The sequence below is a fragment of the Uloborus diversus genome, chromosome 6 (genome assembly GCF_026930045.1).
Source record: "Uloborus diversus isolate 005 chromosome 6, Udiv.v.3.1, whole genome shotgun sequence".
Taxonomy (NCBI): Eukaryota; Metazoa; Arthropoda; class Arachnida; order Araneae; family Uloboridae; genus Uloborus; species Uloborus diversus.
Window position 1 is genome coordinate 43,635,965 of NC_072736.1, and position 144,179 is coordinate 43,780,143.

Below are 144,179 nucleotides of genomic sequence, written 5' to 3' on the forward strand. Positions count from 1 at the left end.
CTCCAAATCTGTTTTTTTTTTTTTTTCGATTTTTTTCTTCTTTTTGTTGGGCGGCTAATGGAGGGCTCGGACCCCTGCTCTCCTCTGGTTCAGCTATTCAATGTTACTGTGTTTAGTTTGCTAGCAGGGTATATTTCAATAACACATAATGTCAAAGAATATATAATATTATAAAGAATAGAAAACGTCAGGGCTTAATTGGCATGGGAGCACAGCTCCTACAGTTCTTTTTGACTTGATGCAAATTTTTACATACTACGGAATTCAGGTTATTTGAGCGTAAAAATATTTTCTGAAGACTATATAATATAGGGCTCTTTCACTTGTTTTTTGTCAGAACTTCACTTTTTTTGTTGCACGATGTATCACCAAGCTTTTGGTCAACAAATTTGAGCCAACTTCGCGATACATCTCCAAGTTGGCAACAAATTTGGCAAATGAAATTGTTTTTGGAATTTGGCAATATTTAGAGAATTGAATCACGTTAAAATAGTCGAAATTGGGAAAATTAATCTCTGTAAATCGCTTTTTTGCATCGGTTCGTGACGAATTGGTGAAAATATTTAAGTTTTTCCTTGCTTGCTCCAAAAAGCTATTATCATTAAATTGGTGTAAAAGGAAGTCATGTGATGCACACATTAGCTCGTTTCCCATTACAAATATTCGTTCTAGTGTAAGGTTTGTCATTCATTAATATTAAACCCAGTGACGGAGATTCGGGGGGGGGGGGGGGGAGGCGACTGCCCCCGCACTTTTTTCATCATCAAAGATCAAAGATTTTAATTTCAAACCATTCTGGCTGAGATTATCCTAAGGTCATCAAATATTGTTTAAAACTTCAGTTTTAAAACTACAAATTGGAATCTTTTCTGGGAGAAAATCTCCGAGCGTACTTCCTTCTTCCTTTAAATTCAAAGATGACCTAAATTTGCATAAAAAGACTCTAGTTTGAGGGGGGGGGGGGAAGGAGGAAAAGAATCTTCCTAGATAGTGCAAAACTGCGTTTTTAAGACTCCAACTTAGAAAAAAAAGAAAAAAAAAATCAGAAGATTTTTTTTCTGAAGTCCTCAAAGGAATTTCAAAACTGAGTTCTTACAATTTCATCAGTTCAAAAAAAAAAAAGAGAATCTCCGAACTCTTTTGTTCCTCCTTAATTCAGTAAGAGAGAAGGCTGAAATAAAGTTTTAAAAGACGTCTAAAAAACGTTTTAAACTTTGCAAAATTTCTGCGAGCGAACCCCAAACCCCTTGCTCTAAGTTTGCTGAAGATGGCTTTAATTTGCGTCTTTAAGACATCAGTTTAAGATTTTTTTTCCCGGGAAGAGCCATCCTTACATAGGCGGATTTACGGGGGTGCCAGGGGGTGCGCCGCACTCCCAAAATTTTTGGTTGGGTTTTGAAAAAAAAATTAGTTTAGTATATTTCACTCAGAAACGCAGTTGGGGGGGGGGGGGGGAAATTCATAGTTGCTATACTAGTAAATTTACTTGAATCCAATGTATCACCACACGTCGCTAGTGCAAGAAAAACATAACTGTGCTTACATCAAGAATTAAAGTATTTTTATCCATTTGGAAAAAAAAAAACCCTAATAAATAATAATTTCATGCAAATAAAGAAACTTCTCAAACAATTTATTGTTCAGTGCTGTGTTATTGTATAGAATAATTGCATGTTCTGTAATTGGGTATTTATTCGTATATCAATACAAATTCTTCTATTTTAAAACAATAATGGCTAATAAAATCAAAAAAAAAAAAAAAAAAAAAAAAAAAAAAACATGGCTATTGCAAGAAACTTGATCAATAAAATCTACACCGAAATCAACCGAAAACCAACAATTTTAAGGTAAATAATCAAAAATTTTTGAAGAAGGACTTCCGGACATTTTGCTGCAGTTGTGCATCCAGGGGGGAAGGGGCACAAGACTGGTGACCCTCCCCACAAAATGCTGAGTAGATGTTTTTTAAAAAAATATTCTTTATTATTGAAGAGAAGAAAATATCTCATTTTGGGAAAACGCAGCTATTTTACGAAAAAAAAAAGAATGTTGGGAAAAAATCTTAATTTCTCTTTCAAAAAGAAATATTGACATATAAATTTTTCAACAGCTTCAGATTATTGGCGGCGAATTGTGTGCCTTCTCGCACAATCCTCTTTTTTTAATATCTCCCCCTCCTTTTTTTCTATTTAGTTTTCATTTTTTCTATTAGTCCTCAAAATGTTTCTTCTCCAAAGTCCTTTCTCCAGTTAACGTTATTACAGAGTACCTCAAATTTCGTTTCTTGGGCTTCACTTTCGCAAAATTTCCAAGGAAGAACTTCTAATCACCTAAATACATCGAAAATCGTTTAAAATTGAGTTTTTGGAGCTTCAGTTTTGAAAAACTGCAGTGTTCCTAATGTTACCAAATATGGTCTTACACTCATGTGTTTAAGACTTTAATTTTGGAAAATATTCGAACAAGGGCCTCTGACCCCCCTTTCTCTATTATCATCAAAGAGTGTTAATATTTTGGTTTTGAAAACTATTATTTTGAAAAATTTAAGTGGGAGAATCCTTTTTTTTAATACCATGGATTATTGCAGAAGAACTTCATTTTTAGGACTTCAAGTTCGAAAATTTTCCAAGGGAGTGCTCCATAACACCCCGTCCGGTAACAGCATCAAAAATTGTCCTCCGTAGTGCTTTTGGAACTTCAATTATGAAAAGTTAAAGAGGTAGCGTGGGGGAGGGGAGGGGGGATACATATTTCTATCTGCTTTTCAAAAAACCGATTGGAGACAGTCTATGAGTCTCATTTATAACCCAAACTATAAATATGGACTATAATCACATTTATAAGACTAAAATTTCTAAAAATAGCCTTGGAGTCACACGTACCTTTCTTGCCTATAAAATATCACCAAGAACTGTAAAACTGCGTTTTCAAAACTACCATTTCAAATTTTTTCTGAAACGTGAATCCCATTCCAAACCAGTAGCTAGATTCACCCATTGCTTCTAATATCGACTTTCGTTTAAGACTTTTTCTGCAGTTTGAAATGTTAAGAATTGCCCATCCCCCAATCTTACTAAATATGGTTTACATCGCATTTTTTAGACTTAAAAGTGTTTCCCGCCCGAAAATTATTTTCTGATTTCACACTGTCTTGTTATTCCGGGAATACCCCCCCCCTCAGATCCCTGTTATTGTTGCACCCCCCAAATATTTCGGCCTAAATCCGCCTATGCATCCTTATCCTTACATTACCAAAGACAGTCCAAACTTCGTTTTTATTATTAGTAATTAGACTTTATTAAAGAAAAAAATACGGGGACAACCCTGGAAACTCCTTTCTGTTCCAAACGTTGACAAATACTACAAAAACGACGTTTTAAAACTACAACTCCAAAACATTCACACAAGAGAACATCCGACCCCCCCTCCCCCCTTCCAGTCACTCAAGATAGCCTAAAATAGTCTTCCAACTTCCAGAAAAAAAATTTGCCCCCGCACTTTTAAACCTCACTTGCAGCTCCTGATTAAACCGCTTCTAGTTGAACAAAAATCTTTTTATTGTAAAAAGAAAAATTGATCTTTAATCCGAGGGTAGCCTAGTAGATATGGCGCTGGACTCAGAATAGGTTCCTAGCTCACAACTCGGCGTCACTGAATACCCATCGGATACAAGCGAAGTTCGTGCGTGCTGAATCAAGTAGTTCCGAAAGTCTTGTTATCGGTCGCAAGCAGTTACCGTGGTTGCAGAGTTGCTATAAATTTACATCCTCTCATCCAGAACTATTTCTGAATCGTAGGCGTGGTCCTGTCGTCTATGGAGTCCAAGGCCAACTTCTCCCCATTTAATGTGTTTCTTTCTTTCATAAATCCATGCTGGCTACACGAATGGGGTTTGGGTTTCTAAAGTAGTAGCAGGCGTTGCTGTGACGCATCTGTGGTGTTTATGACAACTTTCTTCAGTGAAAAAGGGGTTTTCGAGTTTAATTTACCTGAATGGCAGGAACAGAAACAATCTTAAGTGTTAAGTGGATGATGCGTGGTTGCACATTTGACCAAGATGGGACCAGATGTTGAGAAGAACTTTGATAAATTTTATGAAAAAAAGAAAGAAAAACAGACTCCCTGTTATCAGTACTAATTATTTCTTTAGTTTTTTTTATTTACTGCCTGAATAATAAAAACTAATAAATCATTCATAAAAATAAAAATTTCTTTTTTTAAATTTTAATTACCTTTTTGCAATCAAACATTAACAATTTAGCAGTTGAACTTTAACTACTATAACACATTTTAATAAAACTGAAGGGTTTTTTTTTTTGGGGGGGGGGGGGCACGGGTACACATAACTGATATTATACAAAAGGGAGTAATTGGGGTGCAAAAGGTTGAGAACCTCTGTTTAGTAAGAAACTATTAATTTGTTGCAAGATAATCCTTTGCTACTTTTTTTTCGGCGATTCATAGTTTTCTATATAATTGGGACTTAATTCCTATTTATATTGAAGGAATTGCACGCAGGTAAATGAATTACTTTTAAAGGCCCAAAACAGTTTGCATCAGACTCTACTCTAGCTTATGCCTCGTTTTAAAACATGAAAACTACATAAAACAAAAAATTTAGAGGTTTCCTAATTACTCCACATATTCTCAAATTTACGGTTTTCTTTAAAATTGGAATAAAAATCTTCTAATACTTCTTCTCTAGTACCCTTTGCTCCTTTCTGTACCTCTAAAAACGTGCATGCAAAATTTCATGATGATAAACTGAGTATTTAACGCCTAAAAGTGTAACAAACAAACCAGCAAACATACACACAAACTCACTGTCGCATTGATAATATTTGTAAGGACTGGACTCAAACTCGTACCTATGAGTCAGAAAACAGTTAAAATAATTTTCTGAACTTCATGCTTGATGTTAAATTGGTCATTAAAGGGTACCATTAATTCTTAATCTAACACAAAAAAAAAAAAAAAAAAAAAAAAAATCAGTAAAACATTTTGAACTCTTTCCTAGCTGCTAAATATTTTCTTTTCTTTTTTACTGCTTCATACTTTTTTATGCCTAATAAAAACCTGTCTAAAACGTGTATAATTTTTACTGATACCAATTTGGAGGTTAAATATTAAGTTAAAAGTTAAAAGTATTTCTACAAACCAGAGCTGCGGAGTCGGAGGGAAAATGACTAACTCCGGCTCCGACTTCGACCCCGGAAATTTTAGAACCTCTGACTCCGATTCCTTTGCCCCAAAATCTGACCTGCTCTGACTCCGCAAGCAGTGGCAGAGTTTCGGACTTTGAGGGGAAATGACCGACAGCGACTACTTGAACATTAAACCTTCGACTCCCCCAACTTTCACTCCTTTACTCCAAAATCAGTCCGACTTCGACTTCAACTCCACAGTCCTGCTACAAACCTTTGCTTGCAAGCCATATTTACTTAAGTTTTGACCGCAATTTTTTGCATGTTTGTCACTTTAAATTGGATTGATGACAGAAGCTGATGTCCGATCTCCTTTTTCCTCGTAGATAAGATTACCTTCTACTGGTCAATGATACCCAAAAAAGCATGTAGTTCGGTTTATATAATCCCATTTCCAAACAAGATAAAGGAATTTCGATGAAAGAGAGGGCTTAAAAAAAAATTAGAGATCTTCTTTAATAGACAAGTGATTGACTTTCATGTTTAGCGAAGAAAAGCGGTGAGGATGTGTTGCCATCGCGATCTCGTTTCTATAAAATTCCATAAATTCCAGACGCTTGTTTAGAGTTTGGAACACAAAGTATTTTAAGAACATAAGCTTGGAAGAGGGAATATGGTAAACCATTACAGATCTTAGTGATATTGTTCGTCCTCAAATGATGTCATGCTTTGAAAGAGGAAGAGGTTTCGTGAGGGGGGAGGGCAGCGAGAAGCTTCACCTCAGACATTTTTTACTTCCTTTTACAAAAAAGAAGTATTGTATTCGAGAAAACATTTTCACTAAAAAATCGACCTTAATTTCTATTTTACTCACCACCGAATGAATATTGAGTTTTTTTTTTTTTTTTTTTTCGACTCGACCATACATGGATAAGTGCCTAAGAACGTATAGACAAGCGAAATATCCATAATGACGATTCCCGAGTTAATTACAACGAATTTTCTCGTGACGTCTGTATGTACATATGTATGTATGTGCGTATTTGGGAATGTGCGTATGTATGTCGCATAACTCAAGAATGGTAAGTCCCAGAAAGTTGAAATTTGGTACGTAGACTCCTAGTGGGGTCTAGTTGTGCACCTCTCTTTTTGGTTGCATTCGGGTGTTTCTAAAGAGGTCTTTTGCCCCTTTTTGGGGGGAAATCATCGTTAATTTCGATGTAAACTCAAGTGGTGTCATAATTTGGCGGACACTTGGCGATATATCGCCAGTCTCTTGGTCGCCAAGTTTTGTCGCCAACTTGGGGACAAATTTGGCGATTTTCTTTTTAAATCTGGTTCTATTTAACCATTGTTGGTGATATTTAGAGAGGAAACTATTGAATCACATTAAAATTGTCAGTAATGGCAAAATGACATTAAATTGGAGTAAAAGGAAGTCATGTGATGCACACATCAGCTCGTTATAACAATATGTTTGTGAAAAATAGTGGGACATGTAACAAGGGGGAAGGAGGGGCTAAGGTGAAGTGTGACACTTTGTGGAAAAGGAAGGAAGGAATCAAAGATGTTGAAAAAAGTGATATGATTGACAGCTCGTAGAGGAATATGTTGAACGGGACACGCAACTCGAATTTTGTCCAAAATGAGATAGTTCGTCCTAAATATAAACTATAAATACAAACTTGCATATTAGGGTTTGCTGAAAAAAACTTTTTTTTTTTTTTCGAAAATCAAAATTTTAAGTTGATTAAATGTTGCTCTTACAGACCCACGTTTGCCACAACAAACTTTATTCGAATCAAAATATATTCAGGTACGTCGCATGAGCTCTAAACTTTATAATTTTCATCAAAAAAAAAAAAAAAAGTATCGCTTATTTGGAAGAAGAGTGAAAAAATATGAAATTTTACAGCAGAAGCGTTTGAAGTTGAACTCTTCAGGCAATTTGAATTAAGGAAAGTAAGTTTGCGATGCTCTCCCGGTGGTCAGTATTAGAACAAAAAACCTGTCAAAGTGCTTTAAGCGAAAAAAAAAAAAGAAAATTAAAATTTTCGTATTATGGCAGTCTTTTCTTCCAAACGAGTGATATATATATATATATATATATATATATATATATATATATATATATATATATATATATATATATATATATATATATATATATATATATATATTGTTTACATCAAGCCAGCTTGAACCCAAATATATATATATATATATATATATATATATATATATATATATATATATATATATATATATATATATATATATATATATATATATATATATATATATATATATATATATATATATATATATATATATATATATATTTGGGTTCAAGCTGGCTGATGTAAACAATAAAATTGATTTTTTTTTAATGTTTTGCTCTTATGCTATATTTAGGTCTCCCAGATAGTACTCAAAAATTAGGATTCTTATAAAGTAATTTTTTTTTTATTATGGAACAAATTATGGGGAGGAATAAAAAATGTTTCTGACATTATTCCTGCTTTTTTTTATGTAAAATGATTTAATGATTTAGAGGGGAACACAGCATTAAATTAACAGTTAACATTAGCCTGAAGGACTAGAACGAGGAAAAATTTAAATAAATAAACATTTTATCCAGGAGAAAGACTTGGTAGGGAGAGATATTTCTCCCTTAAATATTTTTTAAAAAATTAAAACAATATTTTTTTTTTTTTTTTTTGAGTTTTTTGCACAATTTTTTTTCAATTATTTTTTGGTGTAAAACCTGATTATCGGCTTCGATAAAAATCACGCATTCAAAAATATATTCACGTTGTAAAATCAAAAATAATAATAATAATAATGATAATAATAAATAAATAAATAAATAAATAAATAGAAGCATCGGACGTTGCACACGAATTGCACAACAGATCTTCGGTAAAGAAACTTACATTCGCAAATGTAATTAAGATTAAAAATGAAATTAGATGAGTTTACCATACACTATTAATATATATCTTTTTTTCTGGTCTTGTGTTGAGTTTTCATATTCAATTCTTGTAATAATACGCGGACAGTTCTCAAAAGGTGGGAGCAAACACAGACCTCAACTTTGAAGCTTCAATATCAAATAACTTTCATTTTAATTAACTCAAAAATTTTTGAGTTAAATTACGAGTATAATACTGTATAGAGACAAGAATTGCCATCAATTATGGAAAAAATACTCTTCAAATGCCCTTAAAAAAATATTTTCTTTGCTAAAAGGCACAATTTTGGACATACCAAAATGTTAACTGAGCAAATGTACCATTAAAAAGAAAATTTTTTTTACACTATTTCCATACGTTTAAAAAAAAAAAAAAAATTAAAGGTATGAATCTTACACTGAACAATTTTTTGTTAATATTTTACACAAATAACAAAAGTTAAGACAGATTATTTACTTTGTAAACGATTTTAGAAAAAGGTAATTTTGAAATTTGATGCATGTCCAAAAGTTACGATCTTTACAATGATATTATTTGAGTACTAAGTATATGTTGTTTTCGTTTTAAAGGTATTTATCGATCCTCAGAATCAATTTTTAATTGTTTAAAAGTGTTTTCATAAGCTTTTATGCAGTATCTTAGAAGAAAAGTAATTTTTCTTAAACATACATGTGAGATGTCCAAATGGCGTTACGATCTTGACGCCGATAATTCTGTCCGTTTATTCATAATTTTTGACGATCCACTGTCTTCTAATCTCAATAAAAAAGGTTATTATAATGTTATCTTCTTTAATCCATAGGTATTTTGCATAATTAAAACGTTACACATTGAACAATACATAACTTACAGTGGAAACATGGCTGGTTATGATCGTAACGAAAGCCATTTTGCGCTAAAATCGCCAAGCAAACCTCCGTTGGCAACAACACATTATACGAAAAGCTAAAGGTTACCAGAGGGGAATTCCAGTTTGGCAAATGTAGCTTCGGTAGTTTATTGTCAGCTGCACCAGTTTTGGCGACTTTATCACCTGTGCTAGCAATTTTTTCCCCCGCTTTTATTATTTTAGGATTTTTTTTTTCTCTTTCTTTTGGAAACGTAATTTAACGATCTCCAAATAGAAATACGAATTTCTTTTTTCAATAATTTTTTTTAGACATCGTTTGAAGTCTTATGACATTAGAAAAATTATTCATTATTAAAACTGATGTCACTTTTTACATTCTTTCTTAAAGCATATTTTGTTTATTTTTCCTTTAAAAATGTATATGTCGTATTTATTTGTCTCCATTTTTATTCCTTATTTGTTCCAATAAATCAAACTACGAGTTTGTATAGTTATTTCCATGAAGCTTTTTTTTTTTTTACCTTTCATCAACTTCTTCAAAATCATTCCAAAACTTTATTGTATGTAAAGAGCAGGATGTATAGCCATTCAAGTACTTCATTAATATCCTCTTCATTATTAAATTGCAAAATTCAAAAAGTAGTAAATAAAATTTTCATTGGAAAAGTTAAAAATCAGATTAACAATTGTGAAAAATGGTGAAACTTACATTATGATGATGTCCAAAATCCATTACCTACGGGACAACAATGTCCAAAATCTGTTACCTACAGACTGCTGGTTTAATTTGCTAATTAACAATTTTTACAAATACTTGCTGTCTTTTCAAGTTCATATATTGTGTTCTAGATATGCATACTATAGAATAAAAGCAAAATTGATGTCAAATTTGAAAAATTTTCAAATTGCTCAAAGTTAACTTTTTTGTTCCCACCTTTTGAGAACTGCCCACGCTGCTAAGTAATCAAGTTATTTTCTTAGAGTATAATATAACACAGTAAAATATAAAAGAAATCCAGATACTTTTTATTTTTAAAGGAACTCAAAACTTCTATTAAAAATAGTTTATTGGATAACAAATTTTTAAACTAACATATACGGGAGAAAAAGTAGTAAGAAAGAGCAAAATAAGTACTTTAAATAGTACTTTTGTTTTAAAAAACCGCAATTTGTTTTTATCCATGTTATTAGATCGCTACATTATTTTTGAAATATTTCTCAGAATAATCTATTTTGAACTTTGTTGCAATGTAAATTTCGAATTTCAAAATATTATATAAAATATTTACTGTATTTTTTTTCAGCTAACTTTCAAAATTAATATTTTTTAGTTGCTGAAACCTAACGTTTATAGAAAAATGAATTTCAGTTACATTTTAAGACAGCTCTTTTCCATTTTGTTTAAAAGGATTAATTATGTGTAGGATGCATAATTGTTTTAATTAATTAAAAGATTTATATTTGGAGCCTAAGCTGAATGCGTAAACTTGAGAGATAGAGAGAGAGCAAAAAGTAGCAATTTTCAAAATTTCATTATTGAATGATTTACAAATTGCATATCCCAGTTTATAAACTCTATGAACTTTTACGCTCAAATCCTCATCCAGTATCCTGCCGTGTGCAGCTAAAAGGCGGTAACTGCAATTTTTTTTTTTTTTTTTTGCTTTTTTTTTTCATTATTGTCATCTATTGTACGTTATCTTTACTGTACAAGCTCGCTTATTTGGTTTCCGCTAAAAAATATCTCGAAAGCTCATTTCTGTAGATACTGCCGTTTACCTGCACACAGCAGTATTATACTTACTTTTATACATGCATGAGTATTTATAATTCACCATTATTGTCAGGCTCGTCATTTGGGTGATCAGGGGAGGTTAATTGACCCCCCACCCTTGGATTTCAGAAACATAATGAAGGTAGTCCTTTTTGTACGTATTTTCTTGTTTTTCTCTATTAAATGCATGGAACACAAAACCTTTGCCCCCCCCCCCCCAAAAAAAAACCGGAAAAAACTTTGAAATGACGGGTCTGATCGTTCTATCAAATTGCCAGTTTTAAAGTCGCTGAAATTCTCCGACTTTCAGCTTGTATTTCTTTCTGTTAAAAAAAATGTAATCAACCGTTCAATGAGTTACAATTGATTTGCTTTGATTCTTAGAGAAAAAATCAATGCAATTTAAAATCCTCACTTGCAGTTGAGAAGATCAACTCCAACTGCAAATGTGAATTTTAAAATGCATGGCAACTTATAGGAACTCTCATAACACGGAAAAGGAAATAAAATTACAAACCAAGAATTGTTGTTACCATTACTACATGCAGGTACTTATTATATTAATAAGGAGTTGTCTGTTTTTTGCAAGCCAATATCTGACTAATGGCCTCCACATTTTCAAATCTTAATTATGAATGAGAATGATCGGTAGATTTGGAAGGTTCCAGACAGGGGCTCTCCAACGGGAGGTCACTGTTTCCTCCTAAAAATTTCCTTACTCGGCAAATTTTGTCTGACGGTTCGTCAAAATTATCATCAATCGGCAAAATTTGGAGCTATATTCGGCGAAATCATCATCATTTGGCAAAATTTGGAGTAAAACTCGGCAAAATTATTATCATTCGGCGAAATTTGGATTTCCATTCGGCAAAAATTACCATCATTCGGCAATATTTGGAGTTCCATTCGGCAAATTGAGAATTTCAGCCCTCCCAGAAATTTAAGTTTGGGGAGCCCTTGGTTCCAGAACAAAATGTTCTAGACTTAATTTGAACCTTATAATAGGCCACATGGATGAGCTTCGTGTGCCCCCTATGACCTACGAGTAGTAAGTAGCGACTAGTGATATAGAAAGTAAAGACACATTTAAAGATTGTTGCTCTTGGGAAAAAATTGTTGTATCATAGCGAACAAGAACCTGCTTTATTTATAAACTTTATTCAATTCAACTACTGAGTGCTTTTTCGGCTTAAATCTTAGTCACTATACGAAAGGGGCTGCGGTTTTCTAAGGGAAATTATTTACAATTAACAACAACTGAATACTTAGGTTTTGATTTATTAGAATTACTCTTCCAGATACTGAAGATGGCAGCACTAATACGATAAGATACCATTCACGAAACGTAAACATTAAATCCTAAAATTAATAGCAAACATACTGTATTTTTGCCTTTGAGGGGGGGGGGGGTTGCTAACGGCAAACAAGATTAAAAAAAAAAAAAAAACTAATAGCAACAAAAATAAGAAGTTAAAAAAAGTTCGCGTAAAAAAATAGTAGAATATTTTAAATCAAAATATTAAATTTTTATCATATAAATTTTGTATTTATTGCTACAAGTATTGCATTTGTTTCTGAACAGGATTGATTTTTTTTTTTTTTTTTTTTGCTCATTTTTAATCTCGTTCAATCCCAAATTCTGTCTGTATTTTCCACAAGATGAAAAATGCTCTTTCTCAAAACCTGTATGTCATAGAATAATATTCCAGAAAAGAGGTGCATATGTCGCCTTTTTTTCTTCATTTTCATTTAAAAATTTTTTAAACTATCAATATCTCAGTGCAAAAATGTCCGCATATTTAGTTTTCTCTTTGTTGTGTCGAATTTGTTACAAATTATTTCTTTGCTTTTAAGCATCAAACAAAACTTCTTCGCTTTTTCACATGTGTACTTACAGTGGTTCCCAAAAGTGTTCGTACACCTTGAAATTTTGTAGTAAAACCAAAATATCGCAAAACAGAATTCGAATTTTTTTTTCACATCATTCCTATGGCATTCTAACAAAAACTGAGTTTTTTTTTTTTTTTTTTTTTTTTTTCAGAACATTGCCTGATTTTATTTTTGAAATTTGTCAAAAAACGAAGAGACAGAGAAAAAAATACGCTACAAAAGTCATCGTCCACTGAAATATTTTCGTATAAATTCATGGTTAAAGTTATCACATGCCGTTTTTTTATTATTTTGCATGTTGATACTGTAAAGTCATTTGACTTTAATTTTTTGTTTATTTATTCCCTAATATTCTGCTAATTATTTTCAAATGGATTGTTATTCGTAAAAAACAACAAATACTATTCGAAATTTGATTTTTTTTCCCTCACAGTAGCGGTAAATTGGTTTGAAATGTCTCTAAATTAGTTAATTTATACCATTCTGTGGTGAAGTGCTTGATAAAATGCTTTAACCAAAAGAATCGGATCAAAAACAAGGTAAGAAAAAATCAACCGGCAAAGTTGACAAAGCGTGATCGGAGATTTACAATTAAAAACTTTATGAAGAACACACATTTGAGTGCTGTAAATGTTTCTGCAGAGTTAAATGAAAATTTTTACATTTATTTTTCACCTAAAATTGTTCGCCAAGTTCTCTGATTAGCTGGATTAATTGGAACCTCTTCCCGCAGAAATTTTCTTGGCCGTGCGAAAAACAGAAAGCTTACGCTTTTCGTCGCAAAATGAATGATAAATATGCTTAAAACGCTTTGGAATTACTTCTTATTTACAGATATTTATTAAGCAAAATGCGAAACAGAGAACAACTTGGTTACAATAATTCAATTTTGTTCAAAAGTGCAGGTATGACTACTTTTACTACTGTGCTTACCACTGCCGTATAGTTAACTGAAACTCCAGCGTGAGTTTTGGTTCAGCTTTAGAATTCATTACGCAGTTTTGGTTTGGGGGTTTCTGTTGGAAAGATAAAGAAAAACCAATTTAGTTTTGATTTGGACTTAGACTAGATTGGAAAAAATCAAAACTCAAAAGCTTTCATTTTCAGACAGTAAAGTTACAATACAAGGGAGGGAAAATCATAGTTACTTTTCTTTCAAACAATATCAATCATGAAATATTTCTGCCTTAGCCCTGGCTAATGGGCGGTAACTTACTGAAAATATCAATCATGTTTGAATGTCAATAATTCTATTATTATTTCAAGTTTCCAAGGCAATCTAAAATTGAAAACCTAATTGTTATGAGTGGACACACCTTACCCAATATTATTGGTTGAACCACGATTTGTCTTATTTCTCGTGTTTGACCAAGAAAGCTCTCGGTTATAAAACAAAAAGGCTATTTTGTTCTAATGAAACTTACCCTTATGTGTATTTCTGTCAAGCAGAAAAAGAAGATGCCTAGATTACATATGTTTTTTAATGATTAACCCTTTATATGTTCCAAGAAAAATTAAGAAACCCTATTTTTATTCATAAAAAAAATCAAATTTTCCATTTTTTTCCAATTTTTCCAGAAAAACCTCCCGAAAAAAACGGTTTTTTTTTCACTACAAACTTTCCGGAAATTTGACATCTCTAGTTCACATTATTATAATCTAATTAAGAAAGTTAGAAATAGTGTTATTTTTTAGAAACATTATGTAGAAAACTAAAATCCATAAATAAATTGCTGATCTAATGAAAAGTCTATGTATTTTCTCAATGGGATTAAGTATCCCCCATAAAGGGATCATGTATCCTTTGATGGGGATACATGATCCCTTTATGAAATTATTAAAAAAAATTATTTTACCAAAACTATATGTTTCATTTGAACTAAAAAAATACTGTGAGATAGAGGGAAAAATTACCTTTGTGTTCACGTACTTGTTTTTAAAAATACTGATAATTTGCAGCAGAGAAAAAAATTGAAAACTAAAGTGGGGATCAAGTCCCCTGTCTCCCCTATCTACGTAAAAAAATAATGGTCAATATCTAAGACATGACGGCACATGGCATCAGGTCATAACGTGAAATGACATTTTTGCAAGAGTGAAAAAATTTTACGAATATGGAATGTTATTTATATAGATTGTTGCAAATATACGGAAAGTTGCCCACGGCAGAAGTCGTCATGAGAACTTAACTTGTACGTGGTGCTGCCATCTAGTAAATAAATTTAAAGTTAGACTTTTTTTTTCGGTTATAAATATCAATACGTGCTGCCATCTATGAGAAAAACATTTTCTTTTAAAATTTCCTGAGTTATGTAAGAATTCATTACACAACTCAAGCGCATTGCGATAAATTAGTTCTGTCACTGCCCCTGTTCCAAGGAAAGACTTTCGTATTCTTTTCATATAATACGTATTCTTTACATTCAATAATGAAAGCTTAATTTATGAAAACAGTAAAATTGACTTGTACAAAACCAAAAGATTATTAACTGAAAGTATAAATGGCAATTCTATTGCTTTGTTTTAAAACAAGTGGGATTATAGCAGCAAATAAGAGCAAAAGAAAATTAAAATTACAAACATTTCAGTTTATTGGTTTTAAAATTGCGTGCATGAAATTAAAATTTACAAAACTTTTAAATTAAATCGGATATTTTAGGCAAGCATTCTTAACTTTTAACATAAATTAAAATCGAATAATGATGAAGTTCTTATGACACGCATAAGAGGTAGGAACCACCCGAAAATAAGTAAAAAATCTCTAGTTTATGAGAATAAAGTGCTAACTTGTTGAAAAAATAATCTTTCTACATACATAAAGCAATGCGTGTGTGTGTGTTCTCGTACAAATCCAGTTTACGTCTCATTTTCACCACAGCTGCCGCAGAACTTGTACTTAGAGTAGCGGAGGTGTTTTCAAAAGTCATCTTCCATCCAAAGTTTACGAAATTTAAACTTGTGTTTACTATGCAATTTCAGTATCATTTCAAATTTGGTATTGGTACCATTCTAAAGACTAAAAAAAATCCAAATGAAGTTTTCTCTGAAAAAGATCGAAGTTCCCAAGCTAGTAGGAAATTTTTTCTACATCGTTTTCTTAAGCTATAATCAGAGTAAATTAATAATCTTTACTAATAATAAAGCTGAAAGTATCTGTCTGGATGTCCGGATCTCTCTGTCTGGATCTCTGTGACGCGCATAGCGTCACCGTTCGGCCGATTTTTATGAAATTAGGCACAAAATTAATTTGTAGCTTGGGGGTGTGCACCTCAAAGCGATTTTTCGAAAATTCCGTTTTGTTCATTTTCTATTCTAATTTTAACCGAGCAAATTATCATTTTACCGAGCAAATTATCATAACGTGGACGATTAAATTACCAAATTATCATAACGTGGAACCGTAACATGGACGACCAAATTAACACAGCAAATTCGCGCGAAATTCACCATCCATTATTTGTGAATATACAAGGGAACCAAATGACCTTTTAATTTTCTGCTACGGTCAAAGCCGTGCGGATACCACTAGTAATAATAATAAAACAGCGCAAAAGATGAATTAAATTGAAATATTTTCAGTTAAATAAAAGTTGTCTGTCTTTTTTCCCCTTTTTTTTTGAGCAATCACATTGCTTAATTGTATTGTTCTCATTTGACTGTTTTGAATTCCCGTGATTTTATTCTCTCCCCGCCTCCCTCTGCAGCACCACCGTCGATCGGCCTCACGATGCTGCCTCTATAGCGAAAACCGTCTCCAGGTTGCTTCCATATCCTACACACACACACACACACGCATACATACACACCTACACACACACACACCTACACACACACACACCTACACACACACACATACCCACACACTCATGCCTGCACATAGACACTAACACGCAAGCTTAGCAAGCCTACATACACACACACTCGTGATTGCGGAAAACATAATTTGAATTCCATAGGTCAAAATTCAAATTAATTTTTATTTTTATTTTATTTATTTATTTATTTATTTTATTTTATTATTTTTTTTTCGTACTTTAAATGGAACTGTATGTTTAGAAAGTAGTTAAAATATCGCGTAACTGTTAAAACACTATAACGAGGTGTGTTCTAAAAATTAATACAAATCACTTTATTTTCGAGCACGGGGTTTAATCTTCAAAAATAAATTCAGAGGCTAATGTTAAATTTCGTTGTTTTTTTGGGGGGTGGGGGGGGGGGGAGGGGGGGGGGAATCAAGCAACGACTCCCTTTCTTTGGTTTCTTCGTGCTACAAAGGAGTCGCTTTTGGAATTTTGCACTAAATCAAAGTAGCAACAAGGAAGTCTCTCCAAATGATAACACTAATGTTCTTATATATCTTTTCCATGTTTTGACTCTATAGACCAGAGTTTCTTACATTGTGTTCCTTGGAACTCCAGGACTCCATAGAAAGCCCTCTAGGGTTCCACGAAACATACTTCTTTTTACTTCCTTTTACAAAAAAGGAAGTATTGTATTCGCGAAAAAAATTTCACTCAAAAATCGACCTTAATTTCCATTTTGATCACACCCGAATGAATGTTGAGTTTTTTTTTTTTTTTTTTTTTTTTCCGACTCGACCACACGTGGATAAGTGCCTAAGAACGTACAGACACGCAAACTATTCATAATGACAATTCCCGAGTTAATCACAACGAATTTTCTCGTGACTTCTGTATGTACATATGTATGTGCGGATATGCGTATGTATGTCGCATAACTCAAGAACTGTACGTCCTAGAAAATTGAAATTTGGTACGTAGACTCCTAGTGGGATCTAGTTGTGCACCTCCCCTTTTGGTCGCATTCGGGTGTTTCTAAAGGGATCTTTTGCCCCTTTTTGGGGGGAAATCATTGTTAATTTCGATGTAAACTCAAGTGGTGTTATAATTTGGCAGACACTTGGCGATATATCGCCAGTCTTTTGGTCGCCAAATTTTTTCGCCAACTTGGCGGCAAATTTGGCGATATTTTTTTTTTTTTAAATCTGTTTCAATTTGGCCACTGTTGGTGATATTTAGAGAGTAGACTATTAAAACACATTAAAATTGCCAGTAATGGGGAAATTGCATTAAATAGGAGTAAAAGGACGTCACGTGATGCACACATCAGCTCGTCTTTTTTTTTTTTTTTTCTTTCAAAACGTTCAAATCAGTTTTTTAAAAAATATGGTTTGAGTGAAGTGTTTTATGAATATATTCGAAATGGACGGCTGAGAAAATATTAATAGTGGATTGAAAGACTATTTATTGTCAATCTATGACCTTCGAAAATTAAGCCAGCTCTAGAATACGACTCTTTTATAAATATGGCACTTGATTCTTTCTTGCTTCAGAAGTTAAAAAACGATGCCACTCAGGGAAATACTGGTGCATCTTAAAAAGATGAATAGTATTCTCAATTGCTACGAACTTCCTTATTGGCAGTTTTACTATTTGCAACTAAATTTGTGTTTTCAACTTATCTATCTACAAAATCTAAATATCTCAATAGACTTTATTAAGAATGTCATAGTAAAAATGGGTACCATTTATAATATAATTTTAAAAGGTGTTTGAAACGACTGGTAGATGTTTAGAGAAATTTGTGTAAGTTTAGAAATTACCAAGTCGAAGAATATTTTTTTAAACAATGAAACGTGGCCTTTTGTTAAAAATAGGCCATTCCTAGAATTTTGCTTGCAAACTATACTATTGAGGTAAAATTAGGGGTTCCACGAAAAAAGTCGACATTTCACAGGATTCCACTATTCAAATAAATTAATAAACGCTGCCATAGACATTAGCGAATATTTCTAATCTCATGATGTTGTGTTGCACAGAATTTTGATGGATTTTTTTTTTTTTTTTTTTTTGTCAGTGATAAGACATCTGTTATTCTAGCGATTTAAAATTATTTCGATGAGGTGAAATAAAGATGATTTATGAGGTGGCGACAAAATTGTTTGCTCCTGAAAGTTGCATAAAAGGAAAAATTTTGACTTAATATTATTTTTCACAATCAACTTTTCAAATTGCTTAATCGCAGCTCAATATTTTATGAGAAAAAAAGAAAAAAAATTGTCACAATTTAATCTTGAATAGCCCAAGTGAAGTAGAAAATAATTTAAAGCATGTTTTAGATAGCAAAACTCAAAATTTCGTTCTTTAATTGAAAATTTCTATTTTTCTTGAAGTATCAACTACTAAGAGATAAATACACTGCTCTCCAAATGATTGGGTACATACTGTTTTTAGCACTTAATTTGCAAAGGAATGTATGCATGATTACCGAAATTGATGGAAATATGCATTGAACAGTTATTTATTAATTGCAACAAAGAAATTTGCTCAAATTTAATGCAGAAATGATTCACGTCAGAAAATTCAACCTTGAAGAAAACATTACATCACAGTTTTATGTGGTAAAGTATCACAGAAGCATTACAAACGAGCTGATGTGTGCATCACATGACTTCCTTTTACTCCAATTTAATGTCATTTTCTCATTATTGGCAGTTTTAATGCGATTCAATAGTTTAATCTCTAATTATCACCAGCAGTGGCCAAATGAAACCAGATTTAAAAGAAAAAAAAAAATTAAAAAGATCACCAAATTTGTCACCAAGTTAGCGACAAAACTTGGCGATCAAAAGACTGCGATATATCGCCAAGTGTCCGCCAAATTATAACACCACTTGAGTTTACATCGAAATTAACAATGATTTCCCCCCAAAAAGGGGAAAAAGACCCCCTTTGGAGCATGCAACCAAAAAGGGAGGTGCACAACTAGACCCCACTAGGAGTCTATGTACCAAATTTCAATTTTCTTGGACATTCCGTCCTTGAGTTATGCGACATACATACGCACATTCGCACATACATACATACGTACATACAGACGTTACGAGAAAATTCGTTGTTATTAACTAGGGAATCGTCAATATGGATATTTCGCGTGTCTATACGTTCTTAGGCACTTATCCATGTATGGTCGAGTCGAAAAAAAAAAAAAACTCAATATTCATTCGGGGGTGAGTAAAATGTAAATTAAGGTCGATTTTTTAGTGAAAATGTTTTCGCGAATACAATACTTCCTTTTTTGTAAAAGGAAGTAAAAAGGGTTCAATGGGGAATGTGTCCGCCTCTAACTTAAATGCATTGGCAGCATAGACCTTTCATGCTGTCAGTTAAGTTGTCAAACGCCGAAATGGGAAGCGAAGACCAATCACGGAGTAAGCCTTGTTCCAGCTCATGTAACGACCCTGGAAAATAATTTAAAGCAACAAACTGTCTGTCATAATGGTTCCAAAATGTTCTATTGGATCCAGGTTCGGAGATCTTTTGCTAGATATTCCATTCGCTTCAAACCATGACAATCAAGATATTCCTTACACAATGGCAGTTGAGCTTTATCATCCATGAGAATGAAATCGTTAATTACTAACATCACCAGCATGTGGACGGACACATGGATCAAGGATCTCATCTTGATGTCTCCCACCAGTCAGTTACTCCCTCAAACAAATGTTGGTCAGTGTGACCACAGAGTGAGATCCCTCCCATACCATGATTCTACCACCTCTATAAATTTTCAACAGTGTTGGATTGATGGTATCTGGTGCGTTGTTCCCTCCAGAGCAGAAAACGTCTCCAATGTAATACAGCAGAATAGTTACCAGTAACTGCTCTGCTGGATCACCATAGTTCGAGAAATTCTACAATTTAGCTGTATATCTTATTGCTTATATTGCACTATTTTACTTACAAGTAATGCGCTAGACGTTTGTCTGTTACCGCCACAATACTTGCTCGAACTTGATCGATAATATATGAAGAGCTGAAATTTATGAGCAGTTAATTTTACTGTGACCGTTCTGTTTAGTTGCTTTGTATTCATTTTTAAAATTATCAATTCAAAAATTCTCTAATACAATGTGGGCAGGGCAAAACATTGCGATTTTCATTGACTCACAGGCAACTTTTTGGATATTTCTTCGACTATTCCTTCTAAAAATAGAGTTATGGAATACCAGCAGTTTGACAGACGAAGAAAGTAAAATTACCCTGCAGTGGATACTAAGCTATTGTGGTGTTGCGGATAACGAGTTTGCTAATGTTCTTGCCAAATTAGATCTAACCTTCCAAACCCCAGATACTCCTGTTTGATACCTACCACTAAAAGAATCATCAAAGATAGTGTAAAGACCGTTCAACCTGAAATTATTTCCAACCTAATAAGAGAAAATAGTTTGGGTTCCATATTGAACAATTCCATTCCAAGTGGATTGTCTAAATCTGTGGGTGTTGTGGGATAAAAACGGGACATAACTTGGAAACATCTGCATCGAGTTGGACAGGCCGACTCTCCAACTTGTGCTCACCTAATTCCGACATGAGGTCCTGAACTTCATGATGTATTAGTTGAAAGCACTGCTAATGATTTTAAACGCTTTAAATATATTTCTGAACTATACTGAGCTGCTCGAAAAATATCTGATCTCCTGTGTAATGGCCCACCATTTGTAACCTTTTGAAATGGGGTCGTTTCCAAAATTTTAAAAGTATTTTTTTCTGAAAGAACATGCTTAAAAATATAGGATCTGACCATTTTTTAAGTAATTTGTTCAAGTTTAATATTTTTTAAAAAATACTTAAATCAGTGCGTTTTCATTGTTTACGTTTCTGTCGTGTGACATCACAAATGATGAAATGCCATTCAGTGTTGCCATTCGCGGAGAGAAATATTTAATTCGCATCTTTACTCACGTGTATTGGCAACGATAAGGTTGATAGCAGGCGTAGAGCGCAATATTTAATTCGCTTCTTGATTATCATAACGTGGAAAACTGGTGGAAAGATGCGCGAAATTGCATCATTTGTGACGTCATAAAGACCACGCCTTGTTTTCAAAATCGGACATTTAAAAAAAATAATTGAAAAATAAGTATTGGGAAAATGAAAGTATTTTCTGGGTCCATGTTATTTTTTTTACTCATTCTATCAATTTCAGTGACCAAATGTAGTACTTTTGACTGAAGGAAACAACCCCATTATCTCTAGAAAGTAATTAGCAGGAAAGCAAAGCACATATGTAATAGATTTTCACCAACAGAATCAAAGGGCATGTTGCTAAAATCAAGAACTCTGAAGCTGTTGTCCAAAAGTGTGCCTCGCACGCGACAGGTAAGCTACATTTAAAAAATGGCAATTTAAAAGTAAATTCGAAAAAATATTTTTATTTAGCATATCACATGAGTCAAGTACTTTCACTTGGTCAACAAATTTTCAGCTGCCAACCCTAATTAATTTTGTGCACAGATGAAATAATAAGCAAAATTTAGTCCAAATTGTTCCACTCGTGACCTAGAATCACCCATAGTGTTATAAAAATGTTTAAATATCAACCAAAATGTGTGATGTCACTCTTCTTGTTACTCCATCCCTCCCATTAGTCACAAACTTTAGCATTTTATAACAACACTTGTTACTCCTTCCCCTTTAAAGCGTGATATTATTTGAATCGACTATTTCAGAAAGGGCGTAAGTTACCGCCCGTAAGATTTCTGTAGGCCTTACGTCCTTTCTGAAATTATCGATTTGTTTGTGGAGATGACCCTTCTCAATTTTATTTCCTGAAAATATTCAATATATAGAAAACTGTGGTAAGTCACCAGTCCAGGGGCGGATCTAGAGGGGGGCCATGGGGGCCATGGCCCCTCCCAAAGCCTTGTGATTGTAGGAATTTTTTTAAGGAAAAAAAAGAAATATATATTATGAGAAGATAAAATTTAACACATGTATTTTACTGAAAAAGAAGTATAGGCCTTAATTGGGAGATAAATTATATCCCTATCCTCAGAACAAAACTTTTTTTCCAAAATTTTTCTCCACCTTTTACATCATTTCTTGATTTCAACTACAGACACTTGGACGATCTCTAAGTGCTGCGGTTCTTAGAGTATACCTACTGTTCACAAGACGAAAGATAGCCTAAATTTTCGTTTTGATGGCTTTAATTTCGAAACTAGGAGGAGAACCCTCTTTTCCCATGCCCTTTGACAAATGCCTTGATGTGTAGCAAAAAATTGCATTTTAAATCTTTTATTTGGAAAAAATGTCAACCGAAACTAGCTTATCCAGCTCTTATCATTTAACTTGCTTAAAAGCAACTTAAATGATTTTTTTGGGGGACTTCAATTACAAACGAGTTTTGATAGGACCCCCTCCCTCCCTAGTTTAATATCGTGATGATAGCTTTAAAAGGAGGTTTTTTGGAGAAGCTCATGAATCTTCCATCCCTTTCTAAAATATGTATGAATATATCGGCATTGGCATCGGCGGCCGATGCTAAATTGCAAGAAACATCGGCCCATCGGCCTTAAAAACATCGAAAAGCCGATGGAATTGGCCGATGTTTTTTTTTTTTTTTTAAAGGACCTTTGATGTTTTACCTTTTAATACAAAGTAAAGGTTGTTTTCATATAAAATTGTTTACTAAATTTCAGTATGAATTTCTGTTTTAGTCACCCCTGAAAGAGTTTTTGATACTGCATTCAGGTACCAAATAAGTTAATTATTGCGTTGTTTCTTGTTGCTGGATGTACGCATGTATCTCTCATAAGTCATAACTCCAAAATGGTAAACTGTAGAAGAATAAGTTTTCGCATGTTGGATATGCGTACGTTCCAGTTGTGCACTTCCCTTTTTTGTTTTCGATTGAGTGTTCTGAAAAGCCTGTTTACTTATTTTTTGTGGCAATTACTTATTCAATGCAAAACTAATATAGCGTCTCAGACTGACGATCATTTGGTGATATATTGCCGAATTGGAGACTATGGAAACTAATATGAGATGGCGAAACCGGTTTTTGTGTCATATTGTTAGATTCCTGTTGAGCCGACGGTAATTTTTAATTTTTCGATATTTGTAATATAAATCACAGTAATGCAGTCTTTTCTGTATCGCTTCGGCGGAGTTACAAGTTTGGGGCCCGTCGAAATATATTTGGGGCCCTATTTCTCTATCACAGAAGTTGTAAAACATTTATCATAAGCATTTTTGTAACTCCTATGGTTATGGGACCTCTCGCGCAATTGCAACATTTGCTATATTTTAAATCCGCCACTGCACGTGAAAACAAACTCGGGTGCAAGTTTTGAAAAGGTTTTTCTGCTCAAAGTTTATGATTATTTTGAACTCTATTTTTTACGACTATTTTTTGAATTTCCGAGAACACTTGCGTGCCCTCCTCCCACTCCCTTAATTTCCGAAATTAAACCCTAGTTGTACTTCTGAGTTGTTTAAAACTAACACCATTCATAATATTATGAGAATTTTTTTTTCAAACTTTATCTATTGTTTAGAAAGAAATTAGAGCATTAATGTAAAAAATTGATTAAAGACGTTTTGAATGGTGACATAATTCGGAAATCGAAGGGACTTTTGAATTTTTTCTTCCTAAGTGCTGAAATAGATTCAGAAACTCTTCCGAAGCATTGGTTTTAGTTAAAAATCGAATTTTTAGAGCCGCAAAGGCAAAATATTTCCAGGAAGGAAGGATTCTAAGCACCTTCACACTTCCTTTAATGTAAGCAAACATTGCCTAAAGGTGCATTTTTAGGCTGGACAGCTGAGAGCTAGAAGAGCAACCCTCCACTTCTAACTTCTCAATGTATAATGACAGAATATTTTTGTTTCTAAGCTTTATTTTCAAAAAGTATTTTGGGGCTAACACCCGAAACCTGACCTTTCTCTGTACATCATCAAAAATAGACAAAATGCGTTTTTAGTTTCCTAATTTTCAAAAATTACTCGGAAATTTAAATTTTGAAACATTTTCGAGGGAGATTCCTAAATCCACCCCCTCACCTAATGTCTCGATACCCCTAAAATTGAGTTTTTAAAACTTCATTTTGATAAAATTTCTGGGGAGTTATCAGGGCTTAATTTCCCATTAGGCAGAGTAGGCAGCTACCTAGGGCGGCAAACTTTTCAGGGGCGGCAAATTTGCTCTTATAATACACATTTTTTGAATTAAATTGTTATTCTTGAACGTAAAATATTAGCATTCTTTCATTTTCCACAGAGACAACTTTTTCTTGTAATTTAATAATGATTACTTTCACACATCTTGTGAAAGTCAAATGTTTTTCAATCTCGGTATTTGCCGAATCATCAGCAAAATTTGCCGAATAAAAATTTTTTGGGGAGATCACTGTGATCATTTCATCGGGGGGCCTCAGAATGTGAAACGACATCATTTCTTCATTAGTTTGACAGTTTTGAATTTGCGGAACACTTTTTTACGTTTTTTTTTTTGAGTCGAGGATATTTTGCTTCTTTTTTTTTCTTTTTTTTTTTTTTTTGAGGGGGGGGGGGGGTACGGCAGATTTCAAATTTGCCTAGGGGCGGCATGGAGCTAAATTCAGCCCTGGGGAGTTTGTCCAAAAATTTTGGATGGCCCCTCCCAAAACAATCGGCTGGATCCGCCACTACTCCAGTCAATCCAGATGCTAAATATTTCGTGTAAACAGAAATGGAACATGGGAAGTTGTATGCAATACAACCACTAGCATATTGTCCCCTTATTCCCTGTTGATCCATGGAAAACAAAATGCGTTTTCTTCTAAACTTTCCTCTTTTTCTGCAAAATAAAAGTATTTTTCCGAATATGATTTTATTCGTTTTTAGATGTTTTCCGCTTGAAGGAAAATGTCAAAAAAAAAAAAAAAAAGTTTGGTAGAATGTACGCATAGAGTGTTTAAAAAAATCATGATTTTTTTTTATGGACGTGAATGGGATTTTTCAAATTCAAATTAGATTTTTTTAAATATACTTTTTAAACTACAGTTATTAATTTATTTACATCGATAAAAGTTCATAAATTTGAAATTGTTTTTTTTTTAAATTACAAGATCATAATATTTCAAGTATTACTTCATCAAAAATCTTTCACAGAAATGACTTAAAACCATTTCGTACAATCGTACAAACTCACATGATTCAAATCAAATTTGATGTAGAAAGTACAGTAATAAACTTCAAACACAAAAGAATAGGGGGGGGGAAGCAAATTAGGTAGTGTGATATGAAATGAAAATCAAGAGAGTTAAATAAACGAAAAACAAAGCTTAATTAAAATTACATTTTGAGATTTAGAAATTTATTCTTTTGTTTGTTGAATGCATTTATACATTGTATCATATTTTTTTTAAAAATTGAGGTTTTACCAAGGACTAATCTTCGTAAAACTGGATGTACCAAGATTGGTCCTTGTTATTGATTCGTTCATTTATTTATTTAATTTATATTTTTTGCAATTAATTTTGTTGTTTGGTTTTATTTGTTATTGACTTGAAAAGCACAGTAGATTTTTCTAATAACAGAATTTCTTAAAAAATACTAAGCACTTTTCATAATGCACTCAAAAGGACAAAATAACTTTTTTGAGCCAGAAAGAACGATATTTAAGTATTCCTGTAGTTTTCAATAGTTCCAAGAAAATGACTCTAAAACGAAGAAAAGTATGACTCAAGTCAGGTAGAGAATTTCTTACTATTATCTAACTTTCTGTCATACATTTTAGTGTTGAAACATGCATATTTTTCTGGGAAAATTTGATTTGAAATGGCTTGAGTCGCACTTTTTCTCGTTTGTGGTGTCATTTTCATGGAATAAGTGAAAACTACAAGAATACTTAAATATGGTCTTTTCTGACACAGAAAAGTTATTTTGTCCTTTACTTACTTAAAAACTTAGTATTTTTTAAAAAAATCTGTTTTTTTATTCTTTTTAGTGTTAATGTATTTCAGAAGTAGAGAATAATATTACCACATCACGTAATTTAATCTCTTTTTTTTCCATATAAATGCTTCATACTAAAAGGGAAAAAAAACTATATACCTTTCTAAAACTTTAAAGCATTTGTCATTAAAAATGAATCCAATAATATCAGATCCTATTCCCCTCCCCTAATTCTTTTTCTGAGAGGAACAGCTTTATATTGAGCATATGTTATGGTTAAATGCATCCCCAGTCCCCTCTTCTCTAGAAAAAAGGCAGCAGCAGCATGGGTTTTTCTTTTTTAGAGAAAATTTCTTAGGGTCTAGCAAGTTTATTTTATTCTAAAATATAAACATATAATCATAAAAAGCTTCATTTCTTGGATTAATTTTCTTTTTCTATGGAACAAATAATGAAAACTTGAGGAATTTTAGGACAAAACTCGAAATTTTAGGACAAAATTTGAAATTTTAGGATTTTTAGGACATTTTACCCCTGCTAATTCATTTTCAAATGAAATTTAACTTTTTCGTGTGGGACACACTCTTGTAATTTAAAGTTCTTGATTCTAGCCATATATTCTTGGAATATGTGTTTGCAGGTTTATTGAATGTTTATTTTACTTTCGTAATAATTATTTTCTAGTGTTAGTTTCAAAAAGAAACAAATAGTAGGCCATTCCATAGAAAACCAGACATTTTGTCAAACACGTGACAATTCTATATTTCGCGACAAAAGTAATAGTTTTAAAATGTTACGAAGATTTTCCACCTTAGAAACCACACATGCACAAGTAATTTCTTAGGCAAAAAGGAAAAAAAAGTTACTTGTTACACGTTTTGAAATTAAATACAGATCTGTCACGTGCAGGACAAAATGTCTACTTTTTCTCGGAACGGCCCTGCAATAAAAATAACGTAATAATCAAAGAAAAAAATAAACGAAATTATTGGCACTCCAAATATTTTATTTTTACAACACTTTTTACAAACTCTTGTATAGACAATCTTTTTTACAATAAAAATTTCAAAAGACATCTTAAATTTTTCAAGTAAAAAGAGAACTGACTTAAGAGCTATTTCTTTTTACACAGGCTTAACGCGTTTGTTTGCGTTCTGTTCATTCAAGAACTTTCAAAAAACGGTTTTTTGATCTTCATACAAAATATTTTTAATCACAGCACTTCACTTTCCGCACAATTAAATACTAAAAGAAACCCACATTTATTAAAAAGTTCATAACCAAAATTATTATGCGTTGTTAAAAGGAATGATAATAGCATCTGAAATATTCTAAGATAGAATTGATAAAGTCAGCAGTAAGGCACTTTTCTCAGTAAGTTTTATATAATTTTTTCATTTATATATCTTTCTTTATGAAATATATTTCTTGAGTTCAAGGTTGGAAGGGGTTTAGCATATAATAGCTTTGCATATGATTTTCATCTTTTGTAAATTCAAAACCTGCACTGGACTTGTTAAACTACGAGAAATTTTGATCTGGATTGATTTTTTGTGAGTTAACAGTGGCGTAGCCAGAAAAGAATTCAGAGAAGGATATGGTTAAACTTTACAGCTGGACATTATTAGTTTAAGTCCTTTTCCATAGTCAAATAGTCAAAAAAGTTGTTTCTGAGCTTCACACTAAGATATCCTTGTGACATCTTTTTGTGATATGTGAAGATTTGGGGAAGTATATGCTCCTGAAAAGAAATATTTTTTAAAAAGGTGCTTTAAAAACTAGTTACCTAGCTGCAATTCGGATCCAAATGGAATTCGTTTTTTAATTTGAAATATTAAAATCAATTTTCAACTTTTGAGGTGGCGAGTCCAGCTGGCCATGAGCTTTTATCTTGAGCAAACTGTCTATCACAAAATTCAATCTCTTAAAACTCAGAGTTGATGTTTTTTATGAGAAGTATATGTAAGTCTTATGTATATCATAAATGTTCATATAGTGTGAAGCAAAAACTATTTCTACGAATAACATGAGCAACAACCATAAGTTTCGATGTCAGTCTGTCGTCTTTTAAATCTAAGAAAAAACTAAAAATGTATTGCGATCTGAGAGATAAAGATTTCTGCGTACGATACTTAACAAGTCTTTTTAGCTGAACATATTAAATATTCTAACATGGTGCAACTTTTGCGTAAGTTTTTTCCAGTGTTTCTTTTAATAACGCACTGTTGAATTTTGTATCTTTCCATTATAATAAAAAACGTCATAATAGCGATTAGTAAATTCTTAAAATGTATAAACGTTTTGACACGTTTTTTAGAAATGAGCGTCTTGAGAAAAATGAAAATGTATAAGATTGAAAGTGTTTTCATACGACCGTGTGAACAGGTTTCATATTTGCTGTCTCAATTTATACACGTGCAATAAAAAATATAAAAAGGGGAAGAAAACGACGCTTTGCTTCGGATATAAGTAAACTTCGTAAGTTTTTTTTTTTTTTAATTCATTTAATTGAGTACTAAATTTCTCGATTAAAAAGTGAGTAAATACGGTAGAAGATTATTTTACTCAAAATTTTACATTGTTACATAGCACCGAATGAAGATAAACAGCATAAAAATTTTAAAATAAAACATTGATAATAACAAAAAAAAAAGACAAAAGTTTTAAATAGCATCATTGCTCTTTTAAAATTCTACAAGGTATTTTTTTATCACTTGCAAATAAATTACAACATAAAATTTCAAATTAATGTGGGTTTCTTTTACGAAATCGCAACATGCGTTTAATTCACGAAGTATCACAAGTCCATCTTTGCCGAATTTGAAAGCACAAGTAACTTTCTTACCCAGAAGATATTCGAAAAATAATAATCTCCTTGGAGATATTTTTCAGCTCGTGAAACAAATAATGTCACTATAACTCAAATGAAATATACATTTTGAAAATTATACACTGTTTACTGCGAAAAATATGTACATATTTTCCTCAATACTTTGGCATTTTCCAAAAAAAAATCGGATCAGATGATGACAAAAGTTTTTTTTTCGTTTCTGTCAGTTTAGGAAAGGTTCATCAATCCCAACTGTTTAAGAATCTGACATCGATCACGATATCGTAGACATCGCCGTTGAGACAAAACGATCTTGAAACTCATTGCACCGCTTGCAAGCTTCGATCATCTTGGCGGCATTTAGAAAACGTTCCTTATGACCGGCATAGGTGGAAATCAACACGTGGTAAAAGTTTCTTTGAGAAAATCACGAAATGTCAAGGAGATGAGTGATTTCAAGAGCAGCCATTTCTGGCAGGACTCACTGGACAGGGGTAAAAGGGGTGACGATCCGCATACATGAGGCGATCGTGAAATTTTTCCATGATGAAAGAAGAATGTGGTCTGTGATGGAACGTTGCACCATTCAGTTTTTCGACTTTCATGGAATGGTTACTGAGATTAATGCATATACTAATAGGATGCAACACCGGAGCTATATCGTCTGAGCCGATCAGATAAGGAATCAGAAGTGACGAGTCGATTGTCAGTGGGACATAAAAGGTGCCTTTGGGATGGAGAGCGAAAATAGGAACCCCAGGTCCTTGCACTGGACTTGGGCTCCGATTCGACATTCTGTCTGGAGTATGTGAATAGGGAGACAGAACAGGAGAATGACTTGATTTCACCTTGGATCCGTTTGGAATGTTGTCCCCGTTTGTGCTGTATCCAGAACTACTACCGTTGCAAGACCTTGCAGCTGTGGGGGATGGGCTAGGGTTCGAACCGCAACTACTGGCGGTCTCAGCATGAGAGTCCCAGTGGGGCGGGGCACTGTATGTAGGATTCGAGTAGCCGTCATGACTCCTTTCTGGAATTTTGACTGAGAGTTCTGAAGGGGCTGAGTGATTAGGGGAATAGTGTGAGAAAGCATGACCATTACTCAAGAGAGCAGGTTGCAGGGAACCGGAACCGTTGTGACCCAAACGTTCGTCACTGCCGTTATGAGTCAAATTGCTTGGGCGCAAAGGAGATGCTTCGGAAATGTGAAATTTGGGATTGTTGTTGTTGTGGTCCTCCTCAGGCAAGGACATCCGGTCTGACGCATGGCTGTCGGTAGGCGAGGATGGGTTGTTGTGCCTCAGATCCGCGTTGAACCTGTGCTGGATGCTGTTTTTGAACTTGTAATACCCCTCCTCGTGCTTCGGGATTGAATCATTGTTGCTGCTGGGGGTTACAGTCACAGTCACTGGTGTTGGGTGAAGTAAGGGTGAAATGTTTCTGACGGCAGGGTGATTGCCATTGCTGCTGCTACACCGTGAGGTTTCTTTCGGTACTCCAGGGTTCTGAAGCATTTCGCGAAGTTGGCTGGTCACTTTAACCGGTGGAGATGATTCTTCGCAGATAGGTGGATGAGAGTTGAGACCGTTCATCTCATTTTCTTGCTTCAGCTCTTGCAGTTCTGGTTTACGATTTTCGTATGGATAAGGAGATTCACGATGGCTGTCCGACATCATTGTTCCAGTAGGCGAAGATTCGGAAGGAAAGCAAGAGTTCGTGTTTTCAACTTCCATATGTATAGAATTTTTTGACTCTTCAGAAACCATCAGGCCTAAGGCTTGTGTGTAGCATAAACCTAAAACAAGAACAAATAATCAGATTTTGTCCTTGGACGTTCATAATACGCGTATAAAATAAAAAGGTCTGCCGCGCAAAAATCTAGTGTGCGCATTAAAGTGAAGAGTTTAGGAAAAACTAAAAAAAATTATTTTACTTTAAAATGCTTAAAAACTATATCAAAATTCAAGATCTGAGGGTATCATATTGGTAAAATATTGTTTTCAAATTTTTCGCAAGACTCTGATGGTTAACCAAAAAAGAAATTATAAATTCAAGACGGTCAAATTACATCTGCTACTAAATGACCAAGAATCTAATACTACTTCAAACATTACAGTTCTTATAGCTCTCAATGAAAACTGTTACTTTGAGTAATAAGTATTTTTTGATAAGATTAACTGTTATAAACTGTTGCTATCGGCAAATTTTCAACAATTTTTTTCAGATTAATTTTGTCAATTGCAGTCTTTAACAATCTCGTGGAATAAGACTCTAGAGTACTAAATTATTTTTTCACTAATTGCACAGTCAGATCTGGTCATCCACTGTTTGAACCAATGTCTAAATGCGGGAAGACGCAAAATAGGGCAGTCGTTTCTTTACTTAATGCTGTAAAACGAGCAGATGGTTGTAGATATCGTACCTCCAGCTACTTTGTCGTAATGTTTCTGCAGGTGGTTGATGAGTCTGACACAAACACCATCGCCGGAGAAGAGTCCCTCAGACTCCACCATGAATCTCACTGTCTCCGACATGCACTCCTGGTAGCCGAGGCGATACTGCCTCTTATGATCCTGCTCCGTAGCTTTCGCCACTTCGCAGTGTCCTTTAGGGAGAAAAAATAGGATTGTTAGTTATCCAAACACCAAAAGCGCAGGGTAACAAATACAGTAACATAAGTAAAACTTAAAAAATAGTAATAATAATTGTAGTAACGGCTAGCACAGGGTTTCCTAAACTTTAAAGTCAGCAGACCCTTTTCATAGACCAATATTCAGTGCAGACCTCAGTCAACAGAGTGAATAGGTAGCTGTCATTTCTAGTTAGTTGAACTTAATGAAATTAACCGTATGTTATTAGAGAAGAACATAACTATTTAAAAAAACATTAACTAGGTAGTTTAATGCATAACTTTATTTAGAAATTCTGGAGCACAATAATCAAATTGAACAGACAGATATAAACAGGTAACAAAATTATTAAAATTAAAAATTGGTTATTGAATTAATTGGAAGAGAAACACTTAGTTTTATCTGGCATCAAATTGATTCATTATGTTCAATTTTTGGTAGCTGGAGTCGAAGGTTAAGTTCAGCTTCTAGAGAGCTCCGGTATAAGTTTTGGCGACTGAATACGTCGAAAACAAAGATTCGCAATCGCACTGGTAAGTTGCTGCAAACGGAAGAATATAGTTTGCATTTTCAACAAACTGTTGGTATTTCTTGTTTTTCTGACGAAGCCAAAAATTGAGTTGATCCTGGAAGGTATATTTTAAGCTGCAGCCTGAATCAGAGCTTAATTTCTGATAAGAGAAGTTCGTGAGCCCTATGATCTTCAGCTCTCATTTTCATACTTAAATTGTCTGAACTTCCGTCAAAAGTTAAAAATTCGCCTAAATTTGAAAAGCAGTGCAGGACCTGGGGTCTTGTGAGCTGCCATGGAAATTAAACCCAGGTCGGAAGTCATGTCTAATTAAATATTCATATAAAAACAGACGAATTTGCAACTGATTGTTGACATATTTCGTGGTTTTAAGGAACCCTTTTTTAAGCTCTTACATTTCACGTATTTTAACTAACAAGCAATTTTTCCACCATTTATTTTATCTATTGAACACCTACTTTCTTAAATTAATATCTGAAAGACTTACCTGGATCTTTACAAGGATGAGCTTGTAAGTGTTTCAAATGTTTAATAGCCATCTCAATAATCTCCGTCTTTTCAATCCTTCCACGACCCTGCAAAATACAGAAGAACAAGCTATAGACATGATCTATTTATATGATTTTGATGTGACTTATAAAAACATAGGAGTCATTCACACAATAAGAATGCATGAATCCAATAATTAAATTTATTAAAACATTACCTTAGTTTATAAAGTGAAGACGTAAAAAAAACATTGTAAGTAGTTTTGAAATGGGGAAATATGTGTCTGTTGGTCTGTAGAGAAGAAAATTGTTCTAAATTGTGAAAACGATATACTTGAAATAATGTACCGCCTAATCCAACCTTAGAGTAGGAATTAGTAAATGGACGGAGAAAGTCCAATCATTCGCTTAGCAAAAGCTGAGGCTCCAAGTCACGTGACTCAACAACGACGAATAGTTGACGCGTTTTGTATGAAACTAGCGAAAGAAACCTCACTGTTTCCCCAATGTTTCCTCAATGTTGAAACCTTCCAATGTTTTGCTTTAAAATCTATCACATGACTTGGGGTCTTTGGTTCAAGAAAGAAGGTCTTCACTCCCCCCATTTTATCTCTTCTCAATGAATCCAACAGATGGAGTGATTGATTATGCTCGTGTTAGAAACTGAAGATGGGAAAGATTAAAAAAAAGGCTGGTTTGGTTCTGATAGGAACTTTTTGTTTTATAATAACACAAAGCAAAAGAAGGATGAAAAGACTTGCCAAACACGGCATTTCTACTTCAGTAATAAATATCACCCGACGTCATTGGCGATTTTGTGGCAGCAGTGCGCGTCAAGTCTTTCCAGTGCAAGTAGTTGAGAACAAATTTAGCTCTTTATCGCTTTCGACTAAAATTTAGCTATGTTTTGAAACTACTGTAAATACCAGGTATTACAACTAATTTGCCAAAACTGATTACCTTGAAAAAAAAAATGCATTTTGATTCATGTATATTTGACTCATGTATGATTGCGGGATGACACGTGGTTTGATTCTCGAAAAATTCGCTTACGTGAGCTAATGTTCATTTCTCCTCCAAGGTGACATTTCTTATTTGACTTGAAATATTAACAATCTAAGCGTTATTATAATCAGTTGATTATTTATACGATTGCAACAGGTGCAAAAACGGCGATGAGTTGGCGTACCTTTTTCAAGTAATTGGTTGGCACGAGGCGGCTCAGGTCAGCAAGACAGTTGTTCATCCTGTCCCGACGCCTCTTCTCTATGATTCGGTGAGACATTGGGTCCTGGAACAAGAAGAAACGTGCACAATTAGTAACACATTTATGAATGTTACAGAGGAAAGAAATGCGAGGAACACTTCCTTAAACAAACATATCTGATAACGTTTAATTATCATTTAATCAGAAAATGGTTTGTTGTTTGTAATGAAAATTAGGTTAAAAACTTTTTTGTAATGCGTTCATAGATAAGGAGATGGTTACAATGGGGTGGTTTCCTTCAGTCAAAAGTACTACTTTTAGTCATTGAAATGGATGGAATGAGCAAAAAAAAAATAACATGGACCCAGAAAATACTTTCATTTATCCAACAGTTTTTTTTAAATTAATTTTTAAAATGTCCGATTTTTCAAACAAGGCGTGGTCTTTATAACGTCACAAATGATGCACTTTGTCGCATCTTTCTACTACGTTTCCACGTTATGATAATCAAGCAGCGAATTAAAATTGCGCTCTATGCTTGCTACCAACCATATCGTTGCCAATATGCGTGACTAAAGATAGGAATTAAATATTTTGGACCGTGAATGGCAACACTAAATGGCATTTCATCATTCGTGATGTCATCGACAGAAGCGTTAAACGATGAAAGAGCACCGATTTAAGTAATATTTTTAAAATATTAAACTTAAAGAAATTATTTAAAAAATGGTCAGATCCCATGTTTTTAAGCATGCTCTTTCAGAAAAAATACTTTTAAAATTGTGGAAACGACCCCATTGATGCTCGATTTTCAAGCCACAAAAAATATTCATAAAATCGAAATGCATTGTTTGAATAAAATATTATTCAGGAACTGGTAAACTTTTCGTAAAAGGGTTCAAGTTCGTAGACAGAGGCTCGTAAAATCGAGCATCCACTGCATTTTTACTTGATGGATAGCGATTCTTCCCTGTCAAGGAAAAAATGAGTAGCGTCTGAAATTCGAATTTCGGCAACCTTGAGTTAAATTTATGTAACTAAATACTGATAAAAAAAAACACCTCAGCTAAAAAAAGTATACTGGTTAACAGAAACATTAGAAAAGCACAATTCAAATTTCCAAACGTCTGGGATCTTAAAAGGTACATTTGCGCCAGTGAGAAGCAAATGTATGTAAGTGGATATTTTCAAGTTTTGAGTCAAACGCGTATAAAGATAACTTCCTAGGTAGGCTTTCATTGATTTTTTTTCCAAAGTATAACAGCACCTACCAGGGCTACTATTACTATCTCCTTCCCCAAGACAGAGGAGAAGTTCACCTGCCATTTGTACTAGTTACAGTAAAACCTGTAAAGTTGACCACCCTTGTAAGTTGACCACCTGTCTAAGTTGACCGCTACTTTTAGACACAGAATTATATCTATATCATATAATTCAACGTCTGTAAGTTGACCACTAAAGTAGTGCACCGCAAGTGGTCAATTTACACAGGTTTCACTGTCCTTCCAAATTATTTATTTTGCCACTCGCATCCCTTTGCTTCTCACTTCCTCATTTCAGTATCAATAGATTAGCATTTAAATGTTAGCCAGCTAGGATAGTATCTTTAGGTTTCTTAGCGGCCTCAAAAATAAATATATTAATTAATTAAATTTAAAAAATGAGCAAAATTGACCTTTTTAACAAAATTGAAAATATATGATTCTGAAAATGCTTATGGGTGTGAATGTTAATTACGCTCCTGGCTTTGACCACAAGTTGATCACAAGATCATCTCCTTTGGGGACATCAATCAATTTATTCAGTCATTTTTAACATTGTATTCCATCGAGCAAGCTCTATTGTGACAACATTTGCTTTAGACAATGCCTCTCTATCAGTTTTGTACATGCATAAATTAAATTCATCAACTTCAAACAAATGCTAAAAATACTAAGTACGTATTTTCGAACAAATGAAGTTTTCGGTTTTATTTGAATCTGATTGTCATAATTTCAGGGCAAGGAATTTCTTTCCGCAGTTATCTCTATCAACTGATGCGACAAAGAATGTCTATTACGCGGATGACCCCTAATAGACGAAGTGGAGGCTGAATCGGGGATGAGAATTTCTGTCAAGTCAAAAGGTAAGAACGATTTTTATTCCTTCCTCCGTGTTGTTGGTTAATTGGAATGACTGTAGGTGTGCCATGGTGTTAGAACGAAAACAAGGAGAGTAATAAGATGGCCGATAACACTGCATTTTGTAGAGGAGAAACTCAATTTCACTACCTCCAAGGTTGCCAGCTGCTCCGCATTTTACGGAGTTGCTCCTCAAAAATGCCGAAACTCCGCGGCTCCTTATTTTGCTCCGTATTTCCCGCCCGAAAGTTTTCAAGCTTATATTTTGCTATTTTATCGTGACAAACATATAAATATGATAAATTAAAGATGCTTATACTCAAAGATTGAAATATTGTTCAAGGTTGTTTTATTAATTTAAAAATAATTGTTTCTTGCTAGTGCTTAAAACGACATTAAAGCTCAAAAACAAATTTAGATAAGAGGTTTTAGTTATTTTCATTGATTTTTATAGAAAACGCGGAACTGCTCCGCAAAATTTTAAATTGCTCCTCAAAATCATCACAGATGCTCCTCAAAGTGTTCCTCCAAGGTTGGCAACCCTGCTACCTCCCTCTATGTTTTACGTAGAAAAAACTTGTTAAAATATAATTTAAATAACTCCATTCTTCAAAAAATGTTGATAGAATTTAATATGCTTTAGAAATCGTGAAATAGTGACAGACATGATATGTGATGTAATATATAATGATAAAAAGAAAGAAAGAAGCAAAGGAATGTAAAGGAGAAAACAAGTTCTGAGGAAAATGCCCACTTAGTTCAGACCATAGGTAGGCACTCATTGAAAAGTTCTTCTAAATCCTGCTGCATAACAGCATCTAACAGTGTTACTATTACAATATCTTCCCACGCAACAGATGAGTTTCCCCAGCTATTTGTACTAAAGCCAAAGAATAAGCCCTTAATCGTAGGATAGGTAGCGATGCGTCCGCCATCTTGGGGTTAAACTGATGCCACTGTATAAGGGGAGCTAACTCAGCCGACATTTTGGTCCCAAAATTGCCGCAGGACAAAATTAGTATTTGTACAAAAGCCTCGTTGCAGAAAACTGGTGTCCAAGCTTTAGATGTGTTGCCTGATTGATGTTTGCTTATTGTATTCTGCAAATGAAGAAGATTTAATTACATCAAATTAAAAACAAATCAAGTGTGAAAATGAGGTTCATTACAGTAAACATTTCCCGATGCACTTTTGTTGAGTTTGTAAACTAGGTGAACTTTCTAGATATACCTTAAGTAGCATTTTACTCAACGTATCATCAGTTTTTGTACGACATAGCAACCAGCGAACATTATAGCGTATTTATAAATACTAGAAACAAGGACGGATCCATAGCTGTCTTGGAACCAAAATGTCGGATAAGTTGGCCTGTCCTTTTCAAGGTGTTCTAGGTTAAACGTTTGCTTTCTTCCTATGTCTGCTTTGGTGAAGTAGCGTGTTTTGCTTCTTGATTGTGGTTTGGTTTCTTATTAACTGCTTGTTAATCCACAATCACGAAGCAAAACAGGCTACTTCATTATAGCTGACATAGGAAGAAAGCAGCATTTACCCCAAGATGGCGGACGTGTAGCTACTTTAACCTACGATCTAGGGTTTTACTATTTACTAAGTACTAGTTGTCACCAAAATTTTGTTTCTGCCTACTTTGATCCCCATCCTTTTTGCTGCTTTAGTTTTAAATAAAAAAGACCAACCGAGAAAATAATTGTTGAACTAAAAAAAAATATAAGAAATGCGGCTCTGATAACACATACAAATTTAAGAATAGGTTTTGTAAACAAAAATTTTCGATGGAAAACCAAGAAACACTAAAATCAATGCGAATTGGAGAACACAACGATTTCCGAATGGCTTAAAAAGCTTTGAAAAAACATGCAAAATACAGTAGAGTACATAGACTTCGGTGCGCCTCCCCCCATAAGATTTGTAAGTGTGCCCTTATTAGACATTATTATATTTAGTGCTATTTTTTTAGAGCGTGCACTCTCATACCTCTTGCTCCTCCTCCCTCCCCCCCCCCCCGTGCCACTGGGAGTGCGGTGGTGTTATGTACGCCACTGTGAAAATAACTTCAATTTATATACATTGTAAAACATAGTTATTTTTTATCACATAGGTTGTATATTTTTTGTCCTATTTCGTAAAAATAAGACTTTGATCTGCAGAGTGCTTCTTTTTTTTCCCCCTCTCCTTTCATTCCTTGCCAAAAATGTGAGCAACATTTTGTTATCATTTTTAGTTCTCGCGAACGCATGGAAAACAATGTCGCAAAATGAAACTTCGGTCCTGCGATTTGGCAGCATTTTGTGAAAGGTTATCTCAGTCGCTATGGCAACTCGGGAGAGAATCAACGGATTTATCAATAGGTTAGAGAGAAATAGTAGAAAGACCTTCCAACACATGCCGGAAAAAAAAAAAACGGAACACATATATCGCTTTCGCATTGCACTCTGCACTAGCAGCTGAAGATAAAGCAATCTCTGAACTGAGAGCATCGGGCAATTTCTCCGAAACTATGATGAAATGCCTCCGCTTTATCTACAACTCTAAAAATGGACTTAAATTTAGAAGCAATATATTCTATTCTGTGTGCTTGCACCAGAGGTCGTCGTTTTAAGTCCTTGAGATCGAAGCGAGAGAGCGAAAAAAAATTGGGGAGAGGCAATAGGTAAAGGGCTGTGACTAAATTATATATCGATGGTATAATCAGGGCTGTCTAACTGACGGCCGCGGGCTGCATGCGGCCCGCTAACTTCTTATGCAGCATATTTCTTTTTTCGACATTTTATGGTATCAAGAAGCATCCGAGACTACTATTCTTGGTCAAGCCGGGGTCCCCGAAAGTTCCTCTTGATCGCTATTTTACTCAATTCATTGTAGAGGGAGAAAAAGGTACAGGACATCTACAGGTCCAACCTTGCATGCTGGTGTTCAAACGAATTCCCCCTTTCTTTTGGTGCCTCCCTTTCTTGGTGCCCTGGGCCTATGCCCCATAGGTCCATCTTTTAATCTAGCCTGGGTAAGAGGTTATTGTTCAACTTTTTCAAATTGCGGCCCGCAAGGTGATCAGTGACCTGAATTCTGGCCCGTGGGCTCTGTGCAGTTGGACAGACCTGGTATAGATTGTGAACTAGCTAACTTCACATACTGTCAAAAAGAAAGTTTTTTTTTTTTCTGTTACCTTGGTTATTATTTCATGCTGCGTTAGTAGAAAAAAGAGCAGCTTTAAATATTGCCCACAAATAGAGAAACTTGTTGTACAGTAGAGTCCTTAAAACTCGGCATCCGAAAATCCGTACGAATGCAGAAAACACGACCGTACCCTGGCAGACCAAAAAAAAAAAAAAAAAACTCACGAAAAACTGTCGCGAGCATTTTCAATAACCCGGTATTTTCGAAATCTGCCACTTTTCGATCCACATTAGGCCATGTTTTCAGTACTCTATTGTACTAAAACTCATTAACTACACAACGTGTATAAACTTAAAATATTTTATCGCCTCCAAATAAGCTACCTATGATTTTCAGTTTAAGTTATTGAGAGATTAGATCTACCGGAAAGTTCTACCCGTTTGGGAAAAGGAAGAAAGAGATGCAGTTTGTAACAGATTTAACAATATTTACCGTACGATATATTTTTCATCGTTGCTTGACTTCTTGCCTGCGTGATGGCGATATGTAAATTCGATTTTCGAAGACAGGCTTGTCTTTGGAGGCAAAGAGTAGTTCTGTTTTGTTATCTTCTTCATTTTTAATTTTTTTCTCAGCCATAAAGTTTTGAGAGATGTTTACATTGGAAGGTGCAAGGTCTAAGGTATTCGTCGTATGCGAAAGAATTTCCCGGCCTAGCTTTGCGATTCTCTGGCAAGTATCCAAAGCACCATGTGGTCTGGCATTGTCATGATGTAATATGATTTGCTTATTGTTGAATATCAAAAGTATCTAACCATGCTCCCCAGACCTTGCACTCTCCATTTTTCAGTTTCCTTCCTTTTGCAAAATGTTTTGGAGGGAGAAAAATTCAAAAATTAAAAAGATATCAAAATGGAACTGCTTGAGCCTTTCACCTCCAAAGACGAGGCGTTCGCTCAAAATAGAGTGTACAAAAGCTCGTTATGAAGTTGGCAAAAAGCCATGAGCAACAATGGAAAGTATACCGTATAAGAAACCTAATAAAAACTGCATGAGAAAGAGGTCGTTGAAGTCCACTTCAATTAGTCAGTCAGTATGAACCATGGTTTTTTAACTTACAAATTTAACTTTCAGGTCAGTAGAAAACTATCAAGAGTAGGAAAAAGGGTACTTGTTTTTCAAGTGATTGAAGCTTAAATTACGATTTTCTGTATAAGCAGCAGTATAGTTATTTTATTCATTTTATTAACTTATTGCTATATTATTGGCAATCATAACCAAATCCAAGATTCTTCTCATGCAATAAATATGAAACCTTGACAAACGAAATTCGAGAATGTCGACTTTCACTAGTGATTCACCGGAAGTATTCGGTCTTTTAGGTGTTTTTATTATGTGCGATTCCATCGCAACGTCTGTGACAGTTTAACTTTTTTTTTTTCAAAGTATCCTCTCATTAGTTTAGCATTTAAAAAAAAAAGCATCGGTTTATATTATTTTACACACTTTTATAAAACAATTACATGCACAAATTTTTTTTATTTTATTTTTGTTAATAAATTAATAATTTTATCAACCTCTGTAAGTTGACCACCTGTTTAAGTTGACCACTAAAGAAGTGCACCGCAAGTGTCAACTTACACAGGTTTAACTGTAAATAGTTACGATTAAAGTAAAATAATTTCTACGTATTCTCTAAAACAAATGCAATCAGAAAGAGATTTGAAAAAAAAAATCAATATTTTAGTTTTGAACACATTCTTTCTAATAATGTATCATGATTAAGATCAATATTATTTTACAGAGAAGATAAACAAGTAGTTTAACTTTTTTTTTTCTTCTATTCTATCATTAAATAAATAAATAATAAACTCTACTTGAATTACGAAGGAAATACTTCAGAGCATTTCTCAGATTTTTGTTTTCTCTATTTTGTTGAACGGTTTTCTTAGTACAATAAAAGACCAGGTCCATGAACTGTCCTTAAAAGTTGGTGTGCTGGAAGCCTCAGTTTACGAAATTTATTTAAAATAACTTAAGGTGAATTTTCTCTTTAAATCGCTTTTCTAAGATTTGTAACGATATATTTTCTTTGGGTACACTACTTAGTAAATTTAAAGTAATGAGTCACGTTTAAGTGTCTCGATCACATTTAAAAATCCACGATGTTTATGTTGCATTCTTGATTGTTTAATTATTATTTTTTAATAGAAAAGAAATTGAGTAATATCGAAAACAATCACATTAAGAGAGATAAAAAATCCATAATTATTAAACTTACTTCGAGTAAAATAATCCAAATCAAGTAATTATAAAGAAATCATCCTGCCACAGTGATTCAAACTGAAGATGCAGCAAACAAATAGCCGAGGTACAAATGCACTAAGGCGTGGATAACTGATAAGGGATTAAAAAGAAATTTATCAGTCCCAGCCGGAGATGCCAACGAATTGTGGTGTCGAAACACAGAGGAAAAGCACCGCATTAGTCCGGCTGCACTTTTTCTGAGGATTGCATTGCATTGTGTCGGGTTGCTATCTGACCTCAATACCGCCAAGTGAAACTCGCCAACGGCGATAAATGTTAATACAAAACGTGAACTCAATTGAATAACGATCCGAGTACTTTCTAGCTTTTGGATTGCTGTCGCTTTCATGTAAATATTCGTAGGTTATGTATGACTGATTAAAAAGGGAGCATTATTTTATTCGAACCAGGAGTGACCACAGGGGGACGGGGGAATATGGTGCTCATTACGCCATCAAAATTGGGGGGGGGGAGGACTTTTTAAATGTTTTTATTTGTGTATTTAAATTTATTTACTGATTTATTTTAAATTTAAGTTATTTGTTTTATTTTATTTTTTTCTGCTTATATTTCATTTCATTAATTTTTTTAGTTTGTGTGTGTGTGTGTGTCATTGGCGTAGCACAGAACTTTTCTAATAAAATAATAACAATAATAATTAAATATAAATCGATAAATAAATAAATAAATAATATTTAAAAAATATTAAAAAATATTTTTAAAAGAAAAGAAAAGAAAAGAAATAAACTAAAGAAGAGAGTCAGAAAAAAAAGAGGGCTGAGATTTGGGGGGGGGGGCGCCATTGAACTTGGGGAAAATGGGTACCCTGGATTCGAACACTTTTTTTTTCTCCACAAAAATTTAAAACAATTAAATTAAGTGCTTACTTTGGGTTCGCTGGAACTTTTACGAATTCTTATTCAATGCTTTGAAATCTTGATTTTTTAAAATTCCCTAATGGGTGAATTTTTTCTTAAGACGTTCGTATAAATTCAATATGCAAACATATTATTAACTAAGCAACAGAGAAGACTAAGAGAACTTCTTTAACAGACTAAGTTCTTAGCCCTTTTAGTCTTTAACAGACTATGAGAAAGGGAGAAAAAATAGGACGAGATATGATTACACTTCGGAGAGGGGTATAGTTGATTTTAGCAATTTTCTATGGACAAAAAAAAGGAAAAATTCTGAGTTTGAGGGGATTTTACATTCAAATCTTACCCCCTGGCTATATTCTAGAGTTAGGTGCACTAATGAGGTTTTTAAGGTACAAGGAAACTTTTGCCTGAGCTTTCATTTAGTCGACCAATGAGCGATCGGTCTACCCCGGCGCGTGAGGGGGGTTATGGGGACGCTTGAGGGGAAGGGCATTAAGTGGGGATGTTGAAAGTCTAATTATAGATCGCAAGCCTATAATGAAATAGTTTTTTTTAAACCACGAGTCGCGAGAAAAGTTAGGCATGAAGAATTGTTAGAACATTTAGATCGTGGAAACCATATTGAATGATGACAAAAATTCATAAGTTACCGATTTCCATATACTATTAACGGTTTGAATAAATAACATATTTCTATCAGTCTGCTGGAAATACTAACATAACGCAATTTTATTTCAGCTTCATTTGATGCAATATTTTTTCTAAAAAGTTTTTCATTTAAAAGAGGCGAGCGTTAAATTTTACTAGTGGGCATCGGTTAAACGAATCAGTGGTTGATTGAATTAACCGCTTTAATGAATCAAAACTGTTTCGAACAAACGTGATTCCTATAAGCGGCAGCCACTGTATTTAATCCTTTCGTTGCTGAACTATTAATAATTGAACGTTGTCGTTACCGTTTCTTATAGTTTTTTAACTAAGAAATAGAAAAAAAAAAAAAAACTTATAGACAAGATAAAGGGTTCCACGATCTACGTCCAATCGGAAGAATGTTCTGCACTCGGCTTTCGCCTTTCCATAGCGGCCGTAGCAAGACACAAGGCAAACTCACCGTCTATGAACAGCCGTAACAGCAAAAGGGTTAAGAAAACACTTGAAAAAAATGTTTTTTTCGTTGAGGGACTTCATTGAAGTACTTTTTAAAGACCTTGAGACAAATTTTCAAAGAAACTTCAGGCCCTGATCTTACATATCTCAGTCTGCTTTCTTCACTTCCACACAATTCAGTGTCTTACCAGGATACCATATGATAGGGCAAAAATTAATCTTTTTGAAAATTAGGTAGCATTTGAAAATGAATAATGAAATATGTTTTTGGACACACAAATTATCTGCCCTCTTGTACTCCGCTGTCGAAATATGATGTCTGAGGAAAGTCGCCAAATAGCGAGTTTCAATGAGAAATGAAGACACCTTTCACACGCTTCGCTGATGGATATGCTGCCCCACGCAGACGGTGAAATCGAGTGATAATTTCAGTTTCTTGCCAAATCTTTAAATTTGGCACTTTTTTAAAAATTTTGGCAGACTTTAACCTTGATAACACCGACACAAGGGCACATAAAGGTTTGCGCCAAAAAGTGTTTCAATATGCTCTTTCGAATGCTACCAATTTCAAATTTTCCCTTTATAACGCTGTTCGTGTGGTTTTCTGGTACAATTCTGAAATCATTGTTACACAGAACTTCCAAAATTGAAAGGAGATTACCGTTTTTATTGCCAAGTGAACTAATGCACTGATTCACTCAGAGTGAATAGAGATTAGAGTTCCTGTTATACTTGCACTTCGGAGTTTCAAGTCAATTTTCTTTTATAAATAGGCTGACGAGGTGGGGGAGTAAAATCACTGATACTGTTCCTTAATTGGTGATGATTCTGAAAAGTGGAAATAAAGGGCTGTAATTTTTATTTCAACATTTCAATTTCAAAGTCGATGAAGTTATTGAGTATTTTTGGCAGCAATCTCTTGACATGAATTCATTATCTTTCATTGCTTAGGGTTTGGTTTGAACTCGTTTTAGAAAATTCCAAATGCGCTACTCCGCAGAATTTGCGATCGAGACTATGCATTTTTACAAGTACTTCAATCACACACATACAAAAATACAAAAATGATACACCCACATGCACAAAAAAAAAGTTGATGCACAACTTTTATTGCCCGAAAAGAAACTTCACTAAATTGTAAGTAAAAAGCTCCTTCAAATGCCTTGTGTAATTTTCACTGTGGAAATATTTTCTCCTTGCAGAATAATTTAAATAATTCGCTTTCCAAAATTTTCATTTGTTAAAAAAAAAAAAAAAAAAAAAAAAAACTGGAATGAACACACAACAAAAAATACTCTAAATAAGCAACTAAAAGATATCATCATGACAAATTGAACGGCAGGATCGTTTTCGAGAGTGTCTGTTTCTCTTTGAAAACTAATGGGAATTAGAAAAATAGGAATCGAACGCGAAGCGCAAAAGAAACGCGATCTGTCGCCAAGGATCAAGGGAGACTACACGAGAGAAAAGAAAGAGAGCATGTGATCCACGTGACGGGCGTTTCGAGGTCTCACGTGTCCACGTGCGGGGACAAGATGAAAACCCGTCGCCAAAATTTGGCTCGCTTCCAGGGATCTCTCTGAGGCCTTGGGTTTCGTAACACGTGGCCCTCTGCCCCCGTAATCATAATCTCGGGTTTCTCTCTCCTCTCGGGCTCCGTTAGCTGCCGCTTCTCTCGGGGATGAAGGGTTCTCGGAAACTCGCGTTTCAGGTGGAAAAAAGTTTGATACCGGGAAGCGATTTCTTGAGAATACGACTCCCAGATGAAAGAAAGTTTCAAGGAAGAAAAATTTAAAATATGCACATTTCATTTGCTTAAAATAAGACATAAGGTAACAGTACCAGTAACAGACAAGGGTCCAGTAACAGACAGCTGTACGTTTGGATTTAAATAATAAGAATTTTAGTCGAGTAATACTGATGTTGTTGCCACCCATGAATACGGTGCAACCATCTAGTGTTATCAGAGTGAATTTTATGAGCCAGTTGGTATTTACAAGGCAGTGGTGGAAGGTTATGAACAGTCACCACGAGGTCTGTCAGGATTTCATATTCATTTGAATTCAATAAGGCTTTAGTTCTAAAAATAAAGAACTTTTGCACACTTTGAAGAGAAAAGAGGAATTCTGTCCATTACTCATCCTTTCCTCATTCTATCTGTTGCTGGGTGTCGTCAGAACTGTCGGTGTCTGTTACTGGGGGTTGGATCTTTTTTCGAAATTGAGCGAATAAAACAGTTAACTAATTCAGAGGATCCAGAGGCAGCCAAACGTTAGATGAGATGTAGTTGCATGAGAGGAAACTATTTTTAAAAAGTCTAAATATGTAAAACGGTTAAGAAAGTTGAGTTAACCTGAGAACGATGACTTAAGCATGTCTGTTACTGGTGCCGTTACTCTATTTGCACTTTATTCCAGGAATTGTATCCCCGTACTGTCACACCCGCAACAAGTGCAAATCATTTTTTTTTTCTCCATATATATATATATATTTTAAAACAAAGTTTACCCTTAATATTATGATACATAATGTTTCCTTTTCAGTAGGCCCTCGTTTATCCGGCATCCGTTCATTTGGATCTGCAGTTGATTCGGACCAAATTTGGAGTTTTTAAAAAGGTTTTTTTTTTCATATAATTTTAACTCATGACAACTAAACTTTCAGTCCACCAAACATTTGCTAATTACTTTGATTAAAATGTACAATTCTTACGTAGATCATGCAATAAATTATAGCAATCGTAACAAACAGCAACGTGGATCCAACATCACTGCAGCTTATGAACTCTAAAAAGGATAAAAATGTTAACTAACTATCCCATATAATTTTGTTACAAAGCACGTTTTTTTTTTTTTTTTTTTGCTGTAGTAAAGAGTACGTATGCTCCTTTAAAAATTTGTTTTGCTTATTACTCAATCTATCCGAATTGCCTTTGGTCCCAGTTAACCTGTATTGTACTATATTCGAATATATCATTATTAAAAACCTAACTTTAAAATTACCGGAATAAAGTGCAAATATATGAGTAAAAAAAGTCGCATCCGGGAAAAACGATTCATCAACTTATTGTTGGGAGTTACTTGTTGTTTCGCAACTAAATGTACTGTAAACTTAATTCATTAACTTTATTATTTTTCCACGGTACAGTAGAGCCTCGATTGACCAAAGTGGTCGGGTAACCTCCCTTGATAAACCGAAAAATCTGGATAAAAGAAGTACGGTAAAACCTGTAAAGTTGACCACCTGTCTAAGTTGACCGCTATTTTCAGGCACAGATTTAGATCTATATCATGTAATTCAATCTCTGTAAGTTGACCACTAAAGTAGTGCACCGCAAGTAGTCAACTTACACAGGTTTCACTGTACTCAAAAATGACTGTCAGAAACTTCAACTCTCGCTTAAACACGTTCACATTAACAAAAGGACCGTAACATATGCTGATTTAACTACTGTAATAATAATTTTAAGTTTTAAGCATTTTTTTTCGCTTCCTGTAATTTTCGCGAAAACGAAGTATCGGTGATTTTACGGGCAGAAAATTTCACGAATTTTTTATGAACAGAATTCGAAAAGCTAATATAAAAAAAAAATATTTCGCGAGAATTAAATTTTCTCGATTTCGACGGGCTAGCGAAAATAAGTGCTTTTGCAGTGAATTACTGTAAGTATAAACAAATTTGTTCAATGAATGTGATTTGCAATTTCATGAAAGCTTCTCTGTCGCTGCTAATACCAATGCAAAATAAAGTTATTGCGAATGATATAAATATAAAAATGTGGTTTTAATAATTTTCTTCCAAAAGAAAATTAATTGTTATTATATATTTAAAGATAAATTGGTATAGATTTCGGTTACAGAAAATATACTCTGAGAAAAAAAATGCAGAACTGTACTGCTTCTTTATCATATGAACAATATAACTTTTTTATGAGTACAATTATAAATATTGATTATTTCTATGTCACGAGATTTACAAAAGATCTCTTTTCGCTCTCTTATATTGTGATCAAACGATGCTCGACGAATTTAAGTAGAACATTTAAGAATATAAATGAACCTCCAAGCTTAAATAATTGTTTACTTTACACTCACACGCAAAGTTTTTTTCTTATTGTATTTAGTATTATTTTAACATAACATGCATTTTTCATTTTTCTTTAAACATAACGAAGTACGTTTCTGATGGTAGAAATCCTCTTGTTATATTTCTACTCCAGTTAAATTTTAAAATCGGGAGGTAAAAACATGTATCTGATAAGCATAAAAAAATTAAATACACTGGAAAAGCGTCAGACAAAGCAAAATGCAGAAGAAAACTACTGAATCCATTTATTGAAAGAAAATCTACAAAACGGTTTTTTAATTAAACAAGAAAAAATTTAAAATCAAATTATTTGTTTTGAATTTGTGATTCTGTATTTTTCAACCTAACCCGTCTCGGAATTTGTACAAACCAATAAATGTATCATTTTCTCTATACAGTTGTGTAACCTAACAGTAATGCTTGAGCAAAAGCTTTCATATAAAGAAATAGTTCGTACTCTAGCTAAATTTATAGGAAAATCCCTCAAAGTCTGAGACAGTCTAAAGGATTCAATACTTGATTTCCTTGCGTGCTGATTGATATGAGAATAATCGAGAAATCACTACAACTGAGCAATGACTGTATAATTTTAAAAGATGGCTGAAATAATCAAGATTGAAATCACCAAATACTACACTCAAAGTTATGTAATAACATCACCGGATAAGTAAAACACGTTTTCCCAAGAATAAACATCTATGCAATTCCAAATCGGATCTTCAAAATAAAAAGAAAATGTTAATTAAAAGCGAAGCTGTGTATTTTTTTGCATGAATTAATAAAATTATCTCTTTTGAATCATTTTAATGCATTGCGTGCTTTGAATACGTATTAGCATATTCATTTCAATTTCGCAGAAATCTCGAAAAAAAAAAAAAAAGAAAGATTGTTGTATAGTGTTAAAATTAATTAACAGAATGAGATAAAATTTTAACTACGTTCTAAAAGAGCTCAACCAACTTCAGGAAATTTTCACTAACCATTAAACACAAAGATGCGAAAAATAAAGTAACCACGCAAAATTTAAGGCAGTAATTTGATCCAGAAGGAGAAAAAAAGATATTAATATTTATGTGGCAACCTTACGAACGTCTGCATCACGAAGGTCATGCAGGTAAAAGTGTCATTTGAAGGTGAGAGCGATAATGAATTGTGTGACGGAATAGCTCACAAGGACAGGTCCTTTAATGTAAGTCATAAATATTTATGCTAATAGGAGAACATTCAGAAAATTTGAGGAAATTGCGAAAATTGGAGACGATTTATGGAAACTTTTCCCCACTTTGAGTGATGTGAACTATCAATACGAGACAAGCTTAAGGTTATATATTAAGCATGCGAGCTTGCGAGACATAGTATTAAGCAATCAAAATTAATAAGCACTAGTTTTACTCATATGACGTTTATCTTAGCTTATATTAATTTATTCCTTTGGGTCATTTCACGAAAAACCACCTTTTTGTTCCTTACTCATTGCTCATATAATTCACTAAAAAAATAATGATTTTAGAAGTCAATGAACTTTTTTTTTTTTTGGCTTAAGAAACCACACATGCGTTTGTGATGTTCAATGAAATTTTATAAAAACACTTTGTAATCGGCGTTTAAATAATATAAGTGTGTAAACAAACATTTTCAAACACATTTTCAACTGATCCGTTCTCAGCTTGTAGAATAGCTTTTCAAAATAAAAATAAAAATCAGATATTTTTTACACCCTGCTTTTAGTTCCTTGAACCTTTTTTTCTTTTTTTTCAAATTTGATAAAACTAAACTTGAGTTTTGCTTTCGATAAAAATGTAATTATTGAAACATTAGATTTCTGTGATTTAGTACAGATTTTATTTTGCAAAAAATACGACTTAAATATAGACATCATTCAGAATATTTCAGAAATCAAAGCGTAAAAGAGTATTGTACATTCAAAAAAGGTATCTTATGTCAATCAAATTATAAAGAAAACACAAGTTCTTTCATAGTTGTTCAGTTCTTTCATAATTGGAGCTTCAATTATAATAACACCAAATCAGGACCGAATTTTGTCTACCTAGTAAAATTCTCAGAAATACTATTGGGAAATGTAAAAATTATTATTTCACTGTGATATTACGATATCACTTAGGTTGTTTGTATAATTTCACCTGTAATGACGCAAAAAAAGGATACAAAACTGATAAATGGAACGAATTATATTTTTTTTCCAGAAAAGGATTCAATTAAATGTTGAAATTGAATGTTGCTTAATAATTCGTAAAATTTTACGCAATTTACTTCTGTTTCACAGAACATCATACATAAATAACTCTTATTTGATTTTAATTAAACTAATACATTACATTTCTCGCTATCAAATAACAAAATATGAATAATTTTACATACAGAATATTAATGATTTTGGCAACATTTATATTATTTAAATTTATCTTAATTATTCTCATTTATAAGACTGCGCTTTTATAAGATCTCATTACGCTGAGAAACGTTCGAAGAAACCGTCATGGTTGCAGACATGCATGTCTGGTGGTAATGAAACAAATCTACTATGCTTTTTTAATGCTTCATTGCGAAATTTAGCTTTAAAATTAGCTTATCTCTGCAGCAGCGAAGAAGTTGCTGTGCGTGTATTGATTTTTGATTACAGCTGCAAAACTCAAAACAAAACTATGAATGCTTTAAGCGTAATCCTTTCATATTTCAGCATCTGCTTTTGCATCAAAGGAGCCAAAAAATTCTAAATGGAAATTTCATAAGACTTTGGTTAAAATTGTATTTATGTGCCTCAAGTTATAAGTAGAAAAGTTTTTTATATGGCCTGAAGCTTATCTAGTTTAAAAATACAAAACAGAACCAGATACTTTTTTTTTTTTTTTTTTGCAATCTAGCTCATGGTTTTGTTTGCGATATTGAGAACTAAAATGCACTTAATAAGGGGCTGTCCATAAATATCACTTTCTTTTCAACCTATCCGCCCTTTGTAACTAAGTTTCACACTTCGCCTTACTCTTCCCTTCCCTTTGTCACATATCGCGCAGTATTACACAAGCATTGTTATTTTTTTTTAAAAAAAGAATAAATAAATATACCTGTATTTAATTTGCTTCATAAAAGAAAAGAGCTGTTCTACTCTTTTAAAATCTTCGTACAAAAAATATTTAGCATAATTAAACCTAGCTTAAAATATTCTTCACACAACTTTGGTTTCCAACTTAACTAAAAATCAAATCAAACAAAAACTGCATGATCATTTGACGAAATATCTCATAGTAGTTAATCGAACAATGAACGACAGGTATTTTTATTCGCAATTGCTTTTCCTTACAGTCGATAAAGAATCACTAGAATGGGGTTGTTTTCTTCAGTCAAAAGTACTACTTTTAGTCACTGAAATTGATAGAATAAGCAAAAATAAAATAACATGGAGCGAGAAAAAACTTTTATTTTCCAAACGCTTGATTTTTAATTAATCTTTTAAAATGTCCGATTTTGAAAATAAGGCGTGGTCTTTAAGACGGCATAAATGATGTACTTTGGCGCATCTGTCTACCGCGTTTCCACGTTATGATAATCAAGAAGCGAATTAAATATTACGCTCTACGCTTGCTATCAACCATACCGTTGCCAGTACATGAGTAAAGATGCGAATGAAGTACTGCGCTCTGTGCTAATGGTATCAGTGAATATTATTTCATCATTTGTGATGTCATGTGCAGAAGTGTAAACAATGAAATTGCATCGTTTAAAATAATTGTAAAAAATATTAAACTTCGTCAAATTATTTCAGAAATGGTTAAACCCTACGTTTTTAAGCATGCTCTTTCTGAAAAAAAAAAAAACTTTTAAAGTTTCGGAAACGACCTCGTTAATCTAGAACAAAAACCAAATTCTAAATTAAAGAAAGACCCGTCATTTGAATACGGTGTAAACAGTTGTTGAAGCAAACAAGCAGCTATTGATCTTTCTACAATGTATTTATCATCACTTTTCTTCGGAGGCTTACGAAAGAGTAACCCTGGTGCCTCCGCAGTAATGTCACGTGCCACCTTGAACAGCCCGCATCAAGGTCATTCGGTACGGTGGAGAAGTCACGTGTCTTTGATCGAATTCCTCTGCAGCAACCACCGTGTGGACTGGGACGGATTAAAAGAGAAAAATAAAGAAAGAAAAAAATTCCTTGTCTTTCTGAAGTGCGCAGCGAATTCGAAAGGAGAGGGTTCTATTTTTTACCATTTTAAATGTGGCGAGGGGGATACGCGGCTTTGGATCACTTTCACGACTGTCAGAGGACGAATGAAAGAGTGGAGAGAGAATAGAGAAAGTGCGGAGGAGGGGGATGAAAAGTTTATTCCATAGCAGTTCATTTAGATCACATCTGCTATTCTTTGCCATGTGTTGTCTCTGAATCTGGTTTTGATTAAAAGCGATGTTATAAATTCAAGATAAATTTTTGATTTTCAATTCTAAATTATTTAATAGATGTACTCTTAAAAATATTTCATGTTTTCTTTAGATATTCTTGTGACATTAATGCTGTCAAAAACAAGGGGGGGGGGACTGATTTTCCAAACTCTTCGCATGGAGAAATTTTTGCACAAATATTCAATAAGATGAAATAATAACGTTCTATATTTTTAAAAAAGTATACATTTCTTCAAAAATAAATAAATAAGTAAAAAATTATTATTTTATTGAAATAATTCTGTGGGAGACATATTTTCTCACAAAAGAAACAAGTTTGCGACAATTATTGCATAAAATCGTTCATTTGCCAGATTTTGCCTCTAACAAGCAATAATGATATAAAAATACAGTCCAAATTGCAAGTATTTAATCAAACCTGAAAAATACTAGGACTGAAAAGATTTCTTTTTCCCAGTTTAATTTTTCCTATACTTAAATACATACTTGAATGTAATGATGGAAAAAATGAAAAACTTATTTGACTAAAATGTTAAATACAATTAAAGGCACAAAAACATTTTCATTCTCAAATATTGATTTGTGTTAAATGTTGTAGTTTGCAAAAAGATGTTGTAGTAAAAATCTTTATTTGTAAAACAAAACTAGATTTCTTATATTTTTTTTCAAAATAATACATTTTATAGGTTAAGTATTTCCCTTTGATGTATCACATGCTTTGTTGTCTATTTTAAAAATACGAATTATGTGAAAGTTAATTTTTTTTTAAATTTTTTTTTATTGAAACATAACACAACAGTAAAACCGAAGATTTCTTTGCCGTGCTTGTGTCCTTGTCGACATGCGTGAAATGGCATCATACGTATTTTAATGAACATTTATCTCCTGTGGCGGAAATATGGAAAAAGTACTACCAAATTGGAGTGGGAACAAAAAAAATAATGTTTTTTCTCATTAACAGTTATTGATAGAATCCCTAATATTAAATCCAAAATAATAAGGACACCCAAAAAATAGAAACTAGCTTAGGTAAATAGAAGAAATAATAAGAAACGCATTAACTATAAAAAAAAACAAACACAAGAATTCCTTTTTTTTTTTTTTTTTTTTTTGAGTTAATTTAAAAACACAGGATTTTAACGATGCATTACGCTTTCAGATTACCACATGAGTTTAACAAATGTGATACCATCGTATCTTATGTTGCTAAGTCAATCACGTTTAATGTTTAAAAATAGTCTTTAAAAATACAAGAAGCGGAGTCATCCGCAAGATTCTTTCAAAGGGACCGTCTACAAACTATGTCATTCTTTGGGGGACACCAAAGGAGGGGGTAACACGCAGTATGATATCACACTTTTTGTTTATTTCAATGTGTTTATGAAAAATAGCGTGACATATGACTAGTGGAGGGGAGGAAGTGAGGTGAAATGTGACAAAGGGGGAGCGGGGATCAAATATCTGTTTTAAAAAAAAAGGTGAGCCATCATTTATGGATAGTCCCGTAAAGTCAATCAACATGTAGGTTTTGATAGATTAAAAATAAAGGTGAAACTTTAGCTGCCAATTTTCTTTAAAAATATAAAGTCAGGAGGTATTTCAGCACTAAACTCATCCTTAAAAATCCAGGCGATATTTTTTTTTTCCTTTCAAATTTTTTTTTCTCTTCTATCTTAGAACATACAAGTAAAGGGTAGGAAAAAAAAAAACCCTTCAAAATACTGTTAGCTGATGCAAGAGAGCAGTTTTCTCCGCCGAAGACAAACAAGATCTGATTTTTTTTTTTTAATCTGACAAAAGCCTTTGTGCTCAAGCCTAAAGAAATACGGTAGCTGTTTTTAGAGTTCGAATATGCCAAGTATTATTTTCGTAACAACTGGCGTCATCAGTCTCGGTTGAATACTTTTTTGCGAAGCAGGGCGCTTGCCAAACCATGTAAAATTCAGCCAGTTTGCCCACCATACATCTGTATTGTGAAGAAAATGAACGTGTTGAGATAGAAGCTTTTTTTAATCGTGTAGTTATAATTGTAGAATCAAATAAGTTTGTTCTTCATAAAAAATTTTATGACGATATTTTATAAATGTTATTTTATAAAATATCCTCATAAAAATTTTTCGTAAACAATGAAGTAAAAATTTACTGCATAATGAGCTTAGATCTGAATCCATTTTATCATCTGAAAATATCTAGCGTCATTAACTTTCACTTTAATTTAATTACTAGCAAACAAATTTTTTAGTGTGTTTTACCGATGTCAAAGCGAGGTATTTTAGGTGCTTAGCGGGAAGTTATTTTTAGACTTCATATTTTAAGTAAAAGTAAGATAACTAAAGGTTTCACTGATTTAGAATTAAAGATTCAAAAAGTATTTTAATTATTTAAAATATAAAAAGACATACATATTTTTATTAAAAAGGGATAGGGAAGTAGCCACTGCTTTTTTCTGCCTTCTCGTTCAATAAAAATGTTCCAATAAACAAAAACATCCCAACATTGAATTTTCTAATTATTCTAGCTTCTCACCAACTCTGAATTCGCGGAATATATGTCATTTGAGGTACACTGAATTTATCTGCATGTTTTATAAATTAATACATTACTAAACTGAACTATAGTATTAGAAAAATAAATATTTTGTATTACTACTATGCAAATTCCTTAGTAAATCCTGCACATATTTTTTGCTAATGTTTATTTATTGCTCTCAGGAATAAAAAGAAAAAAAAAAACATAAATGTTAATAATATTTATTCGTTGATATTAATTTACCGTGCAGCTTCAATAATTGTTGTGCGAAAAACGGACTGTGTTTTAAACAAACTTCGAAGGAGAATCGATAAAATGATGATAAAAATTAAGATTAAAGAGAAATATATACAAATATTTACCATAGTATTTTTTTTTTACCATTGTACCTACGTAAAGCAAAAGAAAAAAAGAAAAAGGCAAAAAAAAAGGGGGGGGGGCAAAAAAAGGAAACGAAAATTGAAAAGAAAAAGAAAGCCACGACTGGGTGACTAATCAAATCGAAACATTTGTGTAGTAAATTTCATTTTCAAGCTATTTCTAAGTGAAAAAGAAATAATAATAAAATACGTTCAACACATAATCGATTTAAAATGTCCAAAAGTGTGTACGATTTTTCGCAGCAAGTTAAACCTCGAAATTCGTTTTAATATCTGAATCGCAACTAGTTTTTAATTTAACGCATAAAATTACAAGCATAAAAAAAGATTTTCTCTACGTGATTTATCAACTTCAGTGTCATATTTGAAAATAGGTCGGGGTGTGAATATCAGAACCACCAATTCCTCATCTCATTGCGTATGAGCAACTGAATGTTTTTTTCACTACTATAAGTCTATTGCCAAGGAAAAGCGCTATTCGGAGGAAACGGGGGTTTCCTCGACATTGCATAGGTTCCGATACACTCGTTAACGAAATTTCTTGTGTTTCGCGTAGATTTTTTCTTTTTTGCTTGATTAACGTGATTGGACCATTGAGGTTTAAGCAAGTACTAATATAATGCTAGATGCGAAAAATTAAATACATAAATAAATAATATAACGATGATTATTTTTTGTCAGCAACATTTTAATAAATCAATAAATATATAAATGCATTTTTTAAAATAATAGTTTGAAAAATAATTAAATATACCAGTAAAACAAAGCAGAAAAAATGTAAAATTGCTTGCCTTATAGATATTTAAACTGCTGACTAAATCAATTAAATGTAGTTCTAGCAATTTTAAAATGCAGAAAGTTAACGAACAAAAATTATTAACAAGACCAAAATTACTTTAAAAGTAGTTTTAATTTTACATATTTGCTGATTCAATCACTTACTTAAACTAATAATAAATCGCTTAAATGAAACAATTTTTTACGCTCTGATAAAAAAAATGCATTTACAACTGTTTTTGAGAAATACAATCTAGAAACTCAAATTATAAATATAAATAAATAAAAACAAAACTAAGAGCAAATTCAAATTTCTTACTTGCACCTGTAAACAAACCGTAATTTCTAATTCAACCCATTGCTGGCATATCGTTCCTTCAGGACAACAGTAGGATATCTTACTGTTGTTTCTATGCACAGATATCTTACTGTTGCTCTGAGGCGACGACGATATGAAAAATGCGTAACGTAGTTGGTGATGTTGTGCTTTTCCATCCGAGCAGAAATTTCAAACGAATAAATAAGGAAAAATTAAAAAATTAATGTCATGAATTTTCTTGCCAGTGTTGCACTTGAAAAGGACTACTGTCCTGCAGTGTAAGACACTCCCCCCCCCCCATCGGCTTAGAATGTTAAGAGAACCCTGGCTTCTAAAAGCACCACAACAGGCCAGTTTTTGGTTAATGAGGTTCCACTGCATTTATAAATCTACAAAAAAGCTGTTTTGAATAGTGTTTAAAGAAAACTGAGGTCAAAACGAATTTGAACGGTTTCTCTATTTGAACTTGATCATAATCCACAAATAAACTGTTCTGAATAGTGTTCAATACTGAGAAAACTGGGTCAAAACAAATTTGAACGATTTCTCTATTTGAACTTGAACAAAACCTACAAATAAGCTGTTCTGAATAGTGTTTAATACTGAGAAAATTAGGGTCAAAACAAGTTTGAACGATTTCTCTATCTATTAGAACTTGAACAAAATCTACAAATAAGCTGTTCTGAATAGTCTTTAACAGTGAGAAAATCAGGGTCAAAACGAATTTGCACAATTTCTCTATTTGTACTTGAACAAAATCGCTCTATTAAAAATATTCAATGAAACTTGACTACTAATGATTATCGATGAAATCGGATACATTCTTTGAAAGAAAAGAATAAGCTCAAAGCCGAGAAGTTCAAAATCTTTTTCAGTCACATAAACAACTTTACAACGTTCTCATTACGTAGCTACCAGAACTTTCCATTATTGACTTCCTCACGCCTCGGTTACCCCGCCGCCACTGCTTCCTTCTTTTTCGCATGACGCAAAGCGCTGTTGCCACAGCGTTGGATTAAACGCGCAGACGATCGGATGAGTAAACAACATGTGATGAGATTTCAGGAGGAATCACCATGTTAGGGTGGAGTGCTAATTTTCAACGAATGTGTTACTTTTAGGACTAAGAATAATGAGTTAAGTTCATAGAATTAGAGTTGTTTTTGAATAGCGTGAGACGTTTTGCTGGACAGAAATAAATCGTGGTGGGAATTCTTCAACTAGGTTACCACTGTTTAGTTATTTTTCGTACTGTTTCGGGAAAATCTCAACAAATTAATGTTCTTTCAAAATTTTTTGAGTATGTGATGCCTTGCTTCCATGTAATTTAACTACTCTAAATTTCATTTTGTTTGACGTATTTATGTCTTTTTCCGAACAAAAATTTTCAATAAAAGTTAAACATTCTAATTTTCCAAATTTTTAGTTACATAGTTCAAGTACTGATCCCACGAAATAATATACCAATAATTATTGTAGTCAGATCCCCTGGTCAAGATAAAGATTTATGTTTCATGTCAACTTTTGTCGGTCAGGGAAAATATCTTACTCGTCACTTAAATGATTTTTCACTTTTACATCCTCTCAATAAAGGGAAGCCATTTCCTTTTGAGAGTTGGGGACTTCTGAATAAATGTATTTTTTGTAAGTTGGTAAGATAGTTAATTTTCATTTAGCCTCTTTAATAAATTTGTCTTAAAGAATATCATTTCTCAAAAGATGCAACGGCTCAATAAATTTGGTGATTGGTTACTTAATGCGTCACTATTCTACGGAAAATCGAATCAACTTATTCTTCCTAGTGGTTCTATAGTCCACCAAGGTCCTATAGTTCACCAAGACCATTTAACTTTTAACAATTTAAATATGTCAGTAAAATATTAAAGTCATTCGATATAAAATGTGTATCATGTGATCAAAATGAAAATTACTTAGAAAAATAAAATACTCATTATCATACTAGGTGGAAGTATTAACATCCCAGAAGAGTTGGACTTTTGCATTTAAGTATTTTGAAATGTTAATACATAAATAGTTTTATACGCATGTGTATGTCACTTATGGAGCTCTTTAAGTTGTATTTATATGAATAAATAGATTTAAAAAAATTAATGGAACTTCCTACATAAATAATAGTGCGTAATAAAGTCCTACTTTAATTAGTTAAACTTTTTTGGAGTCCACAAGAAATATAATGTTGGGGATACATACATACACCACACCTCATCTCACCTCTGACGTGAAGAAAAAAAAATCATCTCACCAGTAAGGGTTAACTCATGAAAGAAAATTCTAAAAGTTCTGAACAGAATTAGAATATAATAATAGTTTATTCTAAAATGAAACTGTTGCGAGGAAATAAAAGTAGTGTTCTTCTTCTTGCTTAGCTATCTCATTCTTAACATTTGCGTAATTATTCTTCGCGATTCTAGCTTTTGCTAGAATGTCACATTATCTTGCCTCTGAATTGAAGTTTCAAAGCTAAAAGATGAATTAGATGAATTAAATTTGTTTAACTGCACTTATTGTTAGGCGTGTAACGGCTACGAAATTTCACGTGTAATATACACGTGTTTTGGAACTGACTCCAACCGAAGCTGCTGCGTATTTTTCTTCCCTGCGAAACTTTCGTTTTATTCCTTCTATTTGCATTAATCATTTGCTTGCGACTGAGCACACGTGGAGAGTCGAGTGACTGTATTGTCTCATGATTCTTTTGATCGTATTTACGAGCTGGGGAAAAAAACAGTTCTCCAAATAGAAGTTATCTGTTTGCACTTAAACAAAAACAAAAAACAAAAAAAAGGTGTATCGCTGAAACTTATCTTCTGTTCAGTAGCGCGTTGATGAAAAGGCATGTCAACCAAGTTCAAGTCCTGTTTTTTCTTTTCTTTTTTATTTATTTTATTTCTTGTCAAGCTTAAGATGCAAAGTCAGAGAAAATTCTGAATTAAAAAAAAAGGAATATTTGCTGACTCGTCATTAGGCTAGTAAAATGGACTTTCAGATTTAGGTTATGATTCCTGGCTTGAAAAGTTTAAGATGTTATGTGATCGTTTTTTGCAAAGAAGAGTCAGAAGCAGGGCTGCGGAGTCGGACTGATTTCGGGGTTATGGAGTCGGAGTCGGAGTAGAAGGTTTAAAAACACAACAGTCGCAGTCGGTCATTTTCCCTCTAAGTCCGCAGTTCTACCCGTGCTTGCGAAATCGGACTGATTTTGAGATAAAAGAGTCGGAGTAGGAGCAGGAGTCTGTCCTTTTCCCTTTCCTCCGCTGTCAGAAGGGACACGATGAAGGAATTTACCTTTGTTAAAATGGAGGGTTTTTTGTGATTTTCTCAACTAAATTTTTGAGTGAATACAAAAATACATGAAAATTTACTCTCGATCTTTAAGTTGAAAATGTTAAATTCAGTGGTGGTAGTTTTTTTTTTTTTTTAAATTAAACGCAGCGTTTGACCAACAGTGAAACTATATTCATCGCTTCAAAGTTATAATATTAGTAATGATTTACCATTTTTTTTCTTTTGTTATTTCTTACAGTAGTGGTGCCCAACCTACGGCCTGCGGGCCACATGCGGACCATGAAACTCATTCATGTGGCCCGTTGCTATGCCTAATGCTACGAACTAATTGAGAAAACTTATGATCTGGAAACTTCCAAAATAACGAATCATCTTTATTCGGTATGACAGCTGCAAACTTAAAGCCAAATAGTCAGAAATTGGCGTATAAAAGAAAGATGAAAACTTCCTGCAGATAAAATAAGTAGTTAGTTCTAACAACAAAAATCCTGGTTTGTAATTTTCCTTCCTTTTCCATGTTATCCAGAAATACTTTTAAAAAAATTAAATTTTGTTTTTGTTCTGGATTCACCTTAGAACGAGTTGCTGCCCACGGGCAGAAAACGTTGGATACCACTCACTAACACGGTGTACCATTTTTAATGTGAATATTATTTATGGTTAACTAGTATTTGACAAAGTGCGTTATTTATTCAGATTTTTAGGTTCATTTCAGCAGTTTTTATGCGGTAAGTGAAAGGGCAGTATTAGTCAAGCGCTGCGTTATGCGAAAAAAAAGTATTACCGCTGAGTTTAGCAACATCCTCAACTTATTGGGACAGACATCTCTCACATGTTTATGATTTTGACACTTCTCTTGTTAAGTATCTAATATACAGGCCCGGATCTACGTACTCGCAGACCCCGCTGTGCGGGAGGGGGGGGGCACGTCCTCAAGGGGCACAACGGTCCAAGAAATTGTAAACAAAATTTAAAAAAAAAAAAAAACAAACAAGCACTAAGACCCATTAACGTTGCAAATACACACTGCTGACCTCTGGGGAGGGGCACTACAGATTTTGTTGCAGGGGGGGGGGGCAAAAATTTATAGATCCGGGCCTGCAAATATATAGCTATCGACAGGGTGTACCGCCCCTCTCAAGAAAAGTTTTTTGACTTAGCAAAAAGTTTGTTGTTTCTCTCAAGTTACAGCTTTCAAAAATTGAAAGCACAGGATTTGATCAGCATCTATTTGTTAAACAGTAAAGGGAAGCAAATTAATCCTTTTCATTTTTTGAAAATGGGATTTTAAAGTAATCTCACTTTAAAAATCGCAACTATTGGACAGTTTGATTTTCAAATTGAATTTGCGACGTTGTATAAGTCTTAGGTTTACAATTAAATACAACGCGAAAATTTCATAAAAAGGAATTAATATTTCAATCTCTGTTTAAGGATTTTCCCCCCTTCCCATAGGCGGGGGGGATTTGAAAAAAAAAAAAACTAAATCAATAAATAAAAAGCTGGAGTCGGAGTCGGGCAATTTATCTTTCGACTCCATAGCCCTACTTCTAAAACACTTGTCCCGACGAATCAGCATTTCGTAAACCCAGTCTGAATCATTTTGTGTATTTTTTTAACCACTTCTGATTGTTATTTTTACACTGGAATTCATTACACAGAAATTTCACAACAGACCAATTCGGCCAAAAATTACGGATCACATGTTTACCAGATAACTGAAGTGATCGCGTGAATGTCAATAACTTACAGACACAATCTCCCAATCTCAAAGCAGACGAACTAATTCGAGCAACATGCAAACGTGCTCATCCCATCACGTTTCCTACCGCGCATGCGCACCTCGTGGTAGATCACTAACCGTATCAAAGAAGGACATACGTGCATCCCACTAATCTATCGTCTGGTAAACCCAAAAAAGGGTCAGTGTTCTGAAAAATACACGTTCACTTAGGCAGTGCGTATTTCGAATTTTTCTAATATTTTTTTACGCAGTTGAGAGATAAGAAATAATTTATCCCTTTCTTTAGTGAGATTTGGCGACACATTCTTGGATCGTAAATCACAGGTGAAAGAAATTGGATAAAAGAATGTTAAACCAGTTTAAACCACCCCCAGAACAGAAAAGAGAATGGGGTCGTTTCCAATATTTTAAAAGTATTTTTTTTCTGAAAGAACATGCTTAAAAACACAGGATCTAACCATTTTTTAAATAATTTGTTTAAGTTTAATATTTTTTAAAAAATTACTTAAATCGGTGATCTTTCATTGTTTACATTTCTTGCCGACGACATCACAAATGATGAAATGCCATTCTGTGTTGCCATTCACAGAGCAAAATATTTAATTCGCATCTTTACTCACGTATATTGGCAAAGATATGATTGATAGCAAGCGTAGAGAGCAATTTTAATTCGCTTCTTGATTATCGTAACGTGGAAACGCGGTACAAAGATGCGACAAAGAGCACCACAGACATCATCTGCTTCTATCAATTTCAGTGACTAAAAGTACTACTTTTGACTGAAGGAAACAACCCCATTGATAAAACAATCAATATTTCGAAATTTTAGATTATTAGCCTTTAAAGGTACCAGCAAATTTTGTTCTAAAAAAGCTAACAATGAAGTAGAGTAATTTGTTTAACAAAATAACTATAGAAAAACAATTAACGTGAACTAATGAGGGAACCAACTCATTTGTAACACCATTGCAAAAAATATTGCTTTTGCTTTGACTTAGCTCACAGTTGTGAAAGGCATTTCTTGTTACCCCCGAAGCTCGCGTATGAAATATATTTTGTAATTTTTGTTATGAATACGTGGGTTTGCACATTATTTTTTGGCACCTTTTTACCTCTTCATAAATTTGAAGTTCCAAAATAGATAAATAATGATGGGGTGAAAAATTTAAATGAAATTGATAGAGAACAACATGAATGAAATTTAGGGAAGAATAAAAAATGCAGACATATAGTAAGGGTATTTTTTAAGGCTTGAAAACGTTTTCACATTTTTCCAGAGTAGCAAAATTCATTTTGGAGGAGGCGCGAAATATACGAAAACAGTAAAAACCATCCTTGTGATCAATTCCAAAAAAAAAAAAAAAAATTCTTTAAGGATAAAATGGAAGACAGCAAGGAATGAAGAAATATGTGCTACTTCAATTTACAACATTTAAAGTGTTTGATATTTTGTATTTTAAAAATGGGAGGGAAAATCCGCTATTACATTTTTACAATTCCAATAGCTTTGTTTTTATTTTTCACGATTTCAAGTTTTTAATTAAAAAACTAAGTTTGGAAATACATTTGAAAAAAATTTTAAGGTGAAATTCTGCTTGTCGAGAAGTTAAATATCTCTGAAAAATGTCGGTAAAAGATGACTTATTGTTTGAAGCACAAACGGATTATCCGTGATGAACTGTTTGACGTAGTTGAGCATCCTGTATAAAAAACAAAGCCGGAGCTAGGTGACACATTTGTGGAGCGGAGTCAAACTGAGGGCGGTCATTCTAAGCTCGTCTGCTTGCGAGATCGAGATTTTCGCTCACGTGATCGGTTGTGACGTAGAAATGTCGCAAAGTAGTATTCTAATCTACTCGAACTTAGCTTGCGGCTGGGTCGCCCTGGAACCACGGGCGCCTCGAGCAAAAGTTTTTTTTTCGGGGGATTCTCAATTTGCTGAATGAAATTCCAGTTTTATCAAAACATAGAAACATTTATTCGGATTTAAAAAAATAAATAAATAAAATAATAATAAAGTTGCAATATTTTCTCAAAATCTGCAGAATCGTCAGCAAAATTTTGCCGAATAAGGAAATTTTTAGGAGGTCACCTCCCGTGACCTCCCATCGAACGCCCTTGACTGGAAGGAACCACTCAATAACAACACCGATTCGGGCCGGGCTGAATCCTTTTCTTCTCTTTTTTTTTAACATTGTATGGATAACATTTCAATTTAAATGCCATGGAGATAATAATAGCCAGCAACATCAACGAAAAGGAAAGCATAAGTCTCATAAATTGCTTCCCCCCCCCATAAAAATTCCATTTATAAAGGAAAACTATCATTTCTAGACAGTTAACTGAGGGCGGAAATTAGCAAGAAAGAACAATTTAGGCAATTAAAATGTGTATATTGCCTAGCAAAATTACAATTTTGAATGTTCGTTCTCTCGATGATCACATTCCATTTCCAAGATACGCTATGCATCGGATCATTTCCCGTATCTTTGTCTCGTCCCTATTTTTGGAAACACTCCCAGCGAGAGCTGGAAATTGAATCAAGCTAATGCTACCTGAGCGTGGGCATTTGTTTCGTCAGCGATATTTAGTGGACGTTTCTGAAAGTCATTTGTCTTTTTGAAAAGGCAATTTGGGTTTTTGCCGTTATCGCATAAGCTTGACTCATAGCGCCCTAATTTCAGGGAATATCATGTATTTGGATTCTTTTTCGAACAGTGGAAAAATCTGGATAAGAATTGTTAAAATTCGGCATTCATAATCGTAAAATCAATAGAAAACATTGCTGATTGTATTCTAAAATCACCGTTTTATTTATTTATCTATTTTCATTAATAGACACTAATTTTCGGGGATAAATGTTTTTCATATCTTTAAAACAAGTAAAATTTTAAAGAAATTTTGTTTTGCAACCGATGGCAATATATATCCTGTTTAAAAAAGTGACAGACATTTATATACAAAGGTTTTTTTTTTTTTTCAGAGTTACAAAATATTTTTTTATATATATACATCTCTTTGGTTAGAGCCTTTTATCAGGAATACGAAAAAATGCGTTCTCAGAGTTTCATGGACCCTAGTATTTGAATCGTTTCTTTAAGAAGGAAATAACTCTAACAAGCTCTAAAATATGTACTTTTCATCTTTTGAAAAACGTGGAGCTTTCCCCTAACTTTTTCCAACTGCACTGCGTCTCTTTCGCCATCAAAAAATCTTCCAAATTTAATCATTTTTCAGGCAGGTTCCTTGAATTTTGCGTTTTAACAAATAAAAAATAACTGTAACAACGCTATTATGCATATGATCACATTCATAAGCCGTTTTTAAAAACTAATAACTTTCACAATATATAATACTGACTGAAAATGATTCAGTGATTTTCTGTATGTGATTGGGGACTCAGAAAAATCGGTAACTTTAGGTAGCATTGCAATTTTCTCTAGTTTCTAACTTTTCATAAAAATACTATCGTCAATATTACTATCCTCATATTATTGCTGTTGTGTTGTTGCATTCAGATTTTTCAGTAGTTATTATTCGTCGTTTTTAAGGAAAGGTAAAGCATAACGAATCAGTCCGGATATTTTGATTTGAAAATTATGTTCAACATCTAATAGTTGTCGTCGATGCTATCTGAACAACACCGAGGGCCAAGCACCTCTCACCCGGTCTACCACCGTTGACATCGTTTCTAAAAACGTGACGCCATTGGACAGTCCACCTAGCACGGATAAGGTCACAGCTATTGAACCTTTGAGGAGAGCGGTAAGGTGTCTGACTCGTAACTGAAGAGTCTGAGGTTCGATGCCAGTCGGTCGAAGGTCCTCTATGTTCATTAATGGTGACTGGGGTACGTTAAATATGTCTTGGTCACAAAGTCCTCCAAGTGAGTCAGTACTTCTAAGGGTACTGGCTCTGGGATTTCTCGGCTTCTAGTCAAAAAAAAAGAAAAACTGTCTTCCAACCGGTGAAACCACAAAGAGTGGTAGGTTCAGTTGACCCTGGAGTGTGACATGATATGATATTAAACTGAAAAGTAGAATCAGTCTGGTACCGGTTGGTTCTCCGCTTATGAAATAAAAATGATGCTATTTTAAGCAAGGAATTTAACACAAACAATTTAACCGGTTCTAACATTCATTTTCGAAACTCTTTGAAATATCATCGCGGTTTAGTAGCACATCCTTTATTGAACTTTATTTTGCCTCATTGAAGTAGATCTTCAGTTTTGAGTATAAAATTCCATTTCAAAAAAAAAAAGAACGCTGAGAAAAGTTTAATGACAAGACAAAGAACTCAACCATAATAATAAATTCTTCACAGCCCAATCCTTCCCGGTATAACAGCACAACAAAATATAAACAACCAACAAATGTATGGGAACCACTTTTAACAGTTTGTTCACCCATGCTTTCAACCTCAGCAAAGATGTAAACAAATGCAATCACTTGCATATCCAGTTTGAGAAGAAGAAAAAGAAAGAAAAAAAAAAGGTGATGCAACAAATACATCATCCAACAATACCGTCAATTACAAACAGGTGTAATCCCCTCCCCTCAGAGATCACTGAACCGAACGTTGCCCACCACTGGCATAATTTTCGAGGTTTGAAGGGAATACATGCACCTACTTGCCAAAAGCATACAATAAGAGGAGGCCAGGCATTCCACCACAGGTCCTTCACCAATAAAGCCAACGCTCGGCCTTGAAAAGTTGAATGGCCCTTCGTGTGATGGCGTGATATAATCGTAAAGAAAGCATCAGACCTTTTTTTTTCTTCATGGTTATTAATCCCCGTCTGTGGTCTGTAGTTCTTCCAAAAGTAGGTTTGCTGACAATTGTCCCCAATTCCAAATGGCATCCATGCTTGCAACTAGAGACTGACCAATGGCGTCACGTTTTTGGAAATGATGTCAACACTGGTACTGACCGCTGAGAGGTGCTTGGCCTTTGATGTTGTTCCAGACAACACCGACAACGACCGTTACGTTTTGATAATAAGCATGCATAATTTTCCAACCAAACTGTCGTCTGGACTGGCTCGTTTTGTCTTTGTTGGCCAAATCTGAATGCAGGAATAAAAGAGTCAGGGCCGGTTCTAGTAGTGCTTCCGCCCTAGGCGATATTAACAAGTGCCGTCCCCCCTCCTCCCCACCGAATAATAATAATAGTAAAGTGTTCACAATTTGAGAGTTTCTAGTTAAATTCCAAACTGGGTTTTGCATATCCAAGCACTGGTACACACTTTAAATTATATTTTTATTAATATTAAAGTAGTGCATCTTATGGCGCTGAAACAGGTATTAATATTTTCAAATCGCGCAATTTGCCGCCTCTAAAAGTAAATTGAATTTCTCGTTCAATTCCGAATTATGTATTGCATATCCAAGCACTGGTACATACTCTAAATTATTATTATTATTAATATTTTTTTAGCATTGAAGCAGTGAATCTTATAGCGCTGAAACAGATATTCATACCCTTAAAAACATTTCAATTTCGAAATTTGTCGCCCCTAAAATCTGCGTCCGCCTAGGTCGCCTATCCCAAGAGCCGGGCCTGACAAGAGCAATAATATGCAGACTTCCTTCGCTATTATTATTATTTTCAACGACATTAGCATTAAATTCGACACTTACCCTAGCTGATTTCTTTCTGGAAAACCCAAATTCGTCTTCTTCATTTGATATCGTAGAAAAATTTAAGTTCCTGTCAAAACAAAAAATATATTAGCTATTGTAGACAAAATAATGAAACATAAAAAATCAAAGAATTTGTATATTACCGAACTTTAATAATACTAAAAATACACCATGTCATTCGTCTACGTAACGTAAACCATTTTGACAAAAGAAAAAACGTTCTTGTTAAAAGAATTTCGCATTAATTTGTTTTTATCCTACCAAGTGTGTTTTTGAGTACACATTTGTGTACTCAAAACATACTTGTGTACTCACCTATATTAACTGTGAACGGCATTTTGAGTACAAATGCCGTTCACAGTTAATATAGACTATCTAATAGAATGAAGTACTTGGTTCTTCAATCGAAGGAATGTTCTCAATCTATGGAAATTGTAAATGACTAGTAAGGTGTCTTGAAAAATTGAGGAAGGCCGCCATAGGTCCTCCATTCCTTATGTCGTTACTGTGAATCTTACATTGGGAACGAATAAATAATATTTATTGTGAATTCATGGAAGTACTCCGATCGGAACTTTTCCCAAGTTTGAGAAAAATTTAGATTCAGGACAAATACAGAGTGTTGTAGCAAAAACAGCGCGTCGCAAATTGTTGAGAAAGTCTGCAAACTTTTTTTTAGGGGGGGGGGCTTAAATTATTTTTAAAGAAAAATAATCTTGAATTTCAGCTACAAAAGACTTGTTGCGTATTTTGTGAGGTATAATCTACAGGTAGCATGCACTTGTAGTTTCTAAGTTTAGCATCTTATTTTGAAGTATTTCTCCGAGCTGATTTAGATTTTACGATCAATCAAATGTCGGATTATATCCCGTAGACTATTTCTAAATTTTTTACTTAAATCGCAGGCCACTGAAGAAAATTCTGCTACCGATGCAAAGAGTACGGGATATTTTCGGCATAATGCTTAATCAATGGTTATTTCGATCAGTTAAGAAATCATTTGAGGAGTAATTTATCAAAAGGGAACATATCCACTTTTTAGAAAAATTCATTTTATGACATTTTCTAAATCTTTCAGATGACCTTTATGAACTCACTCACTCTCAAGAAGTCCAAACGTGGAAAATCCTCTTTTATTTAAGGGTAAAGTGTGGCTGTTGAATCAAAAGGTAACAAATCCGTCCTCTGCACGTTTTATATTGAACAAAAGGGGACACATCCGGAAAGAATCTGTAGTACGAAGACTTTTTAGATCCATAGGAACACATGTCCAAAATCCTCAAATTTTAATCCACTACTTTTAGGTTCATGTGCTTCGATAAGAGAATATGAGAAGGCGAAATATTAAAGTTTTGGCGAAATTTTTTATCACAAACATTTCTTACTCTGAGCCATGATTTGCTATGATTTTGTGCTCAATTCTGTAACCAGAGAAGTTGATAAAACTATTTTGCTCTTACCCCAATTCATTTTTCTCACCTCCTGAACATTTTTGGAAAATTTATATGTTCCTTTTTGATAAATTAGTCCTCATTTGTAATGTGTGACCGTTGAAAATTAGAAGTTTTTATTTAGCTTCCCAATGATATTCATGCGTGTAAGAAAAATAAATATTTATGGTTCTCCCGTCGTTTCACTGACACAAAATTCCATCCCACATGTTTTTCAGTCTCAATCTTATCCCTTGATATTTTCGGAGGATGGAGGAAATTTTATGTGTCCAGGAGTGCCCATCCCTCCCAAGTTCAATGGCACAAAGCTCCCTCCCTCCCCCCCTTAAATTTTTCTCAACCTTCTTCCAATTTTTATTTTTATTTTTAGTTTTCTTTTTTGTGTTTTTTAAAATATTTTTTATTTATTTATTTATATAAAATTACTATGATTAATAGTTTGTTAGAAAAGTTCTGTGCTACGCCAATGGCACACACACAAACACTAAATAAATAAATGCAATAAAATACAAACATAATAAATCAATGAATAAATTTAAATAAATGAATTTAAAAAATAATAAATCCCCCTCCCCTTTTGATGGTGCAACATGCGCCATTATCACCCCGACCCTGTGGGCACCCCTATAAGTGTCTGTAAAACAGGGGGTAAACAGATTTAGATCTCATGCGAAAGAGTACAGAACTTTTTGGCCTCGATGCTTAAACGATCGTGACTTAGGAAATACCTGTTATGTGTCTCTTTGTAAAATTGAGAACTTTTACGGAGCTTGTCGGAAATTTTCACGAACGTGAACAAAATATACTCATATATATAATAGCAAATGATCGAGTAACGCTGACGTCGTCAACAATGGAATTCGCGCCACGACATGATAATTTGATAATATTTTTTGGTAATGTTTGACATGCAAGGAAATACTTTATTTCGACAAGGTTGAACTGGATCCTGTAACTAAACTGTTTTACTGGTAAGACTCATTTTAATTTAGGAGGGTGAAGAAACGAAAAAGTGGTCGAATATTGACGTTATCTACTAGAGTTTAGGGTTAATCCACTGGAGTTAGAGTTAAAATTTCAACTATCAAAATAACACCAAACAGGAAATTGCTTCGTTCAAATGCTGAAGCAGTTTTCACCCGTCATACCTTGACGGGCGGTTTTCTGGTTTATTTACACTTATGAAAAACATAAAACGTTATTATGCACATGGCATGATGTTCAGAGAGTAGTTATTATTGTCAGAACTTTTTGCAAAGTGAATCAAGAAATCATTTGTCAGGTGTGTTCAAAAAAAAAAAAAAAAAAACCGGGACGATTTTTGTTGAGCCTATCAGAACTTTTCCCGAATGTCTGTAAAACATGGGACAGTTTTGGCATCATAGTTACTGGACAGTTATTACGATATGGAGAGCAAAATATGGGACATTTTTGGCCCTTAGTTGACGGGTATTGTGATTAGGACTGCTAAATAGCATGAATCAAGGGGTTGATTTTTATTAGCTTTTAGTACACTTTGTGTGCCTTGATTGGGTTGGTACGTAATTCGAAGCTAAACAAAAGTGAATAATTCGCTGTTCTAGAACTTGAATGCGCTACCTTGCGGTGATTTAGGAAACTACCAAAAGAGGTAAAATATTCTGTTCCGCGTTTCTCCTTTGTGACAAAATAAAGGGCTTCGGACAAATTGTGGTGTGATGTAATTTCAAAATAATAGAAAAGAAAAAAACCCATAAACACGATAAAAAATTTGTCATTCACTAAGCTGAAAAGCAGGTTATAAGCTACGGCATTTGCTCTTTCAGTCACCATGTCGCCATGAACCAGAGACTGGAGCGATTGCTACAGTCAGAGGGGGCCCGAGCTTAAATTAGTGGGGGGGGGGGGAGGCAGAAACTCTCAATTTGTGGAATAGAACTCCAAATTTTGCAGAATTATTGCAATTTTGCTGAATATAGAAAACCTTGGAAGGTCTCAGTGACCTCCCTTGACCTTCCATCCTGGCACAGTTTATATCTAGATCTCCCATCGGGGTATAGTTTATTGGAATTGCGAATAGCAATCATAAAATTAATTGTGAATAACGTTACGGATAGAATTTCAAGGTTAAATTTAAGAAAGCATATAATTTTGAGCGTCAAACTTTGAAAATCCTCATATAAATAATAGCCGATGATCGAGTTACCCGCGTGCTTCAACAATGAAACTTTCTCCGCCGCATGATAATTTGATAATATGTTTTGGTAATGTTTAACAAGCAGGGGAAGGCTTTATTGTCACAAGGCTGAACTCGATCCGGTAACTTCTGGTAAGACTCATTTTAGGGGAATGAAGAAACGAAAAAAAGGTCAACAATGAACGCTACCAACTGGAGTTTAGGGTCAATCCACGGGAGTTAGGGTTACAATTTCAACTACATCAAAATATCAGCAAACAGGCAATGAATGGCTTTATTCAAATGTAGAAGCAATTTTCACCCGTCATACCCTGACGGGCGACTTTCGTAAATAATCGAAGTCCCCGATATAAGTCATTCATTTAAAAGGTTTGTTTTCACAACACACCTGTTATTCATGCCTTCGGGTGCATTAAAGCATCCGTTCGAACAACAGTTTAGCGTTCCATCCCTCAAGTTTCACGACACCGTCCCCAGTATTTACACCAATTTCTCTTCTCCTACAAATCCAGCATTGCGTAAAATGACTGCAAATAACGTTGTCCCCGAATCGGGTTGATGAGCACGAAACAGACACAAACCGAAAGGGGTTCGTTCAACCTCTGGATCAGCCCTCATTTTCTTTGCCCGAAAAGTTTTCTCTCTCTCTCTCTCACGTGCCCGGCATCCGGCTTCGTCATGCGGCGGAATTCCCTAACACATTGACCCAGTTGTGAGAGCGCTCTCGCTCTCTGAAGAGAGAGAGAGAAAACCCCCCTTCCTCCAACAGGTCGATCAACCCTGACCATGAACACGGTGGTTGAGTGACCTCGAGTGCTCAATGGGAAAAAGTGGATCAGAGGTGTCGGTTTCGCTCGCGATTGGCCGCGTTTCTTCTCCCGCACGCGTTGGGTTATTGCGATGTTATTACGCGGTAATGTGACGAAACGGGATTTGGAAGAGCGGTAATCCCTCGTTATAGCGCGCTCGTAGAGAGAAGTAAAAAACGGGCCATATTTCAGAAAACGCGATGCACAATAAATGATTCACTTCGCAGTGAGTTCCTAGCGCATGGGTGTCACCCCCTCCTCCCTTCAAAAAAAAATGACTGAATAAAAAATTTGAGTAATATTTTGGAAATATCTTATTGTTTTTCCGATGAAGGATTTGCCAATGAATAATTCCCTAAATAAAATCAATTAAACATTTTCATTTAGTTTGACATTTGAGTAAAACTACACACAAGCCTGCTTCACTGTGATAGACAGTTACGTCGCATTACCCATACAACACTAACCTCTTTAACCTAAATGCCTGAGAATAAATATCAAAATAGCGCTCTAACACTGCGTGCTGCCAGACACAAACTTCAGTTAATTCTAATTAGATTTTATAGAGGCTCTCATCGTCATATTATTTCTTCTACTGAACAGCCTTAAGTTGCTCATAGTCATGTTAAAGAAAATCCCTACTACAGAAAAATGAAATAAATATAAGAAAAAGAAAATTAATTTGAATTCTGAAATTTTGAATTCAAATTACAATAAAACCTGTGAAGTTGACCACCTGTCTAAGTTGACCACTTTTTTCAGGCACGGAATTAGCCCTTAACATATAAATCAAACTCTGTAAGTTGACCACCTGTTTAAGTTGACCACTAAAGTAGTGCACCTCAAGTGGTCAACTTACACAGGTTTCACTGTATGTTTTTCGCAATCACAAGGTGCTACAGGACCCATTTCTCCATTATAGTGTCCTAGAGGACCACAGACCTGTCAAAATCTTCCACAAATCGGACTTCCAAAAGAAAATAGGCAGAATATATCACGCGATGAAAGAAAACTTTCATCAACTTCAAAAATAGCATCCAAATAGTAATTTAAGAATTATGATGAAGGATGCAATTAGGAGCTGTCCAGCAATGATGTCCCGCTTTTACGGAGGACGGGTATTAGTGTAATTGATAGTTTGTGACAAGGAGAAAGGAGGGGGTAACAAAAAGTGTGACATAGCGAATTTTTTTAATTAGAATATGTTTATGAAAAATAGCGTGACATGTGACAAAGGAGGGAGGGAGTAAGGTGTAGTGTGACACTTTGTGACAAAGAGGATAGGACGTCAAAGTTTTGAAAAAAGTATGACGTCATTTACAGACATCCCCAAGCTGTGTACCATATTTTCAACTTTCCTTTTTTCGTAAAGTTAAGAGTAGAAAACTTATTCTTAACTTTACTAGAAGCAGCACTCTTAACTAAGGTTTTTTCTTTTTTTTAACTATTTTTTTATAATAATATTTTTAAGCAGTGCAAATTTAACCCACATTGAGATTTTTTTTTGTCGTGTGCTTTAAATTAATTTAGCATTGTTTTACCGTTAATTAAGGCCCCTGGCCCCTATATATAAGAGTCGACGCATCAGTTTAAGATCAGCCATTTTGGATCGGAGCGCGTGTTTGAGTGGTTGTCTTTTCTGGCAAGTCATCGCGTTTGTTGAGCTTTCACTGGAAACAATTATTAGCGGCACAAGTGAGTTATTTATTAAATAATATATTTTCTTTGGCTAATTCGGCAGAACTCGAAACTTTTCTCTGGTAACTCTAGCTCCGCAACAATGAAAATTCCGATCCAAAATGGCTATGCTGATGCGCCGGCCTATCTATGTAGCGGTTCAACCATTAGTGTCTTATAAAATAGAGAAAAAACCTCAGCTCAATCGCAAGGGGGGCGAGCCAAAATCTTCCCCAAATCGGACTTCCAAACAGGGCCTGATTAACCTCTGAAGTTAGGGAAAGCTAAGTCTCATTTCAGCCCCCCCCCCCCCCATATTTTGTTTTCAGTGCATATTTTCTAAAAATTCTACGCACATTGAAACAAAACTCACCAATGCTATATGTATTATTTCTAGAAACGACAAAGCAGACTTCCAATTGAAGTTTATCCCCCCCCCCCCAGACGTACTGAACCTCTGTACATTACACATTTTTGTACTCCCATTCGCAGCAGATAAGGGAGGTTAGTTGTTTCAGATTTATACCTTCATAAAATTTACCATGTGTGATATAAGTATGTTGTAGCACATTAGGGCAAGTTCCACAGATGAAAATATCTAGCTGTCACATTTTATAAACTGTGTCCTCACTTTTTAAAACTCTCCCAAAATTTATATTTAGCGAGTTCTAATATTTGAATACTTTTAAAAATACATTCAAAAGCAGAAACTGAAGATTTAAAGTCATTTCTGGGCCCCCTGTTAATTCTGAGGGGAAGCTCAAGCTTCCTGAGCCTTTTGGGTAATCAGGCCCTGCTTCCAAAGGTTCTATCCATGTTCTTCCAAGGTTCCGCCCCTCGGGAAGAGGAAAAGGAGCATCGCCAGACGATTTCCACGTGATCGCAGGCAGCATCTCCTCAGCACGAAATCCAAGAATAATCATCCATGTCAACGCGCTCGAAAAAGGGTTGACCGCATTTCTTGGGGGCGACGAGCGATCAGCGGGCGGTTCGTGCCTCATGACGAGGGCAAAGGACGCGCGGAGGTCGAAGACCCCGAACCACTTTGCGAACACGAAAGGGTTTGGCCTACCTGTTGCACATAAAGCCAGAGTCATGTGCCGTTTCAGCCTGTTAGCTCCGGGTTCGATGAATGGCTGTTACGGAGGGAGGTGGAATTGATGTGCGGTTTCTCTCCCCCCCCCCCCCCACCTGCAAAATCCTGCTTTTAAGTAATAACCACCTACATGTCTTGTAAAAATTACGCATTCATTCTCTCTGAGGATTCATTTTGTAGGTTACATATCAGTAGGGTTTCCTTCGTTGCCTGCGTTTTGAAAATCATGTCATCAACAGGGGCATTGTTCAGATCAGTCAGGTTTTTTAAATGACAGTGTGTCATCATAATATTTATTGGGTAAAATTAAGAATTGTTTTTTTTTTAAAAAAAATGAGTGGTTGTTTTGAGCACTTTTGTTTTGTTTTTCTTTAACAAAAAAGTCTAAAAATTTGAGTGAAAAATTTAAATTAAGGAATTTGTTTATTTTATTTATTTATTTATTATTTTCAAATTAGGAAGTAGTGTAGAAGTTTATGCGGATTTTAGAGGAGTTTTTTTTTTTTTTTTTTTTGCTAATAGTAAAATGAGTAGAAGTTAAAACCATAGCTACAACAAATAGAATTTTTCTCGTTGTGATTCTCAGGAAATATTCGTTCCAGTGGTTTGGCGAGTTCTGTTCTTAACCGAAGCTGGCATTTTCCGATTAAGGGCCCAAAAAACTCATCTCATCCGACTAGGCTATTGCGGCCCATTTAGCTAATAAAATACAGTGAAACTTCGGTGAGTCGAACTTCGATGAGTCTAAAACTTCGATTAGCCGAAGTGAATATTTATTCCCGTCTAACTGAATGGAGAACTAATGTTATTTATTTTCGACAAGACAAATTTCGTTGAGTCGAAATATTCGATAAGTAGAATTTTATTTCTTGACTGTCGTCAAAGTTTCCTTGTTAACGTAATTCTATAAGTCGAAATCTTTTCTTTTTTTTCTTCTTCCGAAAAAGTATGATCAAAAAAAAAAAAAAAGAAGAAATCGGCGCCATTGCGTTGCATCAGAAGGCATCTAAATAAAGTAGATCAAATAAATCTCTGAATTCGATTATTAGCAAATAATTTGGCAAGTTTTTTTTTTTTTTTTTCGAATTATTGTTTGCTTCGTTTCTTTCCATATAAAAGAAAAACCTGTTCATGGAGGAAACTAAGGTTTTGATTAAGGACAGCCCGAAAATGGGACTTAAAAAATGACAGAGTGGGATGCGTATGCTTGGGATTCTGGAATAATTCCACTTTTAGTGAAAACGGGAGAGGGAGGGTTATGGACTATTTTTGGGATTTTGCGTTTTCTAAGAAGCGGCTGGTCTTGCCGAGACTGACTTTTTTCTTTCGTTTTTTATAAAAAGCTAACGTTTGTTGTGCCGTTTCATTGATTACTGAACTTTTGGAATTGAACATTAAAATAGACTAATGGAGTAATTAAAATTTTAAGCTACCAAAAAATGTTGAATTTATTCGATTGTAGCGTAACAAAGAAGAGGGAAATTTCATTAAAGTTTGGTGTGCCTCTAACTAGTGACATATTGCACAACAAATTAGTGTTTATAAGCGCTTGGGTCAATTACTGGAGACTAGCAAAACTGAAGCACCACTAAATCGCACCCATCATTACTTCAAAAATTCAAAAAGGGACAAAAATATACTTCTACCCACTCAAAGTAACACCTTTCAACTAAACAAAACTTATGACAACCAAAATGTAAAATATAGCTTAAGTCATATTTTAATGGATTGATGTGAATGCTTCCCTTAAGCCAGAGAAGAAGCTTTTGAACAAAAATGGCTAATTTGATACAAGCCACAATTTTTTCTCTTTTCTAGACACTGCTACCATTTAGTAACATGAATTGAAGTTGTAATCTTTAAGTAAATGTACGTTCAGTTGGTATATAGCCTTTTACTTTTAGAAGATTGCATACGAATCTTATTTTAGGACATTTTTGTTGGAAGTGCCAATTACTGGTCACATGCCAATTACTGGGGGTGTTACCTTAAGTTATCTTAACTATTTTACTTTGCCTCACATTCCCCTACTGCAGCTTTGTTCTACAGTGTAATAACGGTGAAGCTTTTTAAGTAACTAGTGATGCGCATAATCGAGAACTTTTGATAATCGAGATCTCGGGAATCGAGTACTTCTCGACCGATTAACAATCGAGATCTTTCGAAACTGAGTACTCGAGTGATTGAGAATCGAGATCTTTCGAATCGAGGACTAGAGCGATTGACTTCTCGATTATTTTGAATCGAGATCTCGGGATGCAATAATCGAAAACTCGATACTTGACAATCGAGAACTCGTCATGTGATAATCGAGAACTCGAGTTGTAATAATCGAGAACTTGAGATCTGATAATCGAGAACTCGTGATAGTCGAGTTCTCGAATGATCTTGAATAATCGAGTGATTCGATTATAGGAACTCCATTATGCCCATTACTATAAGTAACGCTACTTAAGAAGGAGCTGTATTGTTACTAGCAGTGGTGTTCCCATAGGGTACATACTCCATATACGCCGTATGCTCTCAAACATTTTTTAGACACATAGCGCATACCCTCAAGCTTCCAAAATTTTCATATTATGACATATTATCAATATGATCGCATATATTGTGCGTAATGGATTACTGGGAGTATACAGTCAGAAATATTGATGGAAACATCACTGGTTACTAGAAAGTTTATGGTGTCCTAGTTTCCTATAGATTTTTTTTAAGCAAACGAACAAGGTTTTTTTTTTCTTTCTTTAAGGGTAATATGCGAAAATGCCATGAAACTTGAAAGAAGGACATTAGCCGAGCTTCCGTATGCTGCCATGTAAATTAAGCCCTGTTTTCTAATGTATTGCACTCTCATTGATACGAGTTGTTGACGAACTCTTTTTAACACAGGCTGGAATTGTTGAACACCCATAAATAGATTTTTTAAGGCTTATTCGTTTCCAAAAAGCGGTTCTGTCAATTTACTGCGTGGAGAAGCACAGAAACATCACAGCGGGTCAAACCAAGTTACTTAAAGGAGCCAAACGAGAGCAGATGCCACATTAGCGAGAGAGAGAAAGAGAGCTTAAAATAACAATATGGAAGCCATCGAAATTTAAAATCACGGAAGCAATATTTCTGTCAGAAACGAGGCAAATAAAGATATTTTCATTTTGACACCCCGGTGCGTGACAGCCGTTGTGTAGTGTTTGGCCTAGTTGCAGAAGCAAGTCCCGCTGGGTGGGAACGGAGCGTTTTCGGTACACAATCGAACGCCTGTCGAAAAATTTCGTGGAATAATCTTCGATTAAAAGAGTTCAGTAACCCTGCGCGATGCCCATTTTCTCGGCAAAAACGGAACGTGTTTCAGAGGCAGTTTCAACCACGCTGTTGTTTCGGAGAACTGCGTGTGGTTTGCTGCGTTTTAAAAATAACAAGGCTTCTGGAATTAAATGGTTTATAAATAACTTTTAATGAGTTTTCTTTTCTTTTTTTTTTTTTGTCTGTGAAAATTTACTTTTGATTGATGGCGGTAAGCTGACATACAAAGCGTTATGAGTTTTTATGCCTGTTTACCAAAAACAGATAGTAATTGTATGAAAATTCCATGGCTATTTTTATTATGCAGAAAAATGACACAAAATCATAATAATGATTTTGCTGGAACTTTTTTGGTTTTATTCTGCAAATAAAACATAACACAATTTTAAAATCGGCTGCGCATAAACGGTGAAAAAAAACAATTTAACGCTGAATTGGTGAGACGATTTTTTCTAAGATAAGTGGTGGGGGGGGGGGGGCTGGATGTATGTAACTCCAGCCTTATATTTTTTGTGTAGTTCACAAAATTTAGAAAATTAAAGTAATTTAACATTTCTAACAATTATTTGTGTTATTCATTTGTAAAAATACGACTGAAAGAATACTTTAGGTGACATACATATCTGGGCGGATACACGCTAGGTGCGATGGGGCGATCGCCCATTTCCCCCTTTCTTGAGGGTTCCACCGGCATTTTTTCAACATTGAAGTTCCAATGGTATTTTTTAGACAATCTGTGATGAATAGGGGCCTCTCAACCAGAAATGTCTTGGAATTTTTCAAACTTGAAGTCTTGAAAACGTAATTTTAAGCCATCTTTGTTAACGTTAGAGGAAGGAATGAGGTTCAAGCACTCTTTCCGCTGCTAATTTTGCGAAACTGCAGTTCTAGAAATACAATTTTAAACGATATTCGATCATGTTAGGGGTAGAGGGTTCGGAAACTCTTTCTTAATTTTCCCAAAATTGAAGTTCTAAAAACGCAATTTCGCCCCTCCCTTAAAGAATTCCTGGATCCGCCCTTGCATACATGTAAAGTCATTGATGTAATATAAAACGTTTGAGTGCATAAGTACAATTCTTCTGGGGTGTAAGACACCTCACCCCGCAAGTTTGGGGTTAAAGGTTTTTTTTTTTTTTCCAATTATAAAAAGGATAAATCATGCACAATAGTGCATAAAAAATAATTATAGCAAAAATCGAATCAGACATTATTGTGAATTGCTCAAAGAGAATTGGAACTTTCATCCCAGCTTAGCTTTTAATCGTTGGATTTTTGAAAGGTTTTCATCGTGGCGAAGCATATGTAGAACTAACTCATCACAAAAAACATATTGCTTTTTTTGGGGGGATATTTCAATATTTTAAGGATCACAACGCTAATTTTCATATTAAATACTAGATTTGTTAGTGTATGAAATCAACGCAAAGAAGATCTTTTGCATAATAATATTTTACGTACGATATTTTATGCGTGAAAACATTTAAAAGGAAGGATAAGAAGAAAAAGAATATCTAAGGATTTCAGGATTGCAATAGTATAATTTAAATCCATCTAGTAATAATTCAGAAAGAGTTTCAAAAAATGCAAATTTACCGGATTTGGGAGAAAAAGAAAATAAATCAGAAAGAAATATTTGAAATAGAGAAGATACATTTCTGGTAGTAGTAACGATAATAAAATCATCTACCAATTAGTAGAACTAAACCAGTAAAACTAAATAGCGAGTACTAAGAAAACACTGGCTCATTAAAATGTTTTCACCCAGTCTGATATCTCGGTGTTAATTAAATAACGTCAGTATATTTACTTTTCAATATCTGAACTGTACTTTTCCACTTTGTCTCATGTTCAGACACATCAAATGCTCATTTTACAGCAGCACTTTTAAAAAAGAAAGTTATCCTATTATTTCAGTTTATTTTTAAATATCTGCCCCCCCATTGAACCCCTCCCCCTCCCACCACACATCGGAAGAGCTCGGAAGTTCAACTTTAGTTTGTACCTGAATGTTATTTTTTAATGAAAACATAGCTATTTGACTCAAAACTTCGGGAAAAAATCGACGAAATTTTACAAATTCTGACCAAACTTTAAGTATCCCAAAGAGTATCGTGGCGCCCAATTTAGAATTTTATTCCCATGCTTTGTGGTTTTTATAATCTGACCACAACTTTACTAAAATGCAAAATCAAGAATTTTTTACAGATCGCTAATTTTTTATCTTTCATATATTCCTTGTCGATTTCTTATAAAGATTTTTTTTTTTTTGGTCAAGTATTGGAGAAAGGGAAATTTTATCGGGATCATCATTTTTAAAATTCCTTTGAACGAAAGCATGCGTAAAGAAATAGAAACATCATTGCTCTGATATTTTTATGAAAACTATTTTTGAATTACTTAGAATTTGACTTTTCCCCCATAGTTTACTTTTCGCAGGTGCATTTCGAAAACTGCAAATTTTTGCATTTGCTTCAATGTTCCTTCCCAAGCAGCTCGTTCCACTTTCACACTGTATCTAATGTTGCCTGACTCTCAGAAGAGGAAGTAGTGAAAAATGCCTTGAATGAGTAGCCGGAGACAACAAAAAGTTGCCTTTTTTCTTTTTTCACTTCAGTTGAATCTGAGTGTTATTTTTCACGAAACATGTGTAACTCGAGTCGAAACTCCGGAAAAATCGTAGATATTTTCCAGGTTTTGCTCAATTTTCAAGCAACCCAAAAAGAAACGTGGAGCCCGATACAGAATTTTAGTAGCGAGCAAGCTGAAAACATCTAGCAACATTTCGAAATTCAAGCCATCCAAAATCGAAAAATACCTCATCCCCGTTCCTCACAGTTTTTCTTCCCAGGGAAGCAAGAAGAGAGAGAGAGAGAGAGCGAAAGAGAGAAGGAGGAAGGAGAGGAAAGAACGATTGCGCAACGAGAAAGCGCGTCCAACAAAAGCGAACGAATGTAGTTCAGGTCAAAGTCGGCCTCACTGCCAAAAACAAGGCCATTTCCAGTGCGAGGTGACCTAGTCACGTTACTTGTTGCCAATAGCAACTGGCTCGGCCTTGGTGATCTCTCCTCTCTCCGACTGTCGCAGCCGAACAGATAATCTATTACCAGGGATGGAAATGTTTCCAAAATCACCCGGTTATCAACTTTACTTGTCAACTATTAACGTCATCTTGATTAATGACACGGTGATACGAAATGTACACCACGCGCTCCGGTTAGTTAAAATCGAGTTTTTGTTGAATTGCTTATGAGCTACAGGTTGTTTTAATTGTGTATAATGACCGGTTATGTGATTTATTATTCACTCGACGAAGCATTACCAGGAGAAAGTAATTAGAAATTCCGCTGTGGCAAGCTAAAGATTCATTGCTTTTTTAAAAAAAATACGAAAAGGTCGGCAGCTTTGAACATAGAAATTTACATATAATGCAGACAGTCAAATGCACTTACATAAATCTTATTGCACTGATTTTAGTTGTTTTAAATAATATTCAGGGTTGTAGTTATAAAAGTAGACCCCATCCGCAAAAATAAGTCCCATTTTGCAGGAACAGATGAATATTCTGTGTGTAAACTTTTCTGAAACATTTCTTCATGAAAAATAAATGGGAATTAAACCAGAAAAATGCGTATCAGATGGTGATGTGTGATATATTTTACATCATTTCTTAAGAATCATTAACATACGGCATAAAATACCAAATTGATCAAAAAGTAGAAGGTACATGATGTTAAGAAGAACCTGAAGGTATACGAGGAATGTCTCTGTAGAACCTCAAATACAACTCTAATATTATAAATTTATTTTTGCTTTAAAACATAGTTGCTTCCAATGCACCCTTAATGCAAAAGAAGGAGCAATAAATCATGCACGCTTCCTATATTATTGATTAGTCATTGAAGAAAATTATAATAACTCTGAAGAAAAAGTATATGACACAAATTTTTTCGCCTACAAATTCAATAGAATTATTAAAACATATTTATTAAATAATCATGGGTTTCTTTTTCTATTAGTTAAAATATACTGACTAAATAATTTCAATTTTCAGGGGCTTGAAAATGCCTCCTAGAGCGTAGCGCTTAAAAATTTGTCAAATCACCATGCTCTCGAAATTTCAAGGTGGCATCAGACACCAAGGCAGGGGTTCCCCCACACCCTCCCACTATGAGCAAGGGCGAACCCCCACGCCCCAAAATATTCCGATGACCCCCCAAGGCGGAGAAATATACCCCTCAAAACACCCATCTAAAAGTGTCAATGGCGCAGTCTGCGGCATGAGCTCCCCCCCCCCCCCAGTAGGCATCCTTGCACCAAGGGAAGAGCAACGAAGATAGGTAGGCATCACGCTAATATAAATTATTAATAAGTATATTTTCACTTTATTTGCTAGAAATATTGCTTTGAAACGTATTACGAATTCCTGATTATTAATGGAGATATTCTCGTTGTACACTGCTCAAAACAATTAGGGGAGCAAGCAAAAACGTGAAGAAAACCGGGCGAGACGGCCATGTATTGGTATACAATGGATAGTACACGCGTATCAATGCGCAATACAGAAAAAAAGACGTAAAATAATTGGAATTAAGTTTTAATGCTTTGAAAGTATGGAAAAAACGTAAAAAGATGATTTAGGGCAACAATTTGGTTACATGTAAATGATGAAAAAAGACTGTTTAGACATGATGCATAAGTTTTAATAAGGCGTGTGGGCTCCTCGAACACCTAAGACTGCTGCACACCTGTTTGCCATGGATGCGATGAGGTTATCTATCTGACTTTGGGGAATACTGTTCCACTCCCCAAGAAGTGCAATTTCCAAGTCTCGAACAGTAACAGGCGGCCTTGGTCGCGCAGCAATGCGTCGTCCGAGCATGTCCCAAACATGCTCGACTAGATTCAGGTCAGGAGAGCACGCTGGTCATTCCATACGCTGTATTGTTTCAGCTTCAAGCATGTTCTCTACCAGACGAGCTCTATGCGGTCGGGCAATATCATTCTGGAAAACAACGGAATCTCCAATGGCTCCAGAGTAAGGGATGACATGAGGTCGCAGTATCTCGTATGCATACCTTCGGCCAGTCAAAGTGCCATTCCGAATGATATGCAGGTCCGTACGTCCGCCTATGCTGATTCCACCCCATACCATCCAACCAACTCATCTGTATTGTGACTTTTCACGAATGAATGCGAGGTTATTTCGAGTGCCCCTGTCCCTCCATACCAGAAAGCGTCGGATGTCACACTCCAGGCTGATTTGGGACTCATCTGTAAACAACACTTGGCTCCAATCATGTTGCTCCCAATCTCGATGTTCAACATCCCATCATCTTCGGGCAGCACGGTGGCGTGGGGTCAACGGAATGAGGACCATTGGCCTACGTGCATAGAGCTCTCCCTCATGAAGCCGATTACGTACTGTTTGGCTGGACATCCTTCGTCCTGTTGCCAAGAGTAACTGTCTTTGCAGCTGCGTAGCATTCTCTGTTCTGTTTCGACGGGCTATTAACAGTATATACTGGTTATCAGTTGCTTCAGTGGCATGTGACCGACCTTGCCCTGGTCGACGTTTAACATTTCCTGTCTCTTGGAATTGATTCCAAAGCCTTGCAACAACACATCTGGAGACTCAAACAGCGTCCGCGACACTACGTTATGTTTGCGCGGATTCCAGTCTGCCTGTAAGATGTCATGTCATGGATTCCGGTAAATCACTCTGTTAAGACATTCTCAAGTAACCTTGTCTCAAGAAAAAATACTGTGCAATCGAATTTCACAGTTACGGCAATAAAACGGACGTTTCTGCAACATCTCGATTTCTGCTCTTATCTCCTTTTTCTGGTTTTTGACGTCATGAACACTGATTGGCATATAAAATTTTCTTTTTCCGTTTCCTGGTAGGCTTAAAATTATGGATGTTTATATGTACATACATTTTATGTTATTTATTAGTATGCATCTTTGCGTAATTTTGTTAAAACCATGTGCTCCCCTAATTGTTTTGAGCAGTGTATAACTCACAGATAAAATTACACCACAAAATATTTATCCAAATACGACGATTGTAAAAACACTATTTCTTAACACAACTTTTGCTTGTAAGTGGTCAACGACCGTTAAAACTAGGTCAACTCTCATGGTACTTTCCTTCTATGACAAATGATGGGCAAATAAGGAGACTTTTTCTGTAACAGCCACTTTGAAAGATTTTACTTTAGTTCGAAATTCGAAAGCTAATAGAAATTACTCATCAACTTTACTAATGAGATCTGTGATGGTCCTAATCTCCTCCTTTTTTTTTCCTCTAAATTGTGTGCTGACAATCAGAAAGTGCGAAAAATTGCCAAAAATTATTTAGGTCTTTTTTAGAGTTTCACCCACAAGAGAGAACAGCCAACAAAATAATCTTATTTAGAATTACAAACGTTTTTTTTTTTTTTTTTTTTTTTACCACCATTGGATTGTTTTGAAAAACAAAAAGAAAAAAGAGAAAGAAACTAGTAAATATTAATACCGAGGAGCTCGGAAAAACATTTTGTCTTAAAAGAAAATGAAATTAAGTTTGCTGTGCAAAGTGCTCGCCTCCTTCCATTGCATTTTTTTAACAAGTTTTCTACTAACCAACGGCTGGTAACATTTAGTCCACTGGTTCTCTTCAAATTCAAGTGATTTTTAAAATATTACAGTGCTATTCAGACTTAAAGATTACAGGGCTCCCACACTTCTTTCTGCTCAGAAATTTCAGTCCTGAGGCAGTAGGTACCAAGAAAAAGAAATACACTACAGGCATAAAATAAAAAAAAATAACCGAGCGCAGTGGCGCACACAGGAATATTCCAAAGGGGGGGTCCAGGATCGAAGGTCCGCCATTCTCGTATCATACTTAGACACGCATTCAAACATATTCTTTAGAGTTTATCGATTGTCGGGAATAAAAATTTTTTCAAAAATATTATTGAGTTATTACTTAGCATTATTAATAAAAATTAATTTATTAATAACAAATACTTAATTAAAATACCAGAAAGCACAAGAATGCATGTATTAACTTTACTCATAATTAAAAATTAAAGCAGCAAAGCAAAATCATCCTCATGGAACAATTTATGATTACATATAGTTCGATTTTGCTGGTGAAGAAAGATAAAATAAATTTTATTGTTTCATTTATTAAATCTGAAATTATAACTACCTTCATCTGGAATTATTTTATGTACTATATTCGTATGGTTATTGTCAGTTTAAAAAACACAAGGGCGATGGGAGGGGTTCGAGCCCCCTGGACCCTCCCTTTGTATGCGCCACTGACTGAGCGCACCAAAATTTTAAACAAAAATGTATATTTACGTGCCTGTCCCAGGAAGTCACGCTATTTTATGTGAAACGAAATTTACGAAAAACGTAAATTTACGTGACCCGTCCGTTAAAGTGTTACGAAACAGTCTCATATTAATAAAGACATTCCCATTTCATCAAAAGAAAGAGAAAGCGAGTGGGGGTGGGGTGGGGGATAAGTATCACCATGCAAGCAGCGTAACGAGTATGCGCCTGCATAAATAAGCCAGACCTTCATACAAGGTTATCGCCAAGAAGAAAAGAACTGGGTGTTGTTTTTGAGAGTCGGTGTGAATATTCTGGTGGTTCGACACGTGCGAGCCTGCCTTGTGCTCAACTTGGCCAAGGCAAAGGACAACGTGATGCGGTACTAGGTGGAGGGATGGAAGCGTCACGTGGAGCGTCAAGAGTGTGCAGGAACGCGTCTCAGAGAATTGAATTTTTCAGCTGAGTCCCTCCAAATTTCCATGCGTCTGGTCAGGGCCGCAACCCAGGGATGCTCACTTGGTGAGGGGGGAGAGGGTCATCGCGCAGACAGCACTATTGAAATTTTTAGGTGGGTTGTTTTAAGGAGTATTTTTGCCCTTTTTGGGGAGGGGGTCTTCGGGGTGTTAGGGGATGAGCCCTTGTTCTTCGGGAGGACGGGCACTCCTGCTAAACAAGATTCTTGTTTCGGGGTTGGGTTTTACCAAACTCATTTCCCGAGATTGCTGACTGATTTTGTGCGATTCTTCAGCAACAATAACTTCATTTTTTTTAAATCAATCTGTGCATGAAAAACCCGTCACTTTAATACGGCCCTACGTTTGGTTGGTTGTTTCTACTGGGACTTTTGGCGCAAAAGCCTAAAAATGCCATCCTGTGCCAAACGATGGTTTAAAAACAAAAAAATGAAGACGGGTCAAAAATGCAAAATTAGTTGAAGTTGAAAAGACATAAAACTTCCAGAATTTTGAAAAGTTTTGTAGAAGTAAACACGTAAACGGAGTTTTACATTTTGCATAATGAATCAAAAGAATGAACTGGAAAATAGTTTTGAAACACATAAAAACATTGATAACAAAACGAAGACGAGACGAGAGATCATTTTAGTAGACGCATGTATTTTTTTTTTTTTTTTTTAATGAGAGAACTTTTCTAGTTCTGCGACACATTTTATTCGACAGGTTTGAAATGTCGAAAATTGTACCAACCTATTGAATAAACGCAACCAGTGGGCAAACATGCAGCATTTTCAAGTCGCTTTCGCTTTGGAAATGTATAGAAGAAAATTACTGCTAACAATTTCATCGTAAAAAAAATTTTAAAACCTTATTTTTTATAATTTTTGTTATGGAATTTTAATTTATTGGTTGATCCACTCTACAAAAGATCGGAAGAGGAAAAAAAATCTCTTGTTTCAATTCTTCCCTTGAAATACAATACCTGACTTTATTCTCGCACTTTTAAGTAATCTATTCCAGAAGTAATAATTCCATTCATAAACAAATGTCAATGCATGAAATATTGCATTTCATTTGGTAAAATACACAATAAAAAAAATAGTACATAAAAGAACATTTTAGAATTCTCTGCAAGGTTTCTTTTTCCGCTATCCGATGAAGTTCGTGCTTTTTTTTTTCTTTTTTTTCCTGCAATGCATTCAAGGAGAATAGCGTGTCAAGCGCAGCTGTACGGAAAAGTTATCAACGCTTTATTACTACTATGCTCTCTAAAAGCACATGGTCAAACACGTGAAGAAAGCTGCGTTCCAGTAATGTCGATAAGAATGTTTTTTTAGTATTATTTCCTTTAAATGTCAGACGATTTTTTTTCTCTCTTTTGTGTTCCAGGTTTCTGTTCTTCACGAAGCTTAAAATGTGCAAATCGTTCCAAATACTCGGAAACGATTTTCGCCCTCTAATTTTACGAAGAATTGTTTGCCGAACTTTTGTTTTCGTCAAAAATCTTGAAACTGAGACGTGAGTTGCCTTAAAAAGTGTTCATTAGACTTTCAAATAAACAACTGGAAATTTTTATCGTCTGCAGTGATAATGCGTTTGTTCTTTTTTTCCGACATTAAATAAGAATTAAAATATCTTTAAGTGTTAAAATTTAAATGTTTGGAAGTTTTTTTAAATTTATTTATTTATTTGCTTTATTATTATTATTATGGTTTTTTTTTTGAAACTGAAAGCATCTAATGAGAAAAGTGTTTAATTTCGCTTATACTATTATTTTTATTTCAGAGCATTTCCCATATTTCTATGAGATTTACCGAAATTGTAACTCATATATTTTCTAAGATAAATTAATAAGGCCTGATTTAATCAATGTCCGCAGGTCCGGATACCAAAACAGAATAAGTTATTTCTTTCTTTTTCCCTCTTTTTAAATTTTCTTCCATATTTAATTTTCTAATAAAGAATTATGCATTTATTTTTAGTTCATGCATTTTAACAATTTGGGGTACGGATGTATCAACTTTTTCCAGTACCTGGACAAAACTTGATTTTAATGATTCCAATTTTATAATTTTATCACTGAATAACTTTATTCTCTTTCGTTATTGGTTTTTTTTTTTACTTTGAAAATTTAATATTTAATTGTTAATATTTTATCAAACTTCGTAATTCAAGGTCGATGAAAATGTTACATTTTAGTCTCATGAAATTTTAGTCACATCTTCCTAGGACCTGAACAGTGGTGCAGACAGGATTTGATTTCGGAAAGAGTCCAATTATATATCGTCGCCTCAAGGAAACAATAGGATATCTTACAGCTATTCCTGGGATTAGATGTCTTACTGTTGCTCAGAGGAAACGGTATAAAGTTTTTGAAACAGCAAAGTACCTAGTCCAATACAAATGTCCTCAAATCCGATTTTGTTTAAAATCTTCTAATAAGCTAACAGTTCTGGCTTTTTAAACATTTTTACTCCACCCGTCTTTTAACAAAAGGACTGAAACCATACTTAGGCTTTGAAGTTGCTCCCTACCAAGAACTACACTGTAAGTGTGTTATTTTGCCGTAAGATCAATTTTTCTTTGTGAAACAATTGTGTTTTTTTATGAAAAAAAATGACCAAAAAAAAAGGTAAGTTTTCAAATTCTCTTTTTCTTATTTGTTCAATTCTTCTCAGGGATTATTTTGCTGAAATTCAAGTTTTCTTGAACAGAAACAATATGTGTGAAAAAAATGACATTATCATTTTTTAATTTTTTCACACATTTCGGGGAGGGTCCAGATCAGACCGCCTGGACTATGCCACTGGACCTGAACTTTAATTTTGTCTTACTCAAAACTTCAAAAATTCCATTTGCATCCCTTTATTTCTCACAACCCCATTTGTTCAATGCCAAATGCGAAGTAAATTCTATTCACGCGACAAGGGACGAATTTATTTGCGGATCGTATTTGATCCGTATGTAGGTCAACGTGCAAAAGTTATCTATTCTTTAACCAGTTGAAGAACGAAGTGAAAACGATATTCGTCGACAAAGAAACCGTAAACCAAACAGTAGCTGTAAAGGACACGAGAATAAAATTCTCAGAAGAAAAAGAAGAAAAATCGTTCTAGTGGAGGAAACGTGCACCGAGAACCGACTTCCTATCACGGAAGCTCAGCGCAGGCTGGAAGCGGGTTTTGAGAGCACTGGGTCACATGCCTAACCTTCAAAAATTTTCTCCTCGAAATTGTGTCAACGCAACCAACCACAAACTGCCAATGTCAAGCGATTCCGTTTTGACTCTGCAGAGATTTATTTTTATCAGTCACTTCAAATTCGTCCATGCTTACATAAATATCGCCGTGCCTGACCTTGTGGTAACCGGAAGCGAGTTACAGCACTATTGTTTGAATCTTATTCATATCCCTCAGAAATCACATCAAAATATCGGGAAATAACCCATTTTGGCCTTTAAGCATTTTTCAGAAAGCACTTAGGGCACCTATTTTCATGAACAGCCCATGCCACGACTAGGTACAAAAGAAGTTTAATTCTCTCCGGATTTTTTTAGAAATAGAGGTTCAAAAAATAAATTTTTTAAAAAATTAATTTGAGATAATCTTCAAGGAAGGGGGTGGAGGTTTGGGAATTCATAAAAAGGCAAAATATCTAAAATTAATCGCCCCCTCCTTGAATACTTTCTGGATCCGTCCTTGGATTTGCGTAGAACGAAAGTTAGCGCACAACTGTTTCCAAAAAAAAAAAAAACGACATCCTAAGCGCTCAGTGCGCTCTCAATGAAACATTTCTTGGCGGACAAACGTATTTGAGTGCTCGATCAGGTGCTGTACAACACACTAAGTCTCACATCATGTGACTTCTACCTGTCTCTAAAAGTGAATAGTACATTGAAGTGAGCACTTTTTCAGCCTGTAGTAGAGGTGAAAGCAAAAACGGCAGACTTACTAGAGAAGGTAACACCAAATGACCTGCCGCTCTGCTTTGAACAGAAGAAAGCTCTCGTGCAGCGATGTATCAAGCGTGAAGGGGAGTATGCTGAAGGAACAAAAAGGTTTTGTGTATGTTTCCAAAAAAAAAACTCATTTTTAAGATCTGTCCGGGTGCTTAATTGCCAAATCTTAGTTTTTCAGCCTTTTAAAGATGGGATGGTTCCCTTCACTCAAAAGTACTACTTTAAGTCATTGAAATGGATAGAATGAGCAAAAAAAATTGCATGGACCCAGAAAATACTTTCACTTTCCCAACATTTTTTTTAAATTAATTTTTTAAATGTCCGATTTTTCAAAAAAGGCGTGGTCTTTATGACGTCACAAATGATGAACTTTGCCGCATCTTTCTACTACGTTTCCACGTTATGATAATCAAGCAGCGAATTAAAATTGCGCTCTACGCTTGCTATCAACCATATCGTTGCCAATGTACGTGAGTAAAGATGCGAATTAAATATTTTGTTCTGTGAATGGCAACATTGAATCGCATTTCATCATTACTCATGTCACACAACAGAAGTGTAAACAATGAAAGCGCAACGATTTAAGTAATTTTTTAAAAAATATTAAACTTGAACAAATTATTTAAAAAATGGTCAGTTTCTATGTTTTTAAGCATGCTCTTTAAGAAAAAAATCTTTTAAAATTTTGGAAACGTTCGCAATTTTAGTGTTTCGTTTCAAAACTGCTTATAAGAATACACGGTCCTTAAATTTGAAAAAAAAAAATGTTAAACCTCATCTGATACATTTTGTATTTTAGCACCGATTAAGAAAACATACGTCAGAGTAAAACACTGGAGAGATTTTACAAATTTAGATAAACCGAGACCGTGATTAAACTGCATTCTGGTGAACCTAAAAAAAGGGTGTGGGGGGGGGGAGAAAATTTGAAACTGAGTCAAGGGGGAGGGGAAAACCCTTCATCATTTTCATCATGTTTTCCACACCGAAGGCACTTGTTTTCGCAGCCTTGCAGCTCGAAATTGGAGCCTGGCCAAGATTTCCTTTTTTTTCCGTCACGTGTCTGAAACACGTGCGTGCTTCCGCTTTCGCCAGAATGAAAAAGAAATGTTCCCGAAGGTGGCTGGGATATCATAGCGACGAGGTGGCATTCGAAATTAAATTCAGCTCATCTCCTAACTGGAGCAACCCCAAGAGCAAGCGTCGAATCTAAAGAAGATGCTGGGAAGTTTTCAGTAGCTTTATGAGGTGGCATTGTTTTCAAAGACAGTCAGAGGGAGGGGGAGGGTCTAGTTGGGTCTGGAACTTCCGAAATTCGATTAAAAATAAAAAATGACAATGTTTTTTTTTTACACAGAAAATGTGTTAAGTAGGCCAATTGTATTTATTTGAAATGAAAGAATATTACAGACATTTTGTACTGCATTTAGTCACCTAAATTGCACGTATTCGTAAAGAAAACTTTTTAACAATGACTATTTTTAAGTTCCAAAACTTTTCAATAATAATACATCAGAAACTGCAAAAAATAAATAAATAAATAAATCTTTAAAAAAGCTGTATTTCGAATTATTTCTGTATGAATAACAGTATTTATCATGTGGTGCTATAAAACCGAATTTTAGCCCGTCTAAAATCTTAGTACCCAGCTGCATATCTGACTGTCGCTGACGCAGTTTACAGGATTTAAGGCTTCTATGATCTTCAAGCAACTGGCATCAGTCAAGGGCGCTAACTATGGGGAAGATCCCTTCTGGGATTCTTGGTTTAAAGCCACATTGCCAATCCTAGCGTGTTAGTTTGTATACATATCAGACTGTTTTGCCCTCTTGCTCCGGGAAGAAAATTCTGGCTGCGCCACTGGCGTCAGTGCATTATTCCCAACAGAATATTTCTAACAATGAATTCAAACTAAAGACAAATATTTCAAAAGAAAACAAAAGATGTGCACGTTTTTCATTCTCTATGCTTCCCGGACATTAACAGTTTCAGACATTCGAAGAGAATTTTCAATATTATAGAAAAATATATACAGGTCGTTATCAAAATAATGGAAACACCTGAGAATAAAAGTGACATTTTTGAATGCTCTTTGTAAGTAATAAAGAATAAAATTAGATGTCTTTTTCTTTTTTAAATATAAATAGCAATGTACATATTCTGGTACTATTTGGTGGTTTAACGGAAGTTTTGGAAGTCTTAGATTTTTTCCAAGCACGTGAAATGTCGGACCTCTCACATTTTTAAAGAAGCCAAATTGTTGGAGGGTGTCTAGCTGAAGCAAGTGTAACTGAAACATTTCAACTTTTTAGCGCATCTAAAAGTACAGCACCTAAAGTCATGACAGCAAACACACAGCGTGGTAAGACATGCTCGGCAAAGCAAAATAGTGGGAGGAAAGAGAAGCTCAGTAAAATAAACCTACGGGTATTGAAAAGGATTGTAATGTCTAAAAAGTGAACAACAGCAGCAAAAGTGACCACAGAACTCAATCACCATATAGAGTCACCAGTGAGAGAGATTCAAGTTAGAAGGGCACCTTATAAACAGAACATTTATGGCAGAGTTGCGATTCCCAAAAACATTTTTCCAAGCGTTTCTATTAATTTGATAACTACCTGTATCTAAATACTATGGCTCGACTTGCTTTCGGCAGCTCAGTTTCTCTCTATCAGTGATATACTGAAATTGCAACCCAAACAAAGGCCGTATGATTCCTTTCCAAGTTTTGGTGAGTAGCTCAAAAAATGCTGTCAAAAACCTTGACGAAACCCATGATATGAATGACAAACCATGACATAAAACTTCTTTTTATGAAAAATACACCCCAAAAAAGCAGTTTTTCCTTTTTCACAAGCCATTTCAGTTCGGTATGGTCTTGAAAAGGACTCTTTTTTAGATGTGAAAGTTTTCATGAGTATGCTACTCGAGTAAGAAAAAAAGGAGGGACTGAGAGAAACCCTGCCCTCTATTCTTCATTAGATTTCGAGGTCGTTTCTAGAGGTGAAACATTGGCTAACCATTATTATACAGCGTTAACTACCAAGCAAGTAGGAAGATAAAAAAGTAAGAAATAACTTTTTTTGACAAATTAAAAAGAATAGATATTCATAATTCGCAAAGTGTGATCCACTGTAGTTAGTTCAAAGTGTGATTCACTGATCAACCAGAATTTTGTCAAAGGAAAAAAAGGTTTGGTTCGTCACCTTGCTGCATCCCCCAGTCATAAGAACTCTAATCAATATTTAGTATCCTTTCTGAGTGGGTTGTATACCTAATCTTATTCATTCAGAACGAATTTCAACCATCGAACTACTTTACTGATTCTTAGAAAGTTCAAGTCCGTGTCTCTATATGTAGTTAAATTTTCTCGATTGGTCAAAGATATCCAACCTGAGAGGGACATCATTGGCGTGATCATAGCGAATTACATCGTGTCAAATTATTGTTCTTTTTTTTCTGGAAAGGGAGCACTTTTATGTCCAGCGAAGCAATAGCAGAAACATTATTCAAGATAGCGGTTTCCAACCTAGGGGTAATTACCCCCAAGGGGTAAAATTGGATTTTCCGAGGGGCAAAGGTTAGCAAAATTATTGGATCATTGTTCCGTCACAAAATTATTAAAAAATCATGCATATCAATCTAATTGGGAATCATTAGTTATTCGTAAAAACATTGGAGTGAATTGGAAAATTTTAGTTTTTAGGCAATAAACTAGGAGCTAGACTCGCGATGTGCATTGGCTGAAACTGCACTTAATATTAAACAAATTGTTAGATTTAAGCAACAGCAGCCCCTTCCGTCTCACCAACAACTTCTAAATTTAATAAGAAATTGCTAAGAAACAGCTGCTTTCTTTGTCTAAGTGATTAAAATTCACTAAGAGTGAATTATTTTTCGTAATTTCAAAAAAAAAAAAAAAAAGTAAAGAAAGAAAGAAAAGAGAATCTCATAATCATTAGAATCTTTCTTTTTAGTCGAAATTAGTGAAGAGGAAGTAATTTTGAGGGGTACTTTGCTATGGGAAAGTCAAGCGCAAAATCAGCGAACTTGAGGTTATGAGATATTTGATAAAACGTGTTTTGGATTCCAATAGGGAAATCTTAGAATTAGATTTTTTTTCGTGCTTTATTTTCAGCGGAAACCAAATAGGCAAGCTTGTACCATGTACAATATTGCTTAAAATACAATAGATGACAAAGATGCAAAAAAAAAAAAAAGAAAGAAAGAAAAGAAAAATTTGCAGTTACGATGCTTTATCTTCCCACAGCACAAGGGCGGATACAAAGGAGGGACGAATGGGTGGTCGACCCTTCCTTGAGGGACCCTTAACCGTCAATTTTTCCTAATTGAAGTCCTAAAATACAAGTTTAGGCCATCTTTGATCACTTGAAGGAAAGGGAGGATGTTCGAATCTCCTTTCTGGGGACTTTTTGGAACTGAAGTTTCAAAAAGGCAAATTTAAGCGCTTTTTGCCAATGTTAAGAGAACTTGGGAGCAGGGCCCGATTAATACGAACGGCCCTAGATCAGACATTTTGGCAGGCGAGGGGAGGGGCCTGTGGTCAAACCTTGCGATTTTAGCTGTCGGGGCCCCTAAAAGGAAGGGGACTTAGACCACGGCCTAAGTTGTCTATTCAGTAATCAGGTCCTAGTTGGGAGGCCTTCCCCAGACATTTTGCAAAATTGTCTTCTTAAAGACGCGACTGTAGACATCTCAGGTAGTGTGAGGCGAAGGAATGAGTTTAGTGACTATCCTCTAGTGATTTTTCGTTCCTAAAGTTTTGAAAAGCGCAAATTTAAACAACCTTTGATGATGTTAGGAGGAGGGGGTTTCGAAACAGTCCCTTGGAATAATTAAGAAATTGAAGTCCTAAACCGCAATTTTAGAATACATCTTTCACCGGAAAAGAAAAGAATAAATTCGGAGACCTCCTTGGCTAAATCTATATATTTTAGTTATTTTGAATAAAAGTGTTGTGGAAGCCCCCCCCCCCCAGGTATATACAAATCAGATACGTAGTAAGAGATTAGTTAAAAAATCAACTGCCTCCTCCTTGAAAAATTTCTAGATCCGCCCTTGCCACAGCAATATGTAAAGATGTTTCTTAAATATTAACACGCACAATGTGACCCAATACGAAGTTTTTGTAATAATTATACAATGGCAAAAGTTCAAATTTGAAGGATTTTGAATTATACAGCGTAGAGTATTTGAACATATATTAGTAGCCGTGAAATTAGTTCTAAAAGCTCAATAAAGAAGGAAAAGATACATAAGAATAAAAATACAAAACAATTCTATTTTTCAAAAGTCATTATCATATCAATGCGTCATCATTATCAATAACTATGTCTTTAAGTGGTGGCAAACATTTAACTTTTTATGGTATCAAAAAACCAAAACCTCCATTTAAACAAAACAACAAAATCAGTTTAGACATTGAACAAAATTTAATAGAAAGATCAGAATGTTTATCTTTTAGATAAGTTTGAAAATGATCATCGAAAAAAAAAGAAAGGTTGGTCAGAACTCTTCACTTAAGACAAAAGATTCGAATTTCCATTCAAGAAAAAACTTTTCGAATAACGTTCAAAAATATTTATTCCTGTTTATGTTACTGACAGTCCCGTCAGTTCAAAGTTTTCCAGGACCGAAGGGGAAGAGTAAACATATACATAGTTATACAATACAGATTAAACGGAAAATCAACCAAATATGTAAAAAGATACACATTACATTATGTTTCTAAAATCCAGACGGATCCTTCCTCCGATCCCCCAAATAACAGGTCCGTTTACTGATAAAATTGAATGTTCGAATAATTTATTGATCATTTCATAAAAAGCATTTGTTTTTAAATACCATTTAATGGGAACAAATTTAAATGGTTGTTTGTTAAATTTAGAACTATCACTAGTTTATTACATATACCATGCAACATTTTTTTTTTCTTATCAACATATATTCAAATGTTAGTTGATGAATTTTAAAACTGAAATTTAAGTCAGAGTATTCTCGTTTTCGCAACAGGTTGACTTGAACAATTTATAATTAAAAGCCGGAATGCTATTGTTTTTCCTCATCATTTTCTCTTTTGAATCCAAAAAAAAAGTTTAGTTCCTTTTTCACCAACATATTTTTAGTGAAATGGTTTAAGCAACTTTAATCTCTTTAAGATTTTTTTTTTTTTTCAATCAGTAAGGTTTTGTTCCTTACCCAACAGTAGCTTTTTTGAGGCAATATTTTCATAAAACTATGGTACTAAATATGTAACAATACTCGGAATCATTTATTTTAATATCTACTGGGGAAACATTTGACAGAATACAAAGAAAAACCACAAATAATCAAGCATTGATATGCTCACTCTAGTTAAAATAGCAAATTATACTTTCCATAAAAACTGATATCAGTAGATCTAGACAAAAAATCAGTTTTTAAATATGGTCATACGTGATTAATTTCACAGCTAATACAGGTAAACATAAAATAAATAGCAGAGACGTACCTTTCCACTTTCATCCGATGAGCTAAAGGCTCTTCCCACGATAAAGTATCCATTTTGAATTTCTGAAGACCAGTCAGAAACGAAGAATAATTTGTGGCGGAACAATTTCTCAAAGAATTAAAAATTTAAGCTCAGTACAGCATATCGAACAAGTGTACTGATGGCTTTAAGTGCAGAAAAAAGTGGAGCACATTGAGAACGCGTGTTCTCTGACTGCGCTTTTCGAGTTGTTCTGACTGCATCGTTTGTTGCTCTTCCATTGGCTCACGTGCCCGTTTGGTGACGTCACTCCAGCTTCCCGTACACAATGTCACGCGACTCCAGAACGTGTTCGCTTTGTAACGGCGGTGGCGCTGCTTTTTATGATTGTCCGAACGGTACTTTTGTTTTTTCTACTTTCCAATAAGTGAGAAATTACATGGTCATGCTTTTATTAAACGTGCTCTGAGGAGTAGGGTTTTGAACTGACAATGAGAAATAAAATTAAAAATTTTAAAAAACCCCGACTGAGTCGCAACTGTAGAATCAAGAGGGAAAATTGAAAATCCTTTTAAAAGCCTTATATTATTAAAAATCAATGTATTTTATTTGCTGTTAAATATAAACTGGCAACAGATAAAAATTTTAAATCATTGCGTTTTATTTCCTAGTCGGCCAACAATAAATTCTTCTATCAATCGCGTGAATAAAGGCTTAGCCGTTATTAAAATCTGCTTTAAGAAACGTTATGATTCGAATTTTATGAAACATGGAAGTTCCAAACACATTCTATCAGACGCGGAAAAAAAAATTCTCTTTATTAAAATTTTTAACTATGTTTTCACTGCAAAAATTGCGAAAACCCTTTTAGAGGTTTTTAATTAATATCTTCGTTAATTAATGTCATCCAAAGATGAAACCTAGCTAAGAACACTCTCGGTCAACTCTCCTTTCGAACATTCTTTTTTCTTTTCAAAATCGGTTTATTCATATAGGCTCTAGAGTGCCACAGACAGATATACAGACACGTCAAACGTATAACCCCCTTTCTTTGTGTGTCGGGGGTTAAAAAGAGCGAGAAAGAGAGTATGCATTTAGTGGTAGGGATAAAATTTCTGCTGCTGTGCAAGGTCTTAATTTTATTTTTCGAATTAAACCAAGGACACATGTTTGGAAGCTCCACGAGAGGGTAAAGGTTCTTGGGAGGATGGAGAGGAAAATCGTGTCATCTTTCTTGCGACTCCAAGCGAAGAGAAGGAAAAGAAAAATGGTAGCGAATAGTCAAATTCCGCATTCGCTATAGAAAACGCTTGTCTGCAGGAAAAAACAGCGTCTACTATTGAAGTAAGATCCAAAAATTAGTTTTCCAAGTAAAAATTAAGAAAGAAAAACGAAAAATTTTTGTTAGCACTACGTGTTTCTTAGTAAATTTTTTCAGGGTTCTTCAGACGAAGAAGATCAAGAGACTCAGGAAGTTCAAGAGGAAAATCGTGTCATCTTTCTTGCAAAGCCAACAAAACAAAAACAAAAAGAAAAAAAAGAAAGAAAGAAAGAAAAGAAAAGGAAGAAAGAAAGGAAGCGAAAACTCATATAGAGCATTTAAAATTGGAAACATCTGAAAAACTAGTAATTGAAAATAATTTTTTAAAAAAAACAGCGCTCATTTTCGACGTAAGCTCTTAAAATTAAATTTTCCAGATAAAAATTAAAAGTGAGACTAAGTATTTTTTGTTGTTGTTGTTGTTGTTGTGATTGGTTTTAGCTCTACTTCTTTATTAGTAACCTTTTCAGGCTTCTTCACACGATATGATAATTTTCTGGATAATCTACCCTATCCATTCGACATAAATCTGTCAAATAAGTGCATAAAATAATCACAACTTTCTAAGAAGGTATCGAGAGGTGTGTAGAGCGCTCTTGAAACGACCCGGATTTTTTTTGCGATAATTATCTTCAAAACTTAACTGAAAAAAAAACTTTGAATTTTTCTATTAAACTTAGATCTATAAGTTGAAACTGAGTATGTTCTTTTTTTTTTTTTTTTTGATATTTTGACTCTATTTTTTTTAAAGTATATATACGACGACTTGGAACACAATAATCAATAAATGACACACTGCTAATTATTCTTTTGAGTACAGAAATTTGTGTTCATTTTTATTCAAATATTTTTTAAGAGCTAGAGTTTTAGAGCTATTTTTATTAACACAGAAGTCGAACATTTTGTATTTATTTATTTATTTGTGCGTGTTTTGCTAGTAAAACCGAAAGCGATTAGTGTTGCATCAACGTATATCGCTATTCACGAACTAATATAAGATTGCAAGAGATGCCATAATATTTTAATTAATCGAAATGATTTCAAATACTTAAAACATTGGATCGACACAGTTGTTTAGCGCGGTAAAATACCCTCGGTAATAAATTAGGTATTCATTTGCCTTTTAGCTTTATTTATGCAAAGTGAATATATATGCCTTGCAGTATAGTAATGCGCCGTAATTTTCTTTGTAATTTTTGTCAAACTTCCTTGTCTCAGGTCACACTTAACAATACTATCAATGAGTATTAGTAAAATCGTAAGAATATTAAAACTGAAGAAGCAGTTAGATATACGTTTGATTTCTATATTATTAAGTAAAATGCTGATGTAATGAATGTTAAGGCTTTATAAATTGTTGAAAACGTCTAAAGGTTAGTAAACATATAAACCTGCACTTAAAAACGGAGTTTACTTTTGTTCTTTTTGCTTGATAATTGCTATTTTATTTCTCTACAACCAGGGCCAGATTAAGGAATGGTCACACGGGGCACGAGCCCAGGGCACCAACATTTGGGGGGCACTAAAGCAAGATTTAAATATTAAATCTAAAAAAATAAAATCCCCTAAAAATGCAATCTGTTTTGCAAATCCCAAAACCACACCAAGTTTAGTACGCATTTATACTATTAAAAGAACTTTATTGCGTCATTATATAAAATAAGCAGAAGGGAGGGGGGAGCACCAAACAAATTTCGTGCCCAGTGTTTTCAAAAATCAACAAAAACAATTTGCGACAAAATTGTTGCAAATTGTTTAGGTAAAAATATTTCCATCCGCCAATTTTTCCAAACATTAAAAATCGTTTATTCGATTTAGACTTGACATAATAGAATACGACAAATGTCTTAATTTTAGCTGATAACTAAATTCTAGAGAAACAGTCACATTTATTGTTCTCGACAACTTGATAAAACAATTTGATGTCATTTTAATATGTATGCCTTTGTCTGAATTTTTTGTTTACTTTATTTATACACTTACACCATATTATTACTTATACTTTTGATAAATGCTACACTCTATCATAAAAATTTTTGTAAAGATATGCTATTTTTAAAAAACATCCCACATCAAAAAATACTTTCACATCAACAAATGCTTGAGGCTCTTTGCTTGACAATCTCTGAATGGTCTTCAAGAGTTATAAAAGCCCCATGGATTACTGGAAAGCGACCTTTTCATTGATAAAAAATTTGATGTCATTTTAATATGTATGCCTTTGTCTGAATTTTTTGTTTAATTTATACTGCTTACTTACACCATATTATTACTTATACTTTTGATAAATGCTACACTCTATCATAAAAATTTTAATTCGCTAATCTTAATTGTTGGATTGACAATTGAAACTCTTAGTAATTTTCGCATTAATGCATACTTGAACCAGGTGTGGAACTTTGTGACAGAACTTTTCGTAACCGTTCTTAATGTATGCCAATGTGGAAGAGGTGACAAAACCCAGATGAAATTTTAGTCAAAATATTAAATCAATATTTTGAATAAACTGATCAATTCAGTTTCTCAAGAAATTGAGACAGGATTTAATGAGATATATTTATTATTGGTCTTAATTTCAATATTATGTAGGTCGGTTATAGAAAGCGAAAAAGAAAATATTACACTTATAAGTAATAGCATGAGAGAAGAGGAATTGTTTTGTGAATTGTGACTATACTTTTTAATGACACAAAATAAATACTAGCCTATTTAAAAAGCTTTCTTGGTTATTTTAAAGAGAGGAATCTAAAGGAAATGTGCTTTTTTTGACATAACTTTCTTGCTTCCATTGTTTTTTGACTGTTTCAATCAGGTCAGTCATTTGAAAGATGACTTCCGTGATTAAATTGAAAAACCGACGTAAATAAAGCACAAATTTACACGAAAATACAGCATATAGCTATTTCAAGGCTACAATAATGGAGCCTCTTCATCGGTGTAAAAAACTACGCACACAACCAGAAAGTTGTAGGAGAACTGAACGTCAACCAATTTTGACTTTCGTGTCTCAGGAGGTTAGAGAATTGCCTTCGAAGCGCAATGAGGCAAAGCAAGACCTTCCTCTTTAGCTATACTGGCAATAAATTAAGTCATTGGATATTGATTAACTATAGTTACAAAATTTTCTGTTCTTCCTGACTCCAAAAATAGCAGATTAAAACTTTACTAAAAAATAAAAACTAGTACCGAGATATTTTATGAGATAACTTATAACAAAATAAATTTAAAGCTTCGGTCGAAAAAGTTTTAATTGTTCTTTACAAACCTAATTATTCTTAACATTAAAACCTTTTAATTATCAGTTCTTGTTAACCAATATGTATTTTATACCGTTCTGAGGAAATTCATGTTAAAGAAACTCGACCCCCCAAACGAAATGCTGAAATGCCGCCCTGCACACACATACACACTCATGCCTGCACACAGACACAAATACACGCACACACACATACCACACATACACACACGCACGCACACATACACACACGCACGCACACATACACTCGTGATTGCGAAAAACATTATTTGAATACAAGATGTCAAAACTCAAATTACTTTTTTTTCTTTTGCAGGCTCTTTGTATACACAGTTAATCCGATACAAATAAGCTGACTAAATCCCGACTTAGTGATATAATCTGAAACAATCTTATTACATCGCATACGGCGACAATATTATCAGTTTAGATCAGTGTGACACATATCCCCTTAAAGGATAATTCCCATATCCCTGGGGGGGGGGGAACGGGACACTTGTGAATATTTTGTGTTGTACAAAAATATCATTCTTGCACACTTATGACTAAATTCTTAGAAAATTTATTACGAAAAAGCTAGTAAGCGTAATATATATGTGCACGCATTTTTTATTTATATATTGTAGAATTCACTATTTTAAGAACTGAATAGAATTTTTTTTAAATATATTTTTTTAATTATTGTTTTCTATTTTACTTATTTACTGTATTTATAATTTTAAAATCCACCGGATCGCCCTTTTTCAATTTGCATTGTCTACAAAGCTATTTGTATTTTTTTGTAAGTATATATATATATATATATATATATATATATATATATATATATATATATATATATATATATATATATATATATATATATATATATATATTGTAAACGTAACACACAAAAGAACTAAAATGTAAAGAACGTAATATTTTTCTTTTTCTGAAAATAAAAATGTGTTTCTAATTCCCATAAATTCTTTTAGCCGGGCAACTTCCCTTCTAATTAATACGCATGAGACAGTTTTCCCTGCATCAGTTTTCTTCTTAAGGAAAAACACGAAATACAGTTCTATTCCTCAAGGTTACCCTCCAGCTCCCCTGTAAGGATAGCTTTATGGTGTCAGTACTGTTATGACGTTAGTGCCAACTTTACAGTAAGAGCAAATTCGTTTACAGACATGGGAAACTAAAAGGCGTTAACTACTGATTTATTGAAAAAAAATTATTAATAATGTAACCTCGTAATTAAAAATTGCTTGTACCCTCTTCTAAATTAGTATTTAAGTCTGCACTAAATTAAACAAAAGTTGAAAAAAAAAATAATTGTGCATTGTAGGGGAATATGGGGAAAAGTGAAATAGATAACTTTTTCAATTGAACAAATTGTAAATTTATTTTGAAACTTGCAGTACATAAAGAAATAACAATGTACTTTAGAATAAAATTTTCACTGAAACGTTATTTTTATTTTTGGATGCAAATTTGTATCTTCAAAAAACTTTTTCCAAGGGGCAAAGTGAAAAAAAAAAAAAAACTATTTTACAAATGACATATTTTCTATTTGATTACTGCAGATATTTTTGATCAAATGTATGAGTCAATAAAAGTATAAAATAATAAACAGATAAATTAATTAATACATGCGAAAAAATCAATGAGTGAATAAAATAGAAAATGAATAAGAAAATAAATGAATGAATAAATAAATAAGTGAATTATTGTATGAAGGAATGTGAATGAATTAATTAATAAATGAATACGGTAAGAGTGATTTAATAAATGATTGAGTAAGTAAACGAAATGAACTATTTCACTTTGCCCCGTATACATTCAACTAATTGTTGAATGTATACTCAACGAAATATTTAAAACACAAATAAGCTTAAGATTATATAAATAAATACTTCACCGAATGTTGGTGGGTCTCAGTTGACATTTAAGCGTTAATAACAAGAACTTTATGACTTCATATAAACAAAATAATTTTTGACTTGCAGCAAAATATTACAATTTGAAAAATTGCGTGTATGTATTTTTGATTTTTTCAGAGGTAGCTCATTACTAACTGAAGTAAAATACATATGTTACTACATTCTTAAAATATTGCTAGATATGTAGCGCTAAAAACACTGAGTAAATCTTACAACATTTCATTTTGCCCTACATGTCCACACATTGATATGTTTCACGTAATGCATGAAGCTTAAAACTTAAGAAAGACTAATTTGAATTTTAAAAAAATATTAGCCGTGAAGACACACGATAGAAGTGAAACGTTTATCTTTTATTTTACTAACCTTTGGAACTGCCTCTTCACCTGCACTTTTTTCTCACGCTACTCTCTTTCTTTGTTCTTTCTGCGCCTGACTTAGGCATATAGACAACAAAATCGCACACTTTAATGAAGAAAATAGATTTTAAACAACGAGAAAAGTAAACAATACTCGAAATCCACTTTTTCATTGTTGCCAAAAACAATGAAAAACAGTAATTACGAAGTTTATTGTTGATGAATTTCAAGGCTGAACCCAAGCAATGTGGATTACGTTTTTAAACTGATGACATGACTTTAATCAAAGAAATCTCCGAAAACTTGCATGGTTTTACAAATTCAAAATCAACACAATCCACAAATATATGCTTTTTTAGGTTCTGCCTTGAAATTAGTTTGCTAAATTTATCAAATATACTAACTTTATAATTATTGCTATTTGTCATTGTTTTTCGCAACAACTAAAAAGCGGAAGTAATTTTTTAATTACTATTATTTTTTTATTATTTTTGGCAACAACTACGTCATTTCCGTCACACAAAGTGGTAGTGAATCAGAATTTCAAAGCCCTCGCATAAAAAGTTTGATTTCAAAAATACATAAACGTAAAGGCTTCCCCATTATCTCATACTCAAAGTAGCATGAGATTCTTGGATAATCGCAATGCTTAATCCCAGCAAAGTGCCCTAAAGAGTCGAAATGATAATTTAGCATAAGAATTTAGCATTAACAAACTGAAATTATAACCTTGCCATCGGAGCGCAGGGCCTTCAGCGGCTTCTTTTGAAGTCAAATATACGAAAAATATGCAGTGGTGCAAAGTTGCTTTAAACCACTGTGCTGCCATTAACGTTTTGAATAGAAAAAATTACTGACAGAAGAATTACATAAGAGTTGTCTGCTTTTTATCTGGTTCATTACCATAGAGTTTTACTTTTTCATGGCATCAATTCGAAAACTCTGTTGCAAGGTTCGGTCTTCAAAGGAAAAGACATTCTGAAGAGAAAAAAAAAAGATATTTTTCTTGCAATTAAAATCTTTTATTCCGTAAAGCAATCGGCTTCCTAGAAAGTCATATTTGTGCCCATTGTTGTGTACGCGAGCAGAAACAAGAACTTTCGTTCAATGACATGCTACAGACAAACGAGGTTAGTTAGCGGCACATTTGATGTCAACATGCTGACCTTGAACGGGGATAATGTCACGTATCAGGAATGAACTCTCCCGCTCAAAGGGGATGTTTTTTAATTCAAGTTATTGAAGAAAATTTTATTTCGAATTTCTGAAATACCTTCTTCATACCAAATTGATTGCTGCATTTTAGTACTTTTGTTCTGATTATTCATGATGATGATGATTTCAACATTTTTCATAGATTCGATGGTGCTGTGCTATCTGCTAACAGCATTTAATAATCAAGCATCCTCTTCTTAAATCAAAACAGCGGTACCCCCCCACCCCAAGTTCAATGAGTTGTCCCCCCTCCCCCAAGAATCTCAACCCTCTTTCCCCTTTTTATTTTTTAGCTGTCTTTTTTTATTATTTATTTTTTAAACATATTTTTTATTTATTTGTTTATTTTTAATTATTATTATTATTTCATTAGAAAAATTCTGTGCTACGCCAATGACATACACACAATAAATAAATAAATGAAATTAAATGTAAACAGAATAAAATAAAATAATTAATTTAAATTTAAAATAAATCAATAAATAAATTTAAATAAATAAATTTTAAAAAATTAAAAATCTCCCCCCTTCCTATTTTGGTAGCACAACTTCCACCATAATCCCCCCCCCCTGTGGGCACCCCTGAATCAAAACCAAATTAGCTTCAAAAATCTAGAGTTCGCACACTCTTAAGCCACACCCCATTTTGTAAGGACTCTACTACCAGTATAACAGAAAGATCAGTTTGCTTTCTGATAATTTACGATTCATTGGTTAGGAGATGGTTTTATGCAATTAAGGGGAGTCAATCCACTTGAAATCGCCCAAAAAGAATAAAATTTGTTGCCCGACATTTTTGATTTTCTTAATTTTTTTTACCATGCATTTTCCACTACTAAATAAAGTATTGGAATAATTTTTTTTAGTCTCATACTTTTTTTTTTGTCTCGCCATTTTAAGTTTGCTTTGTAGCTGTTTTTTGACCAAAAACAAGTTTTACGTAAATGCATGTAACTTCGTTAATTGTACAGCTATCAAGACAAAATAAAATCCAGCATCACCGGAGTGATGTTGTAGATATGTTTCAATTACTCAATGATGTTCAAGTGGTTAGAAAGGTGAAGAAAAAAAATTCACACAATTACAAAATAAAAATTAGTATAAAATTCGAGTTTTAGAGCTGCAAAATGTAAAAGGAGGAGAGTCTCAGCACTATTTTTTTTCCTGTGTACATATAATGCAGAACTACTTGTGGTAGAAATTTTAAGCTTGAAAACTTTGTCCTTTCTTTGATACAATTTTTCAAAAATAGCAAAAATCGTATTTGGGCAAAGTTTAAGGTGAAATATCTCAAAAGGAACTGAATGAAAAATTTTGAAATTAATACAGATAAAACTTTTTTTATGATACGAACCTGTGGTAACAATTTGGTGACTGAGACTCAAATGGTACCAGAGTTACAGTGCATCAAAGTTGGTCAAATATTGCGTTATACGAGTACATATACAAAATTTAACATTAATTCATAGAAAAAAATCCACTTTCCAAATATTTAACAGCAATAAAAGTTCCTATCATTTAGTAAAGTAATGCATGCAATAGATAGAAGTCTTTAGAAAAAATAAACAAATAAATAAATGAAATAATATGGGCAAGCTTTATAAAGAATATATACAGAAATATAATGGAAAATGTATTTTTAAAAAATTATGTTGTTGTTGATATTCTCTGTGATTCAATAAATTAAATTCAGGCAATAGAAATTAGCATTAAATCTCAACTAATAATAAAGAGGATGGAAGAGTGCTTACAAAATGGGGTTAGGCTTAAGAGCGTACAATCTCTGGATTTTCGAAGTTAATTTGGTGATGGTTTTATGCGATTGCTGGTGGAGGGTTCCTTTTACAAGATGAGGCTTAGCGTGCAATCTCTGGATTTTTGATATTAATTTGGTGATGGTTTCATGCGATTGCTGGTGGAGGGGTCCTTTTACAAGAAGAGGCTTAGCTTAAGAGCGTGCAATCTCTGGATTTTTGAAATTAATTTGGTGATGGTTTTATGCGATTGCTGGTGGAGGGATCCTTTTACAAGATGAGGCTTAGCTTAAGAGCGTGCAATCTCTGGATTTTTGAAATTAATTTGGTGATGGTTTTGATGCGATTGCTGGTGGAGGGGTCCTTTTACAAGAAGAGGCTTAGCTTAAGAGCGTGCAATCTCTGGATTTTTGAAATTAATTTGGTGATGGTTTCATGCGATTGCTGGTGGAGGGGTCCTTTTACAAGATGAGGCTTAGCTTAAGAGCGTGCAATCTCTGGATTTTTGAAATTAATTTGGTGATGGTTTCATGCGATTGCTGGTGGAGGGGTCCTTTTACAAGATGAGACTTGGCTTAAGAGTGTGCAATCTCTGCATTTTTGAAATCAATTTGCTGATGGGTTTATGCAATTGTTGGTGGAAGCGTCCTTACAAGAGGGGGCCTGACTTAAGAGCGTGCAATCTCTGGATTTTTGAAAATAATTTGGTTTGGTCCATTTGCATCAATGAGCGAGCCTTTTCCAGTTTTTACACACATTTTTGATACACTGTTATCATTTTAGTTATAGTTTAAAATTTAAATGTATGCGAGTGTTATTGATCTTTCTGCGGTTACTGTATTGCTATCGTGAGCTTACTGTATTGTTATGAATAATTATTTCTGAAAATAATTCTTACATCATATAAGTCTTTATACAGCACGTAACAGAAAATGGCTTCAACTGATATCAACTTGCACAAAAAATTAGAAAATGCGTAACACAGCTAGAATATTTGTTTTGTGCTTTTATTGCTAGAACACAGAATTTCTAACCGAATTTGAATACATTTTTAATTTGTATAATTTTTTTAATTGGTTAAGAAACATTTTGAGTTAGAATAAGTCTTAAAAAGTTATAATAATATAGTTTCAAAATTACATTATATATCAATTCGAAGTTTAGACTTGCTTTCTGTAGCAGCACTAATTTCAGTTAATTACCTTTTCGTTTCGTTCAAAAGAGTAAAAAAAAGTAAACTGTAGGCTCATTAGGGTGATTCAAAAATTTTTTTTTTTCAGCTAGAGTCCATGACACCCCCTATTTTTTTACACTTACTAATAGTATTATAAAGTAAAAGTTTTAGCTTCTTACTCAAATTTTAAGACGGTGCTAATTGACCCCTTAATTTAACATTAGCCGTATCATAGAAAAATGTCACAAATTGAGAAACATTTAATTTCTCCAGTTGTTTTAGTTTTTTTTTTTTTTTTTTTGTGTGTGTGTGTGTGTGTGTTTTGTAAATAACTAGGGGCTCTGCCTGCTGTTCGCTAACGCTCCGCAACCTTATTTGATTCGCAAAAATTTAAATAGTCAATTAAAAAGAAACAGATTAAAAACGCCTTTGGATTAAAAAGCACCCATTCTCCGGGATTCAAAATAACTTGTACCAACTTGCAGAGCCGTAAGGGCTAAGGGGCTCCTGAGCACTGCAAAACTGCAGTTTTGTACGTTTGAAAAGTCGCTTTCAAATTCGTGGTCTCCAGTAATATATTTTGCTCTTTAGCTGGGGTTTGAATTGAGTTGAGCCTAAGATTTTCTGTTAAAATCGAAACCCTTAAAGTTTGTGAATAAGAAAAAAAGAAACATGCGAATCGAAAAGACATAACTATGACAACGTCAAATAAAACATCAATAATTTTAATGGAGATGATATTTTTCGAATTTTATTTTTAACATCTTGTAACTATTTTTTCCTTTGGAGATAGAAACTTAATTTTTCGACCGTAGGTCGAGTTAGATCTGGAGTAAAAAAAGCCGCTCTTTCCAGTGGCGTCAAAAAGAAAACTGTGGAACAATTCCTTCGCTTTTTACTGATAGATTTAATGAAGAAAGTAATGCTTAAATTTTCGCTAAGTCTGAAAAAGTTTGAGATAAAAACGCAAATAACTCAAGCCGTATTTAACGTAGGTCATTGAAACAAATTGCGTAGAACAAGGAAAATTCTACCCTTTCCCACGATATATAATATTAATATGTGCAAGTAATTTTTCATCCCTTTAATAGGCAATAATAGGCAATTTACGCGAAATTTGAGCTTAAAAAGTTAATTACAAAAAAAAACTAATTCGAATTTTAAAAAATAAAACCCCAGGTGCACACCCCCTGCGCTCGAAGTAATTTTGTACCAAATGTCAAGGCTGTAGGTACTATGGGATCTCCTGGGCGCACATCCGCCACAGACTTCCTTCCAGAATTTCTTTGAAACCTAGATTTTTTTATTTTTTTTCAAGGCATGAAAATACTTCTTGACATTTTTTTTAGAGGCGCGACGTTCATTTTGAAGGAGTGAAATGTACAGAAATATGATAAATTCCGTAGAAAAATGTATAAAACTTTTTGAACTAGGAAACGGAAGATGGTAGCAAAAGAAGAGATGTGAACTATTTTGAGTTTTCACTCTTTTAGAATGTTTGATCGGTTGTATTTTAAAAAATAACGAAACATTAAAAGGTAACATTTCAAAAATTCCAACTTTTGTTTTCTTAGTTCTTGATTTTTCTTTAAAACTAGAAAGTCGCCCGTCAAAGTATGACGGGTGAAAATTGCTTCTACATTTGAACGAAGCCATTGCCTGTTTGGTGATAATTTGATAGTTGAAATTGTGACCCTAACTCCAGTGGACGAACCCTAAACTCCAGTAGGTAGCCCTCATTGTTGAACACTTTTTCGTTTCACATTCTCCTGAAATAACACAGTCTTACCAGTAAAACAGTTAAGTGACCGGATCGAGCTCAGCATTGTCACAATAAAGCCTTTCCCTGAATGTTAAACGTCACCAAAACATATTATCAAATTATCATGCCGTGGCGCGAGTTCATTGTTGAAACACACGGGTTACTCGATCATCGGCTATTATTTATATGAGGATACGATGCCTGAAAATGCGCTTGACTGAATTTTCGTGGCGTGTTTCCGATTTTCAATACAGTGAAACCTGTGTGAGTTGACCACTTGCGGTGCACTACTTTAGTGGTCAACTTAAGCAGGTGGTTGTTGGTTAACTTATAGAGGTTGAATTATATGATAAGATCTAATTCTGTGCCTGAAAATAGCGTTCAACATAGACAGGTGGTCAACTTACAATGGTGTTCAACTTTACAGGTTTTACTGTACGTAAAATACGCTTATAGTAGTACCATTAAAAATTCCTCTGCTCTAAGATATCTGAATAGCGCACTAAAGACTGTTTTCGGTGCAGCGCACCGTTATAACCGTAATCAACTCTTCCCGTATTTACTTTCTTTACAATAATAAACAACCACCTTCCAGCATTCAGTACTTATCTTGCTGAAGACTATGAGCTTGATAAACAAGTTCAGTTCTCGTAAAATAACGACAAGATAAAAAGGAAAAAAGCTTCTGTGTGCCATGACTTGATAGCTATTCCGTGAAGCAATCTGCAAAGCACGCGTCAGAGACATATCACTTTGCCGAGAGAGAAGTAAAGTGCAAAAAGCATATTTTTACTGTCGCTGGTTAGTGATAGCGCAAAGGGGTTCAAAATTCAAAGTTTGAGTCGATTCATATTCGTAAGTACAGGGTCCGACTACAGAACTTTCTAACTTCAAAACGGAATAAAACCCGTTTTATGGGTCAGAATGTTTTTTATTTACATATTTCTAAATAATGTCGGTAAAAGCTTGACCACACCAGGGGTGCCCATCCCCCTCCCTTCCAAGTTCAATGGCGCAAATCCACCCTCCCCCAATTTTTCTAAACCCTCTTTCCCTTTTTTATTTTTAGCACTTTTTTATTTTATTTTATTTTTTCAAATATTTTTTATTTATTTATTTATTTTTAATTATTATTATTATTATTATGTTATTAGAAAAGTTCTGTGCTACGCCAATGGCACAGACACAAACAAACTAAATAAATAAATGAAATAAAATATGAACAGAATAAAATAAAATAAATAATTTAAATTAAAAATAAATCAATAAATACATTTAAATGTATGAATGAAAAAATAAATACCCCCCCCCCTCCATTTTAGACGGTGGAACTTGCTTCATAATCCCCTCCCCCCCCCCATGAGCACCCCTGGACCACGCAGAGGCAGATGACCCTGAAGTAGAAATATGATTTGTATCATTTGTAATAGGTAAAATCAGCCAGAAAGCGCCGAGTAGTAAAAGAGGATGCTTCCACTTCAAGGTCATCCGTCATCTCTCCGTGGTCAAGCTTTGCATGTCTAAAGTTTTATATATATTTTTTTTTCTTACGCAGTTTTGAAAATTATATCAGGTGATACCCTGCCAACACCCTGAAATTGCCCTTATTTTTTTCGCACGACTTGATGAATTTTACTTAGGGGACATCTGGCTCCAACTGGACAACTTACGCTTCTTACAACAACTTACACTTCAAGGACATTAATAGCAGTGCTGCTAAAGTCAGAGGGAAAATGACCGACTCCGATTTCGGGAATTTTAGAGCATTCGACCTCAACTCCGATTATTTTACCACAAAATTATTCCGACTCTGACTCTACAGCACTAGCTGAGTTGTTGACTTCAAGGGAAAATGACCCAACTTCCTTTACAAAAACTAATGAAAGATGCGGGGCAAAGTGAAATGGTGAAATATTTACTCATCTTTTAGTGCCACCCAACTGGTATTATTTTAACTATATAGTTCCATGTGTAGTCTATTCCAGTCAGGAACAAAATACTGCCGATGATTAAAGCATTTGGTAATACAGGAAGTTTTTAAAAAATGATACTCATATTGTAATATTTTGTTGTAAGTCAAAAATTATTTTTTTTACTATAAAATGATATAGTTCTTGTTATTAACATTTTAAATATTAAATGAAGCCTCCTAATATTTAATGCAGTATTAATTTAATTAATATTAAGCTTATTTGAATTTTAAATGAATTGTACAATTAGTCAAGTATATGCGGGGCAAAGTGGATGCGTCAAAGTGATGAAATAGTTTGTTTCATTTACTCACTCAATCATTTTTTTTTATAAAGCACTTACGTTTTCATTTATTAATAAATTCATTTACATTCCTTCATTAAGTATTTCACTTATTTATTCATTTATTCACTTGTTTTCTTATTCGTTTATTCTTTTACACGCTCATTTATTTTTCATCATATATTAATTAATTTATTCATTTAATTATTCGTTTATTGTTTCGTTGTCTTTTCATTATTCATTCAACCTTTTATTTACTGATTTTTTTCCATCAAAATTATGTTTTATAATCGAACAGAAAATGTTTCATTAGAAAAATATTTTATTTTTCATTTGCCCCTTGAAAAAAAAGTGGACATTTTCCACTTTTTTTTGAAGGCGCAAATTTACTGCCAAAAATAACAAGTACTGCTTCAACGCAAGTTTTATCATGAAATAGAATGTTCTTTCTATGTGTACTGTAATTTTCAAAATAAATTTCCTATTTTTTTCATTTTGAAAAAGCTCAGTCATCTTAACCATTTCACTTTACCCCACATTCTTCTACTTTTAAAGTTTCACTTGAACGAAGATGTCCACTGTGTTATTTTGAAGTCAACTGAAATGGACGGATTTGTATCTATCAGACATAAAGGAGAATTTTTTTTTATAGTGCTACAATTGTTTTGAATGAATTCTTTTCTAAAATGAATATAAAACTTTGTCAGTTTGATCATTAAAATGGCATTCTAAACCGATTTTAAAAAAGGAAGTTATTAATCCATACTGGTATTATGTTTTTGTTTGTTTGTTTTTCCACCCAAGGATGATTTGATTTGACGGATCTCTTTTTTATTTTTGAAAACTCTATATTATCAGTGAATGTCTCGGGTCATATCAACTGCTTTTTTAAATACGCTAAAATAAAATAATAATACAGAACCGATTTCTAAACAGAATTAGGTAAAACTCTCAAATTATTATTCATATTATGTTTACTGTGCTAAAAAGTGAAAAATAATTTATCTAAACAATATCCCCCTCCCCCTAGTACTAGTTTTAAGGATTTCTTCAGTCTGAAAATAATAATAATAATAATACGTAGAATTTTATGTTCACCATAAATTAATAATTAATATTAATTTAAATATACTCCTGTTTGTGAAAGTTGCAACACCACGAAGGACTTACGCGAGTGAGCTGAAAATTACAGGAAATGTAAAGTAGGGCATGATATGCAAATGATTACAATTGCAAACCGGTAGCGCATGCGTATGCTGAGCAGCGCCCTCTGAACGGCGGAACGAACCGAATATAAATAGACAGCCTTAGCGAGGCGTGTATGATTATCGGTGGTTATATGCTAGAGGAAACAGCTGAATCTTTACTATGCCTCTTTGACGAAAGAAAGCGAAATTTGAGCAAATTTCGGAGATTGAACGGGGCAGAATCGTCGGCCTTCATGAAGCTGGATTGTCTTATCCTGCAGTAGCCGCTCGTGTGCAGCAAAACAGCAGCACAATCACGCGTGTTTGGAAGCAGTGGACGGACGAGGGTCGGACAACTCGGAAATCCGAGAGTGGAACCCGAAATGTGACGTCAGCTCGCGATGACAGACACCTGTTGCGTATGGCACTGACGGACCGCACAGCTTCTTCTAGACAATTGGCAGCACAGTGGTCAACAGCTACAGGTGTTTCATTGTAAGCTTTATGGATCATTTCACGGTATTTTTGACATTTATGTAGAGAGCGTAACGTGATTTTTTTTTTTGTCATAACTTCTTAATTTACAGTTTGATTTGCAAATTATTTTAATGTATGAGTTGGTGTATTATTGGTAGGAAAAGCTCAAAATAAAATAATATGCTAATCAAACAGTAAGTAAAAAAGTTATGGCAAAAAAAGGTCACGTTACGGACTCTACATAAATGTCAAAAATACCGTGAAATGACTCTTATCAATTCGGAGACGTCAGTTGCAACGTGGGCTGCGCTCAACGATTCCTTTATACGGGATTCCTCTCAAGCAAAACCATCGCCGCCTGCGTGTACAATGGGCCAATGAGCATAGGAACTGGAGTGCTGATTGGCAGCAGGTCGTCTTTCCTGACGAATCTCGCTTCAATTTGTGGCACCATAATGGCCGAATTCGTGTCAGGCGCTATGCCGGTGAACGGCACATTCCGGAGTGACACAGTGGACGAACACCCGAAGTTATGGTATGGGGTGCCATAGCATATCATGGACGATCACAATTGCTACGAATTGTGGGCAATTTGAACAGTACCTGATACATAAACGAAGTTTTACAGCCCCAAGCTTTTCTTTTCCTGCAAGGATTGCCAGTGGCTGTATTCGAGCAGGATAATGCACGTCCACATGTGGCCAGGACTGTCAAATCCTACCTGGATTCGCAGTAGGTACAGCTTCTTCCTTGGTCTTTATATTCCCCGGATGTGTCACCGATTGAACATGTGTGGGATTTCGTTGGGCGGCGTCTCGCTCATGATCCTCGTCCTGTTGCTTCGACAGACGAACTTTGGTTGCGTATACAAACAATATGGAATGCTCTTCCGCAGGCAGATATTCAAACTTTGTTTCATTCCATGCCGAGTCGTGTAGCAGCTCTTATTGTGGCGCGTGATGGCCACAGAAAATACTAATTTCTATCTATTTTTATTGTTTGTTTAATCTGAAAATGTAATCATTTTTTTGTACCATTACCACTCAACTGTGTATTAAATTTCATTCAACTATGATGCTTGCAATTTTCACAAACAAGAGTGTACGTATAGTTAAAACAATTATTTTTCGTTTGTTAAATAATGTTCGTTTACAACGTTCGTTCAAACTATATTAGTGATACGATAATTAAATTTCGCTCATAGTTTTGACATGGAAAATTACTTTTAAAACAAGCATTAATGTTAAGAAATACGTTTTCGGCTCAGGGACCGTTAATATTTGTGAAAAAAGTTTGCTTACAGCCGAGGTTTTTTCTTTTTTTTTTCTTTTTTTACGAAATAACAATTACAATAATAAATGAACTAATAAATATATAAATTGAACTTTACTGTGTGTTAAAGAAGTCACAAGAAATATTTAAATAATAAGAATAAGATATGTACTTATTGTAATAATTTTACATATGTATTAAACATTTCTGGAAAATAACAGAAAACTGCAACAATTAATCACAAGTCTCACATAAACGATGACGTATAGGATATTATTATTATTATGTTTTATTATTATTTTTTATTTTTTATGAGTAAGGAAATTTTTTTAAGATGAAGGAGAAATAATCTATGTGGACCGGTCAAAATTTCCTGCGGACCGGTGCCGGTTCACTGGCCCATCGGTTGAGAATCGCTGATCTAGGGTACTAAATTCGATGGTAGACAGATCCAATATTACCGTTTTCGAGATATACGCTGTTGAATTACAGTGTATGATGGTATATTTCAATGGCGTGAGTGTAGTTAGCTAAGCAGCATTTGAGACTTTCCGTTAGTCATTGTTCATTAAAAAAATGGCGTATTATTTTTCAATTCATATATTAAATTCGGTGTCCATGTATGAAGTGATCCCAGTTTAGTTCTAATATTTAAAAGGAGCATAAAAAATTTCCGGATCATGTCCGATACACCGAGATTTACTCCATTGAAACATACCATTATAAGCCATAGTTCGATCGTGTATATCGTCAAAACGGAATAGTTACAAAACAGTAGACACCCTCCATCAGATTCAGAGCACTCGATATTTATATAAGAACCATGTTTCAAATATTTTTCTGGAAAAACAAGCCCATACCGTCTTCTCATAAGAAGAGCTACGTTTAGCTACTATCGGATGACTTGCATCAATAAGCTCACTGATTTTTATGTTGAAAAGAAGGCTACTTTAAAACCCGAAACACGTGTCTGCAATTAGTTGAGAATTTGTGCATTTAATAGTGTTTTTCTTGACATTAATGTATTTAAAATAATGATTTTTTTTTTTCTTTTTTTTTTACCTTTTATTACTATTTGCATTTGTATGAATGATCGTTAGCTTATTTTCCTAAATTCTCTTTTCAAGACGGATCTGACCGAAAATGTTTTTCAGTTCTAAACATCTTAAAACAGCGGTTTCAAACTTTTCATACCTGCGTCCCTCCCTCCTTTGACACAAAAATTTTATGCCGCCCTTCGGTTTTCGTAATAATCTGATTTCATACAAGCTATCCTTGTGTTTCAATTTTGATAATGATACGATGATGAACAGAATATTACTCTTTCGTTCTTATTTTCTGAATCGCTAAACCATTTCTTTTAAACCATTTTGTAAAATTATCATACTGTAAGGCATATGATGAAAAGGGGGAGGGAGAGGGGAAATGATCAAAAACAAACTACACAAAAAGCAGATATGAGCAAATGTCGATGTGCTTCTCATTTCTCCTCTCTCGTTTTTTCTCTCTGTCGATTCATGTCAACGATTTGTCGAGCAAGCAATTTTTATTTTGATTGATCTTGATTTACAAAAAAAAAAAAAAAAAACATTATTTTTAATAGGCTTTGTTTGCCTATTTTATCTCATATTTTTGTAGTCTCAATTACCCCCCCCCCCGCCCCCTGTAAGGCCTCAAAGAATAGATTTTTACATCTATTTTTCGAAAAATTTCCCCGGTGAGAAACCCCCGGACCCCCTGAAATTATGGGTGTTCAATATCCGACTTAAATGGACACGCTCTTGTTATTCTTACTACTACAAGGTGAATAAGAAAATAATAAGAAATTAAACTAAAAATAACAACAGTCAAACAGCGGAACACATCAAAGCTCGAGACAAAAAACATCTTCTACGTAAAATATTTTTATGCGTGTATGTGTGTCTATATATGCGTGTGTGTGTTGAGGCAATGTGCGAATCCGAGCCCCTCCCGAAAAAAATTTCTGGATATGGGGAGGAGGGGGCTTTGCATTACACATACAAATTTCATTCAATAAATGCATGAAAATACCGTTCAAAACGCATTCAGAACTTCGAAAGAACTTAACATTTTAAAAATCAAACTACATCGCAAATATCTTTTTCGCAACTGAACTTCGCGACTAGAGATGCAGAAACCGAACCTATTAGCCAATTGCGTTTGAGGCCATAGTCAAAGCGTACAAGTGCTGCGTATTGCCAAATGAAATATGCACCGAGAAATAGCAAAAATATTCTAGTGAATAAATGGTAGATATGATATATTTCGCTCGATAAAAACGCGAACTCTGTTCCAAGGAAATGCCTTGCGACGCGACGATCCGGCTAGATATGAAATCTGCTCCAGAGAAGGCCGGTTCTTATCACTTTTTTCACATTTTCAAAATGAGGTTTTGTATTTCCAAACTCTCCTACTTAAGGTTCTCGAAAATGAGACCTTGCACCTTCTCTTAGTTTTCCTAATAACTGAATAGCAAGGACAGATCCAGAAATTCTTCAAGGGAAGGGAGATTGATTTTTATTACTTACTTTTTACTACGCATACTGATTTTAAAATATTGATCACAAAGGTTTTGGACTTACATTCCGAAACAGTTCCGAGATAGGGTCCCAAACCCGTACCTCCCTTCTCCCAACATCAATGAAACTCGTCTAAATTTGCGTTTTTTAAACTTCATTTTCGAAAAATTACAGGTGGAGAAGACCTTCAAGGGAGAGACGATCGCCCCCATCGCCCCTCCCTTGTATCCGTCCCTGATGAAAAGAGCTCCATTAATACTAATCACTAGTGAAAAACAGTTTATAGTACTTAAGACAGAGGCGCTCATATGGAAGTCACGAAAGGTCACTGACCTCCCAAAGTTTTCCCTTTTTTGCAAATTTTGTCTTACAGATCGTCAAATTCGGAAATAGAGTTGCATCACTGCAACTTTTTTTTTATGACGCTTAATGTATCTTCTATTAAGATGTGGGTAGGTGTGTGTCTTTTCGTATTTTATCATCCGAGAACTTTGGAACTTTCGGCAAATTGAAACTCCCCCCCCCCCCCACTCACTCAAAAATTTACTTCCCCTCACTTCATAATTGTAAGTTGAAATGGGAAATAAGAACAAATAGCTAACAATTGAGCAGAGACATACAGGTAGATAAGATCAGAGACAAAAGCTAGGGGTTCTTTCAAGGATTGAAAAATTTCCTTACATTTCAGAAGAGTGAAATTCATTTTGGAGGCGTGAAATATAGTCGAACCCGTTTTTAACAAGAAGAACCGCGTGATCGTAGAAAATCGGTTCTTAAAAAAAATCATGCAAATTCATTTATATACTTGCTTAGTTACCTTTTTTACTTCTGTACAGTACCAAAGAAGTTGGTCAATTTGCTTTGAACTGGTTTATTGTCGCTTCCTTGTGTTACTGTTTAAAAAATAAATACTCATGTCCCGGAAAAACATCGTTTCTTGCACTCCTTTCTTCGAAAACATTTGAAGCTCTTCCGCATATCTTAAACCATTGACTATGGTGAGAGTGGTGGGATTTCTTCATATTTTTTGCAATGGAGTTGTTTCCTTCAGTCAAAAGTACAGTCGAGTCCCGACTTACGCGAGGGATGCGTTCCAAGACTCCTCGCGTAAGTCGAAATTTCGCGTTATAGAAAAATATGTGTATACAAATTTTTTTAGAAGCATACCAAATTCTTTTAGACACTTATAAGCACTCTCAAACTGCTTTAAAGCATTCCTCAACTATACACTGAGGTTTCTTACATAAAGAACTGAACTTTTACTGTATCAAAAAAAAAAGTTTTATTCAAGATGAAATACTAAGATGCACAAAATGAATGATCAATGGGAGGGAAAGACATAAAATAAAACACGGTATGCACAGTATGTAGCAATAATAAAATACAGCAATATAATAGTATTGTACAGTTACAGTAGATACAGTAATATATTTATGAGTACGCATGGAAGATTCACTATTTATTGTCGCGCTACGGTCGACGTTTTGTAGTTGTTAAAGCATCTCGAGAATGGTATTTTTTTTTCTTTTTTTTTTTAATCAGAAACTTTCTTTTTCTTCCCATCTTCACAAAGTTTAGATAAATGTGCCACGAAGTTACCATTACATTTCATCAACTGTAATGTTTCGAATGAAAAAAATAAATAAATGAAGGATGCTGAGTGACTAACAACGCAATGCGTAAACTAATTAGATATGGGAACTTTAGCTGTAAGTGATGCTTAAAGTTATGTAATAACATTCACGAAATCAATATTTAGTGGCCAATAACGAAGTAGATACTTCCTTCTAAAAAAACTCGTGTTATGGACGAAAGATTCGCGTTAGTTCTAAAATTGAATGAAAGTACTGTTTTTCCTAAGTACAAGTTTGTTATATTACGTTAACCTCAGGCTCAAAAAAAATAATGAAAAGTTTACTTTTATGAAAATTTTCTTTATAATTTCATAAACCTCATGTTATTAGCTTTAATTTGATGTATTACTTGTAGCAATAAAACATTTTTTAAAATTCAACCCTCATGTCCACTTTTTCGTGGAATTGACCAAAACAATCTCAAAATATAGTTCATATTCGAGAAAAAAATGGCAACAAATATTTGGTCTGAATGTTTTTTTTTTACGCTACAAATTTTAATAAAAGCACTAGCTGCGTGCCCGGCGTTGCACGGGCTACTTAAAAAATGAAAGATGTCCAACTGATGTTTTTGTATTACTCTGACATCAGTTTCTAAAGCGCTAAGGAGTAAATAAATAAGCGTAATGCAAGGTTTGCAAAACACCAGTAGAGCATATTTTTGACAATAATCTCCTTAACTTTAATCATAGTTATCAATGATACAAGTTATGAGTATTTTCAATTAGCACAAAAGATGAAAATATATGCAATATCAACTATAATCTGTGCTCACGTTAAAATGAATTACAACTGATAGACTATATCTGAACTATTTATGCATAATTACAATCAGCTTTTTACAAAGAATGACAGATACTTTTTGGTTGATTACGTGAAACTAAAGCACCAAGACTAAATAACTACTTATAAGCATTAATTTAATACCAAGTCATCAGATTCCAATTTAGCTTTAATTAAAATCCTTAAAAACAATCTTTTTTGTTCAACTCTGTTTCACATAGAAATCCAAACAATCTTAATTTAACATGTTCTTTTAACGATATAAACTGTATTTTAAAAATAGAAACAGGAAAGAAAAAGAGTCTTGTTACAATTCGAAAACTCATCCATGTGACGGGAAAAAGTCCAACAAAATAAACATAATTAGTCGCACATCCTAAGTGTACCAAAATATGAGGCCTGTGAATGATAAACTTACACTACAATCAATAAACATAGCTAAAGAAACAACTTTCATATGCTGAAAAGAGTTAAGAACATTGAATGTAAAAAATAAAAAAAGGACAGACGATAAAATAAAGGCTGCGTCCGAATAGGAGCAACCAATTTTAAACTAATTTAAAATAAAATTCTAAATGGAGACGTTGTTTTAAGATTTGGACAGCAGCCAAAAAAATCTCTTTTAAAACAATTATTAGAATTTTATTTGCTCACCCAGATTCAAAATGGCAACAGGAAAGAAATAAATATTCCTGAATAACGTAATGTTAATTAACGTTTTAATTAATATCTCCGCTAATTAAAGTCGTACAATTACGAGATTGGTCCTATTGTTTTCTTTGGAAAATTTCGAATTGATCGGTATCTCGTTCGACTCTCGATTCGCAGCGGTTCTCGAGAGATCGATCTTCAGACAGACAGACAGACAGACGGACGCGAACAGATTTTAATATTATAGTGGACTAGCCTGCGTGCCCGGCGTTGCACGGGCTACTTAAAAAATGAAAGAGCTGTTCAATTGATGTTTTTGTATTATTCTGACATCAGTTTCTAAAGCGCTAAGGAGTAAATAATTACGCGTAATGCAAGGTTTGCAAAACACCAGTAGAGCATATTTTTGGCAAAAACCTCTTTAACGTTAATCATATTTATCAATAATACAAGTTATGAGTATTTTCAATTAGCACAAAAGATGAAAATATATGCATTCTCAACTATAATATGTGCTCACTTTAAACTGAATTAAATCTGATAGAATATATCTGAAATATTTATGTACAATTACAATCAGCTTTTTACATAAAATGACACACACTTTTTTGTTGATTACGTGAAACTAAAGCACCAAGACTTATTAAATACCAATAAGCATTAATTTAATATCAAGCCATCAGATTCCAATTAAGCTTTAGTTAAAATCCTTAAAAACAATCTTTTTTGTTCAACTCTGTTTCACTTAAAGAAATCCAAACAATCTTAATTTAACGTGTTCTTTTAACGATACAAACTGTATTGCAAAAATCGAAACAGGAAGGAAAAAGAGATTTATTACAATTCGAAAACTCACCCATGTGACGGAAAAAAGTTCAACAAAATAAACATAATTAGTCGCACATCCTAAATGTACCCAAATATGAGGTCGGTGAATGATAAACTTACACTTCAATCAATAAACATTACTAAAGAAACATTTTTCATATGCTGAAAAGAGTTAAGAACGTTGAATGTGAAAAAATAAGAAAGGACAGACGATAAATGTCCGAATAGAGCAACCAATTTTAAACTAATTTAAAATGAAATTCTAGATGGAAACGTTGTTTTAAGATTTGGACAGCAGCCAAAAAAATCTCTTTTAAAACAATTATTAGAATTTTATTTGCTCACCCATATGCAAAATGGCAACAGGAAAGAAATAAAAATTCCTGAATAACGTTATGTTAATTAACGTTTTAATTAATATCTTCGCTAATTAAAGTCGCACAATTACGAAATTGGTCCTATTGTTTTCTTTGGAAAATTTCGAATTGATCGGTATCTCGTTTCACTCTCGATTCACAGCAGTTCTCGAGAAGATGGATCTTCAGACAGACAGACCGACAGACAGACAGACAGACAGACGGACGCGAACAGATTTTAATATTATAGTGGATTGTTACGGAAAGTTGAGATGAAGCACTAAATAATAATTTGAATGGAGGAAAGCTTTCGAAAAATATGGATTTTATGTCGAAATCTAAGTGTCATAATTAGTAGTTTTTAATTGATATCTTCGCTAATTATTATCGGAGAATTATGTTAAACTAGTGTTAGCCACACGGCTTTGCTCATAGTAGAAAATTAAAAGGTCATTTGGTTCGCCTGTATATTAACAAAAATGGATGATGAATTTCTCGCCAATTTGTTACATTCATTTGCTTGCCCATGTTACGGTTCCACGTTATGATAATTCAGTAATTTATTCGTCCACGTTGTGATACTTTGCTCGATAAAATATTCTTAAAATCGGAATACACAAAAAGAACAAAATCGAATTTTCGAAAAATCGTTTCGAGGTGCACACCCCCATGCTTATTTTTGTACCAAATTTCATGAAAATTGGCCGAACGGTCTAGGCGCTATTCGCGTCACAGAGATCCTGACAGAGATCCAGACATCTGGACTTTCAGCTTTATTATTAGTAAAGATAGCCAAACATAAAGACGGAAAAATTAGGAATCTATCGATACCTGGCTCGATGGTGAGCTCATTGGCGTTCGGGAGAAGTAACTTGGACATACATTCATAGGTACATACGCCCAGTTTTTAATTATGTAAGATCATTCACTGTTTTCCAGTTATAAATTTTTGAAAACAGTCAATTTCAGGACACCCTGTATCAGCATCAGCACCCTTATACAGTATACACGTGTCAAAGAAACGATTTTCCTCGATTTCATAGAGAGTTACCGAATCCATAGCAGGCAAGAATCTCCTCCCGAATCCCGAACTGTTTTCGAGGCGGGAATCTGAGAAATCTAGGCTAGAATCCTACCAACTCCCTCTGAATTTCAGCCCCTGTCAGTAAATTTTAAACTGTGGTGCGATTTTTAGCCTGAATAAGATTCATAATACTGGCTGAAGATGACGGTATTGGGTCATTAAAAAAGTTTTCATCTGATAATATTGTCAATCAATATTTTAGGGTATTTTAACTTAACAGAAAATTTCTTGAAATAGTACTAGAAAATATTTCAAAATTGGCAGAAAAATTTTAAATGTATCAAATATGTTTCAAAAGAACTCTTGAAGCACTCAAAATTGTTTTTAAATGTATCATAAAGGTCTCTGATTGAAACAGAAAGAGGATTCCGAGATACTCTGAAACGTTTTTGGTAGTACAGAAAGAGTATTACGAAATACTAAAAGAAGTGTTTTTGTAACTTTCAGAATGAAGATTTTGAAATGCTCAGAAACATTTTTGAAAAGTACAGAAAGGGACTCTGAAATACTCAGAAACATTTTTGAAAATGTCATGAACCGCAGCTGCTTTATATACCCAGAAACTTTTCCAGATTTTTTTTTTAACAGTGTACAGGATTAAATTTAAAAGTTTTGAAGTTTAAAAATTTTGGTCAAATAGTAAGTCTCCAACATAATACAAATATTTAGCCTAAAATTTAGCTTGGTGTAAAATTTTCAACTTTTAAAATCATTTTCTTTTGTGAATATTTGTTTCGATACACGAATTTATAATCTATTTCAGGATTTTTTGGGGGCTGAGGGGTTAGTTAAATAATGATTAAAATTGCTTACTAGTTAATAATTCTTCCGAAAAACACAGGCAATGCTCAGGAATTAAAGAACGTCGATTAATTCCATTTCATGTTTAAAAGACTCGAAACTAATCGCAACGAAGCCACTTAATTTCTTCTTCAATTTGCCCATGTGTTAAAAGCAAAACAAATGCCTTCATTAAGACTGAAGCATAATTTTGCGAAATCGACCGACTAATGTTCATCTACCGTGTTTGGAGGGGTTAGAATGATAGTGGCATCAGTCAAAAACTTTGAGTAAAGTACAGATTTAGGTTCCTCTTTGGTTTCCATATTAAATGAACCAATTTTTCCAAAAAATTATTATTTTAATAATATTAAAATATTTTGTATTATAAAACATTGAATACAAATTATATTTTTCGCAATCACGAATTGCGACAGGACCCAACTCGTTGCGTTGCTTGTTTCTACTGATGTGGCTTTTATCGAAACTATAATTTTGAAAACCATAATTTGAATTCAAGTCGTCAAAACTCAAATGAATGTCAGGGACTCGTGGTTGGATGCTGGATGTTTTATGTGCTGGATGTAGTGCGTTAGATACTTTTTCGCGTAAAAAGGATTGGGTAAACTCGAGAAGGTCGATTATCAATAATGTCGATTCCGAGGCACATGGACGCCACCGCCCAGGGGAAGGTACATGCTCGAGGAGTTCCCTGGACCAGAGGATATGGACGCCGCCACCGACCGGGGTGGGACATACCCGTGGAGCACATGCAGAGGTTTGCATTTAAGCATAGAAAAAATGAAATCAAAGGCCATCCAATTTCTGTCAAATGAAAATAATAAGCAATCGTGATGCTCAAATATATATATATATATATATATATATATATATATATATATATATATATATATATATATTGTTCACTAGGAGTTCACTAGGAGCATACGAAAAGTGTTTATTAACAGAAACCATTGCTCGTGTGAGAATGCAAGTGGTGTGCATTGGCGTCACCACCAGAGGGAGGGGGGGACGCAAAGACAGATAGATTCAGAATGTATCAGTGTCAAGGAGGGGGCGATCGATTTCAGATACTTGCCCTTTTATAAATTCCCAAACCTCCGCCTCCAAACATCATGAAAGATCGTTTCTTTTTTTTTTTTTTTAATTCCGGAGGAGTGTACGGAACCCCCTTTTTTTACTTTCTTGTCATCAAAGGAGTCTTTTTTTTTTTGGACTATGCTGAAAAACTGTTTAGGAGAGAGCCCCCAAATCTACTCTAATATCATCTAAGATCGTAAAAATTGGGTTTTTAGAACTTCGAAAAACTTCCTATACGAAGTCCCGATGTGTTTAGAGATATGCTACAATTGCGTTTTTAAGCCTACAATTCTGAAAAAAAAATCTGAGAGAGAGCCCTTTTTTTTCCTAACATTATTGAAGATCGTTACGTGTTTGGAACTTCAGTATGAAAAATATGCCGAAGGAGACTTCTAGTATTTCGGCTCAAGGAGGTTGCGATCGCCCCTGCCTTGTATCCGTCCTTGGGGGGAAGGGCACTCCGCCTGGGTGTCTCCCGTCTGGGGTGTTACACCTAAAGTGGAATTGCAAGTTTTTGAAAAATATGAAGCTAAAATGCATTTTTAGGACTACAAAATTGAAATTTTTCCGGGGGGGGGGACCCCAGGCACCGCCTTTTTCCGCCCATTATCATGGAGTGAATACTATTCTCAAGATTAGGTTCACGTTTTCAATACTTAGACTTAGTAGTGACTTCCTCTAAAACCAAAATACTGAAACCAAATACCTTTCCCTGCGGTTGAGATACATTTGAAATAATTAGAGAGCCATTAATTTCATCCTTTCTTTTTGGACCTCGGCCTGCACACATGCGTCTAGGGCAATTTATTTTAAAAGCGTTCATAGTTTTTATTTGTTTTTTTTTTTTTTTTTTTTTTGTACATTATCCCATTTCAAATTTAATTATAACACAAGTGTAGTTGTTTCTGAAAATTGTATAAATTTCATGTTTACACAGAATATTATTATTTTTGTATTTGGGGTGGGGGGGGGTGACACCACAAATTACCGTCCCACATGTCACCAATGCTAGGTACACCGCTGATGTAAGTCAGTTTCAATGTCACTGCTTTTACCAGCAGCTAGAATTTTCATCGGAGCTTATCGGATGGAGACCTCTGCACTGAGAATACTGAACCGCTGGCTAGAGCAGTCGCCAAAGCCCACGGTTCCATTTGACCTATTGTTGGACACGACACCATCACCAGAAGCATCACTCACTGATGATGTTTTTATATTTTTGACTTTGTTTTAGCAAATCCACTGTAAATTTTAGAATGATAGTGGTCGTTTAAAGGTCAAAAAACACTACAGAAAGTAAGCGACCGCTGCGGAAAAAAAGATAACATGCAAGAACATGAAACCAATTTTGTTGAATGAAGATCTAAATAACATTTGATATGCAAGATACTCAAATTGTCTAACCGCCTTGACTATGGTCGACTTGGAGTCGGATTGATTTTTGGGGAAAGGAGTCGAAGTCCTAGCGGAGACGAAGCTTAAAAATTCCAAGAATCAGAGCCGGTCATTTTCCCTCAAAGCTTGCAACTCTGCCAGTGCTTGCAGAGTCGGAGTCGGACTGTATTTGGGGTAAAAGAATCGGAGTCAAATGCTCTAAAATTTCCGGAGATGGAGCCGGAGTCGAAACTGCTTGCGGAAGCAAAAAAGTGGGGTTACATCACCCAAGGAGGAGCCGACGCATCCGCCATTTTGGAGCAAATTTGATCCTTTGCTTCGTAGCGATAGCATTGCTGGTAATGTTTACATTTCTTTAGCATGTGTTAAATTGAGTCAAATAGGTGGTTGTTCGGCTGTTAATTGCGTAAACAGCTCCGAAAAAGGATTTCAGCTCTTCAGATTTCCAGCAAATGCAGAAAGAAAAAAGAAATGGATAAATAATAGCCCGCGAAGTGACTGGCAGCCTGGAAACGACGTCAACTGTTTCCAAAATTTCGCCAATGCTCACTTTCACTCTCCGACTCTCTCGTTCCCTGTTTGGCGAATGATTGCTAATAAAGGTAGCTTTCCCTGTTGTACGCTTGCTCCAAAATGGCGGATGCGTCGGCCTCTCCAGTTATCATCATTACTCTAACATCACCGACATAATCTATAGAAAATCCCCTGATTCAATAGAGGACCTGAAATCGACCAATAGAAGGAAGAATACAGTTCAAGAAGCGATGTTGTAATACTATTATCGGGGACGCTAGCCATCTCGAGCATTTTGTATACTAAATGACATTCGTAACTTTATTTAATAAATGAGGTTTCATGTTCTTGCAGTTTAACGTTTTTCCTAAACGATCTTTTACTTGTCAGCAGGCTTCTGGGACTAACCTCTACCTATAAACAAGTGACAAGTAATTTTTATACAAGATGATGCACATAAAAAAGCACTTAATGTTCAAATATAAATCGTCCTCTTGAAATTTTGTTGAAGAAATCCTTGAAAATTTTATTGATATATATATATATATATATATATATTCAGATACTTTTGCAAAACCTTCAAACTAGTGCTCGAAACTATGTTATGATGACTTAAGCCAGCGTTTCTTAATTTGTTTGACAAGTGGAACCATTTTGAATGTCCACTTGCTTCGTGGAACCCCTGTGTTATCCTTAATAGTATAGTTTGCATGCAACATTTTAGGAATGGTTTATTTTCAATAAAAGCGCTTTTTTTTCCTTAAAACACTAATATAAAAATGAACTCGAATTTCTCTGAATACTATCTACAACTCGTTTCGAAGAAAGTTTTAACGTTTTTATTCAAATGATAGGAGTAGTTCCTATTTTTACTATGACAGGTACATCCTTAATATCAGGCTTTCTGGAAAAAAGTTTCATTCTCAGATGAGGTTCAGCACTATGTCTGTGGGGATATTTAGTTTTTGTTGACAGATAAGTTGAAAACATAAATTTAGCTGCAAGTAGTAAAAATGCCAACAAGAAATTTCGCAACAATGGAGGACATTCATCTTTAAAATTGCACCAGAATTTCATTAATTTGTGCAGGGAAGGATCAGTAGCCATTTCAATAAAAGAGTCGTTTTATAGAGCTGACATAATTGAAGGTCATACATTGGCAATAAAATAACGTTTTTTTTAAATCCGTGATTGATATTTTCTAAACAGAAAATACTCATGAGGCACACTGTTAAAACTACAGGTTGCATTCGGCACCTTTCAGGGGTGAAACGCTTGTTCACCAGCGGCACCCATTATACGGAGCCGAAATTGCACCTCTAACTAGGGTGAAAAACAGGCACCTTTCAAAAAGTAGGCAGCCGGGGTGAAAAGAATGAACCTACGGAGAGAGAAATGGCACCCTTACTGTAGATCCTCCTCCCCCCTCCCCCGTATTGTGTGCTTTTTTTGAATATAATTGTGTTTTTTTTTAATAGTTTTGTTTTGATTCATGATAGTCTACGTTTTGCACACTTTTCACATTGCATGAATTCAGTACTGGAAATGATTAAAACTTGTAATTACAGCATTTGATCATATTTCAGAGTTTTCAACATAGTTAAGGAGTGCTCATTGCTTTAATTCATCTGATCGTTCTCTACATCAGTGTTTCTCAACCTCTTTTGACCCACGGGTCGGTAAAAGCAAATGAAAAACATTGCGGACCTGTGAAATTTTTATCCTTTTCTTAAAAATAAATAATAATAATTATAATAACTCTCGGGGCGGTAAAAAACTTGTGAAAAAATTTTTTTTTTTTTTTTTTACAAAGTAATATTAAAAATGAATAAAACAATAAATATCTACAGACTTTATTTGGTATCAAAGAGTTGTCACAAATATATTTAAAGTTAAAGACGAGTAATTATTTCAATAATCATAGTTAAGTTAATGATTATTTGTGAGAAATAACCGCACCGAAAGTAAAGTGTAGATGTACTTATGAATTATTTACATGAAGAGCCAAAAATATTCTGGGATATTAAAGTTACGGAAAAACAAAATCCTTTCTCGAACGTTAAAAATTTCAATCAAGAGTAACAATAAAATAAAATGCATATGAAATTTTTCGACAGTTGAAAAACCTAAAGAAATAAGAAATTCCTAACGCTAACGAAACATTAAACGCTAACAGGAAATGATTCAAACACTTGAACGAAAAAGAAAAAAAAAGCTAGACGGAGAGAGATTTCCTTTTTATTTTTTGCGCTCGCTGTTGTGTAGTAATCTACGAAGCACAAGAATCATTTTTATTTAGGTTCTCACTTGTTGATTAGTGATAAATTGCGGTTATTATTTTGGTGATTAAATGTTGCTTATCGAGTACTCAAGAAAATAATGATAGATATATTTAGTAGCGTTTTGAATGATGGAAATTTCACGACAGTAACGGTCAACTGAAAATCAACAACTAACGGTACTACGGTATCGTAACGGACTAACGGTAACTGAAAAGCATTAAACGTACTTTTAACTATGTTTGAAAGCCCTAAAAGCTACAAAGTGATCAAAAGCTGTACTTACTTGTTATTTTAAAGAATTATCCTAGAAAAGTTGAGATTTAATCCAATAGTGTACTTCATTCAATGTGAAAGACATAGAAGCCACGCTTAGATGCAACCTATCATTCGTCCGCCATATTGAAGTGGTTGAATGGTGAATGTATGCCGGAAGCGCATGCGCTAGCAAGTCATTTTGCGATTGCTTGCTGTTTTGGCACCCCTGTCTACGATTGTCTGCTGTTTTCGCACCCCTGCTCTACTTCCTGGCTAGTATTGCACCCTTGGGCCTCATGCTTTCACCTTAGGGGGAATATATTCACTCGTCTGGAACCTCTGGTTATAACAGTGCCTCAACTCAATCTAATTTTATAAGTGACTAATTTGACCGTTTTCTAAAAAAATAAATAAATAAATAAATAAATAAAAATGCAAGTTTCGCTGAACCCTTGAGTGATCTCCATGTAAGAAACTCTGACTTAAGCTATTTTCATCCTGACCACGAGCAATGCTAAATATCTTGTGCAGAATTGAACTGAATTCTTTATGCTGCAGTTTCTAGGAAAATTTTTCTATTCATTAGCTTGAGTGTTAGTTTGAAATACGGATAGCTCTTTTTGAGACAGATCTCGACTGCAGCTTCGCATTTTCGTAGAAAAGAATCCTCACTAGATGAATATTGTCTGAAGTATTCAATTTCACCTTAAGAGATGTAGATGGAAATTAAATGAACACTTTTACACCGATTGTCATTTCTATAAAGAGCTATGAAATGAAATGATACTGCTCTTTAAAAAAAATCGTCTGCTATGTTTTACTATGTGTTACTATGTTAGAATGCAAATATTTAATCAACCAGGGTTTTGTGATCCGAAATTTCCAAAACCTTTGGGTTGTCGTTTTCGAAAATGTTGGCCTTCTTACACTCTAAAACTGAAAAAGTATTGTAACGGATTCGGAGCGACTTCCACTTTCTTGAAATGAAGACACAGTTCTTGATAAAAACACAGGAGCTTTATTTACACTATGTACAGGAGAAATCGTTAACAACTGCTAAATTATTCATCAGCAATTAAGCAATTATCACACAACACCGTAAACTCAACGTTTACACACGTATTTACTTCCAAATACGAAAACAACACAGCGAAATGCCTCGCAATAAACAGAGCAAATACGCTCTCAGTTCGAAATCTCAATCGAAACTCCCCTCTTTATCCAGCGTAACGGTTTATATACACACCGAAAAGAAATCTCTCAAATATTCCACACGCTTCTGGAAAATAGTAGACCGTTATCAAATTTTATCAATGAACAAAAAGGAAATAGGGGGTCGTATACTTTAGCCATATGAAAAGGGGTTGTATATTCATTACGGGAAACTATTTACAGGTTACGTTACTACAATAATTACTATTTACAGGATTTGTAACAGTATTTTAAAAGAGAACTTTTAAAATAATTTTTAGCAATGATTTCGATGATTTTTGTAAGCATATTTGAATAGTTTTTACGGAGAGGGGGAGGTGTTGTTTGTAGAGAAAAATTGTCCTGCATGCAGGGGCGTGCACATGGGGGAGGGGGGAGAGAAGGGACGTCTGTGTTGACCCGGGACCGAGCCTGAAGGGGACCTGAGATTTTTTTTTTTTTAATGAGGGGCGAAATATATGTAGGGACGAAGGGGTAAACAATATGGAAGGGGGCCCGGAAAAGTAATTTGTGGCGGGCCCCAAAATTTCTGTGCATGCACCTACTCACATGTCAATTTCGTATACCCAGAACCTAATCCTGAGCAGTTAGACAGAAGTCGTATTTTGTATCTCTACCTTTTAACAAGATCGACGGTAGCCCCCCCCACCGCTTTCCTTTGAAATCTACTATATTTTATGAAAGCAGTAAATACTATGTACTCAATTTGTAGAAATTTAAGGAACAACTCTCTCTATGATGGACTGCAGTATAGAATTTAACTTCGCATGAAGAATGACTCACGTTAATCTAACAGACACTAAGATCACACTACCACTAAATATGTGCCGCGTGAAAGAATAAGCATCTTAAAGTCCACAGTCACATGTCTCTAATATCGATTATTAGGAATGACCGTAATTGGTGCTGACTTTGAGGAAGAGTCGCCGTCGTCGACTGCTCATTATCTGCCAGCGATGAGATGCGGTTAGAACTAGCGCACTCTATATCGCTGCGACTTGCGCACTTGTTGTCTTGCCTCATTTTGATATTTGTTCTCTGGATCCGGGGCGGGGTGGGGGAAGACGAAAGAGTGCAGCCGCCCCAGTGGCTGCCGTGGTTCCAGCAGGTAGATTCCAAGTCACGTTTTGTGCCTCTCTTCGATAAAGGAAAACGTGGGGGAAAACTGTTGATTCACGGCCGCTCGTGTTTCCCCAACTCGTGCTGCAAAGGACTTCAGTCGGAGATCGTTCCAGTTTCACTTCACGAATTATGATAAATGAGGCAGTGAGAAGCAAAGGGATGTAAGTGGACATTTTCTAGTTTTGAGTGAAACGCGTTTAAAGATAACATAATAGGTAGGCTTTCATTGATTTTTTTTTTTTTTGAAATCATGCAGTATAATAGCAGCAACTACCAGGGCTAAGTACCATCTCTTGCCCCAAGATAGGGGAGAGGTTCACCTACCGTGTGTACTGGTTATCTCCAAATTTTTAATTTTCAGACTTACATCCCTTTGCTTCTCACTGAATCAAATAATGATCGGATTTTTTTTTTTTTTTTTTTCAATCTTGGCAGTTTTCCAGCGATATAGGGAAGATGAAATCCCACTCAAACTAAGCCATGACATGTAGTCGAGAACGTGACCTGCGGGTTATGCACGGTCTTCAACTTTAATTATTGATGTGGCAATTATCTGAATATTCTTCTGCTGTCATATAGACTGAAAACGTAAAAATCACCCTAAAATAGGGTAAATCTGAACACCTTTCAACCTTTCATCTTTGACTATCAAAAAAAAAAGGTAGCGAATGATTTATTATTTTTTTTTTTTCAATTTGGTTTTTTGCTCAGAAACTTCGTACTTGTTTTGCTTTTGCAATTTTAAGCAAAAACAAAACACTTTGCAAAACAAAGCAGTTTGTTTTTGTATACAGTATAACCTCGATTTAACGAATGTCAAAAGATTGGAAAAAGTTATCGTTAAATCAAGGATATCGTTAAATCGAGGAGCATAGACATTGAATACAGTCAAACCCGGACCAGTGAAATGTATCATTAAATTGAGAAAAATGTCAAATCGAAGTTATTCTGTACAGTATAACCTCGATTTAACGAATATCAAAAGACTGGAAAAAGTTATCGTTGAATCAAGGATCTCGATAAATCGAGGAGCATAGACATTGAGTAGTCGAAGTCGGACCAGTGAAATGTATCATAAAATTGAGAAAAACGTTAAATCGGGAATCGTTAAATCGAAGTTATACTGTGATATAAATATTTTAGTTAGTTAGTGGTGTTGGACGTTATGTCCTAGCTGTCCAAAAATGTGGCCTTTCTTTCTGTTCGTTGACCTTCTGTCCGTGGATCTTTTTGTCCCGTGGTTTTATTTGTCCGTTGGACTTTTGAACCTGCACGTTTTAGATCTGGACTTCCGTCTGGCCCCCGTTGCGATTCACCCCGCAGAAAGGGGTAATTCGGAGTACAGTTTAAAATCATTATTAGCATATTAGCAACGATTAGCCCTAATAGAGTTAATAAAAAGAAGTTCTGTCCAGAACTGAACGAGCCTTCTTTCTCGTATAATGCAAAATCAAAGTTAACGAACGTACCATTAACAAGAAAAATATAGCAATTCCTGATGTTTCATAGCTGATTTACTGATTTGCTGGTAGAAATTTTGGCATGTATAGATCAAGCCAAACATTTCCTTTCCCTTTCATTCTCATACTTAAAATAAATCTGATAACAATTCATTTTGTGAATGGTAACGGATGTACTATTTTTGGACAAGAAAGACTTTTAATAGAAGGCTAGTATTGATCAAAATTCGCTGATTCACTACATCTCACAAGTGATAAAATATTTTTCTTACTGACTTAAATGTAGTATGCTCGAAAAACAATCAAAACATTTAAAGAAATTTTCTCTAATTACAATGAAAAAAAATATAGGTTCACCCATATTTGGAAATTTTGTATGTGATAAGTTTCAGTTTAAAGTTAATTTACAAACTGACAATAATTAATTTACCACTTAATATAAAATTTTTTGTTAACTAATTTTAACTAATGGCTCTATCAATTTCAATTATTTAATTAATTTTAGTTAATTATCATATTTTAATAATCAGTTTTAATTGGATTTATCTTATCTTGTGTAATTATCAAATTATTTAAAAAACTAGAGGACCCGGCAGACGTTGTTCTGTTCAAACTTTGTAAATTGAAAAGTTGAAAAATTTCAATAAACTATCAAATATTTGAACCGTTTTGTTGAAAAAAATAACTAAATAGAAAATGTTTTAAGCTGCTTGGTGTCAGAATGCGTATATTTATTACAACATGATTTATCTAGTGTCCACTTAGCAGTTGTTTTATAAACTATTTTTTCTCGCGTACTTGAAAGATCTTTACAGATTGTATATTCTTCTCCTTTAGCCATACTCAAAAGATAAAAATCGTCCTCAGGTATTAAGTATAAAAAACTAACTACCCATCTAGAAAAAACAGGAAATTCCGCTGCAACGTCACACATATGAAAAAGAATAAAACAATCGAATGGATATCGTTTAAAAAATGATAAATGCAAAAACAGTTCCCTGAATAAGCGAAAATCACTCCTACCTCCTTCCGATGTAAAATAAACACGTTCGTCAACTAAATTGACTAAATACTCTTTAAAAACCAAAAAACAATTCTTTGCCATTTAAAATATTTCATCAAATGAAGAAAAAAAAACATTAGTAAAGAAAATATCACGCAACTGTATTGTTATGGCCGATGTCGCCAAGCCACCAGGTTCTTGTAATCCAGCCGATCAGTAAGCGAAGCGAATTACGACCGATTAGCGGTTCCATCTTTTGAACGAAAACTTCATATATTTGCCTAATTTTTTTTCCCACCAAAGGTAAAAATCTTCCACTGCACTGATCTTATGTGTACAGAACTTCCCTGTTGTAATTTATCTGGACGAAAATAAAATTTGTTTCGACTCTTCAAATTCCACCATCTTTTCCTTCAATAATGTGCTGATTAGTTTGATAATCCTTAAAGTATTCTTGCCATTGGTGTCAAAACTCAGATGGATTCGAACTGAGAAACAAATGTTGTTATGTACGGTACTTTCCGATCATTTGGTTAGGAAAACCGAAAGCACCGATCAAGTCACATGGTTGAACTGCAACGAAAAATACGCGTTTTGCGTGAACCTAGTGAAAGACCCCCGATTTCTTCCAGTACTGTACTTTAAAATATATCACTATACCTAAAATCGTTGCTTTCAAGAAATGAAGGCTCTATCTCATTATCACAGTAGAAAATTTTATTACAAAAAGCAGAGCTGGCTTTCTTATCTTTGGCAACGGGTTAAATATTTATACCAGCTCTCGCTCAACAATAGGTTAAAATAAATATTAATCATTTGGGAGATATAACCATCCAATGTTTAAATTAATTAATTAATTAACAAATCATTTCCGATTCGTTCCATCGCGCTTAGAAACCATGCTTGCCACAACTTAATTACACACAAAAAATTTTGATCATATTCGGTACAGCCGTTTAAAAGCCTTATAGTGACAAACGTCCTCACAGAAGATTTTTATTATTAAGATGGCCAGATCCTATGTTTTTAAGCATGCTCTTTCAGAAAAAATACTTTTAAAATTTTGGAAACGACCCCATTGTGCTGAGGGATATAGGTCGTAAAATCTTCATCTTTAATTACCGTATTCTAATCACCATTTCTTTTTTTAAGGCTCATAAATTAAATTACGTTTTACCTAGTCTAGAAAATAATCAGTCATAATATAAAGGGCGAAAATTTCTTGTTCAAATTCCATTCCATTTTATTTGCAGAAACAAGAAACCCGATACCCATCGTGTAGGGACTTATCACAACTCGTGATAGCGAAAAACACGGTTTGAATTCAAGATATCAAAATTCAAATAATTTTTTTTTCTTCTTTTTTTTCTGTAGGTGCTCCTTTCTATACTTCGATAAAACTACAAAAATGAGGTCTTATTTTGTATTTAAAATGAAACCGTGCTCTATTTAAAAAAAAAAAAAAAGCAACATGTTTTTGAACTACCGCCGTCAGTTGCGAATGCTTCACGTAAATCAGCTAGTGTTTCCATTACATTTGTCAAATACATAACAGTGCAGATTTTTTGAGTACATTAATAGAGTTCTATTCACCAAAGAATTAAAAAAATAGGACGAAAAATTAAAAAAAAAAATATTTCAATATGAGGAAGGTTAGAAAGTCTGGTTCAACTAATTCTGTACTTGTACTTGCTACTAACTCTGTGCTGAGCGATTCTATACCAACTCACAGAAATAAATGTTGGTTGCTCCCCCAGTTTTGGGAGGACTTTATATGTAGTAACATCACATCCTCCAAAAAAATTTTAAAAAATCATTTTTTTTATTTTTTGACTAGTTCAGAAGGGCATGGATGGATTTATAGGGGGGGGGGAGCAATGCCCCCCAGTTTTGGGAGGACTTAAAATAGTAACAACACATCTTCAAAAATCTTAAAACAAAGAATATATTATTATTTTCTCTTTTTAAGGGGTTACAGTACCTCAAAAATGATGAAACAATCAAAAAAAATTTTATTGCTTATTTCAAAACTAAAAACTATTCTGAACACAGGGAAAAAGTTTCATTGCTTTAGTTCAAATATTTAAAAAGTTATGAGTAGTTTTAGGCCATGTTCGCTATGTGTTCTTATGCAAAAGAAAAACTTTAAACTGCTTTTTCTCAATGATGGTATTTTTGTGTTTTCATGTCATTAGAATCCCTAAGGATTTTTTTCTATTTAAAGATACAGCTTTAAAGTAATACTTTTTGCAATTGGGATAACATATTTGACAAAACTGTGCATTGGATAAGCATTTTATAAATTACTCAAATGCTTAGAGCGTGTTAAACCTTTAAAAACCAATTTAAAAAAAAAAAACTTTGATGTTTTACATAATTAATCAATGAAAATTTTCTAATAAACTCATAAGGAAATGAATTCACAGATTTTTAGAGATGACTATACTGATCGTTTAGCAAAAAAAAATTTTTAATTAGTGCAAAAATAAAAAATCCTTAAGGATTTCAAAAAATCAAAATTTTCTTCAATTTTTTTCATTTTTTAAAAATTGGGCAATATTTTTAAATTTTGAAAATAAATTATTGATTAAGAAATAAGTATGAATGTTATGGTTTCAAAAAAATATAAAATTTACTTAAATTTTAAAAAAAAGTTTGTAATGTACTGTGACCCCTTAAATATTCAATGAAAATGAAGAAAATAGCGAATGTCCTTTTCTGATGGGAGAAAAGAAAAAAAAAAGAACATTAAGTATAAATAGTACAGCTTTCACTAGGGTGCTGAAAATATGCCTACATTCATTATTTTGGACTGAAAACCGGGGAAGAAACCCATGAACTCCGTAAAATTGGAGATATTCAATATACCACTTAAAAAGGAGCCCTGCGTCACTCTCTTGGTACCAGTCACCTCTCTTAAAGCCAATTCAAAAGGACAGCATGAAAACACACATTAATGAAACGACACAAAAAAGTAAAGCATGGCATTATGCATCACAGGAAAACAGACCAAAACATTGGGGCGGAGGGGGCAATTTAAAATGTTGCTCAAAAAAAAAATCCTGCCCCCCCCCCCCCAAGAACTCAGTCCTAAATCCGCCTATGTGCTCCCCTTATTTCCTGAGATGCCTGTCCTTAAAGTTTGTCCGCACCCTCAAAATGTCAAGAAACTGATGTCCCCCTCCCCCTCACTTAAAAATTGTACTCATGCAACAGGAAAGGATTTGGTATCTATGGAAACTTAGTTATTCTTGGCCAGTGGCGTAGCCATGGGGAGATAGGGGGTTAGAACACCCCCCCATATATATATATATATATATATATATATATATATATATATATATATATATGTGTGTGTGTGTGTGTGTGTGTGTATAAACTTGAGGGCATAGATTTACTTTAAACTTCAGAAAAAATTACCCCACCCCCAAGGATTTTTTCTCGCTATGCCACTGTTCTTGGCATTCAGAAGAAAATACTTCAATGCTTCTAATGAAAATTGTTAAAGTACAGTACTCAAAACTGCTTTTGACGAGCTTAATCGATAGCTACCGGTTTACCGATCACGTGACAGCTAATGATCACGTGCTTCAATCAACCATTTAAAATGGTAACCGCTGCGGTAACCGTAGATGATAGAACGCTGCGGTTAGTAACCGGTTACTCAACGGTCAATCCGATAGTTTCGTCGAACGCAACCTTATAAGTCGCAACAACTTTTCAAAAGTCTCACTCCATGCAATTTCGATCATCTTGGCAGTCATATTTCTCAAAAAGGGGGATCACTAGAAACTTTTTAATTTTTTAAAAATAAGTTACTGATATGTTAGCTATTCACAGGAAAATAAATTATGTTTTATGTGCACGCCACATGTCACATGACTCTCTTTTACGCCAATTTAACTATAATAGTGCCTTGGAGTAAACAAGGAAACACTTTAAATATTTTCAGCCCTAGTTTGTCGATGCAAAAAAGCGTTTTACAAAAATTACTTTTCCCAATATCGACATATTACGATTCATTGGATATCTCTCTAAATATCATCAACTTTGTCGCCAACTTGGCGGTATATCATCAAGTTGCCGACAGAAAGCTTGGCAACATATTATCAAGTGTTCGCTAAATTATAATATCACTTGAGTTTGTATTGACATTAACTCTGATTTTCCCCAAAAAGGTGTTAAAAGACCCCTTTTTCAGACCCCTCCCCCCATGAATGCTTTTTAAATTGCAAATGTATTACTTAAATTCCGTAAAAATCTGCCTTCCAGCATTCCATGTTCATTCAATAATAAAATGATTGGTAAAACTAAGCCCCACCATGTGATCTGCTCCTCTTTATGACCGAGCTTGTTAGACTTTTTGGAGAAATTTTGATTCAGTAGGAACTACCGAAGTTTCTCTTGTTGTAGGAAATGCAATTCTGATTACATATTCTTTTTGTATTATCGTCTATCATTTATATGTTTGAATTTAATGAACTCGGCATACAATATTTTTGTGCGATTTTATGGTATGTACCTTGAAAAGTATCTTTGTTCCTTGAAAAGTGCTTGATTTTCTTTCTTCCTGAAGATCTGGTGGAACCCTGCCTCTACTTCTTCATCCCAAGGGACATCAACCCCTTCTACTTCTTCATCTCAAGGGAAATCAATCCCTTCTACTTCTTCATTTCAAGAGACATCAACCCCTTCTACTTCTTCATCTCAAGAGAAATCAACCCCTTCTACTTCTTCATTTCAAGAGACATCAACCCCTTCTACTTCTTCATCTCAAGGGAAATCAACCCCTTCTACTTCTTCATCTCAAGAAACATCCACAATTCAAGAACAGAAAACCTCTCCGGAACTTGTGAATGGTGAAAAGCAACCTACGGAAGATGAATATGCCCTGTATGCCAGAGTCCTTGCTACTAAGTTGCGACAAATGCCACAGCAACTTCGTGCAGTAGCAATGCACCATATTGATGAAGTGATGCTCCAAATGAATAAATATGCTCCGGAGTCTAAAATTTGAGATTATCTGTTGTAAATATGGTGGATAAATGAATTTATAATTTTACATGACTTATGTCATTCATTTTTAATTTTAGGGTAAATTTTGAGTCTTGCTTTTGAGCCTTCAAGATGTTGTAATATTATGCAGCATGTAAAAGAACCCCTGAGTACTACTCGTTTGCCACCAGCATCTCTGGGCAAACTTCAAGTCCTAGTGCAGTTTCGCATCGAATAGAGCCCAGGTGCCTCCATGTAGTGGAAAAACTGGGCGTCAAAATTCACGTGGCAATAGCATACCACCGATAGTGGTGCTATGTGAAAGAGTGGATGCTATGCTAGTCGATTGCACTAGGTCTGCAAAAAAGCCGCACGAGCCGCCTAGAAAGAGCCTGAAAAGGCTTCTGGGGCTCTACCGCAGCACCATTAGAAAGCAGAAAAGAAAAGTAGTTACAATGTAAGAGTTGATAAAATGAAGTTTAAATGTAATAAAGCTCATTTAGTATTCAGTAAAAAGAAATTTTCAGACACTAACTTCCCAAGATAATGAAAAATTATTGCATTAACCGACACTGATATCTCAAATCTACATTAAGAATAACAACTTTGCTTAAAATTTTGTTTTCAGAAATGCCGTGGGAAAGTAATGTACAGTACTGTAAATTTTTCTTTTTTGTATATTGTACAAGCTGTTTATTTGGTTGCCGCTGAAAATAAAGCACAGAAAAAACGGATTCCAACACATGGAATCCGAAACATGTTTCTTTAAGTATCTCGAAAACCCACTTCAGCAGATACTGCGCTTTACCTTCCCATGGCAGCATGAGCTCCGAATTTTTTTTTCCTTTTTCTAATGGGGTTGTATAAGAGACCCATCTCAAGAAGCGGCTAGGCCTAACCAAACCTATTGTGCTCCCCTACAGTGCATCAGTCTTTCATGTGACTCCATTAAGGCGCTGATGCATGAAACAGTAGTTTTTAACGTCCAGTTTCCACCAGATGGGGGCATCTGGGGCTCTCTTTGATGCGAAATTGCACTAGGAATTTGATTTTGCTGAGGGATTTCTAAATCAAACGATTACCCAAGGGATCTTTTACATGCTGCATAATCATACGATACGGTGGCTGATAATTTCTGCATTTCGAAAATTCACTGAAATCAAGGTTTTGAAAATGCAGAAATGACAAATAGCTTTGAATAAGTTTTTAATGATTTTGACTTGTCAATCATTTTATTTATTCAAAGCTATTTAAAACACCTTTCATTAGTCATGAGTGTTTCTTTTATAACAGAACTAGCTGCGTTGCTCGGCTTTGCCCGGTCTACTTTGAAAATAAAAATTGTGTCAAGTGACGTATATTCAACAATCAGGCTTAAATAAAAGAAAAAAAAAAAACATCATGCAAAATTTCCCCTCCAAATAATGATGACAGATATTAATATACTTTTAAGAAATTTAAATGAGAAAGATGAATTTAAAAAGCGTAACCATGGAAACACTAAGAGAAATAAGTTTAAGAATTTAACGATGTCCAAGGTCCAACGATCGCTATCTTAGCACAACGTGATATAAAACTGCAGTTGATGCAGCCTTTGAAAGATATTTAAAAAGATTCGAATTAAAGTTCTTTATTTCCTAATTTAGCTAAAAAACCTATATCAGTTTTGGAACATAATAATAATAATGACGTGAATCAGGGTGTAAAAAAATCATGATATTGAATATGAATGATATTATAAATTTGAAAAAGCATTAAAAAAATGGAATTTTTTATTTGAATCACATTTTTAAAATTTTCAATCTGATTTTTTTTTTGAAATGAACCTCGAATCTCTGGCATGCCTCAAAATTCGAATTTCCTGGCATGCTGGTCAATTTCACGGCATATCAACTAAAGAGGGGGTAATACAGTAAATTGATTACGTGGAAAGTTCAGTATGTATATTGTTTATTATTTTTATGCATAGAAAACTGAATCACACAAAATGAAAACTATACACACACTCGCGCGCGCACGCGCTCCTTAATTTTTCCTTGGTATTAAAGTCCTTAATTTTTCGGGAGAGGGACCCCTTGAAGAGAAATTTTCATATCGTTTAAACAAGGGTGTATGTCCCTCTAAGAGCGATGTCACCCCCCCCCCCCCCACCGAGATTGAGAGTATCCGCAAAAACGACAAAAAAGATCCCCTAAAGCGGAGACAAACTCCAAAATTATTTTCTTTAGTTTTAAATTTTCACTTCTGTCGGCAATCCCATGACTGCCTCCCCTCCCCCCAGCATATCATAGATATCCTCATAAACAGTGGCGGATCTAGAACTCAAGCAAGGGGGGGGGATAACCTCGGTCCAAGTGGGGAGTCTCCGCTTTAGGGGATCTTTTTTGTCGTTTTTGCGGATACTCTCAATCTCGGTGGGGGGGGGGGGGTGACATCGCTCTTAGAGGGACATACACCCTTGTTTAAACGATATGAAAATTTCTCTTCAAGGGGTCCCTCTCCCGAAAAATTAAGGACTTTAAATACGATTTTTTACTTGAAATAAACTTATATAGTATACTGAAGAATACAAATTATTTCGCGAACATTTTAAAGGTCTGAAAACACTTTATGTACCTCAGTTGGGTATAAATCTACTAATTACCATCCCATGACCAGAGTTCCGAAGCAACACCGAAAATGTCAGTTAAAGCATCCAGAGATTGCAGCTGCGTTCTAGCTTTATGCTCATGAGTCTCGAGTAGCTAAAACCATGCTCATACAAAAACCTCTTATAAAGCTGAGTTGACGATTACCACACTAAATTTATTGTGAAATTCTTTTCATACATATATGTCATATTTCCAGTGGTTTTTTAGGTATGCGTTCTTGCAAACCAATACTTTTCGAGGAAAAAAATATTTTGTTCTTTTTATCTCAGAGTGCTCTGCCAGGCAGGGGATCAAGGATTCTTGTGCAGCAATCATGTGAAAAGGACCCTGATGGTTTTCTGTCTTGAAAATGTACCAGCTAAGCACTTGAACTGCAGATTCAAACCTGATACCAAAGAAATACGAAGCCTATACCCAGTCACCTTTTCACTCCAGGGTCCTCCGTACCTATCACTATTTGTGGTTTAACCAGTTGGATGGGACCCTAAAGACAGCTTCTTGACCCAGTCCCTGGTCCAGTACTCGAAGAGGTATCGTTTTACTTGGAGGGCTTTGTGACCCCGAGCCTATTTAACGTCCCCCAGTCACCATTAATGAAGACGGTGGGTCTTCGGCAGTCTGGGATCAAACCCGGAACCCTCCGGTCACAAGTCCGAAGCCCTACCGATCAGGCGACACCCAACTGACAAGTAATCAAAAAGTATAAAGTTCTAGCATGCACTCAATTTCGTTTTTCTTATTGAAATGAATATGTGACGCTATAGCATGATAATGAAAACTTTAATAATAGAAATATGGTAAATGTAGCTGACTGGCAGTACCTTTTAGTAATTATAGTTTTTATTACATTATTACTAATCATATTTTGAAAGTGTGAATCTGGAATATGGACTGACAGTAATTAGAAAATGAAAATATCATCTTTAAGGCGACATCTTGGTTTTATTCTGAGGCGGAAGGGTCCTCTCACCCGCAGTGGAAAAGTTGTTCTAAGTAATTGGTAATGTACTGATGTCATCGTCGTTCCCCTTCGTCCTGGATAAATATTTTGATTCCGTTGTTGCCCTTGCAATGCAAGTTTGCGACAGAGCAGTTTAACGATGATTTTCCACAAGTGACCGGAAGGTCACTTGTAGAAAAGCAATCGTTCAAAATCATCTTTAAGATTCCGTCAGGAGCGACATCCAATTCCGAGAGTTTCGGAACGAGTTGATCATTCCTCTTTTCCCAAACCCCCCATCCGGTACTTTACCATTAAGTTCCTAGCTACAGGTGTACCTGGTGGTACGACAGAGTTAAGAGATCAGTCTTGATGTTTGCAGCTACTTAGATAAATGATCTGTAACGGAGCTCGTAGAGAGACATTTCTGTGGTTAGAGCACCATACCATGAAAGATACATACCCCGCAGCCTCAATGGATTCAGTGGAAGAAGAACCGTTGATATATACCTTAGATGCATATTGTATGACTTTAGATTTCTTGTGCATTTTAACAGCAGAATGTTGTGATCAGTTTGGGATTTGGCTATCAAGAGAACAACTAGGAAGACTTCCTCTCAAATGATAGCTACCGAAGAATGTCGCCATGATGATAGCCGTCTTCTCAATATGAACGTCAACACCACCTGAAGCTCGGAGCGTATGTCTCGTTTTTTAACATCTTCATCATCAGCGGATTTGTCGGCTGACTGTTATTATGAAAGTTGGACAGAAACCTTCTTGTTTCACCGTCATTTCCATTTTCTAATTGACATTGATGTCCTTATGATTTAAAGTCATCTCTTTTTGCCTAGCAGTTTTGTGGACTAGGTATCCTGAGTAAAAACAAATTCAAATTAAATTAAATCAATGTGGTTAACAATTTCCTTAAACAGTATGTACGTGCTGACTTTCTGCACGTCCTCAGTCCATCAATTCATACTGCGTATACGTAATTTTGCAAATCTTCGTCCGATTCCTTGGTAAAGAGCTGTCCAAATATATAAACAATCACACTTTTCTACAACATTTCTTACCACCTCTCTCCCTCCCCCCTCCCTTTGTCACAGTGTTCGTTTTACAAGCTACTTTTCATAAACATATTCGTATTATAAAATGCTTCATATCACACTTCTTACTCTTTCCTTCCCCCTTGTCATAAAGTCACAATTTCACGAACCCCCCCCCCCCCTTAAACATCATCTGTGCTGTAGTAATCGACAAATACTTCTTTATTGTCCATCAGGATTGTCGAATTCATTGAGGAAAGAGGAAGAGCGCGATCCTTTCGAGTTAGTTTGAAATTTGTGAATCGCAAGTAATCCATGTTTTGTCATGAAAAAGCGTGTTTGAAATTCTGTACCTTTTCATTGGTTAAATAAAATATATTAAAATAGCATATCAAATTGAAGGAAATTTAAAGCTCTAAACTTAGTCATTGACACAAGTGTTGATCCTGGGAGGCACTAGGAGCAAATGTTTGACAAAAAGAGAAAATTTTTCCGAAAATCATCGATTTTTCATAACATATATATACTCGGAAAATTACTGGAAATTTGACAAATATGTGTAGAAAATGATTCGATGGAAGCGTATTTAGCTTGAACTTTCATTTTAAACGCATTTTTTCCACCGTTCTTGACATTTTCTCGAAAAACCCAAAATTTTCTTCTCCCCTCCCTCCCACCTTTAGCTCACCCCCTGGGAGCGGGGACTTTTAGTACGTTGACTTACTGACTACCCCTAACAATATTATTCTGAAGTCAAAGATTATCGCGTATTCCATGCACGCTATAATGACTGGACTAATATTCATGAAACTACAATTCAGTTGAGAAGCTTTTATCACACTTGCGTCCAAGGCAATGAAGATAAGATTAAATTTTAAGAACAAAATTTTTCATTTCTCGAAAAAAAATTATTTAAAAAAATAAATAAAAATAAAAAAACAATTTGCCGCACATTTTGCGTCATTTTCATTAGTTTGCAGTTAAAGAAAACATCTACTTCTTTGTTTTTGGAGGTTTAAACATTTACGCATCATATCTACAAAAACGACGACTACGTTTCGCGCGTAGCTGAAAACACTTTCCGATCAGAAAACGATTTTCTTTGATCGAACCTACCATCCTCAAGCTTGTGCTTCCCTGTTGAGCTAGTGCATAATTCCTGTTTACCCGAGGAATTTTTTATCTTGGAAACTCTTGAGGGCCAAAAATGGCGACAACGGAAGTTTTTTGGTTCACCACTTTTTTTTTTTTTTTTAATCGCCAACGTCATTTTGACTCAAAATTTTTACACTTTTTTTCAGGAAACATCGAAAAAAACAAAGATTAGATCTCATGTTACAAAATTGCATGGGGAAAAAATTGGGGAAATCAATTTGGGGGCAAAATTGGAATATTCCCTGAACTTTCCCTGACATTTTTAACTATGTCATTTCCCCTGACAATTCCAGGTTTTCCCGGAGCGTACGAACCCTTCACTGTCTTCAGAAAATTTTACTTGAGTCCACTTGCACCCCTGCGTCTAAAAAAAGGTCAAAAAAAAATTTCAGGAAACATCGATAAAAACAAAGATTAGATCTCATGTTACAAAATTACATGGGAAAAAAAATGGGGAAAAAATTTGGGGGCAAAATTGGAGTGTTCTCTGAATTTTCCCTGACATTTTTAACTATGTCATTTTCCCTGACAATTCCAGGTTTTCCCGGAGCGTACGAAACCTTCACTGTCTTCAGAAAATTTTACTTGAGTCCACTTGCACCCCTGTGTCTAACAAAAGGTTAAAAAAAAAAATTTCTCAGGAAACATCGATAAAAACAAAGGTTAGATCTCAAGTTACAAAATTACATGGGAAAAAAATTGGGGGCAAAATTGGAATATTCCCCGAATTTTCCCTGACATTTTTAACTATGTCATTTTCCCTGACAATTCCAAGTTTTCCCAGAGCGTACGAACCCTTCACTGTCTTCAGAAAATTTTACTTGAGTCCACTTGCACCGATGTGTCTAACAAAAGGTTAAAAAAAAAATTTTTTCAGGAAACATCGATAAAAACAA

At 34.4% G+C, this 144,179-nt stretch overlaps 1 protein-coding gene across 2 annotated transcripts; it reads right to left on the reverse strand.

Annotated features, from left to right (window-relative positions):
* Positions 1-27,363: 27,363 nt before the first annotated feature.
* LOC129225315 (transcription factor cwo-like) lies at positions 27,364-95,798 on the reverse strand. 2 transcript variants are annotated; one of them, XM_054859906.1, is made up of 6 exons: positions 95,565-95,798; positions 66,800-66,869; positions 34,045-34,146; positions 32,855-32,942; positions 31,628-31,810; positions 27,364-31,000 (listed from the first exon to the last, which is right to left on the reverse strand). In XM_054859906.1, the coding sequence occupies exons 1-6, from the start codon at positions 95,615-95,617 to the stop codon at positions 29,661-29,663; spliced, it is 1,836 nt and encodes a 611-aa protein (XP_054715881.1). In that variant the 5' UTR covers positions 95,618-95,798; the 3' UTR covers positions 27,364-29,660. The 2 variants fall into 2 exon arrangements, with proteins under 2 accessions (XP_054715881.1, XP_054715882.1); XM_054859907.1 differs by lacking the exons at positions 66,800-66,869; positions 95,565-95,798 and adding an exon at positions 41,596-41,749.
* Between the last annotated feature and the right edge of the window lie 48,381 nt (positions 95,799-144,179).

What these genes read in the sequence shown, in the direction of transcription:
- LOC129225315 (XM_054859906.1), bottom strand. Translation starts at nt 95,617, where the DNA reads ATGGATACTTTATCGTGGGAAGAGCCTTTAGCTCATCGGATGAAAGTG. An exon ending in CAACCAATTACTTGAAAAAG is followed by an intron (nt 32,943 to 34,044) that starts GTACGCCAACTC and finishes TGTATTTTGCAG; the next exon opens with GGTCGTGGAAGGATTGAAAA. An exon ending in TCATCCTTGTAAAGATCCAG is followed by an intron (nt 31,811 to 32,854) that starts GTAAGTCTTTCA and finishes TTCTCCCTAAAG; the next exon opens with GACACTGCGAAGTGGCGAAA.